The sequence below is a fragment of the Arachis hypogaea genome, chromosome 9, assembly GCF_003086295.3.
Source record: "Arachis hypogaea cultivar Tifrunner chromosome 9, arahy.Tifrunner.gnm2.J5K5, whole genome shotgun sequence".
Taxonomy (NCBI): Eukaryota; Viridiplantae; Streptophyta; class Magnoliopsida; order Fabales; family Fabaceae; genus Arachis; species Arachis hypogaea.
This window is the reverse complement of record NC_092044.1, coordinates 3,541,980-3,645,365: the sequence shown is the minus strand read 5'-3', so window position 1 is coordinate 3,645,365 and position 103,386 is coordinate 3,541,980. Positions and strand designations below refer to the sequence as shown.

General features: G+C 30.7%; 6 protein-coding genes and 1 long non-coding RNA gene across 11 annotated transcripts; 4 read left to right on the top strand and 3 right to left on the bottom strand.

The window, feature by feature from the left end:
- Positions 1 to 14,045: 14,045 nt before the first annotated feature.
- On the bottom strand, positions 14,046 to 18,729 carry LOC112709973 (protein IQ-domain 26). 4 transcript variants are annotated; one of them, XM_072202293.1, is made up of 5 exons: positions 18,705 to 18,729; positions 16,862 to 16,963; positions 16,124 to 16,658; positions 15,368 to 15,574; positions 14,046 to 14,947 (listed from the first exon to the last, which is right to left on the bottom strand). In XM_072202293.1, the coding sequence occupies exons 3-5, from the start codon at positions 16,619 to 16,621 to the stop codon at positions 14,360 to 14,362; spliced, it is 1,293 nt and encodes a 430-aa protein (XP_072058394.1). In that variant the 5' UTR covers positions 16,622 to 16,658; positions 16,862 to 16,963; positions 18,705 to 18,729; the 3' UTR covers positions 14,046 to 14,359. The 4 variants fall into 4 exon arrangements, with proteins under 4 accessions (XP_072058394.1, XP_072058393.1, XP_025617797.1 ...); XM_072202292.1 differs by lacking the exon at positions 18,705 to 18,729 and adding an exon at positions 17,469 to 17,972; XM_025762012.3 differs by lacking the exons at positions 16,862 to 16,963; positions 18,705 to 18,729 and adding an exon at positions 17,469 to 17,972.
- A 4,531-nt stretch (positions 18,730 to 23,260) lies between these two features.
- LOC112709972 (uncharacterized) lies at positions 23,261 to 29,102 on the bottom strand. 2 transcript variants are annotated; one of them, XR_003156587.3, is made up of 6 exons: positions 28,574 to 29,102; positions 28,273 to 28,422; positions 27,288 to 27,397; positions 25,620 to 25,799; positions 24,783 to 24,909; positions 23,261 to 23,874 (listed from the first exon to the last, which is right to left on the bottom strand). It is a non-coding gene; the product is annotated as an uncharacterized lncRNA (long non-coding RNA). The 2 variants fall into 2 exon arrangements; XR_003156588.3 differs by having other exon boundaries at positions 23,450 to 23,874; positions 28,592 to 29,019.
- Positions 29,103 to 46,125: 17,023 nt separating this feature from the next.
- Positions 46,126 to 51,523, top strand: LOC112709971 (nuclear poly(A) polymerase 4). Its single transcript, XM_025762006.3, has 12 exons — positions 46,126 to 46,598; positions 46,704 to 46,781; positions 47,338 to 47,445; positions 48,003 to 48,065; positions 48,151 to 48,312; positions 48,646 to 48,759; positions 48,877 to 48,939; positions 49,074 to 49,403; positions 49,502 to 49,666; positions 49,798 to 50,589; positions 50,865 to 50,941; positions 51,031 to 51,523. Exons 1-12 carry the CDS (start codon positions 46,485 to 46,487, stop codon positions 51,056 to 51,058), a joined length of 2,094 nt encoding a protein of 697 aa, XP_025617791.1. The 5' UTR covers positions 46,126 to 46,484; the 3' UTR covers positions 51,059 to 51,523.
- A 6,986-nt stretch (positions 51,524 to 58,509) lies between these two features.
- On the top strand, positions 58,510 to 66,087 carry LOC112709969 (uncharacterized). Its single transcript, XM_025762005.3, has 6 exons — positions 58,510 to 59,052; positions 60,585 to 62,122; positions 62,243 to 62,427; positions 62,531 to 62,701; positions 64,908 to 65,360; positions 65,453 to 66,087. Exons 2-6 carry the CDS (start codon positions 60,622 to 60,624, stop codon positions 65,891 to 65,893), a joined length of 2,751 nt encoding a protein of 916 aa, XP_025617790.1. The 5' UTR covers positions 58,510 to 59,052; positions 60,585 to 60,621; the 3' UTR covers positions 65,894 to 66,087.
- Positions 66,088 to 67,394: 1,307 nt separating this feature from the next.
- LOC112709968 (BES1/BZR1 homolog protein 2) lies at positions 67,395 to 69,269 on the bottom strand. Its single transcript, XM_025762004.3, has 2 exons — positions 68,860 to 69,269; positions 67,395 to 68,664 (listed from the first exon to the last, which is right to left on the bottom strand). Exon 2 carries the CDS (start codon positions 68,618 to 68,620, stop codon positions 67,931 to 67,933), a length of 690 nt encoding a protein of 229 aa, XP_025617789.1. The 5' UTR covers positions 68,621 to 68,664; positions 68,860 to 69,269; the 3' UTR covers positions 67,395 to 67,930.
- Positions 69,270 to 80,404: 11,135 nt separating this feature from the next.
- On the top strand, positions 80,405 to 86,285 carry LOC112709966 (hexokinase-2). Its single transcript, XM_025762001.3, has 9 exons — positions 80,405 to 80,907; positions 81,804 to 81,954; positions 82,049 to 82,231; positions 82,820 to 82,894; positions 83,034 to 83,189; positions 83,301 to 83,399; positions 83,485 to 83,615; positions 84,886 to 84,967; positions 85,752 to 86,285. The coding sequence occupies exons 1-9, from the start codon at positions 80,636 to 80,638 to the stop codon at positions 86,088 to 86,090; spliced, it is 1,488 nt and encodes a 495-aa protein (XP_025617786.1). The 5' UTR covers positions 80,405 to 80,635; the 3' UTR covers positions 86,091 to 86,285.
- A 2,483-nt stretch (positions 86,286 to 88,768) lies between these two features.
- LOC112709967 (auxin-responsive protein IAA26) lies at positions 88,769 to 95,412 on the top strand. The gene is made up of 6 exons (XM_025762002.3): positions 88,769 to 89,069; positions 89,181 to 89,688; positions 91,485 to 91,810; positions 93,038 to 93,200; positions 94,443 to 94,507; positions 95,151 to 95,412. Exons 2-6 carry the CDS (start codon positions 89,249 to 89,251, stop codon positions 95,195 to 95,197), a joined length of 1,041 nt encoding a protein of 346 aa, XP_025617787.1. The 5' UTR covers positions 88,769 to 89,069; positions 89,181 to 89,248; the 3' UTR covers positions 95,198 to 95,412.
- Positions 95,413 to 103,386: the final 7,974 nt, after the last annotated feature.

The window sequence follows — 103,386 nt, the reverse complement described above, 5'->3', positions numbered from 1 at the left end:
ACTACTATATTCATACACATAACATTCATACATTTATATACATAACATCCATAATTACATACAACTAACATTTAAAAATTAAATTCATGTTTGTTAAATATTACATCCATACACGTATCATTTTTTTAGTTATTGCATAAGTAACTATAAAGTTAACATAAATGTTTTTAAATTTTATCATAATTGAATTTAAAAAATTGTCAAATTCTTAAATTAATTTATTCAATTCATAAATTTACTCATAACATCTATAAATCATATATATAACATTCATAATTTCATATTAATAACATCTATAATTTATACTCATAATATTCATAATTTCATATTTATAATGTCTATAATTAATAAATTTTTATAATTAATATTATCAAATTTTAAATTATACGTCTTATTGTATTCTTTAAATTATCTCATGTGTACTAGTAAGTCATAATTTTAATTATTTAAATATTTTTATTTAATATTCATATGTATACTTATTTATTAATTTTAACATAATGAGTTAATAATTATTTTTAAAAAATTATTTTTTATTTTTTAATAGTTTATATATAAAATATAAGTTGTATAGTAGAAGTTGTTAAAAATTTTTAATTTAACTTCCAAACTTTTTTCATTGTTTAACAACCACAAAAAGTTGATTGGCTACTATTTTTCCATAACTTATCCTTCCTTTTTTAAATAAATTTTTCACAAATTAAGCTACAATGTGTCATTACAATACTATCGAATATCCACGCGGCTCACAGTAAATTGTAAAAAATATTTATTGTGTACAAACTCTAACTTCGAATTCACAATTTCACATTGAGGACCAGTTCAACTTAAAGCCTAGTCCACGAACAAAAGAAAACATAGCCTAGTCCATAATTCATCTATTAAAATAGAATAAAATATAAATCAATAAACATAAATTGCTGCAAATAATAATCCATTAGAAGGTAATTAATTAAAAACTTAAAACTCATCAAAGCTCCACTGATATTGATAGGACCCACACTTAGTTGTACTACCACAAACAACAACTTTTACTTTTTCACGTTCATTAAAATGGGACGGACACGTGTTTATTTTAAATACTTGCCACGCTATTTCAGCAGATGAAAAACATTTTTTCCTTCAGCATTATAAAATTATTTATAAATCTTAACTCAAGTGGCATATGTTTTTTTTTTATTAAAAAATTTCGAATTGACTAAAAAAAGAAAAGATATATGTATGAGAGTGTGTAACTTAGAATTAGAAATTATTCAATCTATCTTAATATGCTTCCAATTAAAAAAAGAAAAGAAAAAAAGGCCTTTAACTTAGTAGTCTTAAAAGTTAAAGTTTGTTAGCGCACAACTCTAAAGATTTTAAGGTTTAAAATTCATCTTGAATAAAGAAGTATTACTTGTAGATACCATAAGTAATTTGCATATACCATTAGAGAAGGTTGGATAAACAAATACTTTTATAATTAAATTTTAATTAAGTTTTCAAAAAGTTGTTAACTTTTCTAGAATAAAACATAGTAGAAAAAGTATAGAAATGATGTATAAATAACACATGACACAAAAAAAATAAAAAATAAAAAATAAAAAAAAGAGAAATAAAATTTTAAAAAATGTTTAAAAAAACATCAATGAGTCAACATCCGAATGAGGAGGATGAAAAAAGAAAAACAAACAAAAAAATGCAAAAAAAAAGAAAACATAAAAAAAGAAAAAATTGAAAAACAAATTTGTTTATTTAATGATACTTACATCCTTAATTAATAAATTTTAACTCGAATTTTAGTATTTTACTCCAATGAAATATACTTGCATAATATCTCCTAAAAAGTAAAGGACAAAATAATAATAATAATAATAATAATAACAATAACTCTGCTTAGTACTTACACCTTTAATGGGCTTTAATTTGCAAATAGCCTTAAATTGAATTGTGCACTAACCCTTGATGACAAATAAATTAATAATACTCCAAAAATTGGAGGGTTTTTTTTCTTTTGAAATAAATGGATTTTATAAGAAGCAATGGCAGGAAGCAAGTTCTTTTTATATATAGTTGCCTAATTTATTAAAAATAGATAAAAATTAATATTTAATTTAAAAAATATAAAAATAAAATAATTTTTAAATATTTAAAATTTATTATAAAAGACAAGTTCGTCAAATTTAGTGTCAAACTTATAGGGACCAAAAAATTTGACAAATTTGGCAACTATGACACCTCGATTTGGATCATTTTCTGCTCCAAATTAATTCATATTCTTTTTTGTTTCCCAGTTTCCAAACAGGAAGCAATAACTAACACTAATTAGATGGAATCTTTTTATTATTTTTCACACATTACTAGCATCCTCTTTGCTTCCACATGCTAATGACACCTTATCTAATTGTTTCAAAAATTACAACCACAAAATGCTGTTTGTATGTGAGGTACGTAATATGGTACAGCGATTACCGAGATATATAGGATATGGATCTGTTAGGAAACATAATAATCATAGTTGGTTATTAATTGAACTTATCTCATATAGCATCTTCAGTGTTGTTAGTACAGTCAGCGTGGATTGCACTCTACCACAATATATGTAATTACCTTACTACCCTTTGTGATATAATACAAATATACAATATGAACATCCCCTGCACTATTTAGAATAACCATCCGAGTACAAAGGATAATAAACATCTTTTCGAAAAATTAGTTTAAGAGTTCACCAAGAATCGAACTCTTGACCTTTCGGATCTAGCGCTTTAATACCATGTCATGATACCACTCATCCCAAAAGCTTCAGCTAATAAAAAAATGTAACACTAATAATTATATCTCTAATACTCCATAAACCTCCATTCTACACATTGTATAAATATTTCATTGGCTCCTCATACTTTCCCTATTTTAATCAAGGAAAAGTATGAGGAGCCAAATAAATACTTGTACAATGTATACAATAGAGATTTATAAAGTATTAGAGATATAATCATTAATGTTACATTTTTCTATTAGCTAAAATTTTTGGGATGAGTGGTATCATAATATGTTATTAGAGTGCTAGATCCAAAAAGTTAAGAGTTCATCCTTGAAGAATTTTAAAATTAGTTTAATTTTTTGGGAAGATGTTTATTATCCTAGTACTCGAATATTTATTCTAGATAGTATGGATCCTTTAATCAATTCTAAAATACAGTTTGGTCTCTAAATTTATACCTGAGTTTCAATTTAGTTTTTAAAATTTTAATTATCTCTATTTAGTCTCCAAAATTTATAAACTGTCTTATATTAGTCCCTGACACAATTTTCAGTATAAAAACGTTAATAGAGTGTTATTATAGACTATTAAATGTCACGTTAAAACTTTTAAAATGATACAGTTTTGATTTTGGCATTTAAATAGTTTAAAAATAACATCATATTACTTATTTTATTAAGTAAAATTTTAATAAACATCATTTACGATGTTTTTTGATTATTTGAGTGCCAAAACTAAAACGATATCATTTTACAAAATTTAGTGTGGCATTTGGCTGTTCACGATAGTATTCCGTTAATGTTTATATGTTGAAAATTATTTTAAGAACTAACATAAATTATATTTACAAAATTTAAAGACTAAATAAAAATAATTAAAACTTTAAAAATTAAATTAAAATTTACACACAAATTTAAAGACCAAATTAAATATTATCTCTTTTTCCGCTACAATTCTTAGAACACCTTCTGCCCTCTCACATCTTTCATCAAAAGAAATCTAGATATATCACACATCATGAAGGGAATAATGGTATTATCAAATTTACTAATGGCAATATCACCCTCCTCGAATGTTTATAGCTTTAGAAATATACTAATGTTTTTACTGGTAATAATATTATGGAAATATAAATCTTTTGAAATGATGTTAATTTTTTTTATGTTATAAATGATTGTAAAAAAGATTTATAAAATTAAATTATTTTTAAAAAAAATTATAGGAAACAAAAGTCTTTGTCAGTTAATAAAATCATAATCTTTGTAGATAGAAAAATTCAAATAATAAATTTTTTAGTTATTATTTTTATATGAAAGAGTTTGATTTTTTACTGATAATTCATTTTAACATTCATTATCTACAACTTAAAAGAATTTAATATATATATTTTTAAATTTGATCATATATTAAGTCTGTTGGACAAATAAAAATAATTAATTTTTATACTTGTTATTTAAAAATAATATTCTCTCTTTTTCTCTCTCTCTCTATATATATAATTAGATGTTGTATAAAATAAATTTATATTGAGACTTATAAAATTAACACAAAATCTAATTTTTTTAAATAACTGAATCTTAATTCTAAATTTCTAATTATTAATCATAATATTACTATTCTCTCTAAATTACATATAATAAATTCTTGAAGAAAGAGAAGTGAAAATATGAATTAAAAAGATAAAAGGTAAAAAATTAAAATTAAATAAAAATAAAAAAAGTATGTATACTAATAATAATATATTTTTATGTCAATAATATTAAGGGATTTTTTAAAATTGTATTTAATTATACATTTAATATGTTTTTTAAAATTTTATGAATTTATTCAAATTATATTATTTTATTTTTTATAAATTAGAATTGTAAAGAGATAAAAAATGAGAGAAAAAATAAAAGAAAAAAAAAGATTTAAAAAAAATTGTTAATTTTGATCACTGTTCATTAAGTAATCAAATCTTACCTAGAAAGTCAAAAAATAAACTTAATCCTTAAGAAATAAAAATCACCAATGCTCATCATAAGACATCAAACATAATTTGATCTCATCTCACCCCACACATCAAATATACATTATGCCTAATAATACATAGGCTCAGATATGATCTCTAATCTAATATATTTTGTTGTAACATGACAAACAAACAAAAAACATGATCTCTAATTTAATGTATTTTACAACCCATGCCGCCTAATTTGAGCATAATCCTATCGGCATATCCCACTAGTGGGAACGATAGATTTAGAATAAAAGAGGATCAACGAAAATTTCAAATCTCTTATCCATCTCTATGATTTTGTTAAAATAATTTTATCTATCTCTAGACAAAATTTAACTGATTTCACTAAAATTTAGAGTGCAATTTTTAATATTAGTTTTTTTGTTGACCAAACAAATGATAAATTTGTTTAATGATGACAGCAAAAAAAATCAGAACTAATAAAGATGTTTACAAAATGTTAGTGTTATTGGTGAAGAAGAAGAAGAAAAAAGAAAAAGAGAAAAAAAAAAGAGAAGAAGTAAAGAAAAAAAACTTGCGTGTGTAAATTTAAAAGAAGAAAAAATACAAAGAAGAGAAAAAGAAAAAAAAACAGAAAAAAAGAGCGTATGATTTAAAAAAATTATTATAATAATTTAAATAAATTTAAATAAGTATTTTGTTTAGACGTAAAACTTTATTTATAAATCTAACATTGGTCGAACATCTTTCAAAAATTAAACTGCATCTTAATGCATGTCAGCATGGGTAAGAAGTAGGTGCTGGTCCAAACCCTAATTTGGTCCACACTACCATTTAGATTACAAATAAAGCTAGTGAAAAAGTAATTTAGGATTAGATTAATTAAGGATCCACTATGTTCTAATGTTGGGTAAAACGAGCATAACACCAAGTAGAAAAGGACAATGAAAAAGGCCCATTAAACTTTTTGTAAAGTTAATGATTACATTAACCCAAAAAGTAAAACGAGGTTAAGATATACATGAGATTCCTGCTTGTAATTAACAGACAGTACTTGAAAGAAAAAACAATTAATCAGAAAAAAATAATTAAAGGTTAATTAAAGCATATTTTTCAATATTCTATTATGTTTATCTATTTTATTCTCTCAATGTACGAATATTTCGAATTTCTGAAAATATATTCAGCAAGTGAAGAAACCTATGAGTTATTGTTTTAACCATAGTGAATTTATAATTTAGGTAGTTAATTATTAGAACCATTTATCATCATAATTATTATAAGGTTTGTCACAATAGTTTCATTAGTTAGTTTATACATTTTAAAAAATGTGAGATGAATACAAGTATCATGTAATTTTAATATAAAAAAATAACAATGTAACTTTTGTTATTTATTACTTTAATTAAATCACTATATATTAGAATAAACAAAAAATTACAAAATGTTTCCTAAAACAAACAATATATTATTTAATAAAGTATAAAATTAACTGACTTTAAATAATTCTTCTGAAGATAAAGAAAAAAAAATAAATTTTGAACATTATTTAAGGATTCAAAACCATGTAACTAAAAATTAGTCATCAATCACTTATTCATTTAGAAATACAAAATGTTCTCATATTTATATTTTTAATCAAATTTAGTAAATAATAAAATTAAATTATATTTAGAATTATAATTAAATTTTATAAATAATATAATATTTTTATTCACATCTATAAGAAAGATAAGAATAAAAATATAAAAGTATAATGGTAGTTAACTGGTGGCTGATATTTTGTGTTAATGAAAAAATTTGTTATTCTATTTTGCAATGAAAACTTTGATTAATTTAATTTGATGATTGATTGTTCTATTACAAAAATATATGATGACTAATTTATAGTATTAATAGATTTCTTTTTTTTTCCGATAATTACAGTACCAAACTCCAATATATATAAAACTTCAATTTATTGAGAATAAAATTTTCTTAGAATAAAATCATCTGATATTTACTTACTTACCAATATATCAAACACATTCTTAAAATTTTAAATTTAAATTAAAAAAGTGAGATTATATTGTAAAAAAAATAAATTAATTATATCAATTATTGTGACGTACGGATCGAAGATTTAATTAATTATTTATTTCAAATCATTTCACCCTTTGATTGTGTGTTTTCACTTTTCAAAGTCCAAAGGGATTAATAAGATATAAAACCACTGTCTTACCCAAAATTTCGATTAGATTTAACTAATAACTGTGTGCGTTTAAAAATAATAAAAAAAAATGTGGAGCTACATAATCTCAATAGAGTAATAGTTAAGAATCCTATTACTTCATCCTTTTAATTATTTTTTAATATTTAAATAATAAAATTATAAGTATATATATTTTTTTGAAAAATATTAAATAAATAAAAGATTCAAAATTTTGTTTATTTAAAAATTAGAAAAAAAAGTTAGAATGATAAATTAAGACTTTCAATTATTTTTCATCTCAATAAACTTCACCAATTAATTAGTGACGAAAGCATAGCAGCAAATTAAGCTCTTAGACCAAACAAATTGGATTACATTGCTTAGAATAATAAACCCTCTATTTAAATATTAATTAACTATTAATGTTTGAATCACAGTTTCACTATTCAGATAAAATGCTTGTTTAAGGAAGCACTTAATAGTTAATGTGTTTTGGCCACTTCTCAACGTCTCTTTTTGTGTCTGTTCAAACAATGGGAGGGTATAAAGAGGTTAAAAAATTAAAGGAAGTTAATGGAAATTTTTTTATTTTATGAATAAATTCTGAAGATACCTTATCATCATTCATCAATATCAATGATTTTTCTATTGTTTAACATGTACTCTTTGATCTTAAAAGGTGGAGCATTGCAGGATCTAAATATTTCACCGGTTAACAAATACTTTATGATATTTTTTAAAATATTATAAATAGAAGATTTGAATAAACCTAAACTTGAAAGGGTTTTAATGTATTAAAAAATTTATTTTTTTATTTTAATTCTCTTGTACCAATGAGGTAGGTTACATTTTTTTTGTTGTTTTTATAACTTTGTTTTTGTTTTCACAATGAGTAATACACTAATATTATACATTTCTTTTTATGAATCAAGTTTTTTTTTGTGACTAAACCAAGTTTAGCTAAGTTAAATAATAAAATTTAAAATAATATCAATTATTTAATTTTTATTATATTAGACTAATTTAGTTAAATTTAATTAATAAAAATATTTAAATATATAATATTATTTTTTCAGAATACATCTAAACTTAAAAGTTGGATTAATTCACGAAATGGATCATTAAATTCTTTTATTTTTTACGTGTACTCCTTTTAAAAGAAACAACTAAAATAATATCCAAAAATTTATATTTTTGACAAAAATAACTCTCAAAAGATATTAACGATAAATAAATCTTCAAAAAATTTAAAAATACGACAAAAATAACTAAATATTAAATATATATTCTAAAAAACTTTAAAGATCATATTTTGATACAAATTTTTGTAATTATTATTAGAAAAATAAAATATTTTTATTCTTAAAATTTGATAATTTTATGTCAAGCGAATTTTTTAAAAGATTTTTTATTGTGAATTATCACATATTTTTAAAAAATTAAAAAAAATTTAGAGATCAATTTTGATCTAAAATTTTTTGTACACTTTCTAAATATTTATTTAAATATTATCATAAAAATTTGTATCAAATATACAAGTCGTTTGTTAAATACAATCTTTTTTACTTATAAAAGATATAATAAATATTAATTATTTTTGTTGTATTTTTAAGTCATTTAGATATTATTTTATCGATAATATATTTTAAAAACTGTTTTATCAATTGTTAAATCTTTTCGATACCAAATTAATAATTAAAGAAATAGCACATATAAGTTCAAAAAAATTAGGAAGGCAAGTTACACCATTAAAAGAATTCATGAAAGTAATTTATATGTAACCAAAATTTTAGGAGTTAAAGGATGCTAATTTCAATTAAAATAAATGTGCATTAAAAAGGTTTAGAAAATCCATTTGTAATACATATTGATTATAAGGTGGGCATCATCTATATAATTCACACCAAATAATAATAATAATGAGGAGGCAAAAAAGAGAATAGAGAGCGTGAAGACAGTGAGAGAGAAGGTCCTTATATGGGCACACTGCACGAAATATTGACATTGATGTATGGATGACGTCATACTTATTCATTCCAAAAGGGTTTAACAAATATTTTAAAAAAGACATAATTAGTTCCAGTAGTTTATATCAATGTTAAACAAACAAATTTATAATTTTATTATGTACTCCTGTATTTTATACAATAAATATTTCTTAAATTAAAAGAAATTTTTCATTTTTTAATAAATTTAAAATATATTTATTAGCTAAATCTTTCTTTATATATAATGTTTTGTTTTTAACAATATTTACTTAAAAATTTTAAATAAATATTGTTAATTTGAGCTTTTTTCTATTTTTTATTTAAAATATTAGACAATTTTTAATCAAATTAAAATAACATAATGAACTAACCTTAAAATCATTCAGTAAGATAAATATTTAAGAATTGTTAAGTAAATAAACTATGAATTTTATTACATATCTAAATATTTTTAAACTAGACCAACGTTTTATAATTTTTAAAAATTTTCCACTGGCAACCACGTGAGGTTATGGCTATAGACTATAGAGTAAGAGTAGAATATGTGCATGAAAAAAAAAAATGCAACGCGAAATCCAAAATGAAAAAGAGTTCTAAAAATCCATGAGTCAAATGAAACCCTAATCATTGCTGATATGAAATTTAAGATTCAAACACTTTACACTTGGACAGCATCTCCCTTCAACACCCACGCACTGCCTCAACCCTGTACTAAACTCTCTCTTCCTCGTCAACAATAATAATTCCTTTCATTTTCTCCTCTTATATCTAAAAATATAATTTATTTAACTTCTGTCTTAAGTAATAAATTAAAAATATTTTTTAAAAATACAAAAAATTTAAATTTTAATATATTTATTTTTTATTTATTAAATAAAAATATTTAAAATATTTTATTAATATATAATAATTTTATTATATGTCTTTAGAACATATCATAACTAAATTTATAAAAATATTATATATTATATATTAATTATTAAATTTAGTATTAAATATATATTATTTATATATTTTTGTATATATTTTATATGTTAATAAATAATTTATATGAGTTATTAATTATATATATATATATATATATATACATGAATGTTATATTTTATTTAAGACAAATTGCATAACTTTTTTAAAATTGTTATTTTTATAAAATATAGATATTTTAAAATTTATACATAAACCGTTATAAAGCCTAAATGTTTATATAAAATTAACTATCATTATAAATTATTACAAAGTGCGTGTAAAAATTTATGTGAAAATTGACTATCATCATAAATTTTTATAAGGTGTAAAAGAAAGTTTATGTAAAAATTAACTACTATTATATATTCTACAAGATATAGCAGTTTATTCATAGAAATTTAGAAACTTATGATATTAGTCAATTTTTATATAAAGTTATATATTTTATAAAAATTTATGATGATAGCTAATTTTTACATTCTGTAATAATTTATATATAAATTTTAAAATTTCTGTATATAAAATAAATATATAACCAAATATAATCCTTTTAAAAAAATTACAATTAGATAAAATTAATTCATCCTTTATTTATTTATACAATTTGTCCTATACTTTAATTCTAATTAGTGTAACATTCCTTTCAATTTTTCACATCTATCTGTATATTATTTTCACTCTACTAAAATGCTCAAACTTCAAACTCAAATCCTGATTTAGAATTTAGTTATCTAATTATGACACCCAACAACTGCGTCATTTGGATCTTGTTTCTATGTAATTGAAAGCAGGCTTGCGTAAAGACTAATCTTGGTACTTATCTTTTATGATGGTAATAAACATTCTTCCAAATTTTGCAATGATTCTATCTGAGTTTTGAAAGACTTCATGACTAATATATAGAGCTGAAATAATGTACTCATACCAAGATATAATTATGTAACGCATAAGTTAAACGAAAGGGAATAGTAAAATTATTCCTGATCTGCGGGAAAAAAAACTATAGAAAGATTTGTAAATATATCATAAATATCGGTATTTTAATAATTTTAGTCGTTAATTTAAATAATATATTATAGTTAGTATTTGGACGATATTATCTTGATAAAATTTTTAATAATTTTTTTTTATTTTTTAACGTGTTTAGTAAATTTTTAATAGTAAAAGTAAAAGTATTAAAAAATAAAAAAAATATTTTTTTAAAAACTGTAATTTACATCTTTTTTTTAAAAAAATTCTTAAAAAAAAATGTTTTTATGTAATAAATAAATAAAAAATTATTTTTATATCGTTAAACCCAAACATAATTGATAAATAAAAATACCTTTTTGTATGAGATATGATATCTAAACATAAAATTACTTTTACTTTTTCATAAGATCTTTTAAAAAAGATAACTAAAAAAAAGATATTTTTTTATAAGCTCATCCGAACAAGTCCTTAAAATTAATCGTTAAACAACGTGAACACCAATATTTTGAATTATTTAAAACGGTGATTTAAACTTTAACATAAAGTTCAGATTCCTTCTAAGACAGTCTCCGATTTGTGTTGATACCAAAATAACGCCATTCAAGTTTTGCGTAAAGAGATGGAGGGTGGTATCTATATGAGATTCTGATGCTTTAAGTTAATAAAAATTTTCAACAGATTTTAGTAGACTAGAACTTGAATATATTTAAAGAATAGAATAAATAATTACTTTTTTTAGTAATTCTACTTTTATTTGTGGATCATCGTTAGCACTGACTTTATATTTTAAATTAGAAAATGAACAAACCAAGACTCTTGTTTCAATACAATGAAACGATCATTCACAAATATGGATTATTATCCAAATTCATCACTCTATTATTGGTTTTCTTATCAATTTAAGCACCCGAATCCTTAGTTCCTTACCGGTACACTTGAATCCAAAAGAGTCTTAGATATTCTTGTGGTAACATTTTGATTTTGGAGAAGAATTAGAAAAACAAAAAGAACTGAATATATATATATATATATATATGAGTTTTGCAAAAGCTGTATTTTCTTAGTAAGTTTAAAAGAAAAAAAGGGGACTCTTAGCTTTTAAGAAGATTCCATTGCTAAGTTATTTCGCTTCGATTAAAATAATTTGCTTCCTAACATGAGATAAGACAATGAAAAGGAACATGTCTAGTAGTGTCACTATCTTAATACCTTTATAAGCTTCTCACATTGTACCAATTCACGTAATCCTTGGAGATTTTCTTTTTCCAAATTGAAAATGCACTATTAATCATGGTTTTGATAATTGGATCGTATAGTATAATTTAAGTAGATTAATCAAAAAGTCGGTTATTAGACCGATTTTATTTAGGATAAAAATTAATTATGGTAAATTGGTTAAATAAATATAGTCAAATTAGTCATTCCATGATATTGACTATGTTGATTAATTTTTAAAATTTTAGAGATGAAAATAATTTATATATAAACTTTCAAAGATTATTTTGATTATAAAAAAATTTTTTACATGTCAAGTGATGCCACGTGTCATTAACCTGACACGTCAACCAATTATCTTGTGACACGTGGCACTTAATGTGATATGTCATCATCCAACTGATGGAAAGACAAATTTAACTTACGTTTTATCTCTTAGGGACTAATATGACTAAAAAAATCATTTAAAAAATAATTTGAAGAATAAGTAATCTTTCAGGATTTTTTATTTAAATATGGAAGAGTGAATAGAGTTTTACTTAATGTTACAAAAAATAGAGTTTTACAGTGTTGTGGGAGCACTGTTTCATGCCAACACAATACACAGAATACGTATTGCACTGACAATACGTGCAGTCTGTGTATTTACAATATGCAGACGGTATATTATAATTTAATATTAAAATAATACAATATACAATCTGCGTATTATAATTCAATATTAAAATAATAAAATACGCAATCTATATATTATCTTTATAAATTAAAAAAAATTGATCAGACAATTTACATTCTGCGAATTCTATAACCCCAGAATTTTGCAAAACACTATAACTTCCAATATTAAAGAATTACACCAATTTATCCAATATCCAAAAAAATTAATCAATCTTTCAGACACAAATTTAAGTATTAACCCTTAATTTTTTGTTGAATTTTTAAACTTTAAAATCTCTAATTCCATTTATTTCAATTTTGGTCCTTTGGAACTTTGTTACTAGTTCAATTCTTTAGTATTTACTTATACCAAACATCAAAAGACACAAAAAGAAAAAAAAAAGAAAAGAAAGAAGGATGCATAATCATTCATCTTTATTTTTTTATAATTGCAAATATTTTAATTTTAAACAAAAATAAGTGTACAGAATAATTTTAATTTTGGGTGGCAAGTGGCGAGCATTGATTTTGAGTTTGAGTTTCAAAATTTCTGGCAAATTATTATGACCTTCACAACTGATAATTGTTCTGAACAACAATGTCCTTTTCAAGTGCTGGTTATTGCCAAACACATGAACAACTATCAATAGAGAAAAAACTGTGTTTAGTGAAAGTGACATTTCAACCATTTACCAGTGCTTCAAACTATTATGAGTTATGATTTGCCATCTAGGCAGACCCCATCATCCTTTCCACTCTTAATTATTAATAATAAATAATAATAAATATATTTATTATTATAAATTTGAAAAATTTTCAAATGTATCAGTATATATCGGTATTTCAATAATTTTTAATTGTTGATTTTAATTATAAAAAATATATATAATATATATAATTAAAATCAACGATTAAAAATTATTAAAATACCGATGTATCTGTACACTTAAAAACTTTTCAATAAGTTTTAGCTTCTAGTTCTTTACTCTTTCCCTGCATTCTGAAACCATCAATACAGCAATAAGCATTTAAGAACCATAAGATATTTTACCTAAAATAGCACTCTGAAACTGTTTGAACTCCAATCCAAATTGTATAAAGTTAAAAAAATTTCAAATGTTCACATAACATCGAAATATTCTAGTAATTTTAACTATTAATTTTAATTAATATATTATATATTTTTTAAAATTGAAATTAACAATTAAATTATTGGTATTCTAGAAATATTTAAAATTCATTCAAAAATTTAATTATACATTATTATTACATTGATTAAAAAAATATATTTGAATTAATTATTTATTACTTTTAAAATTATAAAAATACAAATACAAAGATACAGACAATATATAATATTAAAAAAAAGGCCAAATTCTTTACTAGATGTAAATAATTTGGTACATCAAAGAAAGACATCATTCAAGAGAGAGAAAGAAAAAAAAAAAAAGAATGTACATTAGCAAACTTTGTTCTATCCTTGAGTTTGTAAATTATAAGCACAAGGTTGGAAAAACAAATTCCAAGGTAAATAGTAGTACTAACAAACATCACTTTAGACTTTAGACTTTAGACTTTTTGATCCTCTCTCAGATATTCCCTTTTTCTTTAGATTCTGAAACTGACATATATAGGGCATATTAACCAACCAACCAACCAAAACCATGTCAAAAATTCCATGATTCTTGACCTTGAAAATTGGATGGCCTATGCATTCTAACACCACTTATGCTGTTCCTTGCTGCCATCATTTCATTGAGTGAAAGCCTCTTCTTTGGCTCAGGCCTTTGCTTTGGAGCACTATGACACCTTAATTTTGCATTAAAAGATTGAGTATTTGACATGTAATTTGGAAAATTTGAATAAGGCCTAAAAAATGTGTCCCCTCCACACACACTTTTAGCCGGCGTGGCCGGGGCGATTTTAGGGTGCGCGTAGTTTGCAAATCTTGGAGTGTTGTGTGCCGTCGAATACCTACATTCGTCGGCACTCAAGTACCAATCGAAATCTTGAAGGTGCCGGCAATCTGGGACCGAGATTCGGCCGGGAAGAGGGGATGAGACAGCGTGGTATGGCGGATCTTCGCCACATTCGGACATTGTAGAGGTGTAACGCCTTGACCTTGATGATCTAGTCTTGTAAGTGTCAATTTCAACAATTTTTGGAGACTCATCAAATCCATTCATTGATGCTTCATATGATGTAGGTATCATCCTTTTGCTGTGGAATTCACTTCTTGTTTCATCAAATCGTTCCTAGTACAAAAAAATAAACATTGTCTTAAATTAGAATTAACTACAATAGTCAGTTTAAATTTAAGGTGGAAATTCAAGTTCAGTCGACTTCAGCTAAAACTGATAACTGAGAGCCGTTAGATGATTTGATTAATTTGACTAAATTTTTATCTATCGGCTCTTGACTATCAACTTCACGTGAAGTCGAAGTTTTCACCTAAATTTAAAGTTCCATTTGGTTTGCGTTTTTTATATTCAGTTTCTTAAATTTTGTGAAGGAAAAAAAAACACAAACGATAAAGATAAAAAAAAGAATTTTATTATTTTTGTTGTTTTTTTCTTTCACAAAATTTTAAAAATAAAAACATTAAAAATAAATCATCTTATTTTGAATCCAAAACAACTTATAATCAAAAGCGATCTAGAATTAAAAGCTTTTACCAGAGATTTTCTTGCAAGAACTTCAGGGAGGAACCTATTGTCCTTGCTCATGGAACGGCGGGCACGCTGCGACCGGACGGCGGCCTGAGCTCGAATTAGAGCCTGCATACTGTGAAGAGTTGCGGCAGCCCTCTTTCTAACTAGAAAACCTCTAACAAGAGCTTGTATCTTAACCAATCCTTTCAGTGCTCTAAGAGCCTTCCTTGCCTGAAAAAAAAAATGAAAAATCTTGGATTGAATGTTGCTACTAGAACATCCTATAATTATACAATATGCATTGATCAATAAAAAAATTTGAAATTATGAAATTATCATTATCATTACAAAAAAGTGCACCAAACTTGTTTAAAACAGAAAATGGAGGATTTGGATGCTAACGAGGCAAGTCAAAGGAAAAGTGCATATGCTAGTTTCAATGAAGAAAAAGAAAAAGGACATTTGAGAGAAGAGTCACTGTTTCATTAAGAATCTAAAACCAACTTTCTCACCTTTTTAGAGAGAGGGGGACAAAAGAGTAGGAACCAAGCAATTAACTTCACTTATACCAACAAAAACAAAAGATGTGTTTTTTATAGAAAAGATCACAAAAACAATGGAAATACACAAAAAACAGACATACCCATTTGTGAAAACAAGCAATAAAACATCTACACCAAATCAAAATTTGATTTTTAAACATACCCAAATGAGAAAACAAGCAACAACACATTACCATCAAATCAAACTTTGATTTTGAAAGAAGATAAAGTGACATACCAAATAGCCTCTGAAGAAAGTTTGGATTTTTACAGCAGCCCACTTGTCTCTGCTGCCACTGAACAATGTGCCTCTCCCTTGGCTTGTCAGCCTAACAACTGCCACGGCCGCCTGCGCAGCTGCCACGGCGGCATCTGCAGCCGCGGCAGTGGCAGCTGCCACAGCAATTGCATGCTTGTTCTGCTCACTCTCAGTGTCAGCAATATAGGATCTAATCCAAGCACCATCAGAAGAAGAAGAATCCAAAGCTGCACCATTGGAAGGAGCAACAATGTTTCTATTATTATCATTATTATTATCCTTCTCTACTTGCTTAGCAAAACTCCATCTTTTCTTCTCTTTCTTGTCATAAGAAGAAGAAAAAGAAGAAGCCATTGCTGATGTTATTGTTGGCAATGACCCTGAATTTTCAATGTGGTGTTGATCCTTATTACTATTCTCTTTATTCTCCTTTTTCATTCCTAATAGCCCCTTCAACCACCTTGTAGCTTTTCCCATAATAACAACTTCTCCTTCTTCAACACTATCACCAGAACTAGAAAGTGGAAGAGTGTTAAGGTGGGTTTCTCAAATGTAGCAACCAAATCCAAATGGATCCAAATGTGAAGGTTTTCTTGGTTTGGTTTGAAAATGAGAGGGAGGGGTGTGAATATTGATGATGATGCAAGCAAGCACAAAGGGATTGTAGAGAGAATAGATTAATAATAAACGGTGCAAAGAGTTAGAAAAGCATCAAACCTTAATAAATGGGGTGAAGAAGGAAGAAAAAAAGATTTAAAATTTTGGATAAAGATTGGAACTTTTTTTGAAAATTAACTTCTGACAGCACCTCGTGAAGAACTGCATTAGAAGACAAAAAGAGGGTCACAGAAAGTTAGCAGAGAGAGCCTCAAATGAGAAAAAAAATTAAATTAAATTAAAACAATTGTTTTTAAAAAGTAAATTAAAACAACCCCATTAAAATAGTTGCAAAATTTTTCAAAATCTAACCTCAGGAGTAAAGAGACAATAATTAACAGACAAAGCATAACGATGAAAAATCACATTGAAAAAAATATGGTAATAACAATAGGCCACAAAAATCATGGGGAGACCAAAACTGCAAAACACAAAAACAGGAACTCTTATTTTTTTTTCATTTAAATTCAAAAAAGAAAAAGAGCGCCGAACCATCCTTCCACTCACTCAACTAAAATAAAGAAATCACTGCAAATTCTTGTAAATTTCTTCCCTTATAAACTGCAAAACTTTCTTGAGTTTCTTCTTCTTTTTTTTTTTTCTTTATCTTTCTCTTTCTGGAGCAACGTGTACACTACATACATATGAAAGATTATATGATACTCACTGACAAAGTCATTTCTGATTCAAAACCTTCAATGAGTATGAACTATAATAAGAATGGCTGTTGTTTCAAGAATATCGATATGTTAATTGAAATTAAGAGTTAAAATAACTGAAATATCAGTGTTTTAGAATATAAATCTCTCTTTGAATTTTTATATCATTTATTCATAGAAGAAATTCTTCATTTATTTAAAATAACATGTTTAACCTAAAATACGTAGTACCCACTTTAAAGTTCAATTCTTTTTTGGTTATTTGCAGGATTTTCCAACTCGACAGGTTAAACACTAATTCATTGCGGATTGGTACTCTATTTAAGGGTTTGTCACTAGCTAATGAATTGCTGCATGCACAAGACGAGATTCGAACTCCCCAATACTTATTTAAGCGGACTAATAAACTAACCACGACCAACCCAACTTTGCTTTTAACAGACTTGACCTGTCATGTAGTTAATTGGCTTGGACTTGGCCTGTGGTTTTAAAGTACTAAATCTAGACCTGACCTGTTATTCAGTTTGGCCTACCTATAACTGTGAAAAGACTTGATAAATTTTTTTATAAAAATAAAAATATTATTTTAAAAAATTATTTTTTAATAAAAATATTTATATGTAAAATATCATATTTAATATTTATAAAAATTTTAAATTTTTAAAATATTTAAAATATATAAAAGTATTTATAATAAAATATAATAAATTTAAAATATCTAATAAATGTGTTAGTAATTAAAATTAATTTACATATTTAATTATGTTTTAATAGGCTTGACAGGCCAGTAAAACTAATTAGTGAGCCTAAACTTAACCTATTAACATATTAAGACTTTTATAAAGACCTAAATTTGTGCCTATTTTATAACAAATCATACCAAATCAGACTAAATACAAATTAAATTGCAAACTCCTAACAGATTGCTTGGCCTATTTCCATGGCTAGCTAAAACTTGAAGATCACATTGGACCTGTACTAACATGCATTAAAAAGGGACTAGACTATAATAAAAATGCACACTTTGTAATCTTCTTCTTTGTCCCATCTAAATATAACATATAAACAACATAGATTATAAGACATATATTCACAAATTAACACATAAATATCCTTCCTTTTTTTTTTCTTCTTTATCTTTTTATTATTATTGTAACAAATAGTAGTGGTTCCAGAAACAACTTTCTCGCTGACCATGATGATGATGATGATTCCACTGAGCTTCTTTTTCTATTTTTACTTACCCTTTTGCTGCTGCAACCACAGTTCCTTATTATTAATATTCTGCTGCTGCAAAACCTGAAACACTATTAGTATGTGTTAGTAGTATCCATTTGTCAAAAGGGTCTTTGATTTCTAAGTGGAATGGTCAATGGTGCTATATATTGCCATCATTTTATTGAACCTAATTATGAGCAATAAATTCAGGGTAGTTTTTCTTTAGCTAACAAATTTTAATATGAAAAAAAAAATGTGAATTTTTGGTAAAATTGAAATTTTGTGGTGAATATATAGGTGAGTGTACGTAATAGACATACAACATGTTAATATCTTTAAAATCAAACACTAATGTAAGAAACTACTGTGAGCTTATGACAATTATTTTCCTTAAAATTTGAATTGTGATCCTTAAAATTTTTAATAATATTCTTGAAGGAATTTGGTTGAAATCAACTAAAATATTGTCCCTTTCTAAGATTTAAAAATATATTTAATAATATCTTTAATAATGCATAATATTAAATAATATCTTTAATAATATCCTTCCTTTCTTTTTCTTTCTTTTAACTTGTGCCTGATTTAATTTGCATGAAAGCCAATATTCGTTTTTATTTAACTATTTTCTGACTTCATTTATTCGAATTCGATTTGAATAAAAACAAATATATTTGATTAACTTTTTTTAAATATTAAAAATAATTTTCAATAATGCATAATATTAAATAATATTTTTTAACAATATGTAGATATTATTTTTTTTTGGTATAACATTATTAAAAATATATTTTATAAAATATATTTTTAAATCTTAGAAAGGGACAATATTTTAGTTGATTTCAACCAAATTCCTTCAAGAATATTATTTTGCCACATAAGTGTTTTCCAAAATAGTTGTTTAAGTGTAATTTCTTTATATTTTTTAAGTGGAAACTTTAAGGATGGAAATAAGCCAATTTTGGCTATACAACTTAGGCCTTATAACGCATTTAAGTGTGTGTTTAGATTAGAGTTTGCAAACGAAATTTTATATAAAATTAATTTTATAAATTTTATTGTGATAAAAAGTGAGTTAGTATTAACTTATTTATGTTTGGTAATTTTGTATTAAAATGGATTATAATAAAATAAATATTGTTTGGATTACATTATTTAAAATTATATTTAGACAAAATTATTAAAAAAGACATGAAATTATATCATTTAAATTTATATTATTTTTACTTTTTTACTATAATTACTTTTGAAAGAATTTAAATTTGTGTATTGAAAATTAGTATTTTTTGTTATAATTTGTTAATACTCTTCTTTAGTACTCTTTTTGTATTTAATTATATTTTTAATAAAATTTATATTATAAAAATTAATAATAATAAATAAAATATATACTAATTTAAGAATATATAGTAAAAAATATACAAAGTCAAATAAAAAAATAAAGTTCTATAAAAAATACGTATTAATAAAAATAATTAAAAAAAAAGACATGAACAATAAATACTAAAAATTCTATTAAAAAAATACAATGATATACATAAGTGAACATAAAAAAATTCTAAACAAAAATATCCATAATATTAATGGAAAAAAATAATTGATAAAAATTAAAACTTAACAAAAAGTATTAATAATAATATTAAAAAAATATTTGTTTATAAAGCATAGCTATGAAAAAAAATTTAAGAATTCTAGTAATTATTTTTTATATTTTTTATTGTAAATGAGATTGAATGACATTAATTGATAGAATGTCAATTAATTTTTTAATTTATGAAGTGAATGCAGAAGTTAAAAACAAAAGCTACAATTTTTTGCTTCTGCTGAACTGAAGATGAGTTTAAATCCAGAATCATATTCGTGTTTAAATGTAAAAAATTAGCCAAACAAAAATTATAGCATTTAAAAAGATTAAATATGTTCATTGTGCTTCCAACGTATTTACCAAACACATCCTAAGTAGTGTGAGACGTGAGTTTAGTCTATAAATATTAAACTTTGACTTGTTATTGAATTTAGTATAACTTAAAGTCGGTTAAAGTGTCCAATATTTTTATTTTAAAAAGCTTTTAATATACGGCATATCAAATCTTAATGTTTACAACAATATTTAAACTTTTGAAATATTTAAAATACGTAAAAGTATTTATAAAAAATATAACAAATTAAAAAAAAGTAATCACATTCTTTATTGTAAAAATGTTATTTATATATTTACTTATATCTTAATAAGTTCAAATCAATTTGTGAACCTGAATCTAAGTATATTATAAATTTAACTTTTTAAAAGGTTTTAGACCTAAAATTATTCTATGAAAGATAAATTAGGTTAGACTAAGTATATGTTGACATGTGTAGTTTTTTTATTGGTCATCTAGCGTATTTCTATTTTCAAGAGAAGCTAAGAGAAAAATGCGAGAAAAGATTTTCTTTCAAATTATCTTTTTTTAAAAGATCTTATAGAGAAGTAAAAGTAATTTTATGTTTGGATATCTTATATAAAAATGTCTTTTTATTTATCAATTATGTTTGGGTATAACAATATAAAAATACTTTTTTGTTTATTTATTATATGAAAACATCTTTTTTTTAAGGAAAAAAAATCTTTTAAAAAAAGATGTAAATTACAGCTTCTCAAAAAAGATCTTTTTTTATTTTATTAGTACTTTTACTTTTACTACTAAAAATTTGCCAAACACATTAAAAAATAAAAAAAATTTTCATTAAAAAAGATAATTTTTAACAAAATAATGACGTCCAAACATGCATATTATATGATAATAAAAATCTAATTTAATGATATCAATTAAGGAAAAAATATTCATAACTGTTTCTACTATTTTTTTCCCCTTTCGTGTGCCGCCAATATAAATGAATTTCTTGACCTAAAATCAATGGTAAGTTGGGGTTTAAAAGACGCCATGCACATTGAAATAAATACATTAAACAAACCAATGTATGTAATTATACAAAATGGTCCTCACCTGAACTGAATTGGCTAACAAGGGTGCTGTTTGTTTGACATTTATATGTGTTAATGTTATTTAGGGTTGTCAAACGGGCTAGCTCGGTTTATTTAGATTCGGCCCGTTAAATTTGTGGGTTAAATGGGTTGGTCCATTTAAATTAATTTTATTTGCAGGCCATAATTTTTTAGTCTGAACTGTTTATGGTCAGGTCGATGGATTACACGAACCAGTCCGTTTAATTTTTTATTTTATTTTTTAAAAAATATTTTAATAAAAAAATTACTTTTAGGTCAAAAACTTTTAAAAAATAATTTTTCTTAGTTGATTAGTCGAATTTTCTAATCGGATCGAAAGAAATATCGACTAATAATACTATTTTTTGAAAAAAAATGTAAAAAAATAAACGAGCTATTCATTTAGTCACAAATTAGCCTGTTTAATCTGTCATTTTTTTAGATTAATCGGATTCAACACATTTAACTCAAAATTTAAACTGATTTAATTTAAATTTTTTTTGCCTATTTAAATAAATAAATGGACGGGTGGATTTAGTCTATTTTGACGGGCTTAATGTTATTGCCATGATTTTTGCAGAGGGGACCTTTTTTAATGATATCCAGCCAAACAGTAGGTAACATTGGACCATGACTCTGACCACTTGTGTTAGTTGTTTTTAAATCACTATTTATGGTATTAAGATCTTTTTTGTTTTTGGTCAGGGAAGATCTTTCGTTTTTTAAATAGCAGGAGTCTGATTCAAAAAAAATCTTAATAGTTAATTTAAATATTATTTTTTTGAATCACTATTAAGTTTTAGTTTAGATGGGATTTTTTGGATTTCTTAGAGAACATGGGCTTGCGATAGAGTTGTTTCAGCTTTGATCATGTCAACATTTATCCGAAAGTTGCTTTTTCAGAGCCCAATTTGGTTTAAATGATCCAGTTATAAAAAGTAATAAAAAAATGTTGGGTTAGAAAATAAAAGGTTTTTCAAATTCGCGACTCCTTGTCCTACGGATTAACCTAATTTGATGTGTTTTGTTTAGAGCTAGTGTAAAATCCAGACTACGTCCGGCCAAATATTATTTCAATGTAAAAATTTATTGTTATTTATTTATTAATATTAATAATTATTATTTTTAATTTGAAAAAATTTTTAAAATAAAAATTTATTGTATAAAATATAATATTATTGCATTATTTATTTATAAAGGTTAAAATAATCTTATTATTTTTTGAGTTTATATTAATGAATTCTACTTAAATATAAAAATTATTATGTAGATGTGTTTAAATAAATATTATTACTCTGTTACTGTTATAAATTCAAACAAATTAAAACTTTCATAAAAGTAGTTTATATTTTAATTATACATATAATAAATATTAACTATAAATAATAAACTCACAAAAGACAGTAAAATTTGAAATGTATTATAATTTAACTCTCCACCAAATCCATCACACAGTTACACACCAACACCAAGTTAAGGATAATAGGAAGACTTAATTTTTTATGTCCAATTCTAATATACTCACAATAATACCAATGTTATTGGAGCTAAACAATTAGCAAGCAATAATAACAATATACATTGAGACTTGGAATGAAGGTCTATGGGTCACCGTGAATTTATAATGTCAAGAAGATCAAACTTAAAAGCAGAACATATACAATATTAGTTACATCAAAGAATTTAAAATCATAAAATTTAAACAAATAAATAAATCGATAAAACTTAGTAATCTAAAATATTAATGTAGGTAAAGTCTCATGCTCAATATAAGAAGAAAAAAATCCAAAATATTAATCTAAAGAAAACTTTAAAATTGTCAATTAAGAGTGAAAATACCACAAATCTTTTTAAGCTCATGTCAAGTGTATTTTTGAGGGACCAAATTCTTAATCTGATCTTTAAGTAACTTAGAAATACTCTTAAAATGAAAAGTGTACAAACACTAAACAGAGAAATTTTGATGACCCATTAAACTTGAAAGCTTTTCAAAAAATAGAATCACCAAGACGTAATTTTGATGACCCATTAAACTTGAAAGCTTTTCAAAAAATAGAATCACCAAGACATAATTGTTAGCAGAAAATTTCATTACGGACTAGTAACAATCCATAATCTACTTGTTAATCCTCAATTTCATTTTGGTACTTCTAATAATGATGGGATCAAGATATTATCTTTGCATTCCATACAGCTTTCCACTCATGAAGATGAGCCTGAAAGAAAAATACAAATATTAGTCACAAAAGGTTATGTGAAAACTAATTTGAACCAAATGATTTATTAGCGCAAACTGAAATGAACTTAATTACTCAAAATTGAAAAATTCAAGCATTTGTTTGGTTTTGTTCTCAATTTTGTTCGATAAATAGTGAAAATAAAAAACAAAAATAAGAATATATTTCAATCTTCCCTTCACATAAACCAATTCTCTATTTTTAAGGTAAAATCAACGATAGATTTGGTATTTTTTATTGTTATATCATGCTTTCACTTTTTCATATACTGTTCTTTTTTCAAATAATATCACTGAATAAGAACAAAATATAAAATCAATAATGGAAGATAGAAAATGAAACCAAATACTAATTCTATCCTAAAGTACTGAAAAATGGAAAAAAAATGGGGAGGAGGAACCAAGTAGATCTCATTAGTTCACATGAATTACTTTTGAAGAGTACGTAGCATGTAAATTGATGTAAATTGAATATCGTTATATTAAGTTATTCTTAAGGTTCAATGTAATTCATATCTGCAAAAGTTTTTTGAAAGTGTTACCTTACTTAGCTTAACTGAAATGCTTATTGACACATCTTACCAAAAATTTGTTGCAAGATTTGCAATGTGCTGAAATTTTAAATAATACAAAAAAACTATATAAAAGAAACTATTGTTACCTTGTGCCATTTCAATTAGTTAGAGAATATATATGAAGTGTTTTTATGAAATTAAGTTCTAGTGGGTTTAATTTGAAAATTTATACACCCTATATAAAAAATTACTGTTAGATATATATACTATATGATGGTACATATATGGACAAAAAATAAGATAACTGAGAATGCCAAAGAGCACTTGAAAACCGATAGTTAAATTAACATTAGCGAAAAGAAAGCAACTTTACCAAGGAGAAGCATAATGAATGGCATGAGTGATATTCTTATATGTTGATATGCAGTTCTTAGTTGTTGGACACAAAGCTAATGATGAAGGATTTTTCTACTCTCCAAGATAATTGAGATTTTGTCCCACTGCACAAAAAGACCTACCTCAATTCTCAATTCTCACCAATCAAACATGCAATAATGAAAAATATGGAATCTTATTAAGATATTCCAAATCTGGAATAAAACAATGTTAAAAAAATAAACAACTTTCAATGGTGATATGAGAAACAAAGAAAAGAAGGGAACACAGTGTAGGGAGTTACTTGAAATTGAAGATGGCATTAAAGGTTGCTATTTCACTATTTCTTAGTTAGAGAAATATATAAAATACTTCTACACCACAAATAAAGTTGGAACTGAAAGGATCATAACATTATATTCAAGTCAATAGAACTATTTTTGCTGAAAATTGCATCACATAAATCAAGTGTTTTCAGATCAGAATTATTGGGCTTCAATTACTTCCTAAAGGAAAATATAGTTTCCATTGCAACGTATATAAAAGACAGACATTCATGCTGGCTGTAGTAGAGAAACGGGTCAAAATACTAGTTATAAAAAAATGGCCTACTCAATTAACAATGCATTTGAATACACTGCACTACTCACAAAAAAGGCAAAACCACAATCTTTAAACTCGGTTTTAATAGATTGTATCAATGTATTATATCCTGAATGCATCTACAAACAAATCAAAGTGTTATTTGGAGGAAAAATCCCCAGACCCAAAGCTGTACGCCTGTAACAAATAGCTAAGAGTACCACAGAAAAAGAGCAGATTTCAATGTACTAACCTTTGATATCCCTTGAAGACGTTAGATATCTAGCAGTCCTTATTGCTCCCTTACGGATTAAGGCTACCAATATTTCTGCCCTGGAAAAAATGAACCTGATTTGCTATTAAATGAAGACGGAAAGTGAATGCTTCTTGGTTTATGATTCCTGGCAGTAACCTTTGTCTTTGGTGCGACCACCTGAAAATGCATATTATCGAACAACCATAAGCACAATGTATATATTAGTATATCTAAACACCTAAACTTTCAAGTTATCATCTGGTAGTTCATGTCTCCAAGACTAAATTCAGTTTAATTTAGAATGATTCAACTTTAGAATGGTAGTAGTACTACTTAGCACAATCAATAAAACTCAAAACACTTTCAAAGAGCATAAAAGTTTGTCAAGTACAATAAATAAACACTTCCATGATGAAGCAAGATAAGCAAAAACAAATATTTATCTAAGACACTTCTATAAAATGAGGGATAAAAAATAGTGTTGTTAGATAATTTTGTGTATCAAATTTAAAAAAACCATTAAATATTTTATCTGTGATCCTAAGTGTTCCTTGTATAGAGTTATTGAATTGAACATTTTATCCTAAGCATTTTATCTGTATTTTAACTATTAGTAAAACAACATGGAAATTGAATTGAAGCCTTAAATATAAATGCTTGAAAGAAAAATCAGCTAGCATATGGATAATTCTACTAAACACAAATAGAATAGCTGCAATGCATATTTATTTATCCCAACAATATAGTTTAAACAGAAACCATGAATCGAATAGAGTGTAGGAACGCCTACTCAAGAAGACATGCTTAGTTATCATTTTTAGCTTATTTTTAAAACAAATAAAATAAAACAACTAAAATGGTTATGTTGTCACGACAACAATTCTAGCATTAAAAAGGATAAGGATATATGGTATAGTTAAATCCCACAAAAAGACAGTAAAATTTTTTCCAATGTCTAAAACAAAGATGTTGTCTTATATTGTTAAAACACCATGTTTTATTTTCAAGTTTACTGGGGCAAGCAAAAGCAATTAGAATCCTAAAAGCTGCATTTTCCAGAATCAGTTTCTCCTCAGTTTGAAGTAAAAAAGCCAAATGAAAATCTTTAGTTTAGAAGGGATGATTTTCTTTTGAAGCAATACAGTTATTATGAACTCATATAATGATTCTTCTTCACACAAACAAAAGCATACTGCATAAGTGCATATGAAAGAATTTATCTCCTTAGCAACTTGAGTACTTATTGTTAAGAGTATATATGTATATGTGTGTGTATACACACTAAATCAATGCTTTGCCATCACATACATAAACAGTTAAATACTATTGGAATAAGTAAACTTTAAAATTTACTAAAAGCCTAAATACAATAATAAAAGAAGTAAGGAAACACCAAACATAATAAGATTGAGACTAACACTGAATTTACTACCCTGATTTTTTAGCACATAATTATCATTACGTTCTTTTTGGTGGTAATAGTAATAAATGTCTTGCTTTAAGTTTAAAGATAATATAAAATTCATTATGCATTTCAAATAAAAAACCTTAATTTTTTGAAATCCCAGAATAATAATAACACTAACACTGAATCACTGATCTATGGTTTAAAATTACATAAATTAAGAGAAACAAATGTAACAAAATTGAAAGTAATGTTCGTACCTGATGATTGTTAGGAGAAATAGATGGTGTATTTGTGGTGCTATCATCATTCTCACGCAAGGCCAAAAATAAAAAACTTTGGTCCCAGAATCAATTGTATTAACTGTCATCTAAGGTAAAAACACAATTAAAACAACATAGTAGGACACATACATAATAAAGGTAGGAGAAGAAAAGAGTCCAATTAATTTTCCTGTTTTCTTATATTGTTATCTTAAATAAAAATGTAACTTTCCAATGTTCAACAGCAAGCCAAAGCAGAATTATATAAACTTTCAAAAAATATATAACATAGTTGAGAGGCTAATATTTAAGTCTATGAATATTTATGTCAAAGATGACTGTACAATAACTAAGTTTTCCAGTAAAAGAGAAGAGAATTGAGATCTACGTCAACAGACACAACATGGATGCCATCTACTTCTAGTTCTTTTGTAAGGAAAAGTTTTAGAAAATTAAAAGGCAATAATAAACCCAGAGATAAAATCATTTTGGCAAGCACATAAAGAGCATTTCAGCCAATTTTTGATTTTCGGCAGTCACACACTTCAGATCCTCTTCCAAATAATCAGTACTGGACTGAAAATAGTCATACAAATTGGATAATTCATTAGTTCTGGTTAAGAAACGTATACAAATAGCCACAACTTGTAGCTACAATGATGCAGTGGATACAGAAAGGGTATCAATTTCTAAAGTTTACATGTTTACTCACCGAATCTATTTTGAATTGAGTTTTACTATTTAAGTTTATCTAAGTTCCACAATTAGAAACCACAACTAATGATCTATTTTGCATATTCCAATTATCGAAAATGAATTCTTTTAAGTTGTTGATATTGGATAAAAGTACTAAACTAACAACTTCCTTTGAAGGAGTCATGGACAATCCCAATCAGAAAAGATTGCTTTCAACCTGTTTTTCCTTATTTCAAAAACATACAAACACAAAGAATTAATCTTCATCTCAAGGCATTGTTCTTACCAAAGTAGTTCACACACAAATCAGCGAGTGTTCAAGTAACTGCCTAAACCAAATGCCTCCATCTGTGGACTAAGCATTTTTCTCTTCTCTTCTTTCAGCATAAAAATCCAAGGGGTCGCTTTTGTTCTGCAACAACAGCCGGAGAACTTCCTAAACAAATTGTTCATACAAACAAAACAAAACAATTTAGAAAAAGACACCCCATTTGTTCATACAAACAATCATAGAAAAAGAAAAAATAAACTCAAACAAACAAAACAAAACAAAAATAATTTAGAGAAAACGGTGAGGGCAAACAAACCGAAACCACTTGTCCGACCTGGTCGAACAAATCGTAGAGGTTCTCATCGACCTCAGGGTCCAGATCCCCAATGTACAACGACGTTGTAACGAACTGTTTCGATGCATTTGCAGCACCCGCCGCCGCCATCGGTAAAAAAGAGGCTGTGATGCTGCGTCGTGGCCTCCACTATCGTCGTCACCTCAATCCTCTTCATTTCTCTCTCGACGTAGCCTCCTTCTTTCTCAATCCATCACCGTCGTTTCCACCTTCTTCTCCTTCTTCGGTCGTGCTTCCTTTTGTCACTCTGTTGTTATCATCTTCTCTGCTTTGTTCTGCATTTCTCTGTCTCTCTCTCCTTTTTGTATTATCAGCAGTCACCGTTACTACTTCCATCAGCAGCGAGCTCTTTGCTTCTTCTTCCTCGCTTGTGATATCTCCATATATTTTGAACCACCATTCTATTTGTGTACTCAATCAGAGAGAAAGAGAATGCAAGTATAAAAGAAGAGAAAGAGACAAAGAGAAAATCTAAAAAAGAATTGTTTTCAAATTTGGCGCTTAAAATTTGTTTTCAAATTTTGATATCAAAAACAGAAAGATTGCGCTCAACTTGATCATTCTTTTTACACAACGTATTGAAAACAATCAAGCAAATAACCATTTACAGCATTAATTTTGAATTAATGTTAAAATAATAAGAATAACTGAAATGATTTTTAAATTCTTGTTTTATCTATCTCATTTGTCAACTAAACAAAATTGACACTTGTCAAATATTTAGCTATAACACTTGTCAATCAACTAACTATCTACTACATACTTATTATATATTAATTAATAGATAGATTTGAATCTTTTGAATTTTAAATTTAATTTTAAAAGATAAAATATAATTTTTTATTATTTATTTTATAAATAAGACAAAAAATATAAAAAAATATTTAAAAATAAAAGATTATACTTTATCTTTTTAAGTAAAAATTTAAAATTTAAAAAATTAAATTTGTGTTGTTTGTGTCATCTTTTTCTTTAACCAACAATACAAATAATTATATTTTATATTAATTACATAAATAATTATTCAAAAAACAAAAATAATTTTATATTATTAATATATCAAAATTAATTTTTTACAAGTATTTTTTCGTAATAACATTACAGTAATATAAATCTTTAAAATTATGTCAGTCCTAATACTATAAATTATGACACATAAAATTTATAGTATTAAACTACTTTTATAAAAAAGTCGTAAGTCGATTAAGAAGACCAAAGTCTCTATAGATAAAAAATAAATAAAAAATTTTTAGTTATTATTTTTATATGAAAGAGTTTAATTTTTTACTAATAATTAACTTTAACATTCGTTATCTAAAATTTGAAAAAATTTAACGTGTATACTTTTATATTTGATTAGGTGTTGAGTTTGTTACACAAATAAAAATAATTAATTTTTATACTTGCTATTTAAAAATAATATTTTTTCTTTATATATATATATAAAAATTTATATTGATAGTTATAAAATTAATTTAAATTTATTTTTCTAAAACAATTAAATATTGATTCTAACTTTTAAACATAATATTATATTTTCTCTAAATTATATGCAATTAATATTTGAAAAAAAAGTGAAAACATAAATTAGAAAGATAAGTAGTAAAAATTTAAAACTAAATAAAAATTATGTATATAATAATATTTGTTATTTAAATTATATTATGTTATTAATTATATCTTTTGTATAACAAAAAGGTAAAAAAAAAAAGTAGAGAATGAGAAAAAGAGAGAAAGATAAAGAAGAAGAATAAGAATAAAAGACGGAGTTTGTTAATTTTAGAAGTTAAGAAAAAATTATATTTTAATTATAATAAAAAATATCTGGTAATACATTTTGATTTGTCAAATTATTAATATAAAATATAAATTATAAATTATATATAGATAAGAGAATGTAAGAAGGAGATTTACCAATTTTGGAAGAAAATATTTTTTCTAAATTTTAATAAGAGAGTATCTTGTGATATATTTTAGTAATATATAAATATAATATATAATAGAGCTATATTTTAAATTTAATATTTTAATTTTAATTTAATTTGAATGTAATTAAAGAATCTCATATTGTATATTTTGATTTTTAAATTTGTAATTAGTCTTTGTCATTGATAATGATATATAAGAGAGAAAAAATGAGAAAAAAGAAAAAAATTTTAATTTAAAAAATATTTGATTTTAATTATAATAAAAGAATGATATATAATATACTAGTGTTAAACCCGTGCGATGCACGGGCTTATATTTTAATTTCACATGATAAATAAAAAATAATAGTTTATTGTTACGGATCCGGCCCACCGTCCCGGATCCAAACCCAAACCCGGTTCCCCGGGTTCGACCCATTCCCCCCTTCCAGAAGGCCCCGAACCGGCCCTCTGGAGCTCCTAACCGACTTTCGAATTCAAACGTCTCCTTTATCTTATCCCAACAAGATAAGATAAAATAACCACCATCACCTATAAATAAGAGGACCCACGTCCCTCCAGGTATTCATTCATTCCACTCACATTATACCTTTTAGATCCATCCTGACTTGAGCGTCGGAGTGTCTTTGCAGGTACCTCCCCCGCCGCTCTACTCGAATAGTCCGACATCCGCCTCGACCCGCAGATCCCCGATCCTCCACTCAACCCGTACCAGAGACATCTTGTACATTGGCGCCGTCTGTGGGGAACTGCGAAAGTCGAACCGGATGGAGGGCATCCTAGAGGAAAACCCTTCAAGCCAGGATGACTCCCAACCGCGTCGTCCGACCTCAGAACACCAGGAAGTCACAAACCAAGCAAGAATAGCAAGTACTATCCACCACACGAACGAACACATCGTCACGGACCCGCGACATCCTGAGAAAGCCAGGGACAAAGCAGCACAGATCATCCAGGATCTCTGCCTCCGGGTCCAGGAACTTGAAGGCAAACTGACCAACAGAGAAAAGCACAACAACGAACACGGAAGCCAGGCGACTTCCAGGTCAAGATCCCACCGCGGCAGGTCGCCAGCCCGACAACACGATAGGAGAGACGGTCGCAGTGTCTCACGCGACCACCGACACGAGAAATCTCTGGAACGGCGATACAACAAGAAACACCACCGCAACGCTTCCCGTGATCTAAGTCGTCAACACGATTCAGACGAGGATCGGAGATACCGAAACACCAAACGAACTAGAAGCGACCACACCATAATGGGAGCTACACCCTTCACAGAAAGAATCCTAAGAGCGAAACTTCCCAAAGGATTCGACAAACCCACCGACATGAAGTATGATGGAACCAAGGACCCTCAGGAACATCTAACGGCCTTCGAGGCCAGAATGAACCTAGAAGGAGCAGCCGACGCAGTTTAGTGCAGAGCCTTCCCGGTAACCCTTGCCGGACCGGCGATCAAATGGTTCAACGCCCTCCCGAACGGATCCATAGCCAACTTCCACGACATAGCACGAAAATTCATGGCCCAGTTCACAACCAGAATCACCAAAGCCAAACACCCCATCAGCTTATTAGGGGTCACACAAAAGCAAGAAGAATCCACAAGGAAATACCTTGACCGCTTCAACGATGAATGCCTAACGGTCAATGGACTCACGGATTCCGTTGCAAGCCTTTGCCTGACTAACGGGCTCATGAATGAAGATTTTCGCAAGCACCTCACTACTAAACTAGTATGGACCATGCACGAAATCCAGAACGTCGCCAAAAACTACATCAACGACGAAGAAGTCAGCCAGGTCGTCGCTGCCAACAAGCGGCAGCACGCCAACACCCAACACGGCAATTCAGCGCCCCGTCATAACCCAACACCCAAAGAGAATCAACGGGACCACCCCAGGCCGACCAACCGGCCACCGAGAATAGGGAAATTCTCTAATTACACGCCCCTAACAGCACCAATTACGGAGATATACCATCAAATAGCAGATCGAGGCATCATTCCAAAAGCCCGACAACTCAAAGAAAGGACGGGAGGCAACAAAACCCTCTACTGTGACTACCACCGAGGTTACGGCCACAAAACACAAGATTGTTTCGACCTTAAAGACGCTCTTGAACAGGCCATACGAGACGGCAAACTCCCGGAATTTACCAAAATCATCAGAGAACCAAGACGCGCGATAAGAGACAAGTCGCCGGAGAGAGAAGGGCGTAACCTGAGAACTCAAAAGCAAGCCCGCAGGGAGAGCCCGGAGGAAGACCCGACCATCATAGTGAACGTCATCACAGGCAAGAACGTATCGAGCAAGTCAAAACTAACAATGAAAAAAGATCTCAAGGTAATGGCTATCAGAAACCAAGCCCCAATCGCCGCGGCCAACAATACGATAACGTTCTTGCCAGAGGACTGCCAACACGGCACCTCAGCCGAAGATGCCCCCTTCGTCATCTCAACCAGAATTGGAACAGGACTAGTACGAAGGATAGTGGTAGACACCGGCGCAGACTCCAATATCCTTTTCCGAAGAGCCTTCGACAAGCTCGGGCTCCGAAACGACAACCTCCAAACACACCGCCACGGCGTCACGGGACTCGGAGACAACTTTCTCAAACCAGATGGCTCAATTACCCTCCCCATCACCATAGGAACAAGCAATCAGAAAAAGACAATCCTATCTGAATTCGTAGTCCTAAAAGGCTCCACAGCCTATAACGTGATTCTCGGAAGAAAAACAATAAATGACTTCTCCGCAGTCATCTTTACCAAATACCTCCTCATGAAGTTCAGAACCGACGACGGCTCCGTCGGTACCATTCACGGAGACCGAGAGGTCGCAGCCGAATGCGACAACACCAGCCTAGCCCTAAGGAAAAAATCCCGGGATGCGGCCGGAATATTCCTAGCCGACCTAGATGCGCGACACGACGGCCAACCTAGGCCAGAACCAGAAGGAGACATGGAAAAGCTACAAATAGGGCCAACCAGAGAGGAATACATCTTCATTAATAGAAACCTCCCATACGATCTTAAAGAAGAACTCTCCCAACTCCTGAAACAGAACAGAGACTTATTCGCATTTACACCAGCCGATATGCCGGGAATTAACCCCGACCTAATGTCCCACCATCTAGCCGTGGACCCCCAAGCTAAGCCAGTAGCACAAAGGAGACGAAAAATGTCACCAGACCGAGCCAGCGAAGTCAAAAAACAAGTCAAAGCCCTACTCGAGGCCAACTTCATCCGGGAACTCCCCTACACGACCTGGCTAGCCAACGTCGTACTAGTAAGGAAATCTAACGGGAAATGGCGAATGTGTGTCGACTACACGGACCTCAACAAAGCTTGCCCGAAGGACGCCTTCCCCCTACCAAACATCGACGGATTAGTAGACGCAGCATCCGGCCACCGATACCTCAGCTTCATGGACGCATATTCTGGCTACAACCAGATCCCGATGCACTGACCAGACGAAGAAAAAACTGCGTTCATCACCCCGGACGAAACATACTGCTACACAGTGATGCCCTTCGGCTTGAAAAATGCTGGAGCCACCTATCAAAGACTTGTTAACAAGATTTTTTGAGACCTGTCCGGAAGCAAGTTAGAAGTCTACATAGACGATATGCTCGCCAAGACTGAATCCGGCGAACAACTAACCAACGACCTCAAGGTCATAATGAACACCCTACGAAAGCACCAAATGCGGCTCAACCCGGCAAAATGCGCCTTCGGAATGGAGGCAGGAAAGTTCCTCGGCTTCATGATTTCGCAATGCGGAGTCGAAGCAAACCCGGAGAAATGTCGTGCCGTCCTCGAGATGACAAGCCCCAAAAACCTTAAAGACATCCAAAAGCTCACCGGCCGACTGACCGCGTTATCACGCTTTCTTGGGGCATCGGCCCAAAAAGTGATCCCTTTCTTCAAACTAATGAAAAACGGAGCCCCTTTTAAATGGGAGACGGAGTGCGAAGAAGCATTCCAACACTTCAAGAGTATCCTAGCGGAACCACCAATCCTCGCCAAACCCCAAACAGGGGAAACACTTTACCTGTACCTCTCCATAACGGAAGAGGCACTCGCAGCATCTCTCATCCGTGAAGACAAGAAAAAAGAGCAAAAACCCATATACTTCATAAGCAAAGTCTTACAGGACGCAGAAACTCGCTATTCAAGCTTAGAAAAGCTAGCTTTTGCACTCCTCACAGCCTTCTGGCGCCTGCGACAATACTTCCAAGCTCACCCCGTGTCGGTCCGAACCGACCAAGCGGTCAAGCAAGTATTGTAGAAACCCGACCTAGCGGAAAGAATGCTAGCATGGTCCATCGTGTTATCCCAATTCGAAATCAAGTTCGAACCCCGGAACGCTATCAAAGCACAAGTCTTGACCGATTTCATCGCCGAAATGACTCCGGGAAAGCTCACCCCTGAACCATGGAAACTGCACATTGATGGCTCGTCAAACTCCACTCACGGAGGCGCCAGAATTATACTCGAAAACCAAAACGGGATCACAATTGAACGGTCAGTACGATACGAATTTCCAGTATCAAATAACCAAGCAGAATACGAGGCCCTCTTAGCAGGCCTGACCCTAGCCCGAGAAGTCGGTGCAAAGGCCCTAGAGGTAAATACCGATTCCCAGGTAGTCAGTTCCCAAATCAACGGAAGCTACCAGGCACGAGATCCCCTACTCCAACAATACCTCACCAAGGTAAACAAACTGAAAGAAGGGTTCGAAAGCATCACCATACAACATGTTCCCAGGGAACGAAACGCCAGGGCAGACCTACTTTCCAAGCTAGCCAGTACCAAACCGGGACACGGCAACAAATCGCTAATTCAGGAGGTCGTTAGGTCACCTTCTGTGTCAACAATCAACACTCATCTGACGACCTCAAATCGGGAGTCCTGGACGTACCCTATCCTACAGTACCTCATCGACGGAACTTTGCCGCCAGACCCGAAAGAGGGAAAGCGAATAAAAAGGGAACCGCCAACTATACCATCGTAGCAGGACAACTATACAAACGTGGATTCTCACAACCCCTACTCAAATGTGTCGAACCCGGGGACACGGAATACATACTCCGCGAAATCCACGAAGGCTGTTGCGGTCACCACGTCGGAGGCAAAACATTAGCCCAAAAAATCATTAGGGCTGGCTACTTCTGGCCCACAATCATTCGAGATTCCATACAGTTAGTAAAAAGCTGTGACAAATGCCAAAGACACGCCAATATCCACCAAGCCGCCCCACACCAACTCAGCACCATATCGGCAGAACGGCCATTCGGCACTTGGGGGATCGACCTCGTCGGGCCCTTCCCTACAGCTCCCGGCCAACTCAGATATCTCATTGTCGCCATAGATTACTACACTAAATGGATCGAGGCCGAACCTCTGGCCTCCATAACGGCGACCCAATGCCGAAAATTCGTTTGGCGGCAGATCATCACCCGATTCGAAATCTCCGAGGTCGTCATCTCGGACAACGGAACCTAGTTTACCGACAAGAAATTCAGAGAATTCTTAGAATGATTACACATATCCCATCGCTTCAGCTCAGTAGAACACCCCCAAACAAACGGACAGGTGGAATCCGCAAACAAAATAATCGTTAAAGGACTCAAGAAACGGCTCGACGAAGCCAAAGGGCTGTGGGCAGATGAATTAGGATCAGTTCTATGGTCATACCGAACAACACCCCAAATGACCACGGGGAAACGCCTTTCCGATTAACATACGGCGTAGAAGCAGTCATCCCAGTAGCAATTGGAGACCCCGGCCCCAGGAAAACGGTCGGAGGTAACGACGAAGAAGCAGAACGAGACCTTATTGACGAAGAAAGAAGCATATCTCATATCAAAGAGCTAGCACTCAAACAAAAAATCAGCCTAAGATATAATCACAGCGTCATCCGACGAGAATTCGCGGCCGATGACCTCGTCCTACGACGAAACGATATCGGTCCCCCGACTCCACGAGAAGGGAAGCTCACCCCCAACTGGGAAGGACCATACAGAATCAAGGCTGTAATCGGAAAAGGAGCGTATAAACTCGAACGGCTCAACGGCGACGAAGTCCCAAGGACCTGGAACGCCGCCAGCTTGCGACAATATTACGCCTAGACCGACCTAAATAGGTCGCCCCTTTATCTTTATTTTTACTTTTGTCCTTTATTTTATGTTCTTAGTACTTATCCTCCCGGTTTACGATTCCTAAAGTTTTTGAATATTTTCATCTAAGTTCCAATTTCGGGTACTCTTTCCCGCCACAAACGGAGGGTTTTAACGAGGCCCAACCTTCAATAAAAATTCCATTAAAACAGCTAGTTCCATTTCGCTAAGTGTCGCAAATACGGCGCAAAAAATACGGCCACGACCGAGGGACTGATCACCCCCCAGGTCCAAACACACAGATATCCACAAGTCAAACCCGACCAACCAACGGTTCGAAGAAACAAATAGAATACAAACGGAATAGCTTAAAAACGAACATAGGCCCGGACGGCCCAAAAAACAAATATAACAAACGGAACATACAAAGAAGGCTCGGACAGCCAAAACATTCCATTATAAACGAAAACATAATGTTCCGAGAATCCCAAATACACGGCCCACGACCATCCAAAACAGTTCTAAGAAAAAGCCCAAAAAAGTCCAAGAAAGACAAAGATAGAAACTACTCAAGGTCGACGATCTGGCCGCCACGAACGGTCTTGAAGGCCCCCATCACGGACACGTCCACGCCCGGAGCCAGCACCAAAGCCTGAGCCCTCATCGTCTCCTCAGTAGCCACGATTGCATCCTTTGCATCAGCCAGCAGCTCCGTCTTCTCCTTCTTCAAGGCAGCAACCTCGGCCTTCAAGGTCTCCACTTCACTGAGAAGCACAGCTGTTTGGGAACCCGCATCAGAGGCCCGCTTACGCTCCTCCGCCAACTGGGAAAGAAGTGAAGTCTCAACCTCGGAAAGCCGGAGAATCTCTGCCCCGGCTTCCACAGAAGACTTCACTGCCTTCTCCTTCGCAACCCCGGCAGCCTCAAGCTCCTCCTTCAACTTAGCCACCTCAGCCTGAAAATGGCGAAGCTTCTTATCCAACAAGTCGACCTGAGCCATCACGGGCTCGGCCTTCCGGAGAACGATGGCAGATCGGAGAAGCGCACGGTACACCGACTTAGCCTGAAACGAAACATCACAGCCATCAAAAAAGGCTCTGTCCCAGGCATCAGGTGCTGATCGATAAACCCAGAAGCATCAAAACGGCGATCCATCACACTGGGTACAGCACCCTCCTCCTCAAAAGTTTTGCTGCTAGGATCCTCGGGCCTCTTTCTCTTTCGGGAAGCCTCGGCAGCCGAAACCACGACAACCTCAGGCGAGTTCACAGGACCCGGCGAAGCCCGAGCCTCGGCCCTCACCCCCGACGAAACTACCTCATGGGAGACGGCCTGAGAACCCACAGCCGGGTTGGAGACGGGAGTAGCAGGAGACGACGACCCTTCCTCCCGACCCATCGCCGCCTTCAGCCTCGCCAAAGAAGTCAACCCACCGGCTATCTCAACTGAAAAGAAGCCAAAGAAAAATCAGGTCAAAACCCAAAAAAAAAGGGACAAAGCATACACCAATATACGTCCGACAAGCCTCGGGATCCCCCATAACATCTCGAGGATTCAACGGACGCTCACCGAACAAATGCCACAAAACGCTGGCAATGTCCTTATCCTCCCGAGATAAACCATCATAAGTAAACTTAGTCAAAACCGACGGGATAGCACCGAAGTTCCAATACGTCGAAAACCGGCGCTCGCCCTCCAGTGTCAGCCAAAACGGACGATGCCCTTGAACGGGACGCACCTTAAAATACTCCCACTTGAAACCATGAAAAGAATCCTCAAACAACCCAAAAATCCGGCGATGAGGTTGAGCACGGAAAGACATATATCCTTTCTTATGCTTCCCCTCCTTAGTCGGAAGAGTGCATAAGAAAAGAAAATGAAAAACAGGAACAGAACCGGGAAGATCGAGATACCGGCACACCAGTTCAAATGACCGCACGGCAGCCCAACTATTCGGGTGAAGCTGAGACGGTGCTACGGAACACCGACTCAGCAGATCTTGAACAAACGGCGAAAAAGGGAGCCGCACGCCGAGTCGAGTGAACATCGACTCGTAAACCCACATCCAATCCGGCACGGTGGGCGAATGTAGGTTCAGGTAACAGACGCGCTCGTCGGCATCAGGGAGAATGAGCTCATACCGCCCCTCCTCATCACCACCACCACAGATCGCCCCCTGATCACGGAGCCGCTGAAGATCGTCCTCCGTCATCCGTGACGGAACACCCCACACATCGCTAGTCACCCAACCGTAGCGATTGGGAACGCCCCTGGAGGGGGCTACTGGGGCTCCCACACCCTCATTTCTCCACCGTTGCATACCTAAAATAGGGAGGAGCACCACCATCAGCCTACTGACCCTACGCAGAAGCAAGACAGAAACCTAACACCACTACCAAACCAACGCGGTGGCTCACCACCACTATTGAACAAACACGGCGGCGCTCAGCCCCTCCAAAACTCAAAATGCTACCCCCCAAGAAAAACCAAACACAGTAACAAACAGTAAAAGAGTAAACAGGCAGAACAACGCATGGCAAGGACAGAACAAGTATTCACAAAGTAAAAAGAAGGAAAGCAAAGCATGCCAACCTGGTAATGCAGAAGAAAGCTTGAGGAAAGCTAGAAAAGCAGAAGAAGCAAACCAGTACCAAAAAAGCAAAAAACCACAGAGAGAAGAGGAGCTTCTTTTCAGATGAAGAGTTTTTTCTTTCAGAAGAGAAAATGGAGAAGAAAATGAAACGAATGAGGGAACCGAAACAAAAAGCCAAAGACGGTTTCAAAAGGAAGCAAAAGGACACAATTAACCCTAGGCACAGTTAGAACTCGTAGGGGTAAAGGAGAGAAACGTCCCCCCGCATTAAATGACCCCCTCGAAAAGAGAAGCTAATAAAGCCTCGAAGAGCGCAACGGGCGCAGTAAAATCGGAAGAGTCACGTCAAAACCAAAACGGTCAGACGAACCTTCAGCGAAACCAGAGCCGAGATACCGATCTCCCTCCAAAGAACCAAACGAACACCCGAGAAGAACTAAGGACCTAGCCCACGGTCCGACATCATACCTTCCAGCGACAGACCGACCTCGCTCGCCCTCCCGCTGCGGGGGCAACTGTTACGGATCCGGCCCACCGTCCCGGATCCAAACCCAAACCCGGTTCCCCGGGTTCGACCCATTCCCCCCTTCCAGAAGGCCCCGAACCGGACCTCTGGAGCTCCTAACCGACTTTCGAATTCAAACGTCTCCTTTATCTTATTCCAACAAGATAAGATAAAATAACCACCATCACCTATAAATAAGAGGACCCACGTCCCTCCAGGTATTCATTCATTCCACTCACCTTATACCTCTTAGATCCATCCTGACTTGAGCGTCGGAGTGTCTTTGCAAGTACCTCCCCCCGCCGCTCTACTCGAATAGTCCGACATCCGCCTCGACCCGCAGATCCCCGATCCTCCACTCAACCCGTACCAGAGACATCTTGTACATTTATAATTATAAATTTTTCCAAGTTTAGTATAACATTATCATTGTCATTATATAATAAACGTATTTAATATGTTATTTTATCTTTATTCAAAGTAAAATACAAATGGAACAGTTTGAAGTTTATAATATTCTTGAGTTATAAAAAAAGAGACCTAAAAAAATAAGAACATATATAACTGTAATAGTAGCATGTTAATTTTACACTAAACTTTATATTATAAGACTAATGAAATTTATAAACAACCTAGTATTTTACTAACCTCATTAGAAAAGTAATTGGCATATGATGTTGTGTTCTATGTTACACATTTTATTTCAAGTCTGAAAGTATAGTTAATAAATTAGTTATATTTACGACAAATATTTGTATAAAAGTGCAAATCATAACATGTTACTAAAATGAAAATACTATTTTCTTATCTAAATATTATTAAAAATTTCGTTGAACGCGACATTTGTTATTGATGAGTTTGGTTTACTGTCTTTATTTAGAATTAGAATGTTCAAGCCATTGCGACTCTTAATTCTTGACAAAATAACGTAAAGTTGCCCATTGATAAACACTGATTTTGGAAAGTAAAGTCCTACATGTGATAATGATTGACTACATAGTGAAATACTTTGGTTTCAATGTTTTTCTCCTCGTATATAGTATCCCGTCAACCAATAATGTCTAAGTTGCATTCTAAATATGATTTAGTTTGTTAACACTATTAGATATCAATAGCATCACAAACAGTTTTCTCAATTAATGACCAGACCTCGTTAATAGCTGCAATGAATTTTCTATCGTCACACAGTAGTCCCATAAAATAGAAAATATATTGGAAGTTAGGATATGTAATCCCATTAACTGTCCTAATAGACTCATATGTTGTGCAACTTTTTGAATAATTAACAAAATTCTTATATAGTAGATATCATATGTATCCGGTAGAACATAATTTAATCTCCCGATAAAATACTCTCTCTTGCGTGGATATCATTCCCTTTCTTCTGTATTATAAACAAATTGATTTAGAAACTCAGTATACGTTAGAGTTTGACCTGCTTCAAATTCTTTGTTAGCCTCCATCCATGTTAAGAACATCGTACATTTCCCTTTCTCTTAATCAATGATTTTCTCAAGATTGTTATTGTCTTTAAAGATGATATTCTGTTTTCTAGGTAAATAAAAGGTTAATCTCATTACTGAATATCATAAGTCAAAGTTCTCCATACAGCCTCCCGTGTAGATAAATACCTACAATCATAAAATTATTTGATCTCATAATACATTTTTTTAAATATGTTTTATCATTTACCATACCAATAATAACATTTTAAATAAAAAGATAGAACAAATATTTATTCACCGAAAATAATTTTTTCCTCAACAAATTAAAATCCTTCCAACACAAAAAAATTAATATTACAAAAATATTTATAACAAAATAAAATTAAAATAATAATCTAGAGAATACTAAAATAAATAAATTTAAATTTATAGAATAAAATCTTGAAATAAATCTAAATAAATAAATTTACATTGAAGTTAATATTAAAATTTTTAGATTTCGTTTTACTCATTTAATACGTGTAACTATTTATATTAAAAAAATAATTATAACTTAAAAAATAACAACAAAAAAATTATACCAAATTATATACATATATATTTTATATTTTAAAATTTAAAAATTAACAAATTTAAAAAATTTTAAACACAATTTATAAATTATCTTTTATTAAAGAAATAGTTATAATTTAAAAATTAAAAATTAATTATTTATTTTATTTTATAAAGATAAAACTATGCAAAGTATTTTTTTAAAGTATGGTTATTTTTTATATTTTTGAAATTAATATATCAATAATAATATTTTAAATAAAAAGATAGAAAAAATATTTATTTAAAAAAATAATTTTTTAATAAATTAAAATCTTTCAAGTACAAACAAAATTAATATTATAAAATCTTTTTAACAAAATAAAATTAAAATAATAATTTAAATACAAAATAATAAAATATTCAAATATATAGAATAAAATATTGAAACAAATTCAAATAAATAAACTTACAATGAAGTTAATATTAAAATTCATAGATTTCATTTTACTCATTTATTATGTGTAAGTGTTTATATTTAAAAAATAATAATTGATTATCCATCATCGATTTCTCTTAGCAAATTCATAAATCGAGTCACAAAAGCCTTCTTAACTGAGACATGTATTTTTTAAAAAACTTTTTTAAAAAAGTTAATTATGAAAAAGTAACTTAAAATTAAAAAGTAACAACTTAAACAAATAATAATAATTTATGATTTAAAAGAGTAATATGTAAATAACTTAAAATTTAAAAAAATAACAAACTAAGCAAATAACTTAAAATTTAAAAAATAACCACCTAAGTAAAATAACTTAAAATTTAAAAAATAACAACCTAAGTAAAACAACTTAAAGAAATAACTTAAGTTTAAAAAATAACTACCTCTTTTAAAGATGACGTTTTATTTCTGTTTTCAAATTTAAGCTATTATTATTTTGTTTTTGAACTTGTTTCTTACTATTACTTGCTTTTTGTTGTTATCACTTTTAAATTGTTGATTTCATTATTAAACAACTATCTTAATTTTAAAATAATTTATAAATAATATTGTTTAAATTAGTTCAATAATATTAAGATTTAAATATCTAACTACCTTGTTAGTAAATTCGAAAACTAAATCTTTATTGATATTGATATTTAACAATCTAACCAAATAATTTATTTTTTTAAAAAATTAGTTTAATAATATTAAGATTTAAATATCTAACTACCTTGCTAATAAACTCAAAAACTAAATCCTTATTATTATCTAGCAATCTAACCAAATAATCTATTAATTTATAAATAAAATTACAAAAATTTCTAATAACGATATTTAAGAAAATAATCTCGAAACCCAACATATGAGCGTCACGTCAGCAAAAAGTCTCTCCATTTGTATTCAGTCTAGAGGAAAGATTATTTTAAATTTAAAAAGTAACAATTTAAACAAATAATAAATTATAATTTATAAATAATATTTTTAAAAATTTTAGTGATGATAACTAAGCAAATTATTAGTTCAACAATATTAAAAATTAAATATCCAACAACCTAAGAAAGTGTATTTAAAAATTCAAAAGGTAACAACCTAAGTAAATAAAATATGTTATAATTTATAACTAAGAGTTTAAAAGTTTTTAGTGTCGACATTTAAGCAAATAAATTTCTAAACTCAATGTATGAGCACCACGTCAACATAAGAAGAGCTCCCTATTTGTATTGCTATTGCTATAAAGATAAAGATACACTTATAAAATGTGTAATATAATATAAAAATATATATTTTTTAAAATAAGAAAATATTTGATTTATTTTATTTATTTAAAAAATCTGTTAAGCATTTTATGGAGAGAATTGTCCTAATACTCCAAATTACTTTTTTAAATATTTTTTGTCGAAAATTTTAGTTATAAATATATTTTAATCACAAAATATTTTATTTTATTAAATAAATGAGTTCTAATGTCAAAATTCTAGTAAAAAGTTTTTAACAAATAATAAAAAGATTAATTTCATAGTTAATAAATTCAACTAATAGTTAAATTTTTTTTCATTTCTTTAAATAATGAAATTGAAAATGAATAGCTTATAATTAAAAAGAGAAAAAAAAATATGAAAGTACCTCTATTGTTGTATAGAAACAATGTAAATGGAATAAAGAGAAAATTTATAAATGTGACAAATGAAAAAATTAAATTTAAAAATCGAAACGGTTAAGAAGTCACTTAATTAGGAATTAGTATTAGAATTTCAAATTTCAAATTTTTAAATAGAGTTTGCTAATTAGCCAGTGCAAATTTTAAATTTTTAAATTAATTTTTTTAATTAAATGTTCGTTGTTCATCAAGAATATAGGAATTTGTTAATTTAAGAATGATTTTATTAGTTTCGTCATAAATAGTATCAATCCTATTATTTGTCGATAAAAATAAATAAAATTAAATACAATCTAAAAATTAATAACCTTATAAATTACGTAAATTTAGAAAAAATATTTAAAAAGAGAGAAAAAATGAAAGTACTTCTATTGTGTAGAAACAATTTAAAAGATAACAATGTAAATTGAGTAAAGAGAAAATTTATAAATGTGGCAAGTAAAAAAATTTAAATTTAAAAATCGAAATGGTTAAGAAGTCACTTAATTAGGAATTAGATTTAGAATTTCAAATTTTAAATTTTTAAATAGAGTTTTTTAATTAGCTAGTACAAATTTTAAATTTTTAAATAAAATTTCCTAAATTAATTCAATTTTGTCGAAACAATATTAGAAATAGAATTAAAGTATAGGAAAATGTCAAATTAATTTTTTTAAATAATATAAATAACCTCACATTTTAATAAGATTGATAATTCTATTTACTTTAATATAATCTTTTGTAATTAGCATAGTAACTTATAAATTATATAAAATTTTAAAAAATATTCTCAAACCTAATTGCTTACTTAAAAATTCAAAAAAAAAAGTTTATTCAAATTTAAATTTAAAATTTTAAATATAATACTTTAATTAAAAATTATAATTAGATTTTTTTAAAATAAGTACACATTAAAAATTAATAACTAACTTAATTGTATCAACAATAATCCATATGAAAAATTTATAACTTTATGACATTAAATATTAAATTAGAAATTAACAGAATATCAACGGTGTAAATCAAATTAAAAATAAAACCATAAATAATAAACAAATAACTTCAATTTATATTTAAAAAATTCTAAATTCCAAACATAAAAATCCAAAAGAACCAAAAGAAAAATAACAACTCAAAAAAAGACAATGTCTCCACCAAAACAAACTTAGCATTATTCTATTAGATATACTCTAAAAGGGATTCTAAAACATGTGCATCCAAATTCTCAAGTTTGATCTTATTGCAAGTTGAGGTATCTCCTTGCACCTTCGAATCTTCCGACTCCAAAGATAGTCGCTTGGTTAGTGTAATAGCATTTTTCAACACTTCGGATTCATCACTGTCCGCAACTTCATTGGAGAATTCAAGCAACAAATTCTGTACAAAATACTACGTTATAAAATTAATTTAAATTTATTTTTCTAAAACAAATAAAACTTGATTCTAACTTTTAAACATAATATTATATTTTCTCTAAATTATATGTAATTAATATTTGAAAAATAAGTGAAAATATAAATTAGAAAGATAAGTAGTAAAAATTTAAAACTAAATAAAAATTATGTATATAATAATATTTGTTATTTAAATTATATTATGTTATTAATTATATTTTTTGTATAACAAAAAGGTAAAAAAAGTAGAGAATGAGAAAAAGAGAGAAAGATAAAGAAGAAGAATAAGAATAAAAGACGGAGTTTGTTAATTTTAGAAGTTAAGAAAAAATTATATTTTAATTATAATAAAAAATATTTGGTAATACATTTTGATTTGTCAAATTATTAATATAAAATATAAATTATAAATTATATATAGATAAGAGAATGTAAGAAGGAGATTTACCAATTTTGGAAGAAAATATTTTTTCTAAATTTTAATAAGAGAGTATCTTGTGATATATTTTAGAAATATATAAATATAATATATAATAGAGCTATATTTTAAATTTAATATTTTAATTTTAATTTAATTTGAATGTAATTAAAGAATCTCATATTGTATATTTTGATTTTTAAATTTGTAATTAGTCTTTGTCATTGATAATGATATATAAGAGAGAAAAAATGAGAAAAAAGAAAAAAATTTTAATTTAAAAAATATTTGATTTCAATTATAATAAAAGAATGATATATAATATATTTTAATTTTAATTATAAAATTAATAATAAATAAAAGATAATAATTTTTTTTGTTGACTATATAATAGATAATAAATTTGAACTTGAAAGATAATTTTTAAACAAAATAGTGCAATATTAGAAGTCTTATAAGGGAAAAAAAATTAACATAAACATATGAGAAAAATCGGTTTTTTAGGGTTCTCTCTCTCTCTCTCTCTCTCTCTCTCTCTCTCTCTCTCTCTCTCTCGGTTGCTCGAAAACCTTTGTTGCAATCTCTTCTTCCTTAACCTTCGTTACATCCCCTTCTCACTGCTTCCAATTCCCTCTTTCTTTTCCTTCCTTTCTTTCTTCTTTCCTTATTACTCTTTTCAATTCACTTCTTAAATTTCGATTATCAATCGTTCTTTTTTTTAGTCGTTTATTGTGTTTGATTCCTTTGGACATTTTTGTTTTTGAAAAAAAAAAAAGAATTTTTCCCCTTTTCCCTTTTGGTTTGGTGTTGAAATCATGGGAAATTGCGATGAAGTGGGAGCATCGTCGAAGCAATACGGTGTGACGAAGCCAATTTCAAAGGCTGGCCCAACGGTTGCTGATATCCAAAGGACTAAGGAATTAGAGAAGGTTTGTGTTTAAATTAACTGTTTATGTTTTTGTTTATATTTGTTAATTAAATCAAATCAAATTAATTTTCTGAGAATTGTTTTGGTGGGTGTTTCTTCATGCAAGTTTCTGGTTGATTCTGGGCTTTACGAGAGCGAGGAGGAAGCTGCCAAGAGAGTAGAGGTTCTTCACCGACTTGGACAGGTAAACGCCTTAGCGGAATCAAAAAACGATTTTTTTTTTATGTTATCTATATTTTGATTATTACACTTATTGTTTAGATATATAGTATTATTGATGATGATGGTGCCAATTTATGTATGTTCGGCTTTATTAGTGTAGTTGTTATCAATATGCTACTGATAATTGATTGTAGTGATCAAATACTATTTAATCATCTAATATATCATTTTTGTAATCACTTTGTTACTTTTATCTTGTTTTGCAACAAGAATGTAGTTCATCTGAAGACTTAAATGGTAAGAGCATTCAATCATAAACTGAGGACTTATGGTTTCATAGGATATGAAGACCTATATGGTAGACTATATATGTGAGATAACCTAACTCTAACCTCATAGTTTTCTTGTTAACAATTAAGGTTGTTGACTTTACCCTTTATGTTGTGCCCTGTGGTTACACTTTAGTGGAGCAAATCTTTACAATTGTGATTGTCATGTTTGCAATGATGTGTGGTATACAAGATTCAAAGCCTTCAAAGTAACTGTTATTGCTTATGATTTGTTTTCAATTTTCTTAGGTGTTAAAAAGTTGGGTGAAGATGCTTATCCGCAGAAGAGGATACACTGATCAAATGGTTGAGGATGCAAATGCTGTTATATTCACTTTTGGTTCTTATCGACTTGGTGTGAGTTTCTTTCTTCACCAACATGCACATCTTATTTTTTCTTTTTTGTTTTTAAAACTGTTGAAAGACGATCACGAAGCACAACTTTATGTTTTGATGTTTCTTCGCAAATTTAAAGATGTTCTTAAAGTATCTCTTGTCTTTGTACAATGTTTTAGGAGCATAATCATCTTGATTGCATGGGATATTGATAAACCTTTTATTTGATTGATAGTCAAACTTAGACCATTAATTTTACTACTTTGATGTATGTGATAAATTAAACTCCCTCTTTGGTGTAGCTTCTAATATGTTTCCCAATATTTCCCAATGTGGAGTAATTTGTACGTAGTAGGCATGGCCTATTGTTAACTGTTGTAAAATTTTTAATTGTAAGTTGTGCGTGAAGCCGAACTCCAATCTTACAATACTTTTAATTGTAAATTGTTTCCATTCCTTTAATGGGAAATTGACTTCTTCACCTGCTTCCATGGAGTAAAGAAATTGCCAAATTGAGCATGTATTTTCCCATAGTTGTTTGTAATCCCCTTCATTTTTTGAATTTTTCTATGATGCAGGTTCATGGTCCTGGGGCTGACTTGGATACTTTATGTATTGGGCCATCTTATGTTAATCGAGAGGTAGATCGATACTGCAAATAAGTTGATTATCTTCATGGAATTGATTCTAAAATTTCAATTCTAATATTTAATATTTTTTATTCAGGAGGACTTTTTCTTTGTATTGCATGACATCCTTGCTAACATGGAGGAAATAACAGAACTGCAACCAATTCCAGATGCTCATGTCCCAGTAATGAAATTCAAGTTTGATGGAATATCGATTGATCTACTTTATGCAAGTATTTCTTGTTTAGTTGTGCGTGATGTAAGTAAAAAAGTTTTGTTCTTCAACTTTTTTCCCCACTTAAAAATATGTTATAATGTCCAATCAGGTTTTAGTTCTAATTAGTACTGTTTCTTTTCAAATCAAGAAAATAAGCATATGTGAATATCAAGAACGGCCTTTTTAGCATTCAATTTGCTTACAAATGAATCTTTTGCTGCTAAATAAGTGTTCTCGATTTGATCTTTGATGCATTTAGGAGGTCAAAGATGTTAGAATTCAACTATTTTCTTTATACGACTGTATCATTATCATGAGTTGATTCTTTATTTTTTGTCCTGTATATTGGAACCTTTTTCCTATGAATATGCGCAGGACTTGGACATAGCAGACGTTTCTATTCTACAAAACATTGATGAGCCAACAGTACGAAGTTTAAATGGCTGCAGGGTTGCAGATCAAATTCTTAAGCTTGTTCCAAATGTTCAGGTATTTTTTAGGGTTATTATTTTTTATTGTTTCAAATCACACATTTCCCATAATTTGTTGTGCACCATAAAAATTCTGACATGCTATTTTTTTTTTTTTTTGCTGGCGGAACCAAAGAATTTTCGAACAACACTTCGTTGCCTAAAGTTTTGGGCGAAAAGGAGAGGTGTCTATTCCAATGTGAGTTATACTTTATTGGTTGCATTTCATTAATCATTTTATGTCATATTAGATTTGATTCTCCAGAAATAGGATTAGTGGCTCTGTGGTATTTGCTTATTATTTCTGTATTTACTTTTGCATACTTATTTCAGGTTACTGGTTTTCTTGGCGGTGTTAACTTGGCCCTTCTTGTGGCTCGAGTGTGCCAATTATATCCAAATGCAATTCCAAGCATGCTTGTCTCTCGATTCTTTAGGGTGTATACACAGTGGCGGTGGCCAAATCCTGTCATGTTATGTCCTATAGAGGAGAATGAGTTGGGGTTTTCTGTTTGGGATCCTCGTAAAAATCCTCGTGATCGAACCCATCATATGCCAATCATTACTCCTGCTTATCCTTGTATGAATTCTAGTTATAATGTTTCTACAAGCACCCTTCGTGTTATGATGGAGCAGTTTCAATATAGCAACAAGATATGTGGGGTAATACTTGTTAGTTGTTATGTTCTTGAGTTTTTCAGAAGTCTATTAGATTTTAAGCTATAAATAATGACTTTGCTTTTGTTTAAAAAAAAAAATAGGAAGTTGAATTGAATAAGGCTCAATGGACTGCTCTATTTGAGCCCTATGCTTTCTTTGAAAGCTATAAAAACTACTTGCAAGTAGACATAGTTGCTGCTGATGTTGATGACTTGCGTGCTTGGAAAGGTTGGGTGGAATCACGCCTTCGACAACTAACTTTAATGGTATGTCTACTTATTTATGATGGTCAAATGAGGAATGTTTTAAAGGGGTTGCCATGTTGAGTAATTTTCGGGGGAGAACATCAACTTGATTTCTGTGTCTCTCATTAAATTCATTTGGATTTTATTGACAGATTGAGCGTGATACTTTTGGGAAGTTGCAATGTCATCCCTATCCTTATGAGTATATGGATATGTCAAGGCAGTGTGCACATTCTGCTTTCTTCATGGGATTGCAACGGAAGTCAGGGGAGATTGTTCAAGAAGGTCAGCAATTTGATATACGTGGGACTGTTGATGAGTTTCGACATTCAGTTAATATGTACATGTTCTGGAAGCCGGGGATGGACATTTATGTTTCTCATGTTCGTAGAAGGCAAATCCCATCCTACGTGTTTCCTGAGGGTTATAAACGATCTCGACAGTCAAGGCCAACTGGCCAACTGGACAATCCTCATAAATCATCTCATGAGGATATCTCTGGAACTGAACATTGTGAAAGAAACCCAAAAAGGAAGTATGTTGATAAGGTGGATGTGAAACGGGATATTGTAGTGAAAAAACAATTTAGTGTTCCAATGGATAGCTTCGCTAGAAGCAGGTTGAGCATGGGTTTTAGTGGTTTAACTGCTGATATGCACAATAGTGGCCATGATATGATTGAGAGGACAAAGTCTCCTGAATCTGACACTGAGTGTGCCTCAAATTCTAGTGTGGTTACCTCTCTTACAAGTGATGGTGGCTCCTGTGAAGATGTTGGGTCTACACAAATAGCAGTTTCAGTTGAAGATCACAAGGGTGTTGACGGGACGATCAGTGGCAGGTTTCATGATACGGCGTGTGGGATACATTCTGTCCCACTTGTGGAAAATGAAGTGGCTAGAGGAAATGAAGTATTACAAAATGAGCTACAACAACAGTTGGAGGTTTTGGCTTTCAATTCCCTATAGCTTTATCCATTTCTCATTAGTCGAATCATTTGATCAGCTCTTAGTTTTTTGATATTACTATAATTAGTTGTTGTGCCATCTTAGTTTTAAGAATTAATGTGCTAGTGCATTCATCAACTGCTTTCTATGTTACCATTATTATTTAAATGTCATGAACTTCCTATTTCTGCATTTCATATGATGTACTACATTGAGCACTGACCAATTTACTTGTATTTTGTGTTTTTCTTTTTGGGGGCTTTATTGTGAAGCCAAATCAAATGCCAGGGATGTTTCTTAATTCTAAAGGAAGCATCAACTCGGATGCTGTGCAAAAAGCAATCATAAGGCATGTTTTTTAGTTTAATTTGTGATTTTTATACTTGTCTCTCTGTCTTTTGTCTTTTATGAGTTCACTTGTTCCTCCGAATATGGCAGGAGATTGACACCTTGTGCAATGAAGTAAGAGGAGAAAGCCAGTAGTTCAGGTAAGTATTAGTTTAAATGCTGGCTTTCATTTCACTAATTTTTTCAGGCTTGCATGGTCTCTCTCAAGCATGCAAAAGTGGATAATTGACATTAAGCTGAAGAGCTGGGACAAGAATTAGTCTTGTCCTTTCTACAGTTCGTAGTTTCTGCGTGTCATGATGTCTATGTTTACTCTTAATCTAAGGTTTTAATAGGATACTCCCTCAACTTGGTACATATTTACAGTTTATGGCCGTTTCTTCAATGTTCTTTGATCCTACTGATGTTGAGTGAGGGTTACTCATTCCTTTTTCTGTTGCCTTTTGGAGATAGTTATTGTGATAGTGGGGTGGGGACTTTGACTTTTATTTTCTAGAAAGAACACACATTTATGAGCAATATATTTTTATATGTACTTCATTTGAGAGGATAGTTTAGTACAATGTTATAGACTCTTCAATCTTGATTCTTTGTACATTTCTTGCTTTATCCTTGTACACTATTAGGGACCAAAAACCAGAAGCCGAAAAAAAAGAAAAGAACACAGCACAATTGCACAAATGATATTTTTATCTAAAACAACCAATAACACTGCACGAGAAGATGCTTTATTTAGAAAAGAAGATAACAAAATGGAACTTTCTTTATTTAGAAATAAGAATTAAAAGGATGAATAAAAAAATAGTTTCGAGTTTTTTTTTTTTTTTTTTTGCCCCGGGGGGGGGGGGGGGGCTTGGTAAATTCAGATTTCAACCTGAAAATTCGATCCCGAATGGGTGGTAATTAGATCAAATTCGAAGCTAGTTTGGATCAAGTTACAAGTAAATTTACCAACTCGTGAATATGATTTAACTAGATTAAGACTCGCGAAGAGTTAAATTAATTATATTATATAGTATAGATTTAAAATATTATATATGTTGTTTAGAGATATATTAGATAATATGTAAATTAACATTAAGAATAAAAGATAAATAGGTCTTTAAATTTTTTAAATGCGGATATTTTAATTTTTTAAAATAAAAAAATATATTTAAATTCCTTAACTTATAAAACGTGTGACAATTATACTTCTCAGTGTAGTTGGGATTCAAAATGGTAACAGGAAATGATGACCTGGAGGGGAGAGTGATGAGGTGTCTGTTTTGGTTTGAGCAAATTATTTATGCACAAATCGATCCTTATGCATTAAAATGATGTGGATGGTGAGCAAATTATTTATGCACAAATCGATCCTTATGCATCAAAATGACGCCGTGTTGACACTGAGCCCTATTTGATCGAAATGTATCGACGAAATCATGGTTATTGATGGTGTGATTGTCCATGACGAATAAAGAGGGTTCTTCATGCGTCGTGCCAGGAGAATACGAGAGAGATGGGATTGCGTCAAAGTGTTTCTGTGGCGTATATGTCATTCTGAATACGAGAGAGATGAGATTGCGCCAAAGTGTTCTACTAGAATGTTTCTCGGGTGTCCATACTTCAAGTTAAGTTACTATTTTGTCAATAGTTGGATGAAACTATAATTGTCTAATCGGGTGATTCTTTGGTAATTTGCTGTAGGTTAAACGACGGTACTGCAGGTACTTTGTCTGACTTGATGAATACCTGAAAAAAATTAGGGGCATAGAGACTCAAGCATTGGGTGCTGTGGATGATGCTGAGCGAATAAACGTTGAAGAAGAACGGTTTGGAAGGTAAGAATTGGAAAAAAAAAATGAAAGATTTGGAGAGAAAATTGTTATTTTTTGAAAAGAAAAATGCATGAATTTGTGGCCTATTACTATGATTAGTATAGTTGTTATTCTTACTGTATATTTTTTAAAGGGCTGAAGATGATTGATGTACTTGGTGATGTTGTAATGAAAATTGTTACTGCTGGCTGTGTAATGTGAAGTTTGGATTGACTTCAATTTTCTTTGAAATAAGAATAACTAAACAATATTGCAAGTCAAGTATTATATAAGGTAGTAATTTTAAATAGATTATAACCACATGACGAATAGTAGCACAAGATAAGCATAGTTGACTGTATCTGGCTTAATCGCAAACATTAGACAACAGCATAAATTTGTCACAAAATGACTACTTGGCATGTAAACAAGTTTGCCAACTAAAATATCTAAAAAGCATTGTTCAATTGATGCTATTAACTAGGATAAAAAAAAAAACAGAATTTATGCAGTTGTATTCAGTTCTTCTGATGCTTGGAACCAGGATTAGGGATGAACTTGAAAATCCATGTGATACCACTGCTAGCTGCTTTCAAGGTCTCTTTTGATGGTTTTCTATTGGTGCTAGTGCTTTGAGTTTGGGGTGGATTTGTACTTGTTGGGACTTGAAAAATTGCTTGCTTGGGTCTGAATTTAGAGGTAGCAGCTTGGTGTTTGGGTTGACTCATTCTTGACAGCTGAGATGGAGGCCTGAATGGAGTTTAGACTGGAGCATATGGTACTGTTGCTGTAGTTACTTGAGGATAGAGTGGTGCTGCTACTTGTGCAGCAGGGGCGGAGCTAGATGAAATATTAGAGGGGGGCAAAAAATATTTACACAATAAAATAAGACTAAAATAAAATTTTAAGGGGGGCTAAACTGAAATTTACATATAATTTGCATGTAAAAAATTAAAATTAGGGGGGGCTGTTGCCCCTCTCTTCTTATACCTGGCTCCGCCACTGTTGTGCAGTCTCTGATGTTACTGCCTGCATTGTTGTGTTGGTTGGTAGACTTGGAATATTCTGGCTAATGATATTATTCTACAATAGTAACCCAAATACTCAGATATTCAAATTATGGTTCAAGAAGTATATTATTGTATTTAAAGTGTATTATTTAATAAGGTCTTACAGCAGATTGTGCTGGCACAGTACTAGTTTCAGCAATTTTTTTACCTTGTGATTGATTTAGATCTTATGTAACAAAGATCCAGCAAATTAACTAAATGGACAAATTAGTCCCTATGCTACATAAAAAATGACATTATAACCATTGACTAATTTTAAAATGTACAAAAGTATTCTTGCTGAGTGTATATATACAACCTAATGCATAAACAGTACTTGCTTACATCTGGTTGAGGTGCTGACTGTGAAAGGAGAAGCAGAACCAAGGCTTGTGAGTCATCAACACACTTCTTAGGCTTTTTCATTTTTGGTTTCCAGTTGGGGTTGCTTGGGCTCATTTGCAAGTCTTATAGTTGTGTCCTTTCTCGTTACACTTGCTACATGTAACTTGAAAACTTCTTTTCAGTTTGTTCCCCTGAATATGAACCTCAACTAGGTCCTTATTGCGGTTGTGCACCTTTGGCCTCTCGATAGGTCGTTTGATGGGTGGTGGAGCATGCTTAAACAAGTCAGTGGTAGACCAGAATTCCTCACTAGGAATCGATTTTATGTAATGTGCATATGTCTTATGAATGGATTCCGTACACAGGCAGGGATGCGCATAATTCCATGGCTGATCATGCCTCTTTTTTATTGCAACAATAGCATGTATGCATAGCATGCCTGAATACAATACAATTCACATTTAAACCAGCATTATATCAAAACAAATCAAAAGAAACTCTTGTAAATTAAACCATTTGTCAGTAAATTGTCATATGTTGCATGAACATGTGTGTTGCTGAGTTTTATCCGCCTCTGTAACCTTTTCTCCTGGACTGGTGCAAGCTTTTCAATATAGTGCTCTAACAGCCTAATGTACTTGGTCATTCTTCTCATTAAATAGCACCTAATTTTTTCACACATTGTCAACACTGACTTGCATATGTACTTCACAACTTTTGCATTAAACACCACGCACATGTTATTTGTAAGGTTATACACCTTGGGTCTGTGGCTAAAACAAGCTTTAACCCAAATGGTAGAGTCAAACTTCATCAAATATTCCTATGCAGTCTTATTATCCCCTTTTAGGTTCTCCATGGTTTTTTGAACTCTGGTTCTATTGTGCACCTAACACACTCCCAAACTATGTTTCTAATGTGCATGTCTTCGAACCGATTCCACATGTGCATGACACAGTTCCGATAATGTGCTCTCGGCATAACCTCCTTTAATGCTGGTAGCAGGCCCTACAAACATATATATATTGCAAACACATATTATTAACACAACAGTCTAGAATCATGCAATATTCTAACCTATGCATACTAGTCTAAGCTATCCAAAATAACTGTGTAAAAGTCTGACTTTTTGCTAGTCAGACATAAAGTTTCAACCAAATTGACTGGCATCACCCAAATCTTCCTGAAGTAGTGTGAAGAACCATTTTCATGATTCTTTAGTCTCTGATCTTGCAACATTATATGCCACTACAAAGACTTGATTGTTCGTATCCTGTGCCATTGTTGAAAGTAGTTGGCCTCCATGGTATGTTTTAAGAAAAGCTTCATCTAGATGGATGAAAGGCCTACATCCACTCTTAAAGCCTTACTTACAGCCCTCGAAGCAGATATAAATTGTCAAAAACAGGAAGGGATTGTGAGATAGGCTTCACATCTACTCTTGCTATCGACTCGTCTTAATTATCTCCATGTTATAGTCCATGAGCTTCCCATACTAATCTTTTTATTTTCTATAATTATCTCTTTGGCCTCTTTCACTGCCCTGTAAACCATCTTCGGATGCACCACCAAGTTAAATTCTTCTCTAAGAAAGTCAATTGCCTCATTAGTTGTCATATGAGGTTGAGTTGCCATTCTTTTCTCCACTTTCTTACTAATCCAGTGTTGATCAGCAGCATTACTACCCAAATCTCTTGCACAGGTATGCTCTGGCTTGTAAGTCTTTACTTAAAAGCATAACAGTGTGTTGTTGTAGGATAGATGTGCCAGTCATGGATAGTCTTCACCTCTGCAGCCAACTCTCACATTTTCCTTATCATTTTTTATCCAGACAAGTTCCCTCCCTTCAGATATGAACATATCCTTTACCACCTCTTTGAACTAATCAATGGTTGCAAACTTGGTTCCAGCCTCAAATCTACCCTCTCCAAACCCATACTCATTATTAAACACTGGAAATTCATGTTTGTATCCCTCATCTTCTGAAGAAATTGGTGTGTGAAGATTCTCTGATTCATACTCATAAATAGGGTCATCATCATCTAAATTCTCCTCATTCACATAAAGGCCGATTGGAGACCTATCATTGGGCTGCACAGTAAGCATAGCTTCTCTAAGATATACAACAGACCTAGTTTTTTTGGGCTTCACAGTAAGTTCAATTCTTTTGGGCTTCACAGCAGATCTAGTTCTTTTGGCATCACTCTCACTTGCACTCTTTGGTCCAACTCCTTTTTTACTTCTTCTACTTAACTCTGTCCCTTTTACTTGCTTCACATTAACCTTTTTCTTTGGCACAACCTTCTCATTTCCTTTCAAAATTCTTTTTCTCTTCATCCCATCATCTTCCTCATCAAAACTGGAACAATCCCCATCTAAAACAATTTCAGACACAGCCGAAGGAAGTTTATACAGTTCGTCCTCCCCACTTTCATACCCATCATCTTCTGTTGATGATGATGACTGAAACTCCCTCATGATGCTATCAACATCAAAGGGATCATCAAATTCTTCTGCCCCCTTTTTTGCAATAGCATCTTCTTTCCTTGCATTATCCACTATCTCTGCCTCATCAACAGGGTGGTCGAAGTATATGTAAAACTCATCAGTGATTGAATTCCTCAACTTGTTCTCTCGAAGTTCATTCATTCCTATATCCCCTCTCAAAATATGCAATCCAAACTCAATATCGCTGCTTGTTGGGTCATACCAATAAACTCCTCTATAGGATGTATAGCCCAGACCCTTAAACAATGTTACTAAGTCCCTAAAATTCACGAAGTCTATGTCCATCTTCGAAAACTTTTTCAACTTTCCCATTAATGTACACAAGAGTTTCATTCGGTGTTCTACTAAAATGGTCTCTGTGATAACAAATAGGAACCGTACATATATGATATATCCTCCATCTACATTATCAACAAATACATAAATTAGAGATTAAACCCTATATTAAGTGCCTGAAATTTTGAAATCAGTAAACTCCACATTACTTTTTCTTCTTCTTTTACACGAAAGAAAACATCAAATACATAAATTAGAGATTAAACCCTATATTAAGTACCTGAAATTTTGAAATCAGTAAACTCCATATTACTTTTTCTTCTTCTTTTACACGAAAGAAAACATGCAATCACCCCTAAACCCAACCCCATGCATTATATTGTCACAAATATTTAAACAACAACGCACATAGCCTCGAATATTATCCTTACCTCTATAGAAGATGGCAGTTTTTTGGCAGACGAAGCTTGCCGTTACTTTTACCAACCACAACATACACTTAGCACAACACCACTTTCAACTAGAGGAAGACGTTTTCTTTTTTGGAGGGAGAAACTGTTTGTCTTCTGGTTGAGTTTTCTGTAATAATTGGAGTGGGTTATGGGTGTTATGGGGATTACGAAGAGGTGAAGTAAGGTGGAGGATTGAAACGGCGTCGTTTTAATGCATAAGAATCGATTTGTCCATTAATAATTTGCTCACCATCTACATCATCAACCAAAACGGACACCTCATCACTCTCTTTTTCAGGTTAGCATTTTTCGTTATCGTTTTGAACCCCAACACCATAGGGGGATATAATTGTCACATGTTTTATAAGGTGAAAAATTTAAATGTATTTTTCAATTTTAAAAGATTAAAATGTCCACGTTTAAAAAAGTTAGGGATCTATTTATTTTTTATTCTAGTATTAAAGTTAGAAGTTAATTTATAAAAAATATTGTATAATATATTTATTTAATTTGTCAATTTATATATGATTCAATAATATTATTATTCAACAAAAAATATACAAAAAATATATCTTTTTAATATAGATAAATATGCTTAATCATTATTTTATAATTTAATTGAATAATAATATGAGTTAAATTTAATTGATTACGAAGTTTAAAATTTTGTCTAACAGCATATCAAAATTAATTTAAATTTTATAACGGTTGATGATAAATGACAATTTAAAATAAAAAAATTAATCTAAAATATAATAATTATAAAAAATGTAATTATACATGAATTAGACTATAAATAATAAAAACATTCAATTGAAATTTATTCACTTGATTCATATATTTTTTATTTTTATTTTTAAATAGTTATTTTTGTTTATTTTTTATTTTTTTAGATTATATTTAAATAATATGATACAGTAATGTTAGTTAAAATACAATTACAAATATTATTAATATTTTATTAATTAAAAATAACATTCAATTTTTTAATTTTATATTTTATGAATCATGATAACATGTATTTCTAATAATATTGTTATAATTAAATAATATTAAAAAATATAAATTATTGAAAGAAAAAATATGATAATGCTAGTTTTTTAAGTCTCTTTCTATGCATACACAATCATTCAATGTAAAATAGATTCCTAAATTAATCAGCCGAAAAAAAGAAATTGAAATTAAAAAAATTTAATTTAATCTCATCATGAAACGATATGATGTACCCATTTTACCCTTCTTGTTTTCTGTCTTAGCTTCTCCAGTGCTTAGCCATTCTTGCACATTCTGGGTGGAGTTGATGATGGTTCTGAAAACCCACCGGTTCCTTTAAACGACACCATTTCACTATTTCATCAAAAGGGTTTCTGAATTCAAACCCAGAAACCAGTCTCTCCCCTCTGACTCTCACGCTGTCACGCAGAAACCACTAGCCTCCATAGTTCCATCTCAGCTCTTCCTTGAAAACCCTAGCCTCCATAGCGCCGCCGTTCATCTCACTGTCGCCGCCTGGTTCGTGGTTCTCGAAGGCCCTCCCTTCATTTGCCCAACACAGTGTCTCCAGGTCCTGCTCCGCGTCTGTTCGCTCGTCGTCCGTCCATCGTGTTGGTTGCCGGGCTCGCCAGCTTCCTGTCGTCCATCGATCTCCCTCAAATCTCTGCTCCCTGCCCTCGCCGAAGCCCGAAGGTAACGCCTGGATGCACTAGAATTGTTCAGTGCTTTGTTCTTGGTTGATTGGCTTTGCTCACTGCTTGATAATAAATTTTAACTCTGTTACTGGCTTGTTCTTGCTTGATTAATTTTGTTACTGGCTTACTACTTGATGATAAATTGGTGCTGATTCACTGTTCATCCTTACTTGTTCTTGGTTGATTAGCTTTGCTCAACTCTGTTACTGACTTGTTCTTGGTTGATGAACTCTTGTTATTGTGCTGAGCTTGTTAAAATTGGGTTAAAAACTTTATTAATCTTTGTGATGAGCTTGTTAAAATTGGGTTAAAAACTTTATTAATCTTTGTTAAAGCATGTTAATTTTTGTGTTAACCTTGTTAAAATTGTTTTGAAATGTTAACAAAATTATTTTAATATGGATTATATTAAGGTTGATTATATTTGGTAAAATTACGTTAAATTTTAACTTTTAACAAGTACAAGTATTACAATTGTATTTGATATTTAATAAAACAGTTTTTAAAAATTAAAAAAATTATAATAAATATATTTATAACGAAAAATATTTTTTTTTCAAATTTTAAAAACTAATAATTTAAATATTTATTTGATTTACTCTGTATTAATATAAATAGAATTATCATTAGTCAATAATAAAATTTGTATGTAATCCAATGTTAATATTTATACGTTTATTATTTATCTATATATATTGACTCACTTTTACAAATCACAGCAAATGGGACACATATCTCAAGTAAAATTATATATCTATATTTACATATGTATATATGTTGTTATTATAGTTTTGACTAGTGTTCATAAAGTTGGTGTACTAAAATTTTATGATTGGTTTCCATAAATTAGGTCTTCTTCACGTTTTAAAGAATAGAGAAAAACAAACATCTACTAAAAAATACAAAAATAACGTAAAAAAATAATATCAATAGATAGAAGTTCATATCTAATACGTGATAGAGATGTATTTGTATTGAAATTGTGAAGATTAGGTTGAAAAATAAAAAATATATGAAAATTATGTTAAAATTTGTGAAGATTAGATTGAAAAATTAGAAATATATGAATATTTTAATGGCAATGTAATGGTGGAAAATATGTGTAGGAAAATAAATAAAATCTAGTGTTAATAATTAATAATGATAATTATAAATATTTATTATATTAGATTATTTTTAATTTTGATAAACACAAGCAAACTTTTGAAAAGCTCCCTCTTCTAACTTTTAAAAGCAACAAATATAAACTCTTAAACTTTTTAATTTACCAAACACAAAATGAGATACTTGTAAAAAGTACAAGCACCTCTTCAAAATTTTTTTTACCAAACCCAATCTATGTCTTAAAATTGTATTAATCTTAATTGCATCCAAACAAACACTGATGGATTACATTAAGTGTTAAAATTATATATGGTAAAAATTATTTTAATAAAAACTATGCAATTTTTATTTTTTATCACTGACAGTGCACAGTCGTTACTAGTCTACATCTTCTCATCACTCTTCTTCTGCTGCTGCTGTTCTTAGATTGATAAGCCTCCGTTCCGAATTCTCCTCCGCCGTGATGCCTTCATCATCGTCAATTTCTCAGGACCTGTACCCTTCCCAAGACGACCTTCTGTACGAGGAAGAGATTCTCCGAAACCCTTTCAGCCTCAAGCTATGGTGGCGATACCTAATTGCTCGTTCCGAATCTCCCTTCAAGAAACGTTTCGTCATTTACGAACGCGCTCTCAAAGCCCTTCCAGGTTCCTACAAGCTCTGGCACGCTTACCTCCGCGAGCGCCTCGATCTCGTTCGAAACCTCCCAATCACTCACTCTCAATACGACACCCTCAACAACACTTTCGAGCGTGCTCTCGTCACTATGCACAAGATGCCTCGAATCTGGATCATGTACCTCCAAACCCTAACCCACCAGAAGCTTCTTACAAGAACCAGGAGAACCTTCGATCGAGCTCTTTGCGCTTTGCCGGTCACTCAGCATGATAGGATCTGGGAACCCTATTTGGTTTTCGTGAGTCAGAGGGGTGTGCCCATAGAGACTTCTCTTCGGGTTTATCGTAGGTACTTGAAGTACGATCCTTCTCATATTGAGGATTTTATTGAGTTTTTGGTGAATTCTTGCTTGTGGCAGGAGGCTGCTGAAAGGTTGGCTTCGGTTTTGAATGATGGCATGTTTTTCTCGATTAAGGGGAAGACTAGGCATAGATTGTGGTTGGAGTTGTGTGAATTGCTCACTAGGCATGCTAATGAGGTCTCGGGGTTAAATGTGGATGCCATAATTAGGGGTGGGATTAGGAAGTTCACTGATGAGGTTGGCAGGTTGTGGACTTCGTTGGCCGAGTATTATATTAGGAGGGGTTTGCATGAGAAGGCGAGGGATGTGTTCGAGGAAGGGATGTCAACTGTTGTGACTGTTAGGGATTTCGGTGTGATTTTCGATTCGTATTCACAGTTTGAGGAGAGCATGCTTGCTTACAAGATGGAGGAGATGGGAATGAGTGACGAGGAGGAAGAAGATGGTGAAGAAAACGGTTTTGGGGATGGGGAAGAGGAGGATGTTCGGTTTAAAGGGGAGGATTTTGAGAGGAAGATCTTACGCGGGTTTTGGTTGAATGACAAGAATGACATAGACTTGAGGTTGGCACGTTTTGATTACCTTATGGAAAGGAGGCCGGAGTTGGCTAACAGTGTGCTATTGCGCCAGAATCCTCACAATGTGGAGCAGTGGCATCGGAGGGTGAAGCTTTTTGAGGGTAATCCTACGAGGCAGATACTGACTTATACGGAGGCTGTCAGGACGATTGATCCCATGAAGGCAGTGGGAAAGCCTCATACTTTGTGGGTTGCCTTCGCCAAGCTGTATGAACATCATAAAGATCTTGCCAATGCCCGGGTCATATTTGACAAGGCAGTACAAGTGAATTATAAAACTGTGGATAATCTGGCTAGTGTCTGGTGTGAGTGGGCAGAAATGGAGTTGAGACATAAGAATTTTAAAGGAGCACTTGATCTTATGAGGCGGGCTACAGCAGAACCATCGGTTGAAGTCAAACGAAGAGGTATTCTTGAATTGATGTTGCTTAATACATTGTACTTCCATTCTAGTAGTTTGATATCAATTGTGTTTGTCAAGGGAAATGAACTAAGTTCTATGTTTTTTCCTTATGTTTTATTTTTAGTGGCTGCTGATGGGAATGAACCAGTTCAGATGAAGTTGCATAAATCTTTGAGATTGTGGACCTTTTATGTCGATTTGGAGGAGAGTCTAGGTACTTTGGAGTCTACCCGGGCTGTTTATGAGCGGATATTAGATTTACGAATAGCCACACCACAAATAATTATTAATTATGCCTACTTTCTGGAGGTATGGAGCAAAGACTGTGTTTAATACTTATTTGCTTATTTATTTTCCATGATTTCCAGTGATTTGGATTGATATTGATAATTTGTTACACTGATGCATACAGGAGCATAAATACTTTGAAGATGCTTTTAAAGTGTATGAAAGAGGGGTGAAGATATTCAAGTATCCACATGTGAAAGACATATGGGTCACATATCTGTCTAAATTTGTGAAGAGATATGGAAAGACAAAATTGGAGAGAGCAAGAGAGCTGTTTGAGAATGCAGTTGAAACGGTAAGTAAATTATCTTTTTGTGGAAACCCAAGTGTTGTTAAATTATTTGTTCTTTACAAGTTTTATGATGATGATATGGGAGCTGGATTATGTTTCAAAATTTTCAAAAATACAAAAAACCTCTTTACTTGTTTCCTTAAATGGCCCACTATTAGTTGTCTGCTTAAGTTAGTGTTTCTTTGAATTCTGTATGCCTATAATTTACATTATGCAACTTGAATGCATAGAACGTTGGTTACTTCTACATGAAACGCTCAAGTTGTCATGTTGATGCAGATTAATTGTCGGTTAGTTATTTGGTTGGAGCACTGTTCACATGTTCAATGATAGATTTTTTAGCCAAATTTTATGGGATAAGATTAGATGTTTTACTTTTATTTGGTGTAAAAGGTTAAAAATAGTGTAGATTAAAGCTAATATGTGTGTGCTATGAACTTTCAAGTTGTCATGTTGATGCAGATTAATTGTAGGTTAGTTATTTGGTTGGAGCACTATTCACACGTTCAATGATAGATTTTTTAGACAAGTTTTATGTGATATGACTAGATGTTTTACTTTTATTTGGTGTAGAAGGTTAATAATAGTGTAGATGAATGCTAATATGTGTGTGCTATGTGTTTTTTATTATAAAAGGGTACTAAGTAATGTGATTAAGCTTGTATGATACTCATAATTAAGGTTTACTGTGCAAGAATATAGTCATCCTCCAAGCAGAAAGAGTGAATTTTGATGGTGTAGGGTCACTTGGTGATTTACTCTTTTAGGGTTTTAATGGTCATTCTACCATTTGGGATACAACTACTCTTTACCTGATCAAATAGGTTATAATGAAGATACTGCAATTTTTTTTTGGAGGAAAAGGAGGGGGGGGGGGGGGGGGGGAGGGGTTATACTTCTCGTTCTGCTTAGGTTAAAACGAATTTAAACCATATTTTGGCCTATATACGTAAAATAAAGGACAATTGAAGTTTCTATGTTTGAGGTATTGGACTTGTCTATTATGAAATCTTAGAGGTTGATAGGAACCAAGGAGAATTATTAAGAGAATGTGTGTGTCCAATGAGCTTTGTCATAAAAATGGGGATAGGAAAGATATTAGGGAGGCATTCCTTTGGTGATAGGCTTCACCATGGATCTCTTTTAAATTTTTGATGGTTTGATTATTTCTTAGTTTATGATAGGGCATTATGTAATCTATGTAGCTGGCTCCATTTACTGCGAGAAGAATAGTTATAGTTTTGTGATATTTGAAGTTGTGCTTGTTGAAAGTTTGATATTTATATTTATACTACCTTTAAGTCTTTGGTTTCCTTGAAGGTACTGCCTAAGGGGCCCTTGCTTCTGATTCTGGGAGGACCATTGGATGTTTATTTTTCCTTTTTTGTTGGGTTTACTTTTCGTTATCTTGATCAGTTATCCCCCTTTACATAATTCCCCTATCCAGGATTTTTGTGTTAGTATTCCAATGTATGCAATAGCATCTCACTTTCTGGTATTTAGACAGATTTTTGGACAAAGATGTTTTTCTAGAGGACTTTCTATCTCTGATATGTTGAGAGATTAGAAAGCCACACACTATTGAGATTCATCTTTTTTTTTTTCTCTTGTACAGAAAATCTGTTATCCTCCTAGCTTTCTGTAATTATCAATCTTCTCAATATAATTTCTATTTTACCATAACGGGATTAGATAGAATTAGGAGGTTAAGCTCAGGATTATGTAGATTCCCTGGAGAATCGCTGGTGTCTATAAAGTATAAACCTTATCATTGCAGAAATTATTGCTTCTGTATACTTATTCAAGCAGTTATTTCATTTCTTATCTGAGATATTGATAGCCGCTTATGTGGGAGATTCTCAGACGGGAAATTTGTTTAGAAAGTCAATCTTCCCTGCATATACAATACTATTATGTACTGCACGTATTTATGCAATTTATGTTTATATAGTATTATACTATTATTGTATTTAAATGTTTAATGGACTAGAGTAACTTTTACCATTAGCTTGTGTTGTCTTCACATTTAGTGGTACGGAAGTTGTTTCTAGTTTGTCAAGGATCATTGTTACTAATCTTCTTTTAATTTTATTATTCAATGTTTTATTCTAATAATCTGTTTGTTTTTGTCAAATATGGCTGTTTAATGCCGAGGACAATATATACGATGCCTAGCTAATCCAAATTTTGTGTGTATGTTACCTAACAGGCTCCAGCTGATCAAGTGAAGCCTCTTTACCTGCAATATGCTAAGCTGGAGGAGGACTATGGACTAGCCAAGCGAGCCATGAAAGTGTACGATGAAGCAACTAAGGCTGTTCCTAATGATGAGAAGTTAAGCATGTATGAAATATACATTGCTCGTGCATCTGAGATATTTGGTGTACCCAAAACTAGGCAGATCTATGAGCTGGCAATTCAATCTGGTCTTCCGGACAAAGATGTCAAAACTATGTGCCTAAAGTTTGCTGAGCTGGAGAAAAGCTTGGGAGAAATAGATCGAGCACGTGCAATATATGGACATGCCTCTCAGTTTGCCAATCCACGATCAGATCCGGAATTCTGGGAAAAGTGGCATGAATTTGAAGTTCAGCATGGAAACGAAGATACCTTTAGAGAGATGCTTCGCATTAAACGAAGTGTCTCTGCAAGCTACAGCCAGGTAACCTAGTCTTTTTCCTTTTGGCTTACCATGTAAGTCTGTAACATTGTATGCTTTATTTTTGTTAACCATTACTTCTATTGTTTCTGCAGACACATTTCATATTGCCAGAGTATCTGATGCAAAAGGATCAGACTGTGAATCTTGATGAAGCCAAAGACAAGTTGAAACAGGCTGGGGTCCCTGAGGATGAAATGGCTGCTTTAGAAAGGCAACTAGCCCCAGCAACAAACGATACAGCGACCAAAGAGAGAAAAGTAGGGTTTGTGAGTGCTGGAGTGGAATCACAGACTGATGGAGGGTTGAGAGTCAGTGCGAATCACGAGGATATTGAGTTACCAGAAGAAAGTGACTCTGATGATGAGGAAAAGGTTGAAATTGCACAAAAGGATGTCCCTTCTGCTGTTTTTGGCAGTTTGGTTCGAGGTAGAGAGGAGAGTGGAATGAATGGAGAAGCGGATGGTACTAAAGATCAAGATAATGAGAGTCGGCTTGGTGCCCTTGAGAGAATAAAGAGGCAAAAAACAAAATGAAATGCCTGATCACAAATTTTGTATACCAGTAAAAATATTTGAATCTTTTTTTATGGTTTGTAACTTAGTAATACTAACTAACATCAATCTAACCTCAGTTGTTTAGCTGTATTTCAGACGTCTTGTGCATCTTGCAGTAAATTGAGTTGTAGCACAATGCTTTTGTTCTTTCTAAGGTTTCTGAGTTGCAGCAACATTCCATCGTTCTGTCTGATATAGCATCCAGTAGGAGCTGAAAATTTGTGCATGTTTTCCTCAAGATATGTATTTTGTATTCATCTATTATTTTTATAAGTTAGGGAAGGGCAATCTCTCCTTAATAGAGTTGGTTCCCTACATCCAGAAAGAGAGATTAGTATTAGCCATTAACAAACTCCCAAGTCCCAACTAATCTAGACAAGAAATTGAGGGGTTTTGACTTTTGTGTGGGGACAAGCTTCTTTCTTATTTTTGCCTCCAACCAAGATAAACCAATTTCATGTTTTGTTTTTTGTTTTCTTTTATGAGCTCGCTCATTACTTCTTGGACATGTCAACATCAGCCAACATTTTCCTATAGACTCCATTTTACTTTCTCAAGTAATCATTTAACCTTCAATTAACACACTGATTTCTTTACAAGATCTCCTAACCACTCAAAGTTCCTCTAAGTCTGACAACAATTTCATTAAATCGGGTCAACCAGTACTTAACCTTGACCTAGATATTACAAGAAAAGTATTATCGTTTTTTTTTTTTCTTTTTTTCAATTAAGAAGTTAAATTAGATGTAAAAAAAAATCTAACAACTTATAGCTTTCATCTAGAAAAATTAAAAAGAACTATTTAATATTTTTAAGCATGAATATAAATAAATTATAAAGAAAATACATTAAAAAATTACACTCTTAATTAATATATTTCTTGATTAATGTTAACTATCACTTAAATTTATACATAATTAAAGAAATCCAAAATAAATGAATAGAAAAAGTGACTACTTTTATAAAGACTAGCAAGATATTCGCGTCATGCGCAGGCAAGATAAACAAAGACTATAATGACGTAAATGTAAAATATATTTGAGATATTATTTGGTGTAAAGAATAAAGGAGCATTGATATTGTTTGAAAAAAAAATGAAAATTTTTAAGCAAACAAAAAATTGCTATAAAAAAAATGCTATGGAGTATTATGTTGTTATTCATAAGTGATGCTGTCAAAATATAAATGTTCTAAACTCTATTAATTAAAAATCAAAATAGTACTTTATTCTATATTAAATTAGAGTACATTATCCGAATAGTCACAAAAAAAATTAGAGTACATTACTTCTCAGAACATTAATAATGCTCATTTATTTTTCACACCAATTAACAATTTAAATATAGTTTACATTGAAACTTTTGTTTTAAAATAGAAAGCATACAATACTTTCTCTTTTGTATTTGTACAATGGAGTATTCAATAATTGTTAATTTGCATAAAACTTAAATAATTAAATACGATTATAACAGAAAAAATATATAAAACAAAAAACAATGTTATTAGATTGAAAAGGAAAGAAAAAGCCTGAGTTACTTCATCCTTTAATTGACCATTATTGTTGTTTCTGGAATAGGATTTTGGCCGGGAACACATCAAGTGCTTCCATGGCCTCAAATAAAAAAACAGATTTAAATTAAAAATGATAAAAAAAAATTATAGCTGCCAATACAAAAGATACATATCCGTTTACATATTTTTGTGTATAAAAGACCTAATTTTTTTGTAGTATTCTTTGTATATTACTATTTAATAAGTTGCTTAATAGTCAAAGCTATTTGGAGTAAATCCCCAAAATGATCTCTCAGATTGAACCCGTGCACCAATGTTATCTTTGACTTTTAAAATGCTCTAATTGCACCCTTCATATTGAACTCCGTGCGAAATCTTAGTCCTTCCACCCATTTTCGGCGTGACTCAGCAGCCGGAGTGCTGAGCTGGCAGTTTGTGGTCCACGTAGGTAGCCTTAAACGATGCCGTTTTACCTAGAAGTAGCCCTAAACATTGTTTTCAACATCAGGCCTTTCCAAGGCCTAGAGTAAGTTCCAACTCATCCACTCCCATCTCATGTATCCTCTCACCCTCCCATGGCTTCACTTTACCATTCTCAAAGTCAAAATCCGATGGTCTTCCTCTTTCTGCAGCGTGGCCCCATTGCATGCCTTCATTCATATCCATGGAACCCTGGAGAGTGATCTGCTGCATTGCTGGTTTTCCAAGGTTAAAGGTAGGCGATGGAGGAGCTGCCGAGGCAGTCATTATCTGAAAACTAACCCAGCGACCGTAGTCCACAGTGGAAGCATCAGATTCATCACATTCAGGAATGGTGGAAGTAGCCAATTGGTGGCGGCGGGAGGGGTTGGATGGGGTGGATACCGTGAAGAGAGGATGGCGGAACGAATTAAGAGAGGAGACATTGGAGAGGGATTCGAAATCCGCCTTCCTTTTAGAACCCCTGGAGGTTGGGGAAGAAAGAGGAGGGGTAACAAGGGCACTATTGGATATTCTAAGAAGAGGAAGGTTTGTGGGAATGGAGGTGATGTTATGAATGAATGGTAGGAAGAATGAAGAGGGGTTTTGAAGGTTGGGATCAATGCGAGAGGGGATGGGGAATGATGAGGAAGTTGGGCTAGCATGGTAGGAAGGAACCGGGCTTGGGAACGCGGATGACTGTGGGCTTGGCTGCAGTGAAGAACAACCACTCATGTTCGCTGGAGTTCCTCCAATCTTACTTTGCGGCCTCTTGCATCCTTGTCATCAAAACACAGATCTCAATCAAGATTTCTAGGGTGAAACTAACGGAACATAATCAATCATCTACAAAAGCTAGTTAGATCGCAAGCCTCTAGGATCAAATCAACTTTTTAGCAAGATTAGAAAGTGGATCAATAAAGCAAGCAAGAAAGAGCAAGTAATCTGAGAGGAAGAGAAGTAGAAGAAGAAACCTTGCTGTAGGTAGTACCGTCCTCTTCTTAACAAGCAATGGAAGTATCCTCCGGCTGCTGAATGACGTCGGAAATGGGTGGAAAAACCAAAATTTTGCACGGAGCTCAATTTAAAGGGTGCAATTAGAACAATTTAAAAATCAGGGGTAACACTGGTGCGAAGGCTTAATCTGAGGGACCTTTGGAGATTTACTCAAGCTATTTGCTATTGAGTTGGTTAAGGTCAGGCATCTCTTTTTGTGAACTTTCTTTCCATTACAAAATCGAGGGAGTACGCAATAAAATTAAGAGAGTACTGTATTTTTTATTCGATTAAAAATAGAAAAAAATGACTAATTATATATATATATATAAATGCAAAACAAACTAACAAAATTTTAAATTTTTAAACTTCTAAGTGTGATTGATTCAATACTGTTCACTTGCTTCCTTCAATAATAAAGACGAGTAGGGTGATGCGGTGTTGACTTTGAGAAGCTTCTGCCTGGTTGTTTGATTCTTAAAATTCTTGATGTATTCGGTTGTCGGTTATATAACCCGCTCTTTTAAAGAGTTTGAAGTCTAAGTTTGAATAAGTAAACCTCATTTTCTTATTGATGGTATTGAGTTAATAAAATTAAACTTACCGACTTATCTCTTGAATACCTACCTACAAATCACCATATCAAATACATATTCGGTAAATGAGTAGGGTGATGCGTGTTGACTTGCAGAAGATTCTGCTTGGTACAACATAGAGTACACTAAATTAAATAAAGGAAAAAATTTGGTAACCAAAATTTTTCGATCATTAGTCAAAATTTTCTATATTTTACTTCATTTATATTACTTAATAATAGTTTTATTTTTTACTCCACTCTCTTGTCATTCTACTTATTACTATTCTTATCAAATCTACTTATTAATGATATTAATTATAAAATCATATCTCTTTTTATTAGGCATTATTGTAATCAATACTTAATATTTTTTTTATAATTTAATTTTTATATATAAAAATACAATAAAAATTAATAATAATTATATTTAAGAACGATAATTATAATATCAATTACATTAAATAATTGCAATTGACTTTAATTTTTATTTCCTTTAATTCATTTATTATCATGTCAGGAATTAGAAAATGTGAAAGTCTTGTTTAATACCTTTATCATTGTTACAAGAATCATGAATTGTAGATCGTATAAGATAGAAGTTAACAAACACCATTCTAGTTCAATTACAAGCATAATTGGGATAGGCTAAGAAAATTTACAAAAAAATGTTTTTATCATTACAAATAGTATGACATTTGAAATCGACCAATTTTCGAAAATATAACCACATTAGCTTTGATGAGGTAAAGTAATAAACTGATATAATTTTTTTTGTGTTTTTATGTGCATTTATAATTATACTGTACTAACTAAGTTCATACACATAACATTCATAAGTTCATATACATAACATCTATAATTACATACAACTAATATCTAAAAATTAAATTCATATTTATTAGACATTACATCCATACACATATCATTTTTTAGTTATTGTATAAGTAACTATCAAGTTACTACAAATGTTTAAATTTTATCATAATTAAATTAAAAAAATGTCAAATTCTTAAATTAATTTATTTAATTGATAAATTTACTCATAACATCCATAAATTTATACCCATAACATCCATAATTTCATATTAATAACATCTATAATTTTGTGCACATAATATTCATAATTTCATACTTATAATATCTATAATTAATAAATTTTTATAATTAATATTACCAAATTTTAAACTATGTGTCTTATTGTATTCTTCAAATTATCTCATGTGCACTAATAAGTCATAATTTTAATTATTAATATTTTTATTTAATATTCATATGTATACTTATTTATTGATTTTAATATAACAAGTTAATAATTATTTCTAAAAATTTATTTTTATTTTCGTTTATATTTTATATTTTATTTTTTATTTTCTAATAGTCTATGTGTAAAATATGAGTTGTATAGTGAAAGTTGTTAAAATTTTTTAATTTAACCTCCATAATTTCTGCAGAGAAATTGCATTTTAATGAGTAATAATATGATTGAGGGATGTTAGGGATTTGATTTGAGAGAAACTAAAACTAATTTTAGAAAGAACATTAATGACTCTAACCACGCAGAATAAATGTGAATGATAAGGAGAGTAGGTGATAAGGTGGTGTATATCACTTGCTTATCAAGAGAATGGAAATTTTTTTGTAACATTTCTATATTCTAATTACTCTTTGGCTACCTAGCACTACCCTTAAATAAATAAAATGACTTATTAAATCACTCTTCCACCTTAGCCTATGATAACAATAAAGACGTCTCACGGCCCACAAATTTAGCCCAATAGAATGCACAACTTCAATTATAATTTTAGTCTTTATCTTATCTTATAGTTATCTTTATCTTTATCTCTATCTTATTTTTATCTTATCTTTATTTACTTTTATCTTCCATAGGTCAATGCTCTATATATATTTAGTTTTACCTTCATAGTGAACAATTCAATCAATCAATAATTAATAAAATTTATTCATCTTTTCTTTTCTTTCATTATCATTCTTTTACAATTTTATTATCTTTGCATACTCTTTCCGTTTTATTATGGTACCAGAGCTCCTCTTGAGCTCTGCTGACATCCATGGATCAAGGAGAAAGGGCACACTAGCAACTTCATCCGGAGTCTCTTTTGGACCTTTCGTCAGCCCAACACTTTTCTTTCATGGCACTTCCTTTCAATGAAGAAGCTCGTCCTTCAAACCAACTTGAGCTTTTTTTCAAATCCAACTACTCATTATCTTCGTTCTTTCAATACTTTTTCTACTATTAACAATTTTTTAAATCGAGATTCATTCTTGAATACTTGAATCATTGATTCTGGTGCCACAGATCACATTGCATCAAATTTATCTTGGTTTATTTCTTACACACAAATTTCTCCTATTATTGTTCATTTACCAAATGGTTCTCAAACACTGTTTCTTATAAAGGCATCGTTCAATTTTCACCATCATTGGTTCTCTATGATGTTCTTTATTTACCTCATTTCAACTTGAACTCACTTTTTTATCTTCTTCTTGCACCTTACAGAGCAACAATTTGGGGACGATTGATTTGGCCAGAATGAAAGAGGGATTATATGTCTTTGAACCCAATTTCGGTAAAAATTTATCCACTACACACTCCATAAATCCCATCCAATCTCCACCCATTATACCTTCTAATATATGGCATTTTCGTTTAGACACCTTTATGGGCAAACACTTAATCATTTACATAAACAATTTCCTTTTATCTCTATGCATCATGATGAGGCTTGTGACATTTGTCATCTTTCTAAACAAAAGAAACTTTCATTTTCTCAAAGTTTTAACAAAGCCAATGCAAGTTTTGATTTATTACATTTTGATATTTGGGGTCCGTTTCGGCAAAATTTTATTCATAATCATAAATATTTTTTTACTATTGTTGATAATTTTAGCCGCTTTACATATGTTACTTTATTAAAATCAAAAGGAGAAGTGCAAAATCAAATAAAAAATTTTATTACTTTAATTGAAACACAATTCAACTCCAAAGTCAAAACTATTCGTTCCGATAATGGACCAGAATTTATTTTACCTGATTTTTATGCTTCAAAGGGCATTATTCATCAACGTAGTTATGTTGAAACTCCTCAACAAAATGGAAGGGTAGAACACAAGCATCAACATATTTTGAATATAGCTCGTGCTCTTATGTTTCAATCTAATTTACCATTATCTTTTTGGTCTTATGCTGTTAGACATGCTGTTTATTTACTTAACAGGGTTCCATCATCCGCAATTAATTTTAAAACACCATTTGATGTTTTATTCAATCATCCACCAAATTATCATGACCTTAAAGTTTTTGGATGCTTATGTTTTGTTTCTACCCTAATGGCAAATAGATCAAAATTTGATCCAAGAGCCAAAAATGCTGTATTTATTGGCTTTCAAAGTAGTTTTAAATGATATATTATTTATGTTTTAGAAGATAAAAGAATTAAGATTTCTAGAAACGTAATTTTTTATGAAATGATCTTGCCCTTAGTCACAAAAAATGTCCAATTCTATACACTCAGCCCAACATTGCCAAACACACCTTCTCAAAAACAAGATTCAGTTAGTCTTCCAGTTGAACCCTCACCTATACCCATTGACCCAACTCCACCTAGTTCTTTATTTTCTCCAACAACCTCTCCTTCTTCCTCAACCGAATCAATGTTGTAAGCTACTAAAGTCACTGAATGGTTTACGACAACCTAGTCGTATGTGGTATGACAAACTTTCTCATCTTTTACTATCTCATAGATATCAGCAGACCTCATCTGATTATAGCCTATTTGTTAAATTCATTGGTGATCAAATTTCTATCCTTTTAGTCTATGTTGACGACATTGTTCTCACCGATAATTCCATTTCTGAACTTGTTGCCATTAAGTCTATTTTGCACCAACACTTTCGAATTAAAGACTTGGGCCTATTAAAATATTTTTTGGGTATTGAGGTTGCTCAATTAGAAAAGGGAATTTGCTTATCTTAGAGAAAATATTGTCTTGATCTTTTGGAGGATTCTGGTTTATTATGTGTTAAACCTGCTTCTGTTCCAATGGATAGTACCACAAGACTATATCAAGACAAAAGTCCCCTGCTATCCGAACCTTTTGTATATCGCCGTTTGGTTGGCCGTCTTATCTATCTCACCACTACTCGACCGGACATCATGTATGCCACTCAACAATTAAATCAATTCATGGCATCTCCAACTGAATCTCATCTTCAAGCTGCCAAGCATGTGTTACGATATCTGAAAACTAGTCCCGGTAAAGGACTTTTCTTTCCAAGGGAATCAAAAATTCAGCTTCTTGGCTTCAGTGACTCTGATTGGGCCGGATGTCCTGACACTCGGCGATCTTTAACAGGTTATTATTTCTTCTTAGGCAGTTCTTTAATCTCTTGGAAGACCAAGAAACAAACCACTGTTGTCCGCTCATCCACGGAAGCAAAATATCGTGCACTTGCCAACACAACTTGTGAACTTCAATGGATACTAAATGTTACAATTTTTATGCATCTCACCCATCCGCCCACCGGTTTTATATTGTGGTAATCAGAATGCTCTTCATATTGCTGCTAACCCAGTTTTTTATGAACGGACTAAATATTTAGAGGTTGATTATCACTTGGTTCGACAAAAAGCTCAAGCTGGAGTGATGAAACTTCTCCCAATTCCCTCTTCTAGGCAACTAGCCGACATCTTCACCAAGCCTTTGTCTCCTCAACCCTTCCATCTTAATCTAAATAAGCTTAGTATTCTTGACATCTTTCATCCTCCAGCTTGCGGGGGCGTATTAAATCACTCTTCCACCTTAACCCACGACAACAATAAAGACGTCTCACGACCCACAAATTCAGCCCAACAGAATACACAAATTCAATTATAATTTTAGTCTTTATCTTATCTTATAGTTGTCTTTATCTTTATCTCTATCTTATCTTTATCTTATCTTTATTTATTTTTATCTTTCATAGGCCAATGCTCTATATATACTTAGTTTTACCTTTATAGTGAACAATTTAATCAATCAACAATCAATAAAATTTCTTCATCTTTTCTTTTCTTTCATTATCATTCTTTCACAATTTTATTATCTTTGCGTACTCTTTCCGTTTTATTATGACTCTAAACAAAATACTTTACCAAATCATATATTACATTAAACTAAAGTAAATAAAATACAATAAATAAATTCAAACAAATATGATTCAGCAAAAGAATATAGAGTACATTGAACTAAATAAATAAAATAATTCCAAACAAATATGTTTTAATAAATCATATATTACATTAAACTAAATTAAATAAAATACAATAAATAAGCTCAAGCAAATATGATTTAGCATAACGTATAAATATAATTTAGCATAACTCTGCTAATCGAATTCATATCCTCCATTCTTCTCAGAGTTCGAGTCATCAGGGGTTAACTCTTCTTGTGCAACCTTGTCTTTTTTCTTGTTTAAAGTATTGCCAGCTTACTTCTTTCTTTTTTTAAATGGCTTTACCTCTGATTTAGTGCTAGATTAGGTAATAGATGTAACTTGTAAAGACTATCTTCTCCAAATTCATATGAATAGAATGATTCATCATCAATCCCAATGATTGGCTTTTGAGGTGTTTTCTTGCCTACAGATCTTGTTATGATTTTGTTGAAGTGTTAAATTTGAAGTCACCAAATTTTTTTGTTAGTTTGGGAGTGAAATTTTTCTAAACAAATTGTGTAATTTTTGTGTTTGTTTTTTCTGAATTGGGAGAGTGGATGTAATTGAATTTGGTTGAGACAATAAAATCAATTGTGATAAGGGCAAGTTAATAGTGGGTTGTGGTGTAAGCTGTGGTGTGGGCGGTAGTATGGGCTATGGTGTGGGTTGGGTATGAGTCTAGATGACTTGGTATTTGAATGCACAATTGGCTCACTAGGTGGTGTTAGAGTCTCATTAAAGACACACAATTGGCTTAGAATTATGTTAATTTCTTTAACACAATTATATTGTTTTAAGTCATTCTTATCACCTCTTCCACCAGCACATTCATCATTATCAGACAGTTCCATATAATCTATAAATAGGGGTGTACATGGTTTGGTTAATCCAAAAATTAAACCAATTTTTTGTTAATAAAAAATTTAATCTTGATTAATTAACCAAATTAGTTTTACATGATGAAACTGATTATTATTCGGTTAGCAAATTTTAAAACTGATTTTTAACTGGTTATTAAAATAAAAAATGGTTTTAAAAGAATAACTGATTTTTAGTGTAATGTTGTAGAAACATAGCATAATGCAGCAGCCAGAACAACAATTCTCCATTCAATGAGACAGATAATTAGAACAACAATTCTCCATTCAATTCATACAAATTAATTAAGTCCTAACCAATCAAAAAGTGAACCACAGTGAAGAAGAAACTTACAACAGAATCCATTGAAATGAAGAGCTTAATACTGAGCGATTTTAAAATCTGCACATTTTTAATCCATTGAAATGAAGAAGTTAGAAGTATACTAATGAAGGAACAAAATAGAACAATCAACAAAATAGAAAAAATCCAAATAACAAACTTAGGATAAAACTCAGAACTCAGAACCAAAGGCAAGCAGGAGGCTTACCTCAATTGATGAGCTTCGGTGAGCCACCAACAAAAGAAGAAGAGAACCGAAAAAGAGAGATACTCCGACGAATCAAAGTGAAGACAGAGTCGCGAATGGGAGGTCGAGGTAGAGAGACAGAGTCACGAGTCAAAGTGAAGACTCGAAGAGGTAGAGGTCCGACGAACCACCGGTGAGCTCCGGCAAGAGGCAGAGGAGAAGAACTGTTGACGGCGGCGAAGAGTGAATTTGGTTTTGTCGAAGAGGCTTTGTCGTTTTGAAATTAGGTTTTGATTTTAATTTGGTTTTTGTTAATCGGTTAAAAATCGATTTTTTTTAATTTGGTTTTGGTTAACCAATTCTAAAAGATATGGATATGGTTTTTAAAATTGTTTTATTAAACTGATTAACTAAAATGTGGTTAAGATTTTTTAACCGGTTAATCATATTTTGTTTTTTTTTTTATGAACACCCCTATCTATAAACTCAGGGACAGAGGGACCATGTTCAAAATAGATATGAATGGTATTATCATTTTGGCAACAGAGACTAACCATATTTCTTAGATCCTGGTCCATCTTTAATCTCCTCAAACTGTATTCTAAACCATCTTAGGGTCCAGGTACCAGCAAGCATCAACTTTATCATAGCCCAACTCCTTCTTGTCGGCATATCTTGTTACATATTTTCTAAGTGACTTTATTGAAGTGTTAAATTTGAAGCCATCAAATTTTTTTGTTGGTTTGGTGGTAAAATTTCTCTAAACAATTTGTGCAATTTTTGTGTTTTTTTTTCTAAGTTGGGAGAGTGGGTGTAATCGAATTTGGTTGAGACAATAGCTTGGTGCTTATGCGATTTTTCTTGGGAGCAATGAGAATCAGTTGTGATAAGGGCATGTTGATAGTGGGCTATGAGATGGGCTGTAGTATGGTGGCGTTGGCTGTGTGTGAGTTGGGATATGAGTCTAGATGACTTAGTATTTGGTTGTACAATTGGTTCACTAGGTAGTGTTGGAGTCTTCTGCTCAGTAAAGACAGACAATTGGCTTAAAATTATGTTGATTTCCTTAACACAATTGTATTGTTCTAAGTCATTCTTGTCACCTCCTCCACCAACACATTCATCATCATTAGACAGTTCTATATAATCTATAAACTCAGGGACAGAGGGACCATGCTCAAAATAGATATGGATGACATTATCGTTTTAGCGGCAGAGGCTAACCATATCCCTTAGATCCTGGTCCAGCTTCAACTTCCTCAAACCGTATTCTAAACCATCTTAGGGTCCAAGTACCAGCAAGCATTAGCTTTATCATAGCCCAACTCCTTATAGTAACCAATTATGGCAAAAACATCTAGGTAATTTATATCAACTCTAAGCCATTCATCAGTGTGACTTGATGTGTATACAAATCTTCCATCAGAAACTTGGTCTCAAACCTCCCTCCATGGAAAAAAATGAGCCTCGGTCGATCACTCATCTGTAAAAATACAACAAAATATATTAGAGTTCACCATTAAAAAAATTTCTAATTTTCAAAAAATATTAAACAATCACATACTAACAAACCATTAACTAACAAACCGTTAACTACACACTATCAGATACATTTAACTTTGCAAGCAAAAATAGAAATTCTAAACCCTAGAACACAACCACCAAAAAAATGAATAACAGAAAATATTCAAAAAAGTTAAATGCAAGTATCAGAATCACAACATACTATGGTAATCACCCAACTAACATCAACATAGTGAAAAAAAATAAAAAAAAACCTAAATCCTTACTGTTCATCGGAGAAAATGTTTGCGGCTGATGATGTTGACAGAAATGAAAAATTTCGCTGATCAAATGAGGGGACAGCAAACGACTGTCGATGAGCTGCAATGACACTGTCTTGAGGAAGATGAAGAGGTGATGAGGGTGACGAGAATGTATTGCAATTTTTGGTAAGAAAGAAACTTTAGGTAATGAAGAGACCGTTTGAGAGTTTTTTGATTGGGGAGGATAAATTATTGGGACAAATCGGCATCATTTTACTGTAATGAGAAGTTCATCACTAAACGACGTCATTTAGTTAAGTGCTAACTTGACACTTAACTGTACATCTCAGTGTTATTAAAACGTTTCTTAATTTTTAGACTAATAGGAATTCATGATTTTGAATATGAGAGACTTATTTAATTATTTTAAAAAATAAAGAATTAATCTAAATCGAGTTAGAAATTTGAGGAAGCAAATTAAGTATTTCGTCTTTATTTAAATTAAAAAAAACCCTTTTAAAAATAGTATTAAATGAAAGACTGCATCTTTGGTCCAATTTTTTCGTCAATGTCCATTTACTTGCATATGTGTGTTGTACCGAATTGAGGTATGCAACTTTAATTTTTTAAATTCGTTTCTATTTTTATAATTTAAAAAAGAATTTTGTTATTGTATGTTAGGACATAGGTTAAGTATATAATAATATAAAAAGAATATTTTAATGTTATTTTTTGTAAAAATAAAATGTTTTACGTTTTTAATATATAGAAATAATAAATAGCATTAATTTTTTTTATAGTATGTTTAACCTATGTTCTTAGGACACATGATAACAAAATTTTTTTAAAAAATAAAAACAAAACAGAAATGTCGTTTTCTATTTTCATAATTTAAAAAGTATATAAAAATAATTTAGTATTTTAGTAATTTTCAAAATTTAAAGGAAATATTTTTAATGAAAAATTAATTTACAAAATTTTTTAGATTCTAAAAAAAATTATAACAAAGTAAAATTCACCTGAAACCAAATATCCTAATGTAAGTGTGTAATACACATAAAAAATTATAATAAAGTAAATTTCACCTGAAACTAAATTACTTAATGTAATACTCATTTTTGACGAATATTAAAAAAATAAAAATAGTCTAATTATATACATAAAATTCTAACAAATATCATTCTATCTTTTTTTAATTTACCTTTTAGAATACCACTAATGCTTTTTCTACGAGTTGCTTTGCCTTTTAATCTAAAATCCTAAAAAAAAGATGATTTAAAATGTTATAATATTATTATATTGAATTGACACAATACTTTATTTTTGTATGATCAATACATACACAAAATCCAATTTCAACAGAATTGTTTTGTTAGAATTTTATGTACGTAATTATATAATTTTGATTATATATATATATATATATATTAATTAGAATGATTGTGAGAGTGTTGATATTACGTGAGATATATGCAATCCTTGTTTCACATGAATTAAGAGATAAATATTCAATAAAAATTTATTGATAATGCAAATATGTATGAATCGCAAATTGATATAATGTAAATTGGAATTATAAATGTTGATGACATGCAAAATTAAATTTTAGATCATGGTCAAAAGTGCTTAAACGGAGCCTTGTTTCTTGCGATAGGAGTGTTGATCAACCTGATCCATTTGTATTACGAATCACACACACATAATCACCAAGCTGTTAAGCTTCTTATTAATATATATACAAATCTATAATTTTAATTATAAATTTATTTATTTTTAAATTAATTATATTTTTATTTAACAATAATTATAAACTCACTTATTTTTTATAATTATATAATATCTATTAATATTATTTTTTAATAAATACTTATAGTAATATAATAATATAATAGATATAAACTAATTAATAAATTATTGAAATTCAAAAATAATAATTATTTTAATATAAAAACAAATAAAAATATTTATGATAGAGTAAAATTAACAAAATACTTATTGTTTCTGTTTCATATTATTTTAAAATAGCTAAATATTTTTAAAATGTTAGTGAAAATATATATTTTAAATTTTAATTTTAAATTTTTGACTATATTTTATTTTTTATTTACACGGGTCAATCGATTCAACCAATAATCTATCGATTGAACCAGTAATCTAATAATATGAGCGATTTGATCACCAATTCGATTCTGACAGCTATGATATCAATATTATTTTCTAATATTTTTTCCTTAATATGTCTTTCTAATATTTTTTATTATTATATTTTTTTCTCAATTTTTTTGAATGAAAAGAAATAAAAATGAATTAGATTTTTATAATTTATTCTAATTTATCACCAAACAGAATGTAAGAACACAAAATTTTGTATCTTTATTCTTTATATTTTGTTTTCAGGGTTTTGTTTTGTTCTATCTTCAAAAATAAAACCTAATAGAATAATAATATTATTTGTTATATTTGAAAAAGAAAATAAAAGGTTATTTTAATAACTCTTCTTAACAAGTACACAAAGAAAGTAAAATATGGGTGGTTACAACTTACAACTTAAAAGAGTTCATAACCTAACACAAGTATTTATTTACATTATTATCCATTTTGAATAAAATACCTCACATTTTTTTTGTTTCATTCTTAGCCATCTTTTATAGGAGATGCATTTTTTTCTTGGCCATTGCCACTTGTAATAAGACGTATAAATAAATCTCAACACGAACACGCTCTCGGTCATGGCGATCACATCATATGGCATGTAATTAGACAGCACACACAATCTTCCAAATTCGCAGCGATTCTTTCAAGTAGTAGCTATGGGTCGAGTGGTGGTGGTCGCGGCGGTGATTGGGGTGGCGACGGCGGTGGCTGTAGCAGCAGTGGTAGGTCGGCGGTTTGTGAGAAAATGGCGTCGTAGGGCGAAGGCATTGGCGATAGTGAAGGAGGTTGAGGAGAAGTGCGCAACCCCTATCGCCAAGCTGAGACAGGTGGCGGATGCCATGACCGTTGAGATGCACGCCGGTCTCGCATCTGAGGGTGGCAGTAAGCTCAAGATGCTCATCACTTACGTCGATAATCTCCCCACTGGGTAGTAACACCTCTCTCTTCTCTAATCTCATGTTTCTTTTTCAATTTCTTTGATCCGATTAATCTATCTATCTATATGCATTGATCTTAATATGAGTCCTATGCTGCATGAATATGAACATGAATATCAATACTGTTGTTGGATACAATGCCGTTTGATAAGTGTTCCTTTTGTTTTTGAATTCCTCGAGAAATTAATGTATCTGGATCTCGAGGAACATAAAGAGTGGAAGATGCATTTGTTTTGGCAATGTAATGTTGGATGAAAATATAAGGTTTCAAAATAGCTGTCAATTTGAAAACTTGGTCTATTAGTGTGTTTAATTATTTGGATGCAATTTACATTAATATTACATTGAGTTATGAATGTATAAGATTTTCAAAGTGATAATAGATGTTTTGGAACGGAAGTTTTGTACTTTTTTGTGTGTCACAGTGGCATTTTGGCATTGGTTTGAGGATTAATGAAGAGTGGTAGAGAGAGAAATGGAAGGCAATGTAATATTAAACATATACTTCTATAAGGCAATGTAACATTAACAATGCAATGTATATGGATTAAAATTTACACCAATATTACATGGAATATAAATGTAACAGATTTTCTAAGTCATTCAAACTGAGAGATGTTTTTGAATGGAGGGTCTGTTTTATATACAAATATGTACGCATACATTTTTGACTGTTTTTTGTTCATGGACTAGACTGAAACACATTTTTTATTTTTCTTTGTTTTTGGTTTTTGACTGGTTTTTATTTGTTTCGAGTTCTTGTTCTTTTGATGAATGTAAATCCATTTGCATTGTCAAAATTTTCTTTTTTAGTTGTTCTTCAACATTTTAAAACTATGGAGACAGCGAATGAGCACTGATTTGATGCATCCCTCCCTTTTTTTAGGGATGAGGAAGGACTATTTTATGCATTGGACCTTGGAGGAACTAACTTTCGTGTATTACGTGTGCAACTGGGGGGAAAGGGAGGTGGTATTGTTAGTCAAGAATTTACTGAGGTGTCAATTCCACCTAAGTTGATGGTTGGATCATCAAGTGTGAGTCCTTTGTGTTACCTTAACAATTGTTAATTTCTTTGTGCAAGTCTTTTGAGAAACAATGACCAAAAAGTTTAAACAAACTCTGATGCAGGCACTATTTGAATATATTGCATCAAAACTTGCAAAATTTGTTGCCGAAGAAGGACCAGATTTTCAAATTCATCCTGGTAGACAGAGGGAACTAGGTTTCACCTTTTCCTTCCCTGTCATGCAAACATCAATTGATTCTGGGAACCTTATAAAGTGGACAAAAGGCTTCTCCATAGATGATACAGTTAATACCACATCCTGATTCCTTTTCTTTCATTTACTTCATTTCAAGTCGAATCTTCTTGCTGTATATTATGGCACTTTGTGGATATGATTTATTAATGATTAGGTTCTAAATCCTCAATTCTGACTCCCCAACTTTGAATTTACAGTTACATCACAAGTTGATATAATAAATTTGTTAATAATAATCATCATATTATCTTACTACATTACATAAGTTACTGAGGATATGTTCATGAGGTCCCAAAATTTATTTCCTTCTTGTTCTGAATGTCAAGTGTCAGTTCATCTATCAAAAATAGTTAGTTTGATCACTTTTCTGTTTAAGTCTTGTATTTCTTTCCACTTATTTCTTAAAGAAGTGGCTGAAAGTTTACATTGCCTGTGTATAGTCTCTGACTTTTCCATGTATAAGGTATCTTATTGTTAAAAACGTGGTAGAATGCCCTCCTTAGGTGGTTCAAGGTGTAGAGTAACTTGTTTATGTGGAGTAACTCATGCTTAGTGCATAAAGGCATTAGGAGATTTTATCGAGGGACATAGCTTATCTCTGCATTTATACTTTTTTTTTTTTGTGTTGTTTGAATAGGTTGGTAAGGATATTGTGGCAGAATTGACAAAAGCCATGGAGAAGCAAGGTCTTGATATGCGTGTAACAGCTCTGGTAATTGAAGTTTTGGACTCTCGTATGACATTCATTCTCAAGAGTTTTGTTTATTCTGAAAATTTTTAGTGTTCCAAAGTCAAATTTCTGTTTGTGGCATTTTTTTTCAGTATGTACTTATTTTCATTGTGTATACTAGGTCAATGATACAGTTGGAACATTAGCTGGAGGTCGATACACAGACAAAGATGTCATTGCTGCTGTTATTTTAGGTACTGGAACAAATGCAGCATATGTGGAGCGTGCTCAAGCAATACCAAAATGGCATGGCCTTTTGCCCAAGTCCGGAGAAATGGTAACCAGTTTCTGTCTTACTTTTCTTTAGTGTAAGATGGCTATAGATTATCTGATATGAACGGTAGAATAAACATTCCAACCTCTCTGAATTCATATGAGATGGCTGCAGGTTATTAACATGGAGTGGGGAAATTTCCGGTCTTCACATCTTCCCTTAACCGAGTTTGATCATGCATTAGATATGGAGAGTTTAAACCCTGGTGAACAGGTGAATTCATGTTCTTTCTAAATTCCATAATATCTGCCTTGACAAAGGGGGTTATATCACTTGTCTGTTCATTTCTAATTTCCAGGTTTATGAGAAGATAATTTCTGGTATGTATTTGGGAGATATTGTTCGAAGAGTGCTATGTAAAATGGCTGAAGAAGCTTCCTTTTTCGGGGACACCGTTCCTCCAAAGTTGAAAGTTCCGTTCACATTAAGGTTTAAAATTAGCCTTTCTATTACTGGGATCCAGTTTATCCAATTAATTTTCTTTCTGTTGTGTCTCTTTTCCTTTTCTCTCCACCTGCTCAAATAACATTCACCTTGAAACTTGCTTCTGATATCAATAGTTAAATTTGAACAAATAGACACTTATTGCATGCTTTGTTTATAATGAACAATGAACAATGAACATTTGAAAGCATAAGTTGTACATCAGTGACACACCCATTCTGCTCCTAAATATAAATGATTCGCTGATTCGAAAGAACAAGCAAAACTATAATAGGAAGGAATAGAATTTGTGGTTTCTCATTATTTATTCTGAAATTGCTGTTGGGGTAAGCATTTAGCCATTAAAGCAACGATCTGTGACTCACTTTGGAAGAGAGTGATTGCGTTTTTTAATGAAATAGGAAATGTGCAAAAGAATGTTTTTGTCGTGTCTACTGGATATAGAAGGATCCTTCTAGGTTTGGTACTTTCTTAATAATGAAATAGGAAATGTGGCTAGATGAGAGATCTTTACAGTTAGTTGTAAAGCTTATGGAGAGATTTTCAAGTTTTCATAGCCATCATAACAGAAACTAAGAGGGGAACCTTATACACTGACATTCATCCATTCTCATTTGGAGTAGGATTCTTGGTAGTTTGTTGCTGGTGATTTTTAGTGTATCTTCAGTCTGAGAGAGTTTCTGTTAATACACATATCAAAGGTTTTCTCATGAGAGTAATAACTATCAAAATGACAGCTTTCATTTCCCATGTTTAGTGATCAGAGTCCATTATCAGATTACCACCTGGCACTCATGCAGAGGGATTGCATAATTATGCTTTACCAATGTTTTTTTATATGTCTTATGTTTGAAGGCTCCAACTTCTGTGGGGCATTAAGAAAGTAGACCTTGGATAGTCCAGGCCTTGAATCCCTAATGAAAGTCTCCGATACTCAGTACAATTTTCATATGAAAACTGTGATTAGTTAGTTAACTACAGGTGTTTATAGTTATTATACTGCTCACTATTGGTTTGTCTTAGGTATCCATTAATAATTATATGGGCTTAATTGTAATTGGGAATTATGTGAAGAGTGTGGGATGCGTGGCATGGGTAAAGTGTGCTGTAACTAAAGGGAATAATATAACTGAATGGAAGAGAATGGGGGGTTTTTAGGGTTTAGGGATTTTGCATTATGCTTTAATACAAATCTGAAATTCTACTATTGTTGGGACAAACTTTTATGTCATGACCATGAGTGTTGGATGTGCAGGACACCTGACATGTCTGCAATGCATCATGACACATCTGCTGATCTCAGTGTAGTTGGGAACAAACTGAAGACCATTTTTGAGGTATATAAAATTCTCTATACAGTTTAATATTTATAGGAAAGCTTCTTCTGCATATGTTATGCAAGTTATTTCAACCTTTGGTGATATCAAGGTTATCTATACTCTTATAATTAGGGTACAAAATTCACATATTGAAGAGTTTAATTTGATACATTGTTCAGTGTGATATTTTCTTTTTTTTGTTTCTTCTTTTACATTGTGATTTGATTAGACCTTGGCACACTGCTGAATGCATGTTAGTTTCTCATTTGAAAACCTTCACACAATGGTTTATTTAGGCAAGGATTTCTCTCAGATTTTTGTCTAAACATGGTTTGATATTTTAAACAGAAATCCAAAGATATTCTTAGGGTATAACTATTTACAAAATTTATGTAAAGGGTCAAGCAGCAAGTAATATGTGATTATTTGACAGTACTAAACTCTTAAACTGAAAGTTTATCAATACTAAACTGCATACTGAATACCTTTATTACATTTTCAATAATTTAGTTCTATCTGAACTTGTGATTCATGTTGCAACGTCTAGCTTTTAAAAGTTGTCAGTTCCATTTATACATGGGTAAACTACATTGACCTCCCATATAATTAGGCAATATTATATATAACCTCCCCCCATTTATTGAAGTTTATACTAACCTATTTGAGATTTAGGTTACATAATACTCAGCACTTATATTTTGCAAAATGTGACACTAACTTCCTCTATAAACATAGCACTGAAGTGTATTTTTCCCATGATACTTTTATTGACTTTACTAATTTCTCCTTGTACAATATTTAGATACAAGATAGTTCATTGGAATCAAGGAAGGTGGTTATTGAGCTCTGCAACATTATTGCTACACGCGGTGCTCGTCTTGCCGCTGCCGGCATGTTGGGTATCCTGAAGAAGCTGGGGAAAGACACCCTCAATGACAGTGAGGGTCAAAGGTTTGTGATAGCCATGGATGGTGGATTGTATGAGCATTATGATGCATACAGCAAGTGCCTAGAGGATACCGTGGCTGAGTTGCTTGGAGAAGTTGTCTCACAAAACATTGTCATACAGCACTCCATGGATGGTTCTGGAATTGGTGCTGCTCTTCTTGCTGCTTCTCATTCTCAGTACCTTGAAGGCTAAGTTACCACTTATATTAGTATTTTTTTGGGTTTGTATCAATTTTTTTGGAGGTCATTTTTCCCTTCTTGATCCTCTACAGAGTTGACTCTTACACTTCTTGTGTTAAGGCAAATTTTGCTCTTTAAACTTATTGTTTAAGGCAACCTTCCTTGGCACCATTCCTATACATTCATATATTTAATTCATTCAGAACAATTCTTTACTTTTTTACTTGTATTTGTCTTGACCACATTCTCATCCCACTGTATTTTAGTTATGTGAACAAATTTTGCAGTGCCACAATTAAATTGAAATAGTTTCTTTAAGCAAATTAGTCTCCTTTAAACTTAATTGGCCATCTCATTATAACAAGTGAACTACTCAATTCTTTGCCATAACAAATTGGTACAGTGATAGGCAATTTTTTTTTTTTTTTTTTTTTTTGTCAGGAGTGATAGGCAAGTTTGAAATTGAGTAAGGTGAGGAAATTAATAAACACAAGCAAGGACCCAATCAATTCAATTTTATGACCTGATAACAAGGTAAGCAATATGTTTTTATTTCGTTTCTCTTAATACCTTAAAAGATATTTAGATCTTGTCTCATACGACCAACTTAACCTGCACTTTACTACTTTGTTTTGACATTTAACATTAATAAAGATCATTAACTAAAGGCAACAACCTTTACTTTGCCTCCATTTGTGCCATCAAGGACTTGAGTGTACCAAGTGTCTTCCTGTTAATGAAGACTTTGAAGTGTTAACCAAAATTGTTCACGTTGACTCTAAAAAAAGATGAAACAGAAATACTGTTTTAAGAAACAAAACAAGAAAGATATATCTTTATTTAAGAGTCATTAATATATTAGTAGTAGTTTCTTGAGGAAGTGTTTACTTTTTTGTACCAGTGATGGACACCCAACTTGGTATTTGATAATTACAATCAAAACAATTTCATACTATTTCAATTGTTATTTAGTGCTGAATGCAAGTTTAGTTAAAGTGGATCTACCCTATTATTGAATACAAATTTCTGATTTGATATTTTCCAGATCCATAATTAATTACATGCCGAATTGGATACCTGAATTATGATATTTAAATCAATCATGCTAGGTATACACCAAAATCAGTCACTAGTATAAAACATATATTAAAATACAAATACACATTGAAAATAAATTAAATCATAAATGTATTTATACAAAAATACATTGGTGGATAATTTTAATGGCTGATTTTGGTGTATAAATAATATTTTTGTATTTAAATTAACAACTAAAATGTGTCTATTTATGGACTATGCTATGTGACTATGTTACGTGTGTACCAAAATTAGCCACTAGTATAAAATACATGTTGGAATATAAATACATATTGAAAATAAATTAAACCACATATGTATTTATACACAACTACATTGGTGGCTGCTTTCAGTGACTGATTTTGGTGTAAAAATAACATTTTTGGTTTATTTATACATCAAAGAGTAAGACTATACCATGCATCGGCACGTAATTAAATTGGTATAGATACAAAATACAAAAATTTAGAACCCACTTGGGTTAGTCGAGTAATCAGTTCATTTGTCTGCTTAACCAAGTGTCGGGAGTTCGAATCCTATCGGGTACAAGTGTAATATATGGTGTTAGTACTTAGTAGGCAAAGGCATTATTTGTCAAACGTTTTCAATTGTGAGAGGCAATGTAAGTATCTTTGATGAGAGGTCCTTGCAACTTGCTTTTACTTCTTTGCCAAACAACCTCCTGCCTAACGTTATTATTTTAGGGGCTCTAAGGTTGCGTGTGTAATAATTCCCTTCAATCATGTTTTAGATTTTTGGGCAATGACAACCTCTCTTTTTTCTTTTGAACATTACTATTTTTGGTATTCATCTACGAACTTAGTCTGAATTCTAGTTCAAGAGAAATTTAGACTCTTTCTAATAATGAACCATCATTTGTTATTGCCAACATAAAGTACCAGAAATGTTATGTATACAGCAATAAAGTTTTAATACACAGTTGTAATTGTTAGCAATATATATAACTATTTATGTCTTTTTCATATTAAGTCAAATTTTTGAAATAAGTGATTTTATAATATAGTATTAAATATTTTATGATAAAAAAGTTAGAGTTTGATCTTTGTTAATTCAAAAAAAAATAGTATAAGATAAATAAATAAATAATTGAAAAAATATAAAATTTATGCAAATTCAAAATATATATATATATATATATATATATATATATATATATAAAAGAATGTATTAAAGATATAATATCAATAATTAATAATTATAGTTACTAGTGTATAACGTGTTTATTAATACACCCTTTTATAAAATTAATACCAAACTTTTTATAATAAAAGATAGTTATGTATATAACTATGCGTATCATAAAATTTTATTGTTTATGCCAAAAAAAAAATTTGCAGCCTTTTGTATTACGTAAATAAAAGAAAAAACCATGCAATTTTAAAAACCATGCATATTTTTTTTTGTCCTACTATGAATTGCCTTTCTGTCTTTTTTTGGTTGCCTAGGTATCTTTGAGTTCGACAGACTAAGAACTAGTTCGTCGCAAATCTAAACTTTATTAAAAGTCTGACCAATAGGTTGCTGCATACACAATGCGAGATTCGAAACCAATACGTACGAGTGATTAGTTGCCTTCCTCTCTTTAAAAAGGTGGAAACTGGAAAAACACACTAAAAGGAACCCAAACAAACGTGTGGGAATAAAATATTTGAAAAAATAAAATCTAGTCAACAATTTCATGCTATTATATTACATTCCTTTGCTTTTAGTTTGTGTTCTTCTTTTTTTTCTTTGGTAGGGATCTTAATTTGTTGACCTGTGATAATTATTATTTGTGATCAAATTCTTAGTACTAGGCCTTCCAAGGTTAATTACCTTGGCTACAAAAGTTGTTCATATATCAAAGTCTTTCAATTACTTCATCCAAGTTCATTTTAGAAAGAAATTGATTAGGGTATGTGCACTACTACTTACTATTTTGTTGTGTGAGATTTGTATTATTTATCTTAATTCTTATCTCTGTGTTTCTCAATTGTATTGACACTTCCATTGTTGCATGAACCAGTGTGCTGTGTTGTTGCATGAAGGGTAATTCTATTTCCTTGCACACAAAGTGTTTGTTTTAATGCGTAAATGATGGATGATAGTAGAAGAAGGAGAAGAAGCAGCCACAACAAGTTTTCAGAGGAAAAGGAACTAGAACTAAGACTTGGTCCACCTGGTGAAGAAGAAGAAGAAGATGAAGAAAAAGATGAAGATTATTGGTCTCATCACAATGAAAACAAGAGAGAAAGAAACAGTGATGAATCAGATCAATCACCACTCTCTCTTGGTTACTTCTCATCCCAGAGAATTTACAACTACCACCAGGACCAGGCTACTAAGGCTAAAGCTTCATCATTTCTTCAGAACATGTCAATGGTGGGAAAGGAATCAAAGGATGCAATATCATCATCACAACCATGTCGTTCTGAAGTGATAGAGTTTCATAATGGTGCAGTCTGTGCAGAGAAGAAAGCATTATCATCACCTTCTTCTGCAAATACAGCTGCCCCCAACAGCTCTCAGAAAAGGTACTCCAGCTTTTCTTCCTTCTTTCCATATATTGTGTCTTTCTTGAACTTCTAGACATGGAATCATAATTCATAAACATTATGGTAAATTACAATTACTTCCCCTTAAACTTATGTAATATTATGTTAATGTCATAGTCTATAAAATATAAAATATACGCTTCTAACTGTGGCTGGAAAATATTAATATGGAAGAATTATAAATGTATATGTCAAAAAATAGTCTTAATTGTGTGATTAACATGTATACGGAAGCAAGAAGTTCGGAAAAAAATTTCTTTTCAGTAGGGTGAAAACCACAAGTCAATAGTAGAAGAGTTAACGAGTTTTTTGCTCTCAGCAAAATTGCTTTTCCCCTCTAACAAATTCTCGCGGTCCATGTTTCTGTATTACACTATTTTGGTCCACCTTTATGTAAAACACTTCCATTTAAAAAATAAAGTGTTTAAGTGTTGTATTATAACATAAATAACAAGACAGGTTAGTATATATTTTATGAATAGAAGAGTATCAAAAATGCAATTTAGTCTAAATACTATTATAGTGTTGTTTGATCAATACAAGTGATCTCACTGATAAAAAGAACAAAGTTTAGTTGCTTTTGATGTTAAACTTTTAGAGAGAATCTTTGCCAGCCGGGTCAGATTTGATATTGTTTGTGGTCCATTGTACTTTTTAGTGCAAGAACCAATTATGAAGATTCCAGCATTAATTGCAAAATGATTTTGGCATATTTGCACAGTACTCATCCTAAAAAGAAGGGCAACTTTAGCTATGAAAATCTTTGTGATATTCATTATATATATTGGCTGTTCTTTTCTGTATTGTTACACACACTTTCCATGCCATGCTTTAGTGATGTCTGCATCTGATTGCTGTTTGCTGATACTATCTGTCATCAATTATGTGCCTTCCTTATCTTTTCTTGAAATTTGATATTGTCTTTGACATGTGAATGCCTGAACCTCTGTCTTGTGTTTTTATTCTTAGTTTCACTCACTCACCAATTTCATCCAGCATAAGGAAATGCTATTTGAACATTTAAAAAATTGATTCAATTAAACTTCTAAGTATCTAACATGACTCAAAAGTGGAATTAGACTATTGTAAACTTATGCTGAGGAAGATTGATATCCTCATGCTATTTTTTCTAATGATTAATTCTTATTCTGATCAAATTAATGTATATGACATACATTTCTGTTTGAACTTTGATGGTGTGCTTCCAATAACTAAGTTTTCCTTTTAAGGAGACACCATGCCGATTTGTTGGATAGAGTATGGATTACATTGAATTCAATCCAATAGTAAATGATGGATGATAAAGTCAACACAGCTCTTAATGATAATATAGAGCTTCATTATCTATGAAGTGCAAATACTTTCATTTTGGACATGACGTTCATTTCTTCAGGAGATACACTTAGATACACCCAAATACAATTACATGTTCGTGTATCTACCTTTGTTCATTCTTAATTTATATTTTTAAAATGAATTTAAAAATGATATGTATTATTAATTATTAATTAAAAAATATCTAAAATTATTTATATAATTAAAAAAGAATTAAATATCAACATATGATTATAATTTATCCAAAAAATTCTTTATATTGTACATGTATGTCATATTTCTGATCATTTTTAAAATTAGTGTGTCGCTGTATCCAGCAATGTGTCGTATTCTGTGTTTGTGTCAATCAATGTGCATCATAGGTCATGTAGTGCTTAACTACGAACTATCCTGTTGGTTCTCATGATTAAACTTTGTACATGGAACCACCCCAAAAACAGAAGTGCAGCTGGTCCAGTAGTGGGTTGGCCTCCAATTCGTTCATTCAGGAAGAACAATGCAAGTGGAAGCACTTTTTCTAAGCCCCCTCTTGGGTCCCACCACAACCATCATCATCATCTTAATCTTAATGTGGAAGACAAGGCTGCTAATAATACTACTAATAAGGAACATGTTAACAACATTAGTGGTCCTCCTAATAAAGGCATGTTTGTGAAGATCAATATGGATGGAATTCCAATTGGGAGAAAAGTGGATATTAATGCTTATGGCAGCTATGACAAACTTTCCTCTGTTGTTGACCACCTCTTTAGAGACCTCCTTTCAGGTAACGTTATTTTGTTTGTGGACCCTTTTTTTTCTTTTGGACAATTTAATCAAAATTGTTTGTTCATCATTCAATATAAGGTGGATACTTTTATAAAAATATTTTCATGTAAAGATTATATTATGAATCGTTAGATGATTTGACATGTTTGACTGAACTATTGTCTAACGGTTCAAAATAAAATTTTAACATAAAGATATCTTTACAGAAGTAGCCACCTTAATACTCTTCACAGGGTATTATATTCTCTTGTTTAGTTGTTTTGTTAAGATTGATAAAAAAATCAGCAATTTCTTTGGTTTAATGGATGAGTTCTTGTTTTCTTTAATAAATAAGCTCTTCTATTTAAATTTTATGATTGAAAAAAATTAGTGATAAGAAAGCTTTATCCTTATAACGAGTTAGACTTAATTAAACCCGTAATTAATTAAAATAAGTTGAAGTTTACTTGATGAACTTTGAATACCGATAAATTTAGGCGAAAAATGATTGACAATAAGTAGGAGTGGCAAACAGGCCTAAACCCACTGGGTCGGCTCACGTAACCTGTCAAAAAAACCGGGTTGGGCTGGAAATTTGGGACCGCCAAATAAGAAAAGCCCGCCTAACCCGCATCGCTTAAACCGCGGGCTTTGGTAGGGCAGGGCGGGACATGCTTCCCCGTCGGGCTTAGTATTTGTTTAGTAAGAGGTATTTTTATAATTTTTTTTTGCCAAAATCCAACTTCTCTCAACCCAACTTATAAGAGAATGAAGATGAAAATTGAGTGTTTTGGATTATATTTATTTTGTTTTAGAAACAATATTTATAATTATGTTTTAGATTATATTTATTTTGCTTTGGAAACAATATTTATAATTATGTTTTGGATGAAAACTTGGTTTCTAATTATATTTATTAGATATTTATGATTATAAAGACTTTAATGTTTGTGAATATAAAAATTATAATTTGTTTATACTTTTAGAAATTATAATAGTTAAAAATAAAAAATAGGAGAAATTTTTTTATATCTTTATATATATTATTTAATAGTTAAAAGAATATTATTTATTATTTTCAAGTGTGCTTTTAAAACCATTTTTCTTCCAAACTTGTCTTTCTTTTATTATTTATTTATTATTACTTTTTCTTTGTTTTATAACATCACTTCAAGGTGAGAATTCAGATACAACTGAACTTGATTCAGAGAGAAATAAATCTTATTTTGTTTTTGTTGTTGATCAGCTCAAAGAAGAGATTCGTGTGGTGGTGGAAGTATTAAAAAGCAAAATCAAGAGGAAGAGAAAACAATGATAACAACGGGTGTATTAGATGGAAGTGGGGAATATACTCTTATTTATGAAGATAATGAAGGAGACAAGATGCTTCTTGGGGATGTCCCATGGCAGTAACCATCTATCTCTTCTCTCTCTCTCATTCAACTTAAATTTTTATTTTAAAGAGTTACATAAAGATGTTTTTATGTAAAAACAATAACTAAAAATAGTTAAATAATTTAATAAATTTAACTAAATTATTTAATATAATACGTGTTAATATTTTAATTATTATTTTTTTAGATGAAAAGATCAAAATAGTCTGTTTTATTTTTATCTATCCTCCTACTATTCAAATTATATTATTCAGTTTTTTGTGTGGCAATTTTTGTGCAATGTAGGTGCTTCTATAAACACGGGCTTATTTAAAAAGTTAGATATTTTTCAAAAACTATATATATATATATATATATATATATATAGATAAAAACTCAGGTATAGTTAACTTCACGTGAAGTCTAATGTCTTTCTGAATTTTCACCATTTATTTATCTAGGATAAAGTAATATTTTTTGTTTTTAAAGTTTGTTAAAAATTTTAAAAATATTTCTAAGTCTTATTTTGTTTTAATTTTATTCCAAAAGTTTTTTATGTGTATCAAATTTTTAAAAAATTTAAGACAAATTCAATAACAATTGACAATTTCATAAGAACAATTTTTAACACAAGTAAATTAAATATAGTTGTCATGTATTATTACTGGATTAATCCTAAATTTCCTAAAAATTTAGTTGTCAGGAGTATATTGGATGCAAATCAAAAAATTTCATAAACAAACAATTAAAGTAAAATAAAAGTTAAGAATATTTTAAAATATTTTTCAAACTTCAAAGTCAAAAAATATTATATCTTTTTATCTATTATTATAAGTTGTATAGTGGAATAATGGGATGAAAATGCCAAAATATAATAAAAAATGTTTTTAAAAAAAAATTATAAGTGTTGTCCAAACAGCCTCTAAATAAATGTGTCTTTCTTAACAATCTCTCTCTATTATTTTACTATAGTTCGATGTCCAATGCTTAATTAACATAGAACTAAACAATTATCTCCCTCTATACTTTGTGTCTCTAAAAGTATATGAGCACTATTTATTTATGTCCTTTCTAATAACTATATACACATAAAATTAAGGTGTCTCTTTCTCACGTGAAAAATTTGCATGACTGTCCCTGGCCAATACAATAAACTATAGATCACTTTGCAATAATTGGGTTTCAACATTATTAATTACTAGAAAAATGTTATTGGAAGCTATGATTGTTATTATTATATATGTTATATGATTCCTTTTTAATGTGTATGTTTGGCAGCATGTTTGTATCAACAGTGAAGAGATTGCGAGTGTTGAAGAAATCTGATCTTGCAGCTCTTTCACGTGAGTTTGAATTTATATCTTAATTAATTGGACAATGCTATCAAGATTCTCATGCATAGATTTTAATCCTTGGATTATTTTTTAGTTAGTGCATGCATGATGTACTAATTTTAATTAAAATCCTTTCATGTTTAAAATAAATATGACCTTTAATTTATTGTCATATTCATATTTCAACCATTTTTTCAGTAAATATAAGAAAGTAACGAATTACTAATTCCTAGATGATATCATTCTTAATTAAATAATGTCAATGGTACCATGCTGTGATACTCAAGCAATAAAGTAAATTTTTTTAATCATTCATGCACTAAATAAATAACTTGTTCATGTTTAAAATGAATATAATATAAACCTTGTCATGTTCATATTTAAACCATTAATTATTTACCCTTTTAGATTTATTTTTATTCTACTCATGTAACCAATATTGATTAATATTTAATAGTGAAGCCAAGATCTTGTCATCATGTTCTTTTTGAACATTAAAAAAACAAAATCCAAATTCACTAAATTTAATTTGGTGCATGCAAAACGTTGACAACTTAATTATGAAATTTTGTTAACTACTATATTCCCTCTCCCCCTAGTTTGTTTTTGTTGCATCAATATGATTAAAAAAACTCTCTTGTTTAATTTTCAGTTGGTGGTAAGCAAGGCCACATACACCACTCAAAAAATGAAGGTTGAGGCTATGATTTCTTGTTCCATGCTTAAAGCTGAAGAGACTTTGTATTACACATTTTTGTTAAATGCATCAAGAAATGAAATTTTCTACTTCTACTGTCTATGAATGTATCAAGGAAAAACTTAAACGGATATGCATGTATTCATAATTTCACTAACTTGTTTTGTCTTGTATTATTAATTAATTAAGTCCCTTTTGTAGGGTTGCTCATTTTCTACATGATTTTCTTATGGTCATTTTAAAAGCATGTCTATGATTATTATTGCATTTTTTTTTATACCCAATTTATGATCTTATGAAGTGGAAGCTGCATTGCCAGATTGGTTTGGATAATCGGTAAGAATGGATTCGAATTTTACAAAGGCTCGAGTTGAATTTTTGCTACTATTTCAACAAGGGAGCCAGTCAGATAAAGACGTCTAAAACGTATTTTTTTAAGATATTTTTTAATAATTAAAATTTAACATATATAATCGATTAAACTGTGTTATTTTTGTTAAAATTAGGTCTAACAAATTAATTTGATCGAAAAAATAGTGAATCAAATCTTAAACTGGTTTAAATTAATATTATTTTTTATAAAAAATTACTACAATATCTTTATTATAGAAAATGACTAAAATACTCTTATTTTTTATAATAGGGATATTATAGTCATTTTTTATAAAAATATTAATTTAGACCATTTCAAATTTTAATTTATTAGTTTTTCGGCTAAACTGATTTGTCCGGTCTAATTTTAGTAAAAATAACATAATTTAATTGATTATATATATTAAATTTTAATTATTAAAAATCACCTTTAAAAAAATACGTTTTTTGATATCTTTATCTGAGTGGCTCCCTTCCAACAAATGTGAGATATATAAATATATAATATTGATCTTTTCGAGAGTAAACTACCTTTTTTGTAAAAGATTTAATCATCTTCAATTTTAATTATAAAATGTGTAAGTTAACTTAATATCCATAAAAAAATTAAATTAGTACAATAAAGTTAATATTACACAACAAACTACTTCTTTTTGGTAATTTGTCGAACTAATTAATCAAACTATTGATGTGCATCAAGTTAGTTTATATATTTCATAGTTAGAATTATCAACATTCAAATTTTTCTAGTTAGAAATAATAGTTTACTCACTTCTAATACTCCTATGGTTGTGTCTAGCTTAGAAAAGACGGATTCAACAATCAAACAAGTGATTTTTTTTTCTTTTATTTCTCCTTTTAATCCGCAACTATATTTGTTTTGTTTTGCAAAGTTGAGATACGAGTTGGACTATGATATAAAAACAAATATAGGGTAATAACTAATAAGGATTAGTGATGTATGTATAAATGATAGTTTTCTTTTTCTTTTTTGAACGTGATAGACACTTGGAAAAATATCACAAATAAAGGTTCACGGGTCATTGTATCCACCCATGTTCTTAGAGATTGTAATGGTGCCTCCAACAAATGGAAAAAGCTGGCTTAGAAAATCATAAGGAGGCTTAGCTAATGTCCCCAATAGAAAATATATTAAAAAAAAAACTAAATATCTTGGTATAAGTTTTAAGTTATTGAATTGTTTTAATTTTGTTCATATAAATTATTGAGGAAGGGGCATGCCCCCCTAAATTTATTTTGTTCATATAAATTATACACAAATTTTAATTTAATTCTCCTTAAAATTTTTGTTTTATGAAGTTAATTTTTGGCTCTTTTCTATTATTCCATCTAGCTTGGTCCCTGCTTTTATCACCACTGTTACTAGTTTTTGGTGAAGTTAAAATCATTGTATTTTTTTTTTCAAATAGCTTTGTGTCTTTTAAAATTCAGTATTTTTTATTCAGAAACAATTACATAGGTTTTTTATTTTTATTTATTTGGAGCCGAACCAATCAACCAAACATGGTATAATTTTTTTTTTTTCCGTGGGTCTAAGAGTCATGAAATACGCAATAATCATGATAAGATGATTAGGACAATTGACAGATTTAACTAAACTTTTTAACTCAACCCAAAAAAAAAAATACTAAACTTTTAACTAAATACAATAGATAACTAAATACAATAGATGGTCTTTTTATTTTGTCAATATTTTATATGGTCTAATAAAGTAATAATTTGTCAATATTTGAGCTTTCTTTCTTTTTTTTTTTTTTGGTATTAGCAAGGTTTGAACTTTGAAGCAATATTTTAGTTTTGGTCGCCTCCAATATACAGTCACAGGCTTGGGCTTTGTTACACTTTGGAGCATATATTTGTTGAAATTATCTTTTATATTTTAATTTAAGCCCACCAAGTTTCAGGCCCAACCGAGAAAAAAGAAAATCAGAGCACCAGGGTAATGTCGAAAATCATAAAAAAAATGAATTTCTTATCATTAGTGAAAAATTTTAAATGTTTTTATTTAATAAATGCATTAAAAACTATAATTTTTTATATTTACAATAAAAATTTTCTTAATTTATAAATTTAATGTGTCTTTAGGGTTCAAAATAGATAAACCCAAAAAACATTATGTGATGAGTAAGTATGCACAAAATTAATTTGGGTTGGTTGAATAGTCAATTTACTTGTCCACTTAATTAACTATCGATAACTTGAATTTTATGTTGTATATATAACAATCTATTGGCCAATTGCTACGAATTAAATATTATAGAAGACTAAAAAAAAAAAAGTAAGACTGTCCAAACAAAGAATCTAAAAATAAGCTGAGCAAATGTACCAAAAAATAAAAAGTTACCTGAACGGAAAACAAGAAAGGATCTAATAAATAAAAAAGAATGTACATTTAAGATTGTTAGAAATGGACTTAAATAATTTATATCTGTATCCGTAAGACTATAATAACACCAAACCTAAATGAAAGTACTTCATATTTATTTATTATTGAATGTCAACATCTAATGTATGTATTCTAGTTTGGAATAATCAATAATGGTTGGTCCCAACCATGTTAAAAAGGTTAGTTATTCATGGTAAGTGGCGCGAGTTGTTCATTATTTGATTGTGATCACATTCCCATGTTATTAATATAATAATAATTTGCTAAAATTATTACGTCAATGTCAATCCTTTTGGCATTAAAAATACTAAAAACATGCCATGGAAGAGGGAGATGGAACCATGGTCATGAATATGCATTACTCACCACTTTGAAATTCACCAATACCTATTACTCTATGTGTAATCAATGTCCTTAATTAATTATTATTTATAAACTAACCTACCACAACCGCTTGATAGGTATCCTTTTTTCATTATTCTATAGATAGAGTTTTATTTTATTTTTAGTATCCTACTCTTCTCAAAGCATATAAGGTATAGTTTCAATTTTTTTTCCCCAACATTGTAATCAAGATTAATTTTGATTAATTGTTACTATGATGGATCAGAATGGTTCTACGTATCACTCAATTACATAAATTATTTGTTAGATTTTTAAAACAATAAATATATTAATTATTAAGAGTAAAAAACTTTTACTAATAAGATATTAGATATATATTATTACCGAGTAAATAGTCAAATTGGTCTCTGACTCACTTTTTAAATTAATTTTCAAAAGATTAAATTAATCAAAATCATCCTCGAAAGATTTAAAATTAATCACGTTAGTCCCTCCGTCCATTCTGTCACTAACGACGTTAAATTTGCTGATATAGCACGTTAGCTTGAAACCCAGCAAGGAATAGGATTTCCTTCTTCCCACATTCAACAGCTTCTTCGTCTTCTACCTGAAGCTCCACCATGCCGCCGTCCTGCAAGGTGTTCTACGTCGCCGTCAGTCCCTGCACGGACACCGCCGGTCTTTACCCGCAGTTCTTCTCTGTCGTGAATAAGTAGATGCTGCTTCGTTGAACACCCTCCGCCCAATGTCGCAGAGATTGTCGTCGCTGCGCCATCCAACTCCTCTCCGTCCTCTTCCTCAGTGACCACCGCTGGGCACTGGCTTCTGGTGGAGCTGTGTGGGTTGATTTCTGGTTTTTGATTATTTTGTTTGTCATCACCGAATTCCTTCCCCAAAAAATATCGTATTTATCTATATTCGCGCAACAATTAAAATCGAATCCAATCGAATCTTGCCAAATCAAGGGCACAGCGGCATTAAGTTAATAAATTTATAAACTTTAGTGTTCATTGTTGTTGAACAAAATCCTCGCTCATCAGAAAATTCACCATTTACAGGACTTAAGGATCAAGAACAGCAACAACAAGAACAAAGAAAATTTTCTTGTGATTTCTGGAAAGCATTAAACAGAGCTGTATATTAATGTTGACATTGGTGCTATCTACCTACTCCATGAGAAAAAATCAAATTTTGATCGGTGGGTGATTCCATTTTTTAGCTGTTCCTATTGCTGGGATACGGATTGAAGTCTGAATTTGATTGGGAATGAGCATCATGAAGTCATTGGATCGCTGGAGGAGTTACTTCAGGTCTTGTTCATCTTCTTCTGACATATTTGAGATAATTGACCATGCGATCATGGTAGCAACTTCTGATTTTTTCAAGGAGTTCAGGTTGAGAAGGGACTGTATTGTTGAGATGTTATTCTCTTGCAAGCAAACAAGGTGCGTGGATTGTGACAGGGTTGAGCTCTCTGTCCCTGGTGATGACGTGATGGTGCTGATGATGGTGGTGCTCGTAGTGGTGGTAATGATGATGGTGCCTACAAGATTAGTGGTTTTTAACTTTTCATCACAATCGGGATGGTGTTGTTGAGTTTGAAGCTGGGACAAGCAAGGGGAGCAAAGTGAATAGCTCAAGGGATGATATTGATGATCATGGTGACATGGATGTGAATAGAGTCCTTAGCAATTATAATTTTGATGAAGTTGAAGCATTGACTGATGAAATGGAAGACCAGTAAGATGCAGTATTGTTTGAATCACTAAGGAGTCTGCAACTGATGGAGGCAACAGCTGTTGGAATCGGCATGGAGGCTGAGACACCTAGAGAAGAAGGAGAGTATGTGACCACGGGATCGGGTTGTTGGGTTAGGCTCCGATTTTCTAATGGTTTTAGCCTGTCTGTGAGTTTGAATCCTAACAAAAAAATATTAACGTGTCACATCAGCAAAACTTAATGTCATTAACGTGATTAATTTTAAATCTTTCGATGGCACTTTTGATTAATTTAATTTTTCGAAGATCAATTTAAAGATCAGATAATTTTTTAGGGACTAATTTAATTCTATTGTATTATTATCTGATTAAATGGTAAAGAATCTTCTTTCCCTTAGTTTACCAAATTATATTCATTATAATTTCTTATTGAAAATGTTATTTCTTTGTACATGTAATAATTTCATAATAAATGTGATACAATAATTAATAATATATCGAGAAATTCTTTCACTATGCAAATTAAATTATAGAATTAGCATTACTCATTACAAATACTACTAATAATAATATGTCAATGCCAATGCCAATGTTATAGTACTGTTGCCACTATATATATAACATTAAATTTCATCATTAAAACTTACCAAAAGTCATAATAAGGACTCCCGTTTTAAGAGATGCGGCATTGGCAGACAAGATCCAAGTGCTGTATAAGTATATATATATATATATATATATATATATATATATATATATATATATACATACTATTTTAAATTTTTATAGAAGGGTGCTATAGTCATTTTAATCGTGAATTTCAATTACAAATTAAAATCAACCATTAAAATTACTAATCACGAGTATGTTTAGAAATATCTGACATTTTTAGTATTTGATAGTAGAATGTGCGTATATTAATGAATCATAGTATTTTGTTTACTTATAAAAAAAATTAAATATTTTTAAAATATCAATATTTCAATAAATTTAACAATTAATTTTAATTAATATATATTATATATTTTTTTATAATTAAAATTAATAATTAAAATTATCAATATTTTAATAAATTTAATTATTAATTTTAATTAATATATATTATATATATTTAGTTGAGATCAACAATTAAAATTACTAGAAGACCGAAATTTCAGAAATAAATAAAATTCTTTCCTATCTATATATATGTATACATGTATCACATTACATTCTGGATGAGGATGATGCATATTGATTACTAAATACAAAAATAAAACAACAAAATATATTAGAAAAAATTATGAAAAAATAATAAAGGAAAAACATTAATTTTATAGAAAAGAGGACACACAAAAATAAAAGAGAATTTAAAGAAATAGAAAATAACAAAAAATTTCATTGTCTTTTACTGCCCAATACATTAATTAAGAATTCTATAACATGAATAATTATTAGCTGGAGTATGATGATGATGATGATTCTTGTGACACATGCTGATAGCTTGTGATGGAGGACAATGATTTATGCTTTGAAGGGGCTTCCAGCTCAAAATGCACATGCAACCAACGTAAGTGTTGGGTCCCCCAATTATAACTTTTCTTAGATAAAGCTTAATTTGGTTATTATATGTTCCACGTATTAGGTTGATTAGGTATCATATGATATATCTTGGAGACATAATTAATAACCCTAAGTTTCTTCTTTCTCCTCGTTTAAATTGTTTAGCTTCAAAAGATGATTCCCTTTCATTATTGCAAAATACTTGTCTCATTTCAAATTTCATTCTATTTATTTTTTTATTTAAAAAATGATAGTATATAATAAAAATTAACTTCTAAATATTTTAATAGTATATAATATAATTTTGTGACAGTTTAAAACCGTTGCTGTTACCAAAATAAACTGTCATTATTCAACACATTTGTTAGTGTATTTCCAAAATTAAATCCATGGTTTTTCTTGTGTACTTTTTTTTCAAAATATCCTTCATTTTTATTATTTATTTTTTATAAAACTTTTTATTCTAAAAATTAAAGCAATTAAATAAAAATGTATATAAATATAAAATAGTAATATATCTTAACATCTTATCACATTTCTTATTAAATTTAAATCTGACCTTAACAATCATGTATATATTGTAAACATAAATCTATGCATAAATTATTTGTGAGAAGTGAATAATATATGGCAAATGTTTACTATAGATGCTTGTACCTTTTTTTTTTCTTTTAATGTAGATGTGATATTTCATTATTATATATTGACTATATGCAACTGGTCTTGGAAACACTTAATTGATTGAATATCTTTTTCATAGAGATACAGCTGAAAAGTATATGTGGAAATTTATTGAAAATATTATTGATCTCATTTCTTCTTCTTTCTTTTCCTTATTTTTTTTATCAAGCTTATTATTCACAAAAAGTATTTATAGTTTAACACAAGAGATGATAATAATCTCATAAACATTTTGACAGTATTAGAAAATCATTACGACTTTGCAATGAAAGTAGTTAACTTTATTTATCCACTTCTATGCTTTTTTTTAGAGAAAATTATTACAAAAGAATGTTAAGAGATCTTAATTTAAAAAATGATTGACTGAAATTGCTAAAACAGGCTAATTATTATATATGAAAGCTATATCGGAGAAAGACCATACAATAACAAGTAAATAATAATATCCTTATCTCTTTCAATCTTTTCCATTTAAAAATGTTAAAAAATTATTTAAAATGTTAATAATTAAAATTTATTCAAGAGTTACATTTTTTATTTCAAAACAATTAAAAATAAATCATTTAAATTTCTTTGAGAATTTTAATTTTAATTTTTTTTATTTGTAAATCAAACTAAAAATGGTCTGATTTTTAAATCTACTCTCACACTCTTTAAATTTGAATTATATTCTATTAATATATTATAATCATTTTAAATCATAAAATTGAATTTAAAATAAAAATAAATTCTTTTTTTAAAAGAAATAAAATTATTTTCTCATATTAAATTATTGTTTCCAAATAAACTCTAATCATTTTATTGGTATCTAACATTTCATATTCTAAAATTTTCCCTTTTTCACAATTTTAATATGATTTGTAACAGTCATTACTCATTACACTAACTTTTCTATTTTTAAAAAAAATATTTTACATTTCTTTAGCTTTAAAATAAAATGACAAATAAATCCATAAAAGTTTATATTTCAAATAGATTAATCTCTAAAGAAAAAAAAGCATCAATAATTTTTTGTTTGTTTCCTACGACCCGATAAGTCAAAGACTAATTTGCGAATCGGAGTTTTATTTAAAAGTTTATCATTGGTCAATTAGTTGATACATGCACAAGACATAATTTGAACCCC

Excerpts from the sequence above, each read along its gene's own strand:
- LOC112709973 (XM_072202293.1), bottom strand. The coding sequence starts at position 16,621 with ATGGGAAAAGCTACAAGGTGGTTGAAGGGGCTATTAGGAATGAAAAAG. Across the intron at positions 15,575-16,123 it reads CTTTCTTCAGAGGCTATTTG|GCAAGGAAGGCTCTTAGAGC; the intron begins GTATGTCACTTT and ends TTTTTTTTTCAG. Across the intron at positions 14,948-15,367 it reads TTCTTGCAAGAAAATCTCTG|GAACGATTTGATGAAACAAG; the intron begins GTAAAAGCTTTT and ends TTTTTGTACTAG.
- LOC112709971 (XM_025762006.3), top strand. The coding sequence starts at position 46,485 with ATGGGAAATTGCGATGAAGTGGGAGCATCGTCGAAGCAATACGGTGTG. Across the intron at positions 46,782-47,337 it reads TTCTTCACCGACTTGGACAG|GTGTTAAAAAGTTGGGTGAA; the intron begins GTAAACGCCTTA and ends CAATTTTCTTAG. Across the intron at positions 50,590-50,864 it reads AGCTACAACAACAGTTGGAG|CCAAATCAAATGCCAGGGAT; the intron begins GTTTTGGCTTTC and ends TTTATTGTGAAG.
- LOC112709969 (XM_025762005.3), top strand. The coding sequence starts at position 60,622 with ATGCCTTCATCATCGTCAATTTCTCAGGACCTGTACCCTTCCCAAGAC. Across the intron at positions 62,428-62,530 it reads ATTATGCCTACTTTCTGGAG|GAGCATAAATACTTTGAAGA; the intron begins GTATGGAGCAAA and ends TGATGCATACAG. Across the intron at positions 65,361-65,452 it reads TCTCTGCAAGCTACAGCCAG|ACACATTTCATATTGCCAGA; the intron begins GTAACCTAGTCT and ends TTGTTTCTGCAG.
- LOC112709968 (XM_025762004.3), bottom strand. The coding sequence starts at position 68,620 with ATGAGTGGTTGTTCTTCACTGCAGCCAAGCCCACAGTCATCCGCGTTC.
- LOC112709966 (XM_025762001.3), top strand. The coding sequence starts at position 80,636 with ATGGGTCGAGTGGTGGTGGTCGCGGCGGTGATTGGGGTGGCGACGGCG. Across the intron at positions 82,232-82,819 it reads GCTTCTCCATAGATGATACA|GTTGGTAAGGATATTGTGGC; the intron begins GTTAATACCACA and ends TTGTTTGAATAG. Across the intron at positions 84,968-85,751 it reads AACTGAAGACCATTTTTGAG|ATACAAGATAGTTCATTGGA; the intron begins GTATATAAAATT and ends TACAATATTTAG.
- LOC112709967 (XM_025762002.3), top strand. The coding sequence starts at position 89,249 with ATGATGGATGATAGTAGAAGAAGGAGAAGAAGCAGCCACAACAAGTTT. Across the intron at positions 89,689-91,484 it reads CCCAACAGCTCTCAGAAAAG|AAGTGCAGCTGGTCCAGTAG; the intron begins GTACTCCAGCTT and ends CCCCAAAAACAG. Across the intron at positions 94,508-95,150 it reads TGATCTTGCAGCTCTTTCAC|TTGGTGGTAAGCAAGGCCAC; the intron begins GTGAGTTTGAAT and ends TTTAATTTTCAG.